The following is a 142,432-nucleotide window of genomic DNA, read 5'->3' as shown; positions in this document are numbered from 1 at the left end:
TATTAAACAGGGAGAGAAAAGAGGGAGGAAACCCTAAGGAGAGGGACCATTAGAGCCAGCTATATAACTTGCAGGGCCCAGTGCAAAGTGAAAATGTGAAGCTTGGATGCTGGAAAATCACTCTTTCCTTCCCATGGGCCCAACTCTTCCAGGCCATGTCTGATAGGTAACCCCCAAGAGGTTGCAACCTCCTTGCAGGGACATGCTTGGAAACTGAGATGGTTGCGAGGACACACTGAGTCACTTGCCAAACACATCATTACCAGGGCACTTGCAACCCAGGGCAGGGATGGCTGTTACCTTGTCCTGCAAGGAGCATGCCCAAACCCGACCCTCCCCATTTATGCACCCAAGCACTGGCTGGCTGGAGGGCAATGGAGGAATAACATGGTTGTCACTCCGGCAGAGCGTGGCGGCTGTCACAGAACGGGAAGGAAAATATTGGCCTCAGGTTCAAAGATCAGGTGGCTAAGAACTCATCCCAGGGAGGTGCTGGGAGGTGACCACACATGAATCATCTGACCATATCACCTTGTCTCATTAGTGACATCTATGGCTTACCAGACAGACCCACCCTCATGGGCATGTGCCCTGGGTAGTCACACAGGGCCATGCTCAGAAGGGCCCCATGCTTGATGTAATACTCGTCTGTTGCTATCTTGAAATTCTAATGATTTTATCTTTGAACTTGTGTTTATTTAGTGAAGTCCAGCAGGACAATGAAGCACACGTGTAAACAGAGGAGGAATGTGTGTCCGCCGTTCCTTTCTACCCCATTTGCCTGTAGTATTCCCGAGGCCCCCTGAGCACAGAATCTGGTGGATTCACAGCATGTGGGAGTTTAATGAATACAAGGAAGTCACGTGAGTGCAAGTGTGGTATATCTATAACTGAGTAAGTGGGGATATTACAGTCCTAGATGTCACACCTTCTGTTCCAACTAGAACTTGCTTCACATACAAAGAGAAGGCATTTTAAGAAACAAAAACAATTAAGGAACTTATCGTCTTTTCTTGCTGTATCAGTCAACCACTTATGCTAAAGAAGATGACATAGAAGGAGAGGAAAAGATTGCACAACCCATAGTTCCTCTTCTCTTCAGTCCTTCCTTCCTCATCAGTAAGCGTAGGATAGAGAGTATTAGTATAATGTCCGTGTATTGAGAAGTGACATAAAAATAGTTGAGTTCGTTTTGCACAGCGTTTCCACTGTCCTAGTAAGAATGAAATACACATGCACATTTGAGCTTTGAAACACAAACTGTGTAATTTTGATGATTTCAAATATGAGTTAAATGTGCTTGTTTGCATTTAAAACTGGCATTGCACAATATGAAGATGAACAGTAAAATTTATGCTAATAATTTAAATTTTCAATTTTCTATACTTAGAATGACACTAGTAGCAAATGAAAAACACCATGACAAGTCAACAGAGAGAAAGTGGAAGAAAGAAAAAAAGCCTTATATTTTAGTATCTTTAATGACCCTTACTCTTTGAAAAAGGGGTCCTACATTTTAATTTTGTACTGGGACCTACAAATTATGTAGCTGACCCTGCCCTAGTCATCCAGGACTTACCCTGTGTCCCACAGGCTTCCTTTGCACCCCAAGACCTGGTATCATGCTCTGCAATTTCAGCATTCATTTGGCTGATCTGTATTCCAGGTACATAATGCTTTGGAAAAGAGAATGTGTTATATTAAGACATAAAGTTGTATATGCATGAAAAACTTATAAAAATGATCTGATTTTAGACAAGGATGTTTATCTCAACACTTTTTATAATAGCAAAAATTTGGAACAACATATCTGTTGCAATATGGGAGATCAATTTATTAAATGAATTTATGTCCACGAAGTGGAATATTTTGAGCCTTTGAAACTGATGTCAAAGCTACATATTTATTGACGTGGAAAAACATTCTTGCTGTATTAATAAATTTAACAATTAGATTACAAACCAGTAAGGATAGTGTGCTACAACTGTGGCTGGGTGCGGTGGTTCACGCCTGTAATCCCCAAAATTTGGGAGGCCGAGGTGGGCGGACCACCTGAGGTCAGGGGTTTGAGACTAGCCTGACCAACATGGTGAAACCCTATCTCTATTAAAAATGGAAAAATTAGCTGGGTGTGGTGACACATGCCTGTAATTCCAGCTACTTGGGAGGCTGAGGCAGGAGAATCACTTGAATCTGGGAGGCAGAGGTTGTGGTGAGCTGAGATCGTGCTATTGCACTCCAGTGTGGGTGACAAGAGCAAGACTCTGTTTCGGGAAAAAAAAAAAAAAAAGGAAAACTGTAACCATATGCTACATGTACATTTAAAGTATCTGAAAGGACAAATATAAAAATATTTATAGTAATTATTCTAGACTATAAGGTTATAACTTTTAAAAAATCTATGTCTTCTAGCTTTTTCTCAATTAACATGTATTACTTGCATAAATAAATAATATGTTTGCTTTTTGGTTTGAAGTCTATGATGGTTAATTCTTTGTTTCAGCTTCATTAGACTAAAGATGTTTGGACAAACTATTCTTTTAAATGTGATTACCACTTAAATCAGTAGACTTTGAGTAAAGCAGATTACCTTTCATTATGCAGTGGGCTTCATCCAGTTAGATAAAGTCCTTAAAATTTAATAACATAAGGCCAGGCACGGTGGCTCATGCCTGTAATCCTAGCACTTTGGGAGGCTGAGGCGGGTGGATCACGAGGTCAGGAGATCGAGACCATCCTGGCTAACATGGTGAAACCCTGTCTCTACTAAAAAAAATACAAAAAATTAGCCGGGCGTGGGGGTGGGTGCCTGTAGTCACAGCTACTGGAGAGGCTGAGGCAGGAGAATGGTGTGAACCCGGGGGGAGGAGTTTGCAGTGAGCTGAGATCACACCATTGCACTCCAGCCTGGGTGACAGAGCAAGACTCCGTCTCAAAAAAAAAAAAAAAAAATTTAATAACATAAAATTAACTATCCTAGTTGAGTAGCTGAAAAAATTCACATTTTCATTCACAAGTATTTATTAAGCGCATAGAATCTGTGATGTGTTGAGATCACAAAGTTAGATAAAACCTAGTCCTTTCCCCCAAGAAACTCCTCCTCTTTTAGAGGAAGCTGGTCAAAGAAGCAGACAATGATAATACAAGGTGATAAGGGCAATGGTGGAAAGGCTCCTGGAGGTGAGTGTGCTATTATCTTTTTTGGGGGGAGGGGGGCTACAAAATGTGATATAAATCTATGAAATGAACCATAAGATCAAGGAGCTTATGTCTGAATCCAGACGCAGAATGGACCAACCTCATGACTAAAGTTGTCTAGGATGACACAGAACTTGGCTTAGACAAAAAGGTGACACTGAACTTCATCTAAAGAATAAGTAGAGGCCGGGCGCGGTGGCTCAAGCCTGTAATCCCAGCACTTTGGGAGGCCGAGACGGGCGGATCACGAGGTCAGGAGATCAAGACCATCCTGGCTAACACGGTGAAACCCCGTCTCTACTAAAAATACAAAAAACTAGCCGGCGAGGTGGTGGGCACCTGTAGTCCCAGCTACTCGGGAGGCTGAGGCAGGAGAATGGCGTAAACTCGGGCGGCGGAGCTTGCAGTGAGCTGAGATCCGGCCACTGCACTCCAGCTTGGGCGACAGAGCGAGACTCTGTCTCAAAAAAAAAAAAAAAAAAAAAAAAGAATAAGTAGAAATGCTAACGAAGGGGGAAGACAGTGCATTCCAGGTTGAGAATGGGATGGTGGGGTAGCACACAGCATGAGTCATGAATCAGAGATAGCATGGTGCCTCAGGAATTTGTGTTACTCAAGTGGGAAAAGTGGGGAGAGCCACAGGAAAGGTTCTTGAGATCCACGAAGCAACCTATACTTACTGGGAGTCTGCTATTACCAGGTACTGAGCATGTGTGTGGGTGTTGGAGAGAGGGGATGAAGTATGAAGCAGAGTGTGGTGTTTCTGCCTTCAAGGAGTTAACAGATAGGCTGGACACACACACACACACACACACACACACACACACACACACATACACACAGCATTCTCCGTAGGCTGGAGTGATCAGAGATGGTTTTGTCCATTATAGTTATACATGTCTTGTGTCTGGGGTGGAAACTGGGAGTAGACCAGGGTGAAGGGGATGGACAACAGAGAAAGGGTGCAGTCATATGTAAGCAAAGGTTCAAAGAAGGCTCAGAGGAGCCCAGTTTCCACTACCTTGGCAAGAAGTCAAATTTGCTGGATGGAAGAGTTTGCATCAGGAAGGAGGCTAGGGCAGGATGGAGGAGAGTGATAAACACCAGCTGAAGTAACTTGGACTTCATCCTGTGGGGAGTAACACTTGATCAAAACAGGAGTGTGGCAAAATTTTAGGTGTGTAAGATGGTGATGTGGGTGTAGGAAGAGCAACTGAAGTGTAGGGCTCTTGAGGAAGCAAGATCAGGGATGGGGCAATATTATAAAGAGCTTTGAACAATAAACTAAAGGCTTTGAAGTTTATCTTTCAGGCTACTAGTGTTTTTCCAAAGAGTTTTAGAGCAGTGGCACCCTCCCTCCTTTTTTTTTTCAAAATAATCTTAGCAAAAGTTCAATATATCAAACAGAAACTAGCAGCCATCAAGTTTGCTTAGTTCAAAAACTCCTGCTGAAAGCAATGGGGATTCAAGGAAGTTGTAAACTCTGATGGCAGTGTAGGATCTGATTGACAGGAGAGAAGCTGAAAGCTAGAGGCAGGTTAGAAAGAGATGATGAAGGTGTGGATGGTGGAGAAGAAGGGAGCGAGATGGATTTCAAGGGTTTAGGGGGGAGAAGCAACACGGAGGAGAGGGGAAGAGCCCAATCCCAACCAGGAAAGAGAAAGCAGAGCCCTTGACGGTGGTGGTTGTGGGGTGAGGTTCTTGGCTGCCATCAGGGAGGAAAACTTGAAAACATCTGGTCCAGTTGTGTGGCCTCTGCTACGGATGGACAGTACTGCCTGTCCCCTAAACTTTGTTCAGTGCTGAGACTTTTTGGAGGAACTTTTGGAAGAAGATTTGAATTTTGAGTCTTACAAAAAGTACAATACTATGCGTGTGTCCATGCAGTCTGACAATCAGAAGTAAAACACCTCTTCCATCTGGGCTGTCAGAAAAGTTTTGTTTGAAAGTTCCAACACAGGATCTTTTTTTTTTTTTTTTTAACTTTTATTTTAAGTTCAGGGGTACATGTGCAAGATGTGCAGGCTTCTTACATAGGTAAATGTGTGTTAAGGAAGTTTGTTGTACAGATTATGTCATCGGCCAGGTATTGAGCCTAGTATCCATTAGCTATTTTTCCTGATCCTCTCCCTTCTCCCACCCACTGTCCTCCAGTAGACCCCAGTGTGTGTTGTTCCCCTCTGTGTGTCCAGGTGTCTATGTGACACAGTTCTTGGAATTGCTAACAACAATAATCTTGAGTCCTGGGCTAAAATTACCTATACAGATCCCTGACTGTCAAGGATTGCGATTGATTTGAGATTTTGCTGTACTTGCATGCTAACAAGCCTGACTCATGAATGCCAACAGAAGACAGAAGACTCCTGGGTCAGAGGCAAAATACGGCTTAGTACTTATAGTAAGAGCAGCAGCCTAGTATCCCTACTTTTGCGTTGGTTTCTCAAACCCCAATTTCCACAGGGTGACGAAAGACCCAGGTAAATCTTTTTTTTTTTTTTTTTTTTTTTTTTGAGACGGAGTCTGGCTTTGTCGCCCAGGCTGGAGTGCAGTGGGGCGATCTCGGCTCACTGCAAGCTCTGCCTTCCGGGTTCACACCATTCTCCTGCCTCAGCCTCCCGAGTACCTGGGACTACCGGCGCCCACCACCATGCCTAGTTAATTTTTTGCATTTTTAGTAGAGACGGGGATTCACCATGTTAGCCAGGATGGTCTTGATCTCCTAACCTCACGATCCGCCTGCCTCGGCCTCCCAAAGTGCTGGGATTACAAGCATGAGCCACCGTGCCCGGCAGGCCCAGGTAATTCTTGCACTTGTTGTGGGTTACATTACAAGAGAGGAATTTCAGGCTTAGTGAACTCAAATCTTTTGTGATGGGCCAGGTGCAGTAGCTTACATCTGGAATCCTAGCACTTTGGGAGGCCGAGGTGGGAGAATCACTTGAGCCCAGAAGTTGGAGACCAGCCTGGGCAACATGACGAAACCCCATCTCTACAAAGAATACAAAAGTAGTCAGGGGTGGTAGCATATTCCTATGGTCCCAGCTACCTGGGAGGCTGAGGTAGGAGGATGGATTGAGCCAGGGAGGTGGAGGTTGCAGTCAGCTGAGATTGCACCACTGCACTCCAGCCTGGGTGACAGGGGAGACCCTGTCTCGGAAAAATGAAATCTTTTGTGACAGACAATAAGCCTATCTGAACTTTGCCCTGAAAAAAGCTACTATCTTTGTTATATTGGGCAGTAAACACACCTGACCCTGTCCTGGAGGGAGACACTATACCTTCCAGGGCTGTTAGCTGCACAGACAGATAGTCTGCAATAAAGGCAGGGAGTGCTCTGACTCTAAGATATGCAGAAATGCCAGAGACCTGTGAAGAATTGTCTCCTAATGTCACAAGGCTCTGATAATGCTGAGCTGCAGAGATGACACATTTCTTTCACTCCTTATCTTTTTCCTCCATGGAATCCATAATAATAGATGACTTTTCCAGTTGACCTAAAAGGTCAAGTCTTCTCTCACACTGGAATTCTTTGAAGTGTCTCAGATGTCTGACCGCTAGGAATCTGAAGTTCTACCCTAAGGGGTAGTTCTGCTTGTCTATGCATGGCTAGTTTAGTGATTCTTCACTGACTATGCTTTTAAGTTACTTTGATTCTTCTTACCTCAAAGCTCTCAGATTCTTTAGTAGCTTGAAATTTTGTAAAACTGAGCTGATTCTATTTACTTGGACCAAAATGCTAAACTCAAAATTAAGAGGTCTATGAGGAACATTCAGAAACTCTCCTAAATAATTTTCTCAAGTTTGAAAGAAATAAAAGGCATATGGAGCTTTGCAGAAAGCAGTTGTAAAATAGAGCAGCCAACACACCTTGCTGAAAGATTTAATGAGGCAATTGAAGAAAGTACTTCCATATCTTGTGGGTTCTTCTAAGCTACCAGTCTTGTTACTTTATAATCTCACCACACTGAAGAGTTACACTCTGGCACCTACAGATATGATGAGTTTTGTCAAAACAGCTCTGAAGATGGGACGAGGAACTGTAGTTCCTTTGAGCCAGATCTCTAAAGGGAATCCCCTTACCCACTTCTGAGTCTAGAGGTCTCCAGCAGAGGCTGCATCTCATTGCAGTGGACCAGCCTTATATGTCAAGTGAAACTAACTTTGTTTTTGCTACAATGACTGATTGAACCAGGGATCATTACCCAAACCAAAGGCAACTGGGTATAGATTGGATGTAATGGAGCTCAACCCATTGTGAGGTGGCTTGGAGAAAAATTTAGCTCTTAGTGCAGGTGACCCATATTGGATGGGACAGACAAAACCAATCAAATCTTCTCTATAAGGCATATAAATGTCAGATCCACAGAGGGATGTCGGCATAACCTTAGTAAACAAAGCTGTCAGTGGTTCAGTTCTCTTTGAGTCCTGGTCATCAAACCCAGGATACACTGGGACTCAGACAAACAGAAGAGTTAAGAAGAATAAACAGATCCCACATGCTCTCACGTTCCCTTGTATGCTCATCTCTATTTCCAAGCCTTCCTTGAAATCGAAAAACACTATTATGTCCTAAAACAATTTAAGGACCTTTTAATAAATATGTAAACAGACCTAGGATTAGAGTTAAAGAGGTGGAAAGTAAATCCCACTTGCAGAAGATCTGAGACCCCGGAGAACAGGCACTGTGCTCTAGCCCAGCACTCTATAAGCATCAAGTTAGGCAAACATCTGCTGGTGAGGAGAGAAAGTTGGCTTCACCATCGGTACTGCCAAAGACAAAGGTGAAGACTTGCTCCCAGCTGCTGCAGGAAAATATTCTATAGTGACTAAATATTCTATAGAGACTAAAAAAGTTGAAGCACATTAGGAATGAAAGCTTCTTTGTCCACACCCCCTTAATAGAGGATCTCATCCTTTCCCATGCCTCTAAATGTAAGTTAACTTGACAACTCCCAAATTTTACCTGAAGCCAGATTACTTGTGATCTCCACCTGAGTTATCACAGGCATTCGAGTTTAGCATGTCCGAAATGGAACTCTGGATCTACCCATCAAATCCATTCTTCCCCATATTTCTGTCTCAATAAATGGTACTTCCCACTTGCTTAAGTCAGGAACCTGAAGTTGGCTCTTCATCCTTCATATCCAATCCACCAGCAAGTGCTGTCGGTTCTATCTCCAAAACATGTCTTGACTCCGCCCGCTTTTTCTCCCTCTCTACAGCCATCATCCGTTGCCAGGCCACTGTCATCTTTTGCCTGGTTGGCTCAGTGGCCTCCTAACTGGTTGGCTACTTCCCCTTCTGCTCTTTTTCAATCCATGTTCCAGACAACAGCCTGAGTGATTAAAATATTACCCCTCTGTATCTGCAGATTCTGCAATCAGAAATTCAACCAACTGTGGATCAGAAATATTTGAAAAAAAATTAAAAATAACAATACGACAATAAAAATAATAGAAATTAAAAAACCAATACAGTATAACCATTTGCAGAGCATTAACATTGTATTAGGTATTAGGAGTAATCTAGGGATGATTTAAAGTATATGGGAGGATGTGTGTAGGTTATATGCCAAAACTATGCCATTTTATATCAGGAATTTGAGTATTTTGGTGTCCCTGGGGAGTTCTGGAAACAATTCCTTGAAGATACCTAAGAATGCTGTATATATACACAGTCAATGTATCTCTTAACAATGAAAATATGTCCTGAGAAATGCGTCATTAGGTGATTTTGTCATTATGGGAACATCATAGAGTGTACTTAAACAAACCTAGATGGTAGAGCCTACTCCACACCTAGGCTGTATGGTACAGCCTATTGCTCCTAGACTACAAACCTGTACAGCGTATTACTCTATTGAATACTGTAGGCAATTGGAGTACAATAGTATTTGTGTATGTAAACATAGACAAGGTATAGTAAAAATATGATATGATAATCTTACGAGACTGCTGTTGTATATGCGGTCTGTTGTTGACTGAAATATCATTATGCGGCACATGACACGTATACACACACACACACACACACACACACACTGAACCATGCCACTGATCTGCTTAGTACCCTTTAGAGGGTTCCCATTGAACTTGGAATAAAAATCCCACCTTCCTCTCATAGCCTTTCAGATTCTCTCTGGAGCTGAGGTTCATCTCACGCCCCCTTCATCTATGCTGGTCCCACTCTACTTCTAGCAGTGGCAAGTTCTTGCCAAGATATTTCCTGCTCCAGTGCCTGTGAGCATGTGGTTCCCTCTTCTGCAAGGCTTTTTGGCCCCCACACTGCCTGGCACTGGGGGATGTCATGCACATTGTATTTTCATGAGCAATGTCCCCTAGAGCTGTCCATCAAGGCAGCCCTCTTTCCTGACCACACAACCTGAAATCAGCTGCTGGCTTCTCATACTCAGAGCACTACATTTTTCTCCCTCATAGCCTGTAACACAACTTGTAATACATATTTATTTGGGTTTTTACTTTTTAACTCTCTGAGGCCTGCTTAGACTATAAGCTTCCTTCAGGTAAGGATCACACTTGACATGTTAACCACTGTAGATCTATGGGCTTGATACCGTGCTTGGCATAAATCGGTGTTCTGTAAATTCTTGTGGAATGAATGAATGAAGGAAAACCCAAAGGGCAAGGGGAACAGGGTCTAATAGGGCTGGGTGAGAGTGAATTAAGCAGCAATATGACACCAATACTGAACGAACTCCAGGCTTGAGGGCATGACATGCTGGTGCTTCTCTGAGAGTCCCATCTGCCAAGGCTCTTAGAACTGGGTGCTGATAGCTCTTTAAGTGAGGGTAAATATTAACACACCAGGATTACCCCAACTGTGAACTCAGCCTACGTGGTGGTCCGAGATAAAGGCCTTATCTCTTGCTACGATCACCAGACACAAATGAAGAGAGATCAGTATTCTCTGCTTCTTTCCCTCCTCCCACACTTCCACTCCATATCCTGGTATTCTTTGCCCTTTCAAGCTTCTGTGCTCTGCCTTCATTATTTATTTATTCTTTTGCTTCTCCTTTCTCCATGCCCAGGAGGCTGCCCTTTCTTTTTGGCCCCTGTATTCCAAAGGGATCTCAGGCATTCTGGCCCTTGACTTGGGTCACCACTGCTGAATTAACCGCCCTACTCTCGTGTCTTTCCTTCTGGTCTTTTGGGTAGTCTTGGCTAGAGAGCCCCAGCCACCTGCCTGCCCCTGCTGACCAGCATGGACTCCCACCGATCAGCCTGTTATCTTTGCGCCCTGATCCTCCCTCTCTGAGGCTGCATGTAGCTGTCTCTCTAGAGGAAGGGAGAGCCATTTCTCATACTTCTGTGATTTAAAAAGGCAGGCATTACTTTATCAAAAAGTGCACAGAAAAACCATAGCCCAGAATAAAAACAGATCCCTTTCTCTGTGGTTTCTTTCTGCTTCCTTTTTAAACTTCTCTGTTTTTGGTTGTACATATAGTCAACAGAAATTAAAACCATAAGTCAGTGGACATCAAGTTACTATTGGAAAAACTACCAGTAGCATTATGTGTATTTACTTTTATTCAAAATGTCATTACATGTTATCATAATGCACATACGACAAACTTCAGTGGGTGTGAAAGGTAGACATGAAATGTTAAGTGTCCCTCCTGTGTCCACACTGCCCCACTTCCCCTTAGCAAGTTTCTTGCATAATGTTCTGAAGATCCCTGTGTATTTAAAAACATGCATATAGCTGCACTTTCCTTCCCCTCCTCCCACTCTTGCATTGTTCTGCACCTTGCTCGGTTCTCTGAACAATATATTCTGCATCAGGAATCCAAAAGTGTTCTAACCTTTTTTTTTTCCCAAGATGGAGTCTTGCTCTGTAACCCAGGCTAGAGTGCAGTGGCTCAATCTCGGCTTACTGCAACCTCCGCCTCCCGGGTCCAAGCGATTCTCCTGCCTCAGCCTCCTGAGTAGCACGGGCACGTGCCACCATGCCCAGCTAATTTTTGTATTTTTAGTAGAAATGAAGTTTCACCATGTTGGCCAGGCTGGTCGTGAAAGTTTTAAGAAAGTTTTAAGAAAGTTTTAAGAAAGTTTATGAATTTGTGTTGGGCCACATTCAAAGCTGTCCTAGGCTGCATGTGGCTTATGAGCTATGAGTTGGACAAGCTTAATTTTGACCTTTTATATTTCCTTTTCTATAAACACTTCATATTCTGCCTATTTATTCAAATGGAACAATAATTTTTTCCTTATTGAGTTGTAAAAGTTATTTATATTTTCAGGAAGTTTGTTTATGGTGGGCTTGTCTTGAGTAATTAAAAAAATTTTAAAGTAATTCGATTCAGCCTTTTTTTTTTTTTTTTTTTTTTTTGAGACGGAGTCTTCCTGTGTCACCCAGGCTGGAGTGCAGTGGTGCGATCTTGGCTCACTGCAAGCTCCGCCTCCCTGGTTCACGCCATTCTCCTGCTTCAGCCTCCTAAGTAGCTGGGACTACAGGCACCCACCACCACGCCCGGTTAATTTTTTTGTATTTTTAGTAGAGGCAGTGTTTCACCGTGTTAGCCAGGATGGTCTCGATCTCCTGACCTGGTGATCAGCCTGCCTCGGCCTCCCAAAGTGCTGGGATTACAAGTGTGAGCCACCGTGCCCGTCCCAATTCAGCTTTCTTTTAAGGCATCTGGGTTTTTGTGTGATACTTAGGAAGGCTTTAATTGGAGGGTATTACATACATTCTCCCATGATTTTTTCTAATAATTTGATTTTTTACACATAAATCTTTGCTCCATCTGTAATTTATCTTGTTGTAACAAATAAGCTAGGAATCCAAAATAAATTTTTCTTCCCAGATGATCACCTTGATGTTCCTGATGTTCCAACACCCTGATGTTCCAATACCCTGATGTTCCAACACCATTTACTGGTTAATCCATCTTTTCCCTGATAACTTGAAAAACCAAAACTTTATCATATACTAAGCCCCTGCATGGCTCTGGGCTTTTTACTCTGTCCACTAGTCTGTCTAATCATGTCTGGTGTCATGTTTTAAACTCTTTAACCTCTATTATTATGTCAGGGGGGTTACAACAGTTTTTAGGCTAGCGTTGGGGGTGGTGTTGGTATCTGGCAAAGCTAACGGCGGGCTATATGGAGACTGAATCCTTAATTCTGGCCTAAATAACTCTTCATTCAGCTCAGTGCCAACTACTATAAAACAGATCCTGATACTTTCAAGGAACACTGGTCTGAGATGTCTAGACACCACATCCTGCTCTCAGTTAAGCCCCACAACCATCCTATGAGGTAATGTGTTCTTTGGATTATTTTAGTTTCAAGAAACAGACTCAATGAGGCTGGTTCAAATAGTAAGAGACATTATACTGATATGTGTATACGGGAGACATGAATCTCAGCCATTTCATCAGAAACCACGTCACAAGACCTCATAGGAAGGTCTCTCTTTTATTTATTTATTTATTTATTTTATGAGCCTGAATACTTGAATATAGTTTTTTTGTTTGTTTGTTTTTTGAGATGGAGTCTTCCTCTGTCTCCCAGGTTGGAGTGCAGTGGCCTGATCTTGGCTCACTGCAACCTCTGCCTCCAGGTTCAAGCAACTCTCCTGCCTCAGCCTTCCGAGTAGCTGGGATTACAGGCACGCACCACCACACCCAGTTAATTTTTGTATTTTTAGTAGAGACGGGGTTTCACCATGTTGGCCAGGCTGGTCTTGAACTTCTGGCGTCAAGTGATCTGCTCGCCTTGGCCTGCCAGAGTGCTGGGATTACAGGCATGAGCCACCGTGCCCAGCCTTGAATACAGTTTTGAGACAGAGTCTGGCTCTCACCCAGGCTGGAGTGCAGTGGTGTGATCACTTCTCTCTGCAGCCTCGACCTCCCTGGCTCAAGTGGTCCTCCCATCTCAGCCTCCTGAGTATCTGGGATTACAGTCATGCACCACTATATCCTGCGAATTTTTGTATTTTTTGTAGAAGTGGGGTCTCCCTATGTCTCAAACCAGCCTGGGCCCAAGCAATCCACCTGCTTCACCCTCCCAAAGTGCTGGGATTACAGGTGTGAGCCACTGCACCCAGCCTGAATAGATGTCATTTAAAGACCTACTTGAAACATATTAGAATTCTAGCCTATGATAAGGGCTGGGAAGAAAAAAGGTACAGGTATCGGGGTTGAAGGGTAAAAAGAAAAAAAAGAAATGAAATGAACTGCAAATAGGGGGGCCTTCCCTCGGCAGATGAAAATGTGCTATGCCTTAAAGAATAGTGAACCACTTACATCTGAGGTCTTTTAAAAAATTAAAAGTCAAAATGTAAAACTCCAAATGTTGGGACATGAAAAGAGAAGTAGGAAATTAGATAGAGGAGAGCAAAAATGGGGCAATATAGGGAGGAGATGTAGAAGAAGGCAGATGACTGGAGGAGAACTAGCATTTCAGGTATTGCATCAGTCAGGATAAAATAGGTTATACTGAGTTAACAAATGACCTCAAATCTCAGTGGCTTAAAATTAAAAGGATTTCTTGCTACTTGTCCATTGCAGGTGGATGGGGACTCTGTTCCATGTTGTCCTCACTTAGGGATCCAGGATGACAAAGGCTCTGTCTCTGTCCTTCCGTGATAGCCAAAGCTCAACTTTTTGTGTGCCCTTGCTCAATTTTTCATTGGCCAAAGCAAGTCACATGCCTCTATCTAACTATAAAGGGATATGATTATGCAATCCTACCATGAACTTAGAGAGAAAATTAGAAATATTTGGTGAATAGAACTAATGATTACGACAAGTAGTGACTATAGCTTTTAGGGATATGAGACATAGGGTGAATTAATCTGACTTTAAATGTTAGGACAGAACTCTGGGATGAAGTCATGTTGGCTCAGAATCAGCTGATGTCCACTGGGGAGTGGTTGAGTCTTGGTGACACCAGCTGTCTGCACCTGTTCTATAGGCATGAGTTAGTCCTCAAGGCCTTGCCAAAGGCTTAACAATCAGTAATATACACATGCATACATAATTCCTAGGATGGCATGTCAACCTTGATCTTTGCCCTAAAAAGCTGGTCTCTATAATTAATGATTTTGTTTTCAGTCTAAAGAAATAGTGGATAAGTAACTGCTGCAGAAAAAAAGAAAAAAAGAAAAAAGAAAAAAAAGAAAAAAAGAACAGGGACATATTGTTCTTTTGGGTGTTTCAGCTGATACTTTAATCTTAACTCCCTGAGCTCCCGCGTTGTCCCCTTGGGATACCAAACAATGTTGCAAATGGGAGCAGCCAACCCCACATTTTCCTTGCTGGCTAAATTCTACCAATAGTGATGTCATACTTTGCTCTCTGATAAGATTTAGAGAAGCAATTTTGTAATGTTCTCAGACTGACCAATAAGTAAGTGTCTCAAGGCCATTTTGAGTGCCAGCCTTCTCGTTCTGCAGAAGTATAAATATGAAATAAAGAATGTTAGCCTCACTGGGTTCGGGGATGATAGAGTCATATAATCTATTGTAATGAACCACCAATTTCTAAATTGTCTGTCTGGGTTACCCTGAAGGAGGCAGATGCTGAACCTTAGCACCTGTGAGGCACTGACCTGGGGGACATTGCTGGCTGTCTACTACACCCCTTCTTCTCTCTAAAAATCCTAATACTGTTTGGGATCCATCAGTTCACTAAGGGGAAGGTGACCCATCCTCAGCTCTCGCGGTAGGTCCTGATTAGTCTAAGCCAGGGTGTTTCAGTCTCAGCACCATTGACATTCTGAGCTGGATAATTGTTTGTTGTGGGGGCTAGAGTAGGTATTAGAGGATGTTTAACAGCATCCCTGCCAGGGGCATGCCCCAGTGCAGTTTAACAGCCCAAAATGCCTCCAGATATTGTCAAATGTTTCCTGGGAGTCAAACTCTCACCCAGTTGACAGCCACTGGTATAAGCCCACCATGGTAATCCTATTCCTCTTTCCAGGTAACTCGTTTAAGGATTGGCACGTGACAATTTGGCTAATGAGATTAAGGGGAAAGAAAGCTGCTGAGGAGTTTCAGGAAACTTTTTTTTTTTTTTCTTTATAAGAAAGAGACTCAGGAGGAGATGGTGTCCTTCTCTTTTTCTGGATCTTGTTGTTTACATTCGAAACCTGGTCACATTACAGTCGTCTTAGCATTGGTATGAAGACGAAGCCAACTCAGAGGCAGGCAGAGCCAAGAGATTCTCTGAGAAGCAGGGCCAATGCCCCGATGCACCAGTCTGGAGCCCAGCCTGGAGCCTGGCCCACTGCTGGGCAGCTTTTTATTTGAAACAACAAATATCCTTATTGTTAGAGGCCAAGTGTCCTGTTACTTGCATCAGAAGTGACATTCTAACTGAAGTCATTGAAAAAAAGTGTCACAGAGAGAGGTTCTGCTGGAGCTGCCAGAAATAGGACCCTCGCTCATTCCTACTGGGACAAGCGCCCTCCTAATTAGAAGCAATACATTGCCCATCTCTAAAGTGACAGGAGGTTAGGAAATTAACTTGGGTTTTGGCAAGTTCATAAGAAGGAAACTGAGCTCCCACTGTCTGGAGGGGAGGGATGAGGCAGCTACGAAGATAAGAAGCAGATGCTACTTATGCTGGAAGAGATATGGGCTCAGAGAAATGCAAAGGGATCAAACTAGTGTTTAGTGGGTAGAGAACTCAGATTTAGATGCTAAGACTGACACTAACTCAACAGATCTCCCAAGCTCTGAAACCAAAGCACTCGCAGTCATGTGAGAGTTCTGGTTTTTACCACTGGCTGCACTTTGGAATTGCCTGGGGAGCTTTAAAAATATTGATGCCTTGGTCCCACCCACAGAGTTACTTAAGTATTGGACTGGGGTGTGGTCTGGATATAATCCTTTTTAATTTTCAAATTATAATTTTTTATGGATTCAGATGTCTTTACTGCTCTTGTCCTTTCTACTCAATTGTGCTGCCTTCACACCAGTAGGTCCTTTTCTTAATTTACTTCAATTTTGTGTGTGTGTATGTGAAGAGATAATACTTGCAACTCGTACAAGACTATACAATAAGATCTCTCTCCCATGCCTGTCTCCTAGTCTCCTAATTCTTCCACCTAGAAGACGGTTGATGAGTATACACAGGTATATGTTTGTTTTATTTTCAGTTACTTTGTGTATACCAATGGTGACTTCCTATGCACATTGTTCTACATCCCACTTTTTAAACTTAATTGTACTTTATAGATCATTCCATATTAATATTTTGAGAGCTTCTTTTTCTTTAATATTGTGGCAAGTTAATTGTGTGAGTATGCTGTAAGTTACCTAACCAGTCCCCAAATGATAGCATTTAGCATGGCCTCAGTCTTTCTATGGCAAAGGATGTTGCAATGAATAACCTTGCACAGCGTGTATGGGTGGACCTATAAGAAAAATGGGATTGCTGCGTCAAAGGGCAGGTGTTCTTATAATTGATAGAGTCAAACTGACCTCATGGAGGTTGTGTTCTCCCACCTACAATGTATTCTTCCATTATAATAGTGAACAAGACACAATGCTTGGGAACTTAAACTGTACAAGGAACTCAGAAGGCTAGAATAAGTAGAGAACGTTAACAGTGCTTCACGAATTTCATTTCCTCTTAGGGAAATCTGTTTACTTTAGAGTGCCTCTTTCCCTATGGTAAGGTATGTTGTCATTATTTGATTTTTGTTCAGCTGATGGGCAAAAAATGGTATATCAATATAGTTTAAATTTGCATTCATCATTATTCTGGGTGATGTTAATCATCTTTTCATATATCAAATAGCCATTTGTTCCTTTCCTGTTAACTCTAATGTGTCCCTTACTCAAAGATTGGATTTCTTTTTCTTAGTAATTTGAAAAAGCTCTTTTATATAGCAAGAAAATGAGCCTTTTGTTTCTGATATGTATTTTTGTCTAGGTTGTTTTTTGGCTTTGCTTAATAGAGACTCTTTTGTGGGTCTTTTATGACACTTAGGTTTTTAGTCTTAGAAATGGCTTCACCAGTCTAATATTTATTTATTTATTTTTATCACCAGTCTAATATTTAAAAAGCAAATGAACAAGCTTCTTGCCATGGTTTGCAGAAATTCTGGGGGTAGTCCTACTTGTTTACTTTTCCATAGGAACATTATAATCAGCCTGGTTTCTTTTTAAGTTTATTATTTTTATGTGGATTGCATTTAACATTTACAGATTAACCTAAGGTGAAATTCATGAAGTACTGTTGGGACTCCCTATTTGTCCTAGTTTTCTTCTGAGTTCCTTGCACAGTTGAAGTCCCCAGGAATTTAATCTTTTTTTCCCCACTATTATAATAGAAGAAAAGATGCCATTAACATCTTAAAAAATTTTTTTTTTAAAGATAGGGTCTCACTCTATCACCCAGTCTGATGTGCAGCGGTTCGATCATAGCTCACTGTAGCCTTGAACTCCTGGGCTCAAGCGATCCTCCCAGAGGACTCAGCCTCTAGAGTAGCTGGGACTACAGATGCACACTGCCATGCCTGGCTAATTTTTAAATTTTGTGTAGAGATGGGAGTATTGCTATGTTGTCCAGGCTGGTCTTGAACAATTGGCCTCAAGTGGTCCTCCCACCTCGACCTTCCAAAATGCTGAGATTATAGGCATGAGCGACTGTACTCAGCCCTCATTAACATCTTTTGATTATTAATTTGGCATCAGGATTATTAAAAGCTCTTCAGGTGATTCTAATACAGTGAGTGGACAAGGAGCAGGAAGGGAGGGAACTCTGGGTCAGCTGGTTGTAATCCAGGAAGAAGTATTTTGTCACTGATATTGTTTAGAATTGCCAGCCTATGGTGATAATTTAAAAAACCAGACAGGGTAAAGCTTTTATTATTGTTTATAGATTCTCTGCAGCAAGTGACCCCTCACTGCCTGTACCCAGGGCCAACCACTCACTCCCCTTGGTACAGCCTGTTCCAAAGAGCAGTCAAGGTTGAAAAGCATTGTCTTGGAGTCTTTCAACTCTCTCCCACCTCTCTCCACACTGAATCACTTCACATGTTCTGTTCAGGCTGCCAGTTACATTTTCTTCACTTCTTTCCCCTCTTCTCTGTCCTTCTGCCATGAACCTAGTAGAGGCCTCCAGCATCTTTTCTCAGGACTCTGTTTTCACTCCCTACTAATCTATCTTCCACATTGCTTCCAGCCCAGATGCTGTGTCTTTAAGCACTGATGGGATTCTATTACCTCTCATCCTTTCAGCTGAGCCTTGTCTATTTGCCCAGCATCCTTCCTGCCATTCCCCCCTAAAATCATCTCTGTAGACCAGAGCACTGCATTTCCATTTGGAACAAACCAGTCTCTCCCATGTCCCTGAGACTCCACATTTGCTAGTCTTGACACCCGGACTTTTTTTCTTCTATTTTTTGAGACAGTCTCCCTCTGTTACCCAGGCTGGAATGCAGTGGCGTGATCTCAGCTCACTGCAATTTCTGCCTCCTGGGTTCAAGCAATTCTCCTGCCTCAGCCTCCCGAGGAGCTGGGATTACAGGCACCCGCCACCATGCCTGGCTAATTTTTGTATTTTTAGTAGAGACGGGGTTTCACCATGTTGGCCAGTCTTAAACTCCTGACCTCAAGTGATCCAGACACCTGGGCTTTTAATCACCGAGTTCTTAGAGAATAGGAGACTTGATATTACAAGCAGTGCGTTTAGAAAACTATATTCTGGATTTACTAGGTATCAGGCTCTGAACTAAAGATTTTGCCCATTCTACATCATGATATCCACTGTGCTGATGAGGAAACTAGGGCTCAGAAAGGTCCAAGACCACAGTGTTTCCAAGCCAGCCTCAGCATGCTACCATGCCCTTCTCATGCGGATTGTTGGAGGGGTATACCTATGGCTTTATGTCCATTAGGATGAGAGGATCAGGCATGACAGCCCTCACATTTGGGATGGCCTTGGATGGAACCCCCTGGCAATATTTCATAGTGACCTTTTCCTTGTCTTCTGTGACACTGATGGCATCTGTGGACAGATGTGGGGTTATACCTTGTGTGTGGAGAAGATAAATCATCCAGTTCCATGTCAATTCATTTATAGTCAGATTTCCTGGTGCTAATTTGCCTCTTGACTACTTTTCCCCTGAATTTAACTCCAATCAAGTACAGATGTCTTATTTTTTAATCTTTCTGATATATTTTGGATGTCAGAAAGCCAGTTTGTCTAAGGGCATTTTAAACTTAGCACATTCAGTGACTGTTGCGAGTGGTGGAGGTTTGTCAGGCTTCGGGACTTGCCAGCCCCTTTGAACATCTTTCTTACGTTTTGGAACTTTTCTGCATTGTGGCTCCTCACCCTCTGAGCCCACTTTCCCAGATTCTCTTGCAGTGAGGGCATGGGAATGTGATCCAATTTCTGCCAATCAGCTGTAAAGTGCCAATTTGGAAATAAATACCATAAAAAAGGAGGTACCATGCAGAATTCCTTTTATCGAGGGTGCTGAGAGACAGATATTCAGCTGTCAAAGGTGGCTGTGGCACCTCCAGGCTAAATAGCATCCCATGTTCAGTGTCAGGAATGTGGGCAGAGATGCTAGCCCAGTAGCCATAGCAATAGCATCTCCCCTGGCAGAGTTTAGTGGTATAACTCGAGCATCATTCTTGGCTGGGTTAGCCTCTGAGCCTGATCCTCTGCCCCTCCTGAAGAGCCTGCAAAGGACTTAAATATTCTTCAATAAACTCCTTTTCTGTGTAAATTAGCTTGAATGGGTTTTGTTTCCAATTGTGACAGATAAAGTTGGGTGTTGTGTGTCCATGTGGCTTCCACTTTTCTATTTTAACTGCTTTCCAATGCCTTTCTTTCCCAATCCCTCAAATACATACATTATAGTTGAACTATGAAACACAGGGCACAATTTTTTTTTTTTTTTTTTTTTTTGAGACGGCGTCTCACACTGTTGCCCAGGCTGGAGTGCAGTGGTGCGATCTCAGCTCACTGCAACCTCTGCCTCCCAGGTTCAAGTGATTCTCCTGCCTCAGCCTCCCAAGTAGCTGGGACTACAGGAGCCTGCCACCATGCCTGGCTAATTTTTTTGTATTTTTAGTAGAGACTGGGTTTCACTGTGTTAGTCACGATGGTCTCTATCTCCTGACCTCGTGATTCACCTGCCTCGAATTCCCAAGGTGCTGGGATTACAGGCGTGAGCTACCGCGATAGGGCACAGTATTAAATGTAATAAGACGCATAGACTCATGAGTATTTACATGCAGGACAGGCCCACCCTCAGTCTTAAAATTTTCTACTTAATACCATCACTTGTGATATGCTGCAAACTTGATAATTCCTAATTAGAAAAAGGAATATTTGGAAGTTGGAGGTCATTTGGCAAAGTGGTCTCTTCCCAGGACACAGCTCCCTGAAGCCTGATGGCTAGGCTCAGGTCAGTCACATGTGGGACTGGCACCAGCAGTATCCTTGTGTAAGATCAGGAAACTGCATTTGCATCTGTCAGACCACCCTTGGACAAATCTAGCCTGTCGCTGTGTGTCTTCCTCCTTCAGAACTCCACTATGTATAAAGACAGACACATGTTTGGCTCCTAACGATAGGCTTTTCTATTCTGTAATATTTGTTTCATGCGTTTGTTTATATCTCTGACTTAACAGTTAATCCCTCAGGTGCAAGACCCACATTTTGTGTTTCTTTCTGTATTTCACTTTGAGGAGAGGGTCCTGAACACTGTAAGGGTTTACTAATCTTTGCTGATAGATTTCCTTCTTAGGAAGGAGACCGTCTGTCTCTTCAATTTTCAGCATCCCTGCGTATGCGTGTGTGTACATGTGCATGAATGTATATGAGAGAGAGAGAGAGGGAGACAGAGAGAGAGAGAGAGATCTGAGATTCAATAAATAATAAACTTGAGGAATGGAGTTTGGAGGCAGAAGAACTACAGAAACAAGTCAGCCTTATGTGGGTAGTCGCCCCTTAGTTTGTCGTGTATCAACTGGAGTTTATAACAATATTTTTTTTTTTTTTTTTTGGAGACGGAGTCTTGCTCTGTTGCCCGGGCTGGAGTGCAGTGGCCGGATCTCAGCTCACTGCAAGCTCCACCTCCCGGGTTTACGCCATTCTCCTGCCTCAGCCTCCCGAGTAGCTGTGACTACAGGTGCCCACCACCATGCCCGGCTAATTTTTTTGAATTTTTAGTAGAGACAGGGTTTCACCGTGTTAGCCAGGATGGTCCCGATCTCCTGAGCTCGTGATCCGCCTGCCTTGGCCTCCCAAAGTGCTGGGATTACAGGCGTGAGCCACTGCACCTGGCCTATAACAATACTTATTCCAACCACTTCCCAGGATTGAACTTTGTAAGATATAACATGTACTTAAAGTTCCTTATGATTATTATCCGGTTCACATGAAATGGGACCACAGAGGGGAGTGGAGAAGAGGCATTAAAATTAGTGTGTGAAGAAAGGATCATAGCTGACCCAACCCCACTGGCTTTGGTTTTACCCACCTGGAGACAATGCATTTTGTAGCACCAGGCTATCGAATTTCCATCTGATTCTAGGCAGCAGGCATCCTCCTCTTAATTCCCCTTCACCCACCTCAGTCAAATCCATCAGTTCTACCTCTGACTTCACAATACCTAAACCCATAACCTTCCTCCCTGCCCTACTCTCATCTTGGCTTAGGTCCTAGTCTTACCTTATAGCTTCTGCCTCTCCCTGCCTTTGGTCTCTGACCTCTTTCCCTCCCCATCCACATGAACTGCAGTTAAGGCCCTAAAAAAGCAAATGTGATCGTATAATTGTATAATTTCCTGCTTTAAGAATCTTTGGAGCCGGGCGCAGTGGCTCACGCCTGTAATCCCAGCACTTTGGGATGCGGATCACGAGGTCAGGAGATCAAGACCACCCTGGCTAACACGGTGAAACCCCGTCTCTACTAAAAATACAAAAAAAAATTAGCCGAGCGTGGTGGCGCGGGTGCCTGTGGTCCCAGCTACTTGAGAGGCTGAGGCAGGAGAATGGCGTGAACCTGGGAGGCGGAGCTTGCAGTGAGCCGAGATCGCACCACTGCACTCCAGCCTGGGCAACAGAGCGAGACTCCGTCTCAAAAAAAAAAAAAAAAAAAAAAAGAATCTTTGGGCCGGGCTTGGTGGCTTACTTCTATAATCCCAGCACTTTGGGAGGCTGAGGCAGGCAAATCACCTGAGGTCAGGAGTTTGAGACCAGCCTGGCCAACATGGCGAAACCCTGTCTCTACAAGAAATATAAAAATTAGCCGGGCATGGTGATGTGTGCCTGTAATTTCAGCTACTTGGGAGGCTGAGGCAGGAGAATTGCTTGAACCCAGGAGGCGGAGGTTGCAGTGAGCCGAGATTGTGCCATTGCACCCCAGCCTGGGCGATAGAGCAAGATTCCATCTAAACAAACAAACAAACAAACAATGAACAAATAAATGAAGAATCTTTGTTAGACATCTAAGTCTATATATTTATGGTATGTCTGTATCTGAAGAGGGAAGCCCAGTTATGAGGCTGTTCCAGTCAGGTGAGAGATATTGGGTGTGTGATCTAGGGTAGACAGAGAAATGGGAAAAGATTTGGGAAATAATATATAAAACTATGAACTCTATGTGTGTGTGTGTGTGTGTGTTGTTACACAACATGTGAACATTAGTCATCTCTAAGATTCTTCTATGAATCCATTCAATAAATGTTTATTGCATGTCTGCTGTGTGTCAGGAACCATTTTAGGCACTGCAAACATGAAAGAATGACATAGACACAGACCCTGCCCTCTTTTAGCTTATCATCTATTGAGGAGAGGAAGAACATAGCAAAAATAAACAGGAAATCAACCAGGGCCAAGTGATAGTGACTTGGGGAACTATTTGAGATAAACCGGTCTACCCTCTGATGAGGTAGAAGGTGGGGACTTGACTCTGGAGGTGGGAGCTAAGACTCAGGACCAGACTCTAGATTAGAGTTCTAGATTTAACACCTGGAAGTCACTGCCCCTTTCTATGGCAATGACTCAACAACCTGTTACCAACCTTTTTCTAGAAATTTCTGCATAATCTGCCCCTTAATTTGCATGTAACTAAAAGTAGGTAGAAACATGAGTGCAGAACTGCCTCTGAGCTGCTACTCTGGGAACATGGCCTATGGGGTAGCTCTGCTCTGCAAAGACCAGTGCCTCTGCTCCTGATGTACACTGCCACTTCAATATAAGTTGCTGTTTATTTTATTTATTTTTTATTTTTTTTTCTGAGACAGAGTCTCGCTCTGTTGCCCAGGCTGGAGTGCAGTGGCGCGATCTCGGCTCACTGCAAGCTCTGCCTCCCGGGTTCACGCCATTCACCTGCCTCAGCCTCCTGAGTAGCTGGGACTACAGGCGCCCGCCACCGCGCCTGGCTAATTTTTTGTATTTTTAGTAGAGACGGGGTTTCACCGTGGTCTCGATCTCCTGACCTTGTGATCGCCTGCCTCGGCCTCCCAAAGTGCTGGGATTATAGGCGTGAGCCACCGCACCCGGCCATAAGTTGCTGTTTAATGTCACCCCCTTGCCCTTGAATTCTTTACTGGGTGAAGCCAAGAATCCTCCCAGGCTAAGTCCAAATTTTGGGGCCTGCCTGTCCTGCATCATGAGGAGGTATCTGAGTGGAACCTCAATGAGGAAGAAGAATGAGCTGGAGATCGGCCTGGAGAAGGATATTCCGGATAGAAGGAAAAGGAAGAGCAAAGACCTTTGGGTGAGAAAGAGTTTGCATTTTTGAGGAAAGCATGCTAGTGTGAATGCCAAGCAGTGTTCTGGGGGAAGATCTCAGGAGGTGTCTAAGGGCATGGAGAGAAGTGGTCAGATGCAGGGTCTGTGTTATAGGTGGAATCAACTGCTTGCTGATGGATTGACTGGCTGTGAGGATGAGTGGCAAGAAGGAATCGAAGATGAGTTAGGGTGGATGGTGATGCCATTTGCTGAGACAACTGGGGAAGAAAAAGATTTGGGAAGAAAAGTTAAGTTCAGCTTTGTACATGTTATGTGTGATATGCTAGTCACTTCAGTGGAGAAGACAAATGGCAGCTGGAGAAATAAGCCTGCAACTCCAGGAGAGGTCCTCGCTGTAGATTTACTATCGTGAGTCATCACCATGTAGATGATATAACAGTCATGGGGCTAGGAAGTTAGTTTCTCCTCAGGGAGTCTGAAACTGTAACTAGTTCAGAGAAGAGGGTGGAGGGCAGCCCCGAATGCCCCAGCATTTACCAATAGAGCAAGCAGGGACTGAGGAGCCTGGGGAGTGAGGTTAGCTGGATACCAGCAGAGTGGAGCACTGGTGCTCTTACTAAGTGAGGAAGGTGTGTCCAGAAGGAGGATATGATTAACTGTCCTCAACATCCCTGAAAGGAGGAGTAAGACAAGGGCAGGGAAGAGAATGCAAGATTTGGCAACAGGTAGGTCATTATGATGACTATGACAAAAGCAGTTTGAGCTCAATTCTGTCTGGAGTATAGGAAAGGAGGGCTGAGGACGTGCATTGAGAAGGGTACATAGTTCTCAAGAAATTTTTCTGAGCACATCTGTAATCCCAACTATTTGGGATGCTGAAATGGGAGGACTGCTTGAGCCCAAGAGTTCAAGACCAGCCTGGGCAACATATCGAGGCCCTGCTTTAAAAAAAAAAAAAAAAAGAAGTTTTGTTGAGAGGCTAGATGGATCATGGATATGTTTTTTTCCCCCTGTTCATCCATGTCTTCTTATTTTTCAACAATGAGCATTGATTACTTATATAATAATAATTTTAAGTCTATACACATTGCAGACAGCACGCCACTGTTTGAGAGAAAAACTCCTCCTCAGTAGAACATGGCAGACCTTCATCTTCCTTCACTGAACCTTTTCCAACCTTAGGCTTGCCATTCTCCACCGGCGCTAATGTCATGTCTCTTGAAATCAGTATTGAAGTCAGTATTTCATTCTTGCCAGTTTCCACTGTGTGTTTAAATTTGGAGTCTGGTGTCTAGCATTAGCTGGGGCGGGGGCTTCCACTCCTCTCAGCATTGGTAAGCCCCCTCATCCACCTCATCCCATGTCCAAGATCATCCAGTTACAGACTTACCATCTACCCAGTTCATTCACGGCATCAGTCCCAGAGCTGTAGAGATGCTTTTTTTCCATCTCCTACTTCTCTGGCTTTTAGCAGCACGGGATAATGGAGCAAGCGAATAGGACCTTAAAGTAGAGGGACAGGGGTTCTCTTCCCCATCTGCTACTTATTAGCTATGTGACCTCGTTCAAGTCTCTTTTCTTTTTGAGACAGGGTCTCCCTCTGTCATCTAGGCTGGAGTACAGTGGTATGATCATAGCTCACTGCAGCCTCAAACTCCTGGGCTCAAGCGATCCTTCCACCTCAGCCTTCTGAGCAGCAGGGACTACAGGCACACGCCACCGTGTCCGGCAGATTTATTTATTTTTATTTGGGAAGATGGGGGTCTCACTATATCGCCCAGGCTGGTCATGAACTCCTGGTCTCAAGCAACCCTCCAACCTTGGACTCTCAACGTGCTGGGATTACAGGTGTGAGCCCTAGCCTGGCCTCAGTTTCCTTATCTGTAAAATGGGGTTAGTGAAACTCACATCTTATCAGTGGTGTGAAGGATGGGCCGACTCTTGTATTGCCTGCTGTAGTGCAATCAGCCGCTAAGGCGGCTCACTTTCCAGCCGTGCTACAATAGGTAAGAACTAGGATGCTTTAGACGTGTGACTGGGCAATGGGAGCCCCTCACATGATCCCGAGATGCCAGACAGTGTCTCTCCGCACAGGGTGTGCGCTGGTCCAGTGACCCGTTTTTCCAGTCGCCCCACACCTTGGGTCCGCGATCACGCTCCCCCCACCCATAGCCGAGCCTGACGCGGCGGTGGCTCATGCGCCTTTCCGTCCTAGCCTTTAGCCACGGACCACACGTCCCATCTCAGGCGCCCCGCCCCGCCCCCGCCCCCCGCCCCCGGCGCGCCTCCACAGGCAGCCGGCTCGGGTGTCTGAGCGGCCGCGCCCGCGAGCCGTGAGCGCTGATTGGCCGCGACGCTGCGGCGGGCGGCCCGCGGGCGCACACACCCTCCCCGCGCAGCCAATGGGCGTGCGCACGTCACTGACCCGGAGGCCCGCGGGCCGGCAGCCCCTCAATAAGCCACATTGTTGCATGAAACTCCGGCGCAGGAGTCCCGGGCCGCCGCTGGCAACATCGTGTCACCCAGCTAAGAAAATCCGCGGGCCGGAGCCACACGCCTGTGAACCAGAGAGGTCCCACTGCCGGAGTGGAGCCGGGCTGCGATTCTTCTCAAGTTGAGCCTCAGTGATCCTGTGGCCGAAGTTAGCGCCTTGACGTGGGAAAACCGGACACGCCGCCAGGAGAGAACTGAGGCGCCTGGTAGCAGTTGTGACACCAAAATCCCGTCTCTGGAGACCCGCGCCCTCCGCCAGCCGGGCGCACCCTAGCCGTTAGCCCCCTTTGTGCGTCGTTCGGACTCCCAGCTCCCGGCCCGGCAGCCGAGCCCCAGCACAAAGCAGTCGGACCGCGCCACCCGCCTCCCCGCTCGCGCCCCCGTTTCGGTTTCCCAACTCTGCGCCGTCGGGCCGCGGCAGAATGATTGCCTCGCATCTGCTCGCCTACTTCTTCACGGAGCTCAACCATGACCAAGTGCAGAAGGTAAGTCAGCGCGGGCGGGGCGGCAGGCTGGGCTCCGGCAAAGTGGCGTGGCCTCCAGGAGTCTTTTCCTCGACCCTTCGGGGACCTGCTCCCTCCCTACTCGGGGCCCGGGACGCGGAAAAAGTTTGGGCAGCCGGGACACTCCTGGGCGCCAGGAGCCACGTCCGCTAGGCATGGCCGGCGAGTGCGCCCGGGCGGGGAGCCGGGGTCGCGCTCCGCCTGGCGCTCTCCCTCCCTGAGCTCCCGCACGCGCTCACGCTCTCTCCCTCAACCCCTTTTTCCCTGTTACTGGAGGGGCGGGTAACCCCGCAGGTACTCAGGGATTGCTGCGCCCACGTGGGAGGGAGCCCCCTTCTGCAGCGCGAGTTCCGGCGAGAGCACGTGGAGAGAATCGTGGCTGCTGGAGGCTGCTCCGCTGCCGCGTGGGGCCGCCGGTGGCAGTCTGCGCTCGCGGACCGCCTGTAGGAGACCAGCGGTTCCCTTCTCCTTCCCTGCGGCCCTGCGGGGGTGGGCTTGGGGAGAAGCTGATCCGGGAAGGAGTAGGAAAGGGGCAGAGGAACTCCGCCCGCCGCGCCCCCTCCCCGGAACTGTGGCGCCCGGAACTGAGGCTCGGCGAGGGGCGTCCCCCATCAACCCCCGCCCCCCCAAATCAACCTCGGGACCGCCCAGCCTCGTGTCCTCAGGGCCTGCCTCCGAGTCTCAGGGGAGGGCTTTGGTTGTTACTTTCTGGTTTGCCCCAGAAGTTACTCGGAGAGGGCCAACTCTACGCGTTCCTGGATTACTTGAGATTCTTGAGATTTGTGCCTTCCGAAAATGAGCTTTTTTTCCCCTTAGGCCTCGACCTGTCTGTGCCCACCTCGCTCTCTGCAGCTCCCTACGGCTGAACGCTCGTCCTGGCCGGTTCATTTACATAAGAAAGAGCCTCAGGCCAAGCAGAGAATCTCTCATTCCCCGCCTCAGGGTATGGGGGTGGGGATGGGGCCGGGCAGGGCCAGGGGCGCCCTCAGAATTGAGTTTCTGAAATGCCTGGGATTAGGGGATTGGCTCCTGGCCCGGGCCTGGGCTACGATTTGAGGTAGGGGACAAGTTGGGAAGGGATTAGCGGGAGGGAGGTTGTTTTAGAGCTGTGAGGCAACTGTGTGTTGCTCAGTTACATACTTGAAATTTCAATGTCTGACGGGAACATATTTTTGGGAAAATGTCTTGCCTTTATCGTTCTGTGCGACAACCTGCTCATATTCCCATTCTGGCGGTCCCGAGGGCATAGGAGGCATATTAATGTAGCGATGGCGCGTGAACCTCCGAGAAAAGCAGGAGTTACCCAGCCTCAAGTCTGGAGGAGCGAGCAGAGGCGGTTGGTTTACTTGGGTTTTACTGTTTGTAAATGGCTGTTATTCTCTAATTCCTGGGATGTGGCTCTGCACCTTGATTCAGTTTACTTAAAAACGTGCATTTGAGCTGGCAGGATCTTGGTAACTTCTCAACTTCCAAGAACTCTTGGGGAAGGCTATCATCTCTTGGCAAGTCCTAAAATACACAGTGAAGCATCCTTAATCCCAGGGAGTTCTTCTCCTTTGGGGATTACCCCAGGACATTTGAATCCTTGCATAAATGTACTCAAACCAGAGGAGGGCACTAGGACTGGAACCCCGTTGGAGTTATACCACTCTCAATCTTGGAATGGGGGTCATCTGTCTGCTCCCAGAGTGGAACGGGAATTAGCGAGGGTATCTGGAAATGAGTTGTAATCCCTGTCTTGTGGTTTATTAACTATAGCACCCTGAGCCTCTTTGGACAGCCCGTTCGTTTCTTTTTGTAAAATGCAATAATAACAGTAGACTTGTCCACTTATGGAGTTGCGATGATTAAGCACTGCAGTGTGCAACTGTCATTCCTGTAGGCTTCTTTTCTCTACCCTTGCAGCCACCTGTCAGTTTCAGAAGTGTCCCTGAGGACCTTTGGGTGTATTTCCTCTAAACTACCAATGGGGGCAGAATTGAATCAGGCCTTTAACTCAGTAGGTGTCAGAACCTGGGATTTGACTCCCAGCTTAGTGGCAGTTACATAGAAAGCAGAGAAAAACTCAGAGAGTATCTTGGAACCATCTTTCTGAGCTGCCGTTGGAAAGAAGAATTAAGAGGGAAGACTGAAAATTTAGTATAACTTTAGAGTCTTTTGAAAAGACCTTTTGATTTGGACCCTTCTGAAATCTCCTTCTTTTTTTTTTTTTTTTTGAGACGGAGTCTCGCTCTGTCGCCCAGGCTGGAGTGCAATGGCCGGATCTCAGCTCACTGCAAGCTCCGCCCCCCAGGTTCACGCCATTCTCCTGCCTCAGCCTCCCGAGTAGCTGGGACTATAGGCGCCCGCCACCTCGCCCGGCTAGTTTTTTGTATTTTTTAGTAGAGACGGGGTTTCACCGTGTTAGCCAGGATGGTCTCGATCTCCTGACCTCGTGATCCACCCGTCTCGGCCTCCCAAAGTGCTGGGATTACAGGCTTGAGCCACCGCGCCCGGCCAAAATCTCCTTCTGATAAGATATTCTGGGTTGTAGTGTGAGGACAAGGAAGGCTTGGGTTCACCTGCCCAATGAGGTCACTCGTCATATCCTGATGGACAAGCCCAGTGTTTTGGGGCATGAGAGATGAGAATAAGGGTTATTTGCTCACTTTTGCCAGTTGACACTTTGGAACTCAGGAGTGACTGCAGAGCACCTACTATGTACCTGGCACTGTTCTAAGCTCTTTAGGTATGTCAGCTTGTTAACATTCAAATCAATCCCATGAGGTAAAGACTGATTGTTATTAGCATCCCTGTTTAACTGAGGACAAGGGGTAACTTGCCCAAGGTCACCAGCTTTTCTGTACGAGCTGGGAATTGAAGCCATGCATTTGGCTTTAGAGCACCATGCTCTTGAGCACGTACTCGCCTGTCTCTGGGGAACGTGAGCAGGCTCCTGGCATGGGCCTGTGCCCATGCCCACTCCTGGCTGCTGGTAGCACCCCCACCCATCATGACCACAGGTGGAACTAGCTCTTCTGTTGGTTTGATAAGTGGCACCAGTACCCTCTGGCAATTCCAGCTGAGAGTCCTGGATTCATTTTCATCAACTCTCTTTGTTAACTGGTCTCTGGGTTACCTTGGAGGCCTCCTAAGGGTGTCCCTAAAACTCTGGAGCCAGATTGGATCATTTCAGGAGCCCTCTACAGCTCTTCATTGCCTCTCGCTTCTACCCCCCAGCTCAGCCTCATCTTCCTCTCCATGCTTTCATTCCTCTGTCTTGCCTATTCACACTGGGTCCTTTTGCCCTTGCCATTTTTGTGGCCCTGAACTCTGCTTGGCTTCTTTCCACTTAACCCCTTCCAGCTCAAATGCGGTTTCCTCTCTTAATTTTCTTTCTGCCTCCTCCCGCTCCTGGGTGCCAACATTAGTGTGTTTGAACCTTGCATGACATTTGTTTCATTCCACCATCTGTTAGAGTCGGTGGTTTTCGGTTCGGGTTCCTTCTTCAGGGCAGGGAGAATCTCGGCTGTTAGGTTTGTTGCTGCCGTTCCTGGCCACTGGTGAGGTGCTCAGTGAGTACAAGAGTAAAGGAGGAGACCTTTCTGGAGAAAGAAGCTAAACCAGGGCTGCAGGAAGTGGAGGAGCTGGGCGCGGGCGGCTAGTCTTAGGCTAAAGGGATGGTATATGGGTGGACACTTAGAGGGAGGGACAGTTCTCAGCTATCTCTTCATCCAAAGCATGACCTGAGTCCAGTTCTGAGGAGGGAGAGAGAAAGGGAGGAGTTTCCTGTCCTTCAGCAATCAAGACTGTGTGTCCTCCCTGTGGACAGATAGAGGATTCTTTCTATTAATTGAGATAAGTTAGTATACAAGATGCAAGATTTTGTCTCTTAAGAATGGAGAATCAGGGTTAACCATAGAGAAAAAATGAAGTATATACTCCTTCCTCTAGCCATTGACCAAATTGTTTTAATACACATAGACTGGTGACATTTGCACTGGAATCCTGTATAGACATAGTTCATGTAGACTCCTTGTTGTATGAGCAAGGGGTGATCTTCAATGCTGGGCTTGAGAGGAATATCTTGGAAGCGAAAAGATTTAACAGAGACCCCAAGAGTCAAGAAAGCCAAGAATTTTAATGCTTGTACAGTGAGTGCAAGGCCCTCTGAGTGTGATGTGGGAGACAGAAACCCAGACACTTTTCAGTTGTCTAGAGAGATAAAGCTCCAGGAAGAGATAATTTATGGCCGCTAAGTCAAAAGAATGAATTACCATGAGTGGGGTGGGAGTTAGAGGCCTCAAGAAACCTTGGCACATTTTGGACACCTACTGTGTGCCATGAGTCCGCACGTATGGGATTAGACTATCAAGAGTAAATTGCTGATTAAAACTTTAATATTTTTGTCTACGTTAACTTTGATTGGGCAAACTGACATTGACAGGTACAATTCACTCTATTTGTTCCATTTGTAACATCTTGTTAACCTAACTCTGTCCCTTTCTCTGCTCAGAAGACAACTGATGATAGTAGGAATACTTTGTAGCTTTCGTTAACCATCCATTTGTTTATATTGCCAAACTTCTATGTCAGAGAGAGCTAAGAAGCACTTTTTGTGTGTGTGTGTGTGAGACAGAGTTTCACTCTGCCACCAGGCTGGAGTGCAGTGGTGCAATCTCAGATCACTGCAACCACCAGCTCCTGGGTTCAAGTGATTCTCCTGCCTCAGCCTCCTGAGTAGCTGGGACTACAGGTGCGCACCACCACACTCAGCTAATTTTTGTATTTTTAGTAGAGATGGGGTTTCACCATGTTGACCAGGATGGTCTCGATCTCTTGACCTCATGATCTGCCCACCTTGGCCTCTCCCAAAGTGCTGGGATTACAGGCATGAGCCACCGCGCCTAGCATTTTTTTCTTTTTTTTGAGATGGAGTCTTGCTCTGTTGCCCAGGCTGGAGTGCAGTGACGTGATCTCAGTTCACTGCAACCTCCACCTCCCAGGTTCACACCATTCTCCTGCCTCAGCCTCCTGAGTAGCTGGCGCCCGCCACCACGCCCGGTTAATTTTTTAAATATTTTTAGTAGAGACGGGGTTTTTCACTGTGTTAGCCAGGATGGTCCCAATCTCCTGACCTCGTGATCTGCCCACCTCAGCCTCCCAAAGTGCCGGGATTATAGGCGTGAACCACTGTGCCCAGGCTTTTTTTAAACATCACTTTTCAAAGATGAACTTTTCCAGTACCCAGGGGAGTTTGGGGCAATTGGAAGTCTTTTTCCAGGGGGAATCAGAGCAACACAAACCACAGTTGGCAGTGGGAGTAAGGAGATCTGATAATTGAAAGACCTTGGAGCCCCAGAAAACTGGCTTCCTTTGTTTAAAAAACCAAATCTTGATAAGAGGTTCCTCATTATCTATCGTCGTTGAACTTTGAAGTCAGCAGGTTTGGTTTGTTTTCCAACACTGTATGTTGACTGTCTTTGCCTTTTCAAAGCTGTGGGGGTTGGGGTGTGGCAAATTAAATCCCATAGCTCACTGGACACGTCTTCATATCACACTCTGTGGATCACACATCATTCTTCTTTGCGCTGGAGTGGCTCTTTCTGCTTATCTCTAAAACAGTTTTCTCAGCCTTGGTGCTATTGACATTTTGGGACAGATACTTTTTTTGGTGAGGGGCTATCCCAGCCTATCATAAAGAGCAAGAATGTCCACCTTACTCAGATTTCCAGAGACAAAGCCTATCTTTTAAAAATTCTTCATTTAGAGCAGTAGTTTTCAACTAGGAGTGATTTTGCCCCCCAGTGGACTTTGGCAGTGTCTGGAGACATTTTTGGTTGTCAAAACGGTTTGGGTGAGTGTGTGTTACATCTAGTAAGCAGAGGCAGGTTTGGATGAGTGTGTGTTACTGATATCTAGTAAGAGAGGCTAGGAATGTTGCTGAATATCCCACCATGCACAAGATAGCTCCCCACAACAAAAAATTACCTGGCCCAAAATGTCTACAGTGTCAAGTTTGAGAAACTGCTTTAGAAGAACATGGTCCATACCCCCCACCCCCTTCAGTTTTCAGGTGTATTGCTGATGGTCATACAGCAAGTTAGTAGCCCTAGTTGGGACCAGAGCCCTGAGTTCTCAACAGTGTGCCATGTCATGGGATGGTCATAGTGGGAAATGGGCTTCTACAAAAGATGAACTTAAGATGAGGTCTACAGTTCACAGCAGTCTGCAGATGCCCACAGTCCCTTGCTGGGGGGCAGGTTTTCAGGGGACAGGAGCTAGTTGCTGTTTCTGTATTTTCAACCCGAGAAATGTGGGCAATACAAGTGCTCCAGAAAGCCAGCAAAGCCAGCAAGAGAAGTCTGCTCAGTTGTCCTTGGGAGATGCTCACCCTGGTGCTGCTGGAGTTTCCATGGAGGCTGGGCATGAGCCAGGCTTCCCAACAAGGCAGACATGTGAGCTGGTGTAGTGGGAGCTCAGAAGGCACTTGAGCCGGGGAGTAGAGGAGAGACGTCAGTGACATCCACTGAGGGACAGCCTGACAGTTACTGGGAGAGGCTGTTTGATGAGCTGGAGTCAGGCTCCCTGGGGTTGAACTCTGGCTGTCTGCATAACATGCAGTGTGAGCTTGGGTCAGTTATTCAACCTCTCTAGGCCTCAGTTTCTTTTCCTGGTAAAATGTAAAGATTGCTTGGATAACACTTTAATATAGTATTTGTAAGAATGAAAGAGAAAGAGGGTTAAAAAGTGTGAAGCTCTGAGAACTGTGCCTGACATATAGTCAATGCTTTACGTATTAAGTATTGGTACTTAACAATGGTTCAACTTAATGATTTTTTTGACTTTACAGTAGTGCAAAAGTGATACGCATTCAGTAGAACTTGTACTTTCGTGTTCATATAACCATTGTTTTGCACTTTCAGTACAGTATTCAGTAAATTACATGAGATATTCAGCACTTTATTGTAAAATAAGCTTTGTGTTTGATGGTAGGTTAGGTGTATGAAATGCATTTTTGACTTACTAATCGGGACATAACCTCATTGTAAGTCGGAGCGTCTGTACATAATGAGGGACACAGTCTTAGATGTCCCACTGCACTGTCCGCCTGGACAGGAGCAAAAAGAGGCCCTGCTTTACCCTGGATAATTCTCAATAGCTTCTTTTAGAGTAAGTGGTTTCAGGTCCATTTGAGTCTCTGTCTGACATTGGATTGAATCAGAGGACAGAGAAGTCAGAAGGATGGAAAGTTCCTGAAGCCAGGGAAGAAGGATGCACCCACCCTGCTTCTTTGTAGAGGTTTCTAAAACCTTCTTTTTCCTGGGCTTAGGAGATCCATCCTTAAGCTCTTCCTCTAAATTGCTTTTCTTCTGGTCTTCTACGGAGGTGGCACCCCCATTCGAGGTCTCTGGGATGCCTGGGACATTGCGCCTCAGGTTGAAGCATCCTTGCGATGCCGCAGGAGACACAGCTGTGCTGAATGATCAGTGTTAGTTCCAGCTCCTTTTCACTGGAGAAGCCTAACCTCTCTCTCCCCAGTAACTAACCCAGAGAAGAGCAGAGGCTTCAGAGGGCAGTTGTGGAGGCTGCTTACTTGGGATTTCGTATTCTTGTGCTGTGGAGTTTGTCATTAAATACTTGTTCACTCATCCTCACATCTCTCCCAGACCCCAGCTTTCCACAGGGGAAATCATTTGCAGTGCCCTGTGCTGAAGAGTCACAGGACCCGCCATGATAGGTTTGGCCCCACCGACCCCTGGAATTTCACAGAAGGGAATGGCCATTCTCACATTCTTTCAGCAGATTGGGTGAGGTTCCCTGGGCATCCTGGGCTTTGGCAGACAGCTCTTTGCCTCTCATACAGCTGTTGAGCTGAGCCCAGGGTGCCCTGGGTTCTTGATGAAGCCCAGGGGGATTCTGCATGTGGAACCCATATCCTCCATCCCACCTCTTGAACAGCCGTTGCCTTATCCACGTCAGGAGTCAGGAGTCTTGGCCCTGTTCCAGTGAACAGAGAATCTCATTTCCCCTAAAATGCTGCCCTCTTTTAGGGGTGGTCACTCATTTTGTTTGCAGATGGATCTCTAAGCATTTCCCGGACATTCTTTCCCGCCTTGGTTAAACCTTATCTCAGCATTAACCAGGAGAGTGAGTCAGGCTCTCAGAACCTGGCTCTGGAAGCCCTTGGGGCCCACCCACCTCCCGCCCACCCAACCTTCCTGCCTTTCCACCATTTCTGCCCTGGATGCTTGGAGGTGGTCCATGTTCTTAAAAGGCCTTTTCCCAATCCCTTCCTTCTGGCATCTCCATATTGTCTGAAGGAATAAAGCCAGATGAACCATCTGACAGCTTTAATTAGGGTTAAATGAGGGCATTCGAAGCTGCCACTTTTCCTTCTTTCCCATTTGAGGGACTTCCTCTTCCTGCTTCCTGTTTCCTCCCAAATTTTTCTGTCTCAGTCCCCTCCACGAAGTCCTGTAGCCTCTTCCCGTCAGCTCTATGTATAGTAACACAGGCCACCCTCAAGCTGCCCTCCAGGTAGGTCCTGTTATTATCTATTATTCAGATGAGGAGACCAGGCACAGAATAGGATAGTACCTTGCCCCATGGCAAGTCAGAATCCAGACCCACACAGTCTGACTCCAGAGCCAGTGCCCTTAACCCCCAGCACAAAGCTGCAGGGACAACTAGAGACAGTCATTTATGTTTCAGTTTCATGGGATATGAGTCAGGTATCAGCTGGGAAGGGACCTTTGGGACCACATAGTCTAAACAAACCCTTCATTTTACAGTTAAGGAAACCAGATATTGTGTACTAAGGGACCAGCCCAAGCTCACATAGGATAAGCCCCAGATCTGGAACCCAGTTTCTTGATCCCCATCATGTTTTTTTAAAACACCATTTGTGCAGCATGAACGCTTATCATTTTAGGTGTCAGTTTCCCAAGCTCAAAGGCAGGATTTACTTAGCTGTGTCTAGGGGGCCGCCCTAATTAATTGTCCAAACTGAGCCGCTTTTTAGAATGGAAGAAAGCACTGTCAGTAGTAGTTATGCCGTGAGCACAGGTGTAAACTGAGATTGTCCTGGGTAAACAGGGAAGTGTGGGTACTTTGCCTGTGGTGGGTGCGATCTTGGGGTGGATGGGGCAGACTGGGACAGACCCAGAGGCATTTGGTCCAGCAAGTGGACCGCTGGCAGCAGACAGGAGTGGGGAGTTCAGATGCCACTGTGGGACAAGAGGCTCAGAGGCAGATTCTCGTCCCTGGCCTGGGGCTGTCGAGGGGTAGGCGGAGTCTGACTTCTAGGGGACCTAGCATCCTAGGCAGGGCAGACAGGTAGACTGGGAGGAAACCATGCTGCTGCGGGGATCCCATGCAGTGTGGCACAGGCCTGAAGAGCAAGGTCCGACATAGAGCACCTGGTCAGTCAGGAGCAGCCAGCTCTTCCCCTTCACCAAGTTACTTTTCCAACTTTTCTCTTTGGTGTTCCCATAGCCCCTTGTGTATAACTATAACAAAGGTTTCTTGAGCACCTATTATATCTCTAGTATTGAGATAGCTGCTGCTATGACTGGAGAGAGGCCATTTGTGCTGGGCTATGGAGGGTAAGTGGGAGTTTGTTAGACAAGGGGAGGGGACATTCTGGGCAGTGAGGCCAACACACACACATTTCTAACCAAGACAAACACTCCTCAGATTCACATTGATGTATGTGATTTAAGTGATTGTAAATCCATGTTTTATTACTGTAAAAGAAGCTGCCCATTGCTCTGCCCTTCCCGTCAGTTTGTAATTACTTATTAATGTATCTGTCTCCTGCCAATAGACTGAGCCCCTTGCTGGCAGAGGCCGGTGTCTCCTTTATACCAGTATCCTCAGTGCCCAGCCCTGGCACGCTGAACTTGGCGCTCAGTCAGTATCTGTTGGCAGGTGAACTGTGCCAGGGTCACGTGCATCTGGGACATAAGCCCCCTGCTGCCCCGCAGTTGGAGCAGAATGTCTGAGGACAGGAGGACCCCGGACTGGGTGTCCCAAATGTCCATCTCCTAGACCCTGGACAGGTGCTGCTGCTTAAGGTCTGTCTGGCTGTAACTTGATGCAGCTGAGAGTGAGTGAGAACTGGAAGAACAGGAAGTCCTGTGACTCACAACACTGCAACAGGATCCTGGAGGAGTGGCCCGTATGCCTCCCTGGTCAGCTCTGCGCTTACCCGCCGCCCCGGGCTTGTGAGTCTGCAGTGTGTCAGAGCTGGCATTGGCCTGAGGTGGCATGGCTGCCCTGGCGAGGATAAGTTCCTTGTCCCATCTGAAGAAGTGGCATAGCAGATCTGTCAGTTTCGGTCAGTGGGCTTTCAGAGACTTACAGAATCCATGTTCTGCCGTGTGTCTTCCCCCGGCTCATCTTTTTTTTTCTTTTTATCAGAAACATCTCGCCCTGCTCTGGCAACTTTGTAGAATAAACTTGCTGCTCTTTGTACAGCCTCAGCCTTTCCAGGAGGAGTCTGTGAGGGCATTATTATTAATGAGGTCACTGACAGCAGTTGCCTGGCTTTCCCAGGATGGGCGCACCTGTGCCCTAGGTTAGGGAAATCAGCTGGTCACTGGATGCTATAGGCCTTACAGGGACTAGGCCTGTGATTTGGGGACGCTTCTCCAAGCCTTGGTTTCCTTGTCAGAGATTTGTGGTAAAACACTGGCAAAGGAATAATGCAAAAATATGAAATTCTTTTGAAATTTAGTTGCAAGCATGTGTCAGCACGGGGTCACTGGAAGTGTTTGTGTGGCCAGATTTAAATGATGGGTCTCTCTTTGTTTGGCCTCTTTTGACCTCTTTAATCTTCTTTGGCTCGTTGACCGTGTATAATGGGTAAACTAGGGCCAAGTCAGTGCCACCTGCCTTTTTTTCTTCCAGCGTCTTTTGAATTGAAGTATAATGCACATGGGAAACTGAACGTAGCGGGTAACCACATCCAGATCCAGTAACAGATCATTACCTGAACCAGCCCCACATTGTCCTACCCACCACCACCAAGTGTAATCACCGTTCTGACTAACAGCATAGGTCTGTTTTTGTACTTATTATAAATAGACTCATGCAGGATATAAAAGATGCCTTTTGTGTCTGGCATTTTTCACCCAGCATTTTACTGTATTTTGAGATACACCTATGTGGTTGCATATGGTGGTAGGTGGTGCATTCTTGTTGCTGTATACTATCTCTTGCACCACTCTGGCTTGTTTGTTTGTTTTTAAGAGACAGGGTCTTGCACTGTTGCCCAGGCCTGGAGTGCAGTGGTGTGATCATGACTCACTACAGCTTTGGCCTCCTGGCTTCAAATGATCCTCCCGCCTCAGCCTCCCAAAGAGTTAGGATTACTGGTGTGAGCCACTGTGCCCATCCCACCACCCTGTTTCAACTGTGGTTGGTTTAAAGCAGACGAAAGTAGTCATAATAAGGCCCCTGACTTCCAGAAGGTATGGTCCTTTCTAAGTTTCTGTCAAAGGGGCCAAATAGGAGTGTTGACCTAATATATAGATGACCTGATTGTATCTTCAGGACAAGAACATGCATGTTAAGAAAGGTGAAGTTCAATCAATTGGTCTTCTAGGGTCTAGAAGCTAAAAGGTAGGATTTTTAGCTGTGGTCATCTAGGGCTGCCTGGAGAGAGGGTTCTAGATAATTAGAAATATCCCAAGACCGAAGAGTTGAAGTTCAGCTGTGCCACAGCCATCCTGCATCCTTTGCTTTGATGCTTCTATGCTTGCGGAGTAACTTCCTTATCCTATTTGATCACTTGAATTCAGCCCTCTACCTAGAGGGTGTGCCCTGTAGACACAAGTGATGAACATTTGCTTATTCATGTATTATGTATTTTCTGCTTGCTTACTAAAAGGATTTGGTGATTTGGTTCAGCTTTCAGTAAAAAGATTTCTAGAACAAGAGTCATCAAACTGGCAGAGATGATTACTGAAAAACTTGACAGGCCTGGTGTGGTGGCTTATGCTTGTAATCCCAGCACTTTGGGAGGCCAAGGTGGAAGGATTGTTTAAGGCCAGGAGTTTGAGACCTGTCTGGACAACACAGTGAGACTCTGTATCTACAGAAAAAATAAAATTAAAAAATCAGCTGGGTACAAGGGTGCATACCTACAGTCTTAGCTACTTGGGAAGCTGCAGTGGAAGGATCACGAGCCCAGGAGTTTGAGGCTGCAGCCTAGGAGTTTGAGGCTGCAGTGAGCCATGATTGCATCACTGCACTCCAGCCTGGGCAACAGAGCAAGACTCTGTCTCTAAAGTTAAACAAACTTGACGGAGCTCCAAGCTTCCTGACAGTCAAGGCAAAAAGGATAGCTCTCTTTGAGTCAGTCATTTTCATCCCATCGGCCTATAACAGGAAGCACAGTGTGTCTAGGCAGCCAGACTTTCTCCTGACACTAAACCCTACTGGGGACTGAATGGCTAGGGAAGCGTTAGTGAAAGACACAGCAGCTTTACACGGTGCAGTGGTCTGTATAGTCTTTCCTGTGAGCCCTTGATTAAAAGTGATAGAATTAAACCTGTGAAGCATTTCCTGGGGAGCTAATATAAGGTTGTAAAGGTGAGGAGCTTTCTGTTCTTGGAATTGGTAATTTCCCAGGGTCTTGGGGGCTTGTCCATGCCTCCTGAGCCTTTTCACACTGCTGTCGCTAAGTCAGCATTTATCTGCTGAGATGGCTGAGCTCCAAAACTATCCGCTTTGATTGCCCGTCTCTCAGGCCACTTAAATCTGTGACCCTTCCCATGGGCTGCCTTGTATTGTGCCTGACATTCTTATCTGACAAGATTTATCTCTCCACGCATTCTAGAGACACTCATTGGTCTATAATATGAGCCAACTTCTTTGGTATAAAGTCCTAGAGAGCAGAGCTGTTGATTTCTTAAAATTTTTAAAATTATAAAAAAAATTAATCACAAAATTTACCATTTTAACCATTTTAAGTGTATAATTTAGTGGCATTAAGTGTATCATTCACATTGCTGTGCAACTACCACCACTATTCATTTCCAGAATTTCTTATAAAATTATGTTTCTGTACACTGTAGTGCTTTGTATATAATAGCTGTTCCATAAATGCCATAACATGGAAGATGTTAGGTTTGCAACAGTAGTCAGATTCAGGGATTGAATGATATGGATCTTACAGACTCAGACATTGAAATTTAAGGTTTCGTTTCTTCTACACTTCCCTTTTAAACCCCTTAAGGCACTCAAGGTAGGATCTGTAGTACTTTATATGAAAACTGTCAAAATTGGAATATTGCTGTCTTCTGGATGTAAATAATATGATCAAGGCCAGGTTCCCACAGGGACCAGATGGGGTGGGCTCAGGATCCAGGCAGTGGCACCAATCTTTTGTTGCATTGGGCCTGCAGAATGAGATGGGTGCTTCTGGACCAGAAGGGTTGACATTCATCCGGGTGATCCATATTCTAGTTTCAACTGTGTGACCTGGGTTGAGGCTACTCCCCGATGGGCCTTGGTTTCTCTGAGATCCCTTTCTTGCACTCACCTCCAGGCCATTCCTGAGCTCCTCCATACCTGGCCAGGACTGTGTCTGGCCCACCCTGCCCACTGCATACTTCGAAGTGGAGCCTCCATGAGTGTCCTCTTTTGTTCTCTCCATTCCTTGCTTTCTGACAGTGACACAATTTCCTCTCCTTTTTTAAGTGCTGGTCTGGAAGAAAATGTAGGTACTTAAGGGGATGGGTGTTAATGGCTTCCCATTTTGGATATTATCTTAATTCCTAGAGAGTATGGGGTTAATTTCTCTTTAGGGCTTACCCTGACACCATCCCCAATTCTGTAGAGGAAGCGGGCATGTCAGACTGGTATGTTATGGGAAAAACTGAAACTGACCAAAATTACCCAATGAGGAAGCTCTAATCTAACCCTTGCTGAAGAGATATCAACTATCAGTGCTATCTCTTTCTGTCTAACACACGCCCTCTCTTCCTGGGCTGGCAGGTTGGCAGACGGGAAGGTAACCCGTTCCTCAGCCAGGCTTTGCTCTGGCCTGCCTCTGATTCCCCAGCCTGGAATGCCCCCTCTCCCTTTCCTTCTCTCTCCCAGATAGAGATTTAAAGAGAAACAGCCTTGTCCACGCCTATCACAGAAAGAGAAGGAATAGTTTGGGGAAACAGCCTCTGCTTTGTGACTAAGGAGGGTTGAGAAATGTCTGATTGCCTGAAGGTGCCCCTGGGTGGAGAGAAGCCTTAGAAGGAAGAAGGGGTGGAAGGAAAGGGGAGGGTGATAGAGAACTCGTTTGTCCCCACAGTTATGCTTATGACTATCGTGTGGGGCTTTGTGGAGAGGAAACTGAGGTTCAGATTAAGAGTGAGTCCTCTAATGTCGCACAACCTCTAATGAACGCCACCACTAGGATTTGCATACTGGTGCTTCTGATGCCAGAACACTCCCGTCACCACCACAAGCTACAAATCGAGGGTTGACCTGAATGAGTCTGCTTTGATAGTTTCCAGAAACTTACATCTCTTAACAACAAATGTAGGGTTTGTCTTCCCAACTCCCAGCAGTCTGGATCAACACAGGATTACTTCACAGGGACACAGCTGGCCTAATATCTTAACCACTGATTCTCAAAGATCCCAGGTAGAAAAGTGGTATGCAGAGTTGATCAGAACAGGGCCAACCACGAACACATTATTGGCATATTGGAAACCCGCCAGAAGAGAGGGGAAAGTGTTTGAGCCCCAGCCCTCGAGGTGTCATTTGGTTAGTCTGGAATGGATCCTTGGAATTCTTACTGTTTTTTTTTGAAAGCTCCTCTTGTGATTCTGATGTGCCGCAAGTTTGGAAACTCTTATCACAAGTGACAGGATGGAGATTAGGCAGAAGTATCAGAAAGCAGATTTATCTTTGATTGAGGAAACTTTGAAACAAGTAGAGCTGTTCAATAATGGAATTTAGAGAAATAGTGCGCCTCTCAGGATTGGAAGTATTCAAACCTCGGCTGGATGACTAGGTGGAGAGAGACAAACTAGATAAACTCGAATACTATGTTTAGTGGGATTTTTGAACTAGTTACCCTAAGGGCCTTTCCTTTCTAAGGGTGAATACTTTTAAGCTGCATTCCCACTGCTGTATGTACATCTGCTATCACCTGCTTGGCTTTCTCCCTTGACATTGGGCCTGGTGCTCCTTCCAATGATGGCACTGTGGGTGAAAGTTGGCAAGATTCTGAAAATTGCATTCATCTCCTTCCCAATCCAGGAAAATCATCTTTGTATGGTGGCTGCTTCTTGTTTCTGACTTCCGCTTCCCTTGGCTACCAACACAGCAGTGCCCACCAACACAGCAATGCCTACCAGGGCTGGGTGGGCTCCACTGGTGTGTTTAGGAAGCTGTGACATTAAGTGATTAATTATTAATTATCCCTTCCTGAGTGGCCCCAATAAGCTGAGTGAACACATCATCATGCCCTGGTGCCATCTATTCTCAAGTTTTGATAGTTCAAAGAGCTCTGATGTGAAAGAGGGAAAGTTTGGGCCAAGCTACTGGCCTGGACATTTTTCACTGTTTCATATCCTCTCTCTTAGTCTCCTCATGCGATGGAGAGGAAACTAAGGTCCCAGGGTCATCCGAGAAACCACAGGGCAGGCAGGGAGTGCCCATCTACACTAAGAGGGGCCCACAGGACAGGCGAGGGTGGCTGTCCTGAGGGCCTGGCATTGGGGCCAGAGAGACCTCTGTGAAATCCCAGTTCTGCCCCTCATCACCCAAGTGATCTATAAAATGGGGGTACAGAAGTTTTACAAAGATAATGGAGAACAGGTCAGTAAAGCCAGAGGATGGTGCCTGACAGGTGAGAAATGCTTGAGGAATGTTTAGCCGCTGTAACTATCATCACTACTGTTTTCATCTGTCATTGAACACGTGGAAGATGGTTATCTATGGGACAAAAGGCAAGGTGGATAAAGGGTGACCATTTAATTTGATTCTTCGAGGGTTAGGGATGAGAAGTGTCTGACTAGATTTCCAACAAGTCTTGAAGCAGTTTAAACATCGAAGATAAACTAAGATTGGCTGCTATAGAATTAACTCTTATGTGTGCACAACCTCATGCTTCTGGACATGATGATGGGACCTTTTAATGAGGTGGTACAGGCTCAGCTTCTCAGTGCAGGAGCTCCTGCGCCCTTTGCAAACATCTGAAGCCTTCTATAGAGGGTGGAGTTGGCGGGGAGGTGGGGAGCATCAGTGAGGCTTCTGGGCCTTTCTTCTCTTTGGGAAAGTAGTGAGGTGGGAGCGTCTTTGTCTCGTGTCGCCCTCATGACAATGTTCAGAGACATGTCTGCTGCCCTCAACCTGCTCGGTCACCACTGTGGGCCTCACTCTCCACTGTCTGCCGTTCAGGCCTGCATTGGGAGATGACTGGAATAGAAGATGGCCTTTTAATGGATATGGCCAGCCTGTATTCACTGCAATGCTGTTTGACCTGCATAGACCCTGCTGTATCCAGGCAGGTAGGAGGCAGTCATCTAGCAGAGTGGACAAAAGCACAGGCCAGCCAGACTGCTCTATCAAGCCAAGCATGGCCCCTCGTGTCTGTGTGACTTCCCCTTTCTGTAGAATAGAGGTGCTGACACTTCCTACCTCAGAGGGCTGTTCTAAGGATGAAATGAATAATGGGAGCAAACGTGGAGAATAGGATCTGGCGCAAAGCAGGAGCCACATGAGGGCTTGCCATTATTACAGTTGCCCATGAGTGCATCTCAGGCTTTTCCTGGATGTGGCCTCCCATTGGCCTCTGGTCTGGGTAGCCCCAGACTTTGTACATTAGCCCTGAGATGTGAAAGTTGTGAAGTAGCATTCCTGGGCCAGTCAATGTGTCACTGGATCTGGAGTGGGAGGACTCTGGGGTGGTCAGAGTTGCCCTTAAACTAGGGTCACTGGAGATGGCTAGAGACTTGTCTGACACTTCACCAAAAAGAAGGGGGCTTGTCTAGTGTCAGGCCGAAGCTGCACCCTTTGTCTTCCTGGGGAGCCTCAAATGTCCTTGTGGGGGAGGTCCAGGCCTCAGGAGCACCTTGGCTCCCAGATATTGTAGGAACTAGAGGTCAGGGACCCAGCTTGTGGGATGGAGGGTGGGGGGCTAGTGGCCCACAGCCCTGGAGGCTGAGGTAGATTCCAGGAGTTGGAAACAAGCTGGGCAATATAGCAAGACCCTGTCTCAATATAGCAAGACCCTGCCTCAATAATAAATTAATAAATAAAAGATTAAACAAAACAAACAAACAAGTGAGACTTATCTGATGCTTCTCATTCTCCTGGTTTAAATCTGGGAAAAGTTCATGGGAATTTATGTGGGAAACAGATTCAGTGAAAGAACTAGGGAGAGTTGCCTCCACCTGAGCACAGAGGGTGCATTATCATTTACATAGAGCCTCTCCATTGTGCCAGGTACTGTGCCAGCCTCCAGGTATGCAAAGGTGAACAAGTAGACATTGTTCTTCTAGCCTTTGGTGCTTATGATTTGGACCCTAATAAATATTTAGTTCCAAATTGTGGATAGTCTTGTGAAGGGAAAAGCTCAAGTTCTTAGAATAACAGGGAGCCTGACTATTGTGATCTGGAGGATGAGAAGAGGCCCCTATGGAGAGAGGCCTGAAGGACTGGTAGCAGATTGGCAGGGCATATACCTGGAGGGCCTGTGTGCATGAGCTCCGAGGCAGGGATGGGCAAGTTGGGGAAGTTGGGGAACTGAACCAGGGAGAGAATCTACACAAAGAGTGCAGACCTTACCATAAGGTTAGGAGGTGGGGCCAGGCGCGGTGGCTCACCCCTTTGATCCCAGCACTTTGGGAGGCCGAGGCGGGTGGATTGCTTGAGTCCAGGAGTTTGAGACCAGCCTAGACAACATGGTGAAACCTTGTCTCTGCTGAAAAAAAACAAAACAAAACAAAACAAAAAATTAGCTGGGTGTGGTGGCACACTGCTGTAATCCCAGCTACTTGGGAGGCTGAGGCACTAGAATTGCTTGAACTCGGGAGGCAGAGGTTGCAGTGAGCCGAGATTGCACCATTGCATTCCAGCCTGGGTAACAGGGTGAGACTCAGCCTCAAAAAAAAAAAAAAAAAAAAAAAGAAAAATCACACACACACAACAACAAAAAAATTAGCCAGACAAGGTGGCACGTGCCTGAAAGTCCCAGCTACTCAGGAGGCTGAGGTGGGAGGATCACCTGAAGCTGGCTGAGATCTCATCACTGCACTCCAGCCTGGACAACTGGAGCGATACCCTGTTAAAAAAAAAAAAAAAGATTAGGAGGTGGCTAGAGGCCCGATTAGGAGGTGGGGCCCTGAAAGGATTTTGAGCTTTGTTCCAACGGAAAGCCCTGAAAGCCAGGGATCAGCTGGCTTTCAGGGTGAGTCTGGCTGGGCATGGAAAGTGGATGGAAGAGGTAAAAGCCGAACTGGGGATTGTAGGAGTCCAGGAAAAAGGTGATGGCTACCTGGCCTAGGGTGAGGGGCAATGGGATTGATGTGACTGGCCGTGTTAGGTACTGGGGGAACAAGAGATGAGGGTAATGAACCCTGGCTCCAGTGATGTTGTCACAGGCCTTCCGACTCAACCATTCTGAAAATAACTCTCCTCTGCCCTAATAGGCCTTTCCTCTGGTATGCACCAGTTCTCCAAAAATTAGGTCTATTTTTATAATTTTAATTTTTTTTTTAAGACAAAGTCCTGTCAAATCGTTTGCTACTAATGGTCTTTAATAATAACTTTCTGTACATAACAGATTTTGTTCTTTTGAAGGGCTGAGTAGTGTTCCATGACATAGACCTATGCCATAATTTATTTAACCAATGGCTTTGCTCTTGTCTTCCTCCCCTTTCAGGTTGACCAGTATCTCTACCACATGCGCCTCTCTGATGAGACCCTCTTGGAGATCTCTAAGCGGTTCCGCAAGGAGATGGAGAAAGGGCTTGGAGCCACCACCCACCCCACTGCAGCAGTGAAGATGCTGCCCACCTTTGTGAGGTCCACTCCAGATGGGACAGGTGCGGCACCTGGGGGATGGCTCTAGCTGCTGCGTTACTCGGGGGTGATTTAGTTGGCTTTATTCAGGACCCAAATAACTCAAAAGCCTCAGAAACCAACCGTGGCTAAGGGAAACATCCAGGGAATTGAATGGAAGGCTGTGTGACGGATGGACAGGAAGCTTGGGAAAAACTTTGTTTAATCACCTTATTTGGATACAGAATCCTTTTTTTTTGAGACAGAGTCTCACTCTGTCACCCAGGCTGGAGCTCAGTGGTTCGATCTCCATTAGCTAGGATGATCTTAATCTCCTGACCTCGTGATCCGCCCGCCTCGGCCTCCCAAAGTGCTGGGATTACAGGCGTGAGCCACCGCACCCAGCCCAGAATCCTTATTTTATGGTGCACCACCCAGCAAGTGATTTAATCAGGTAGGGGAAAAAGGATCATGGTGGAGATTCAAGTTGGAAAGGTTGGAAAGGTCCAGTGGATTAGGGCTAGATCACTGAAGGCCTTGAATGCAAGCCTAAAACGTTTAGTCTCTGCAGTAGCCTTGGGGAGTAAACGCAAGTTTTTCAGGAGTGTCTTGGTAATGTCTTTGGCAGTATAGGTAGAGTGGAGGGGGAGCGAGGCCCGACTGGTAGAACACAAGACATGGCCCTGGTGGGTGGTGGTGGGTGGGCAGAAAGAGGATTCAAGGGTGGGGCCTGGGTGTGGAGCCCAGCTGCCTGGGAATGGCAGCATCCCAGAGAAGGGGACCGAACAAAGTCGTGTCAGAGCTTTTATTTAATCCTCATAATAGGTGTCTCCATTTTAGAGATGAGGTGCTTGTGAGGCCCATGAGGGGTGGAGGGTGGCGGGTAGGTACTCACATCTGGAGGGCAGGAGAGAGAGCCCAAGGGGCAGCTGCCAGGGCAGAGGAAGAAGCAGGAAGCACAGTGTCCGAAAACCTAAGGGGGACGAGATCTCCAGGAAGCTGACAGGTCGCTGGTGAGGCATCTGCAGGGGCGTTGTTGGGAGGGGAGTTAGGGGCAGGGTGTGGGTCAGGGCCTGTGAATGCCAAGTGCCTGTGCTATTTCCAGCACACGTGTGTCCTTGAGGCTCATCTCCCTTAGTGCCTCTAGGGACCTGGTTTGTCTAATGAGACTGTATGGTTCCCAAAATAAGTGTTTGCTGAAGCCTTGGGACCCAGCCTGGACCCAGTGCTGAGGGTATGACCTTGTTTAGGATTGTTTCCTGAGTGTGTTTCTTGGCCCTTCAAAGAGACCCTCGAGGTGAGGGGCCTCTTATCTCTTCCATGTCCTCTAGATTGGCATGTTTACCTACCACTCCCTCTGACTGGAAACCACACCCATTTCTGAGATTGTTGTTTGACATTCAGATAAATGTACTCCTGAAGGCCAAGGCCTTGTCTTTATTTCACGCAGCACTAGCACTAAGTAAGTACCCTAAATCTTTTCTAAATACATATGGGCTAAGGACTCTTCTGGGCACCTCAGTGTATTAACTCATTTACTTTTCAGAAACCTTTACGGTAAGTACAAATTTTATCCACAATTTATAGATGAGGAATTTGAGGCTCGAATGTCAAAAAGTCATCCAAAATCATACAGCCAGTGAGAGGCCGAGTTAGGAATCAAGCTTGCGGAAGCCGAAGTTCAGGCGTCGGTACTACACGTGATGCATTCTATGTGTTCATGTATGTGTTAGCCTGTGCACTTGGTGCTGGAGCACACTGCAAATGCTCAACTAAAATTTTTTGGAATGGAGTTGGGACTGATTGTTTAGCCTGTATTATAGGCAGTTGAATTAAGTTTGTTGGGGAGAACTAATTATGGGGCAAGCTTTCAAAATTCTCATTGCTTTCCTGAAGCTGGAGGCACCAAGACCTCCCATGCACTTTGAAGCTTGCACTGTTTGCAGCACATACTGAAATGTCTTACTCACTGAAACAAAGGAAGTGGCTCCTGGAATAATGGAGACCAGATTGCAGGAAACCCATACCTAATCCCTCCCTCCCCATCTGCAGGGAGTCCATAGGTTAGCTCCTCACCTCCATACTCTCTGGGACTCAGCCTTTGTTTTTGTAAAGTAAAGAGGTTGGACCCAGCAGTTCCAGTCTGTTCTGCACATGTACTAGAACTAGTATGCTAGTCTATTTACACAAACACATCTGAGATCCTGTAATGGGAGATAAACCCTTGGTGTTCATTGGATGGTGTCTTAGTTCATTTTTGTGTTGCTGTAAAGTGGAACATATGTATATATAACAACTCAGCAATTCCACTTCCAACTATATGCCTTGAACAGACTCCTGTATGAATCCAAGGAGACATGGCCCAATAATGTTCATTACAGTGTTGCTTATAATGGCAATGTATTAGAATTTTTTGTTTGTTTGTTTTAGGTGGAGTTTTGCTCTGTCACTCAGTGGTACGATCTCAGCTCACTGCAGCCTCTGCCCAGGTTCAATCGATTCTCCTGTCTCAGCCTCCTGAGTAGCTGGGATTACAGGCACCCACTACCACACCCGGTTTCACATAGTGAAACACCGTCTCTACTATAATCCCACCTACTATAATCGTACCTATAATCCCAGCTACTTGGGAGGCTGAGGCAGACAGAATTGCCTGAACCCGGGAGATGGAGGTTGCCGTGAGCTGAGTTTGCGTCACTGCACTCCAGCCTGGGTGACAGAATGAGACTGTGTCTCAAAAAACAAACAAAAATAGATAAATTAAAAAAAAATAAAGTGGTCAGCATCAGGGCTTTCAAGTTTTGTTTTGTCAGTTGGGGGTATGAGTTATGGATTATGGCAGTGAAAATAGGTGACTCCTAAGTTGATACAGACTATCAAAAATGAAAATTCTCTGTTGTAAGCACCCTAGTGAAGTGCTGAGAGGAAAGGCCGAGGTGAAGTTGTGTTAGCGATTCCCTCCTATGTGGTCGCACACAGCCTGGGTGCCTGCCATTGCTGCGGGGGTGAAACTGCATCCCTCTTCCACAGAAGGCTCGAGGCATTTGCTCCAGGGACACCTGTTCAGTGCCACCTTTCTCAGAACCTTCGTTTCTCAGCCTGTTCATGACTAGTATTACTTTTCAAATCTGAAAAATCAAACCCCAGATCTAGAGGAAGCCAATCTTTAAATCCATAGCTTTCTAACTTTTCTGGACTATATCTTCACATCAAGAAACACATGCATATAAATATTTATATGAAAGGAAATAAATTTGGGGACCAGAATTTATTCTGAAACATGATGAAGTTGGGTTTGTCTTCTAGTCTTTAAGAAGGTTGCTAGTCGGAACCTACTAAATGTTTTTTACCTTGCAGTTTGAAAGCCACTGCCTTAAATGATCCTTGGCCCAGTTTGGTTCTAGATTAGCATTTCATTTCTCGCTGGCATGAAATGTGTAGTTTCAGGACAGTGTGGGGTGAGAGGTGAGAATCAGAATTATACGTTCAAATGGGTTTGAATTCAAGCTGTGTGCTCCAGAGCAATTTATGCTGTGATCCTCTATTTCCCTATTTGTGAAAAGGGGAAACTTCATGGGGATTGGTTTTCTGAGAATTAAGGGAGAATCAGATATGTGACTTTCTCACATACGCTACAAACACTCCTGCAGCCACAAACCACCACTGCAAAAGGCACGCTTATTGCCAAATTTACTAAGAAAAGGTATGTGAGTTAACCATCCTGGCTAACACAGTGAAACCCCATCTCTACTAAAAATACAAAAAATTAGCCAGGCATGGTGGTGGGCGGCTGAAGCAGGAAGAATGGTGTGAACCCGGGAGGCAGAGCTTGCAGTAAGCCGAGATCACGCCACTGCATTCCAGCCTGGGCCACAGAGCGAGTCTCCGTCTCAAAAAAAAAAAAAAAAAAAAAAGAATTTATCTGATGAATTGACAAATACACCTGTTTAATACAACCTCCATCAGAAAAGGGAATGCTTATACACTGTTGGTGGGAATGTAAATAAGTACAGCCTCTATGGAAAACAGTATTGACGTTTCTCAAAGAACTGAGAATAGAACTACCATTCCATCCAGCAATCTCACTATTGAGTATCTACCCAAAGGAAAAGAAATCATACCAAAAAGACGCCTGCACTTGTATGTTTATTACAGCACCATTCACAATAGCAAAGATGTGGAGTCAATGCCCATCAATGGACAGATGATGGGATAAAGAAAATGTGGTATATATACATAATAGAATACTGTTCAGTCTTAAAATAGAATGAAATAATGTGTTTTGCAGCATCATGGATGGAACTGGAGGCTGTTATTTTAAGTGAAACAGCTCCAAAGCAGACAAATACTGCATGTTTTCACTTATAAGTGGGAGCTAAAAATGTCTCCACATGGACATAGAAAGTGGAATGATAGACAACGGAGACTTGGAAGGGTGAGGGTAGGAGGGTGGGGGCATGAGGGTAGGAGGGTGGGGGGCGGTGTGGATGATGAGAAATTACTTAACGGATACAGTGGGTGTTGGATACACTGAAAGCCCTAACTTCACCATTGTGCAGTATATCCATGTAACAAAATTAGACTTGTATCTCATAAATGTATACAACTAAAAAAAAACCTCCATCAAGATAGAGAACATTACCATTACCTCAGAAAGTTACCTTGAGCCCCTTCCCAGTCAGTCCCTGTTCCTGACCCCCCAGAGGCAATCACATTCTATTTTCCACATATATCAGTGTTGCCTGTTCCAGAACTTCACATAAATCGACTCATACAGTATTTGTTTTTTATGCAAGTCTTCTTTTACTTTTCATAATGTGGGATTTATCTGTGTTGTGTCTATCAGTGTCTCGTTCCTTTTGGTTGCTGATTTCATAGTATGATTAGAATCTATGATATGAATATTGATGGACATCTGGGCAGTTTCCACTTTTTGACTATTTGAGTAAAGCTGCTATGGACATTATTGTACGAGCCTTTTTGTGGACACGTTTTTAGTTTCTTGTATAATCAACTAGGAGTGGAATTACTGGATCATTCATAGAGTTTGGTATACGTTTAATTTTTAGAAAATTGCCAGATCTTTTCCCCAAATTGTTGAACCATTTATACTCCCACCAATAATGTATGAGAGCTCTGCCTGCTCCATATCCTCAACAGCATTTGTTGTCTGTATGCCCTTGTTTCTTTTTTTCAGTGGAGAGTTGATTAAAGAAAGCATTCATTTGTATTTGCCAGGAATCACACCATCTTGACCTCTCTGTAGGCAGCCCTAATCTATGCCACGACCCTGCGTGGGACTGTGGTACCAGTCCTAACACAGTTCTGTCAGGGGCCCCACCACACATAGGGGCTACAGATAAGGGCCTGGCTTTCAGAGGACATTTCCATCTTAAAAGGGAATGCAGGGGCTGGGCACAGTGGCTTACACCTGTAATCCTAGCACTTTGGGAGGCCAAGGTGGGTGGATCACTTGAGGTCAGGACCAGCCTGGCCAACACGGTGAAACCCCCATCTCTACTGAAAATGCAAAAAATTAGCCAGTTGTGGTGGCGTGGGCCTGTAGTCCCAGCTACTCGGGGGGCTGAGGCAGGAGAATCTGGGAGGCAGAGGTTGCAGTGAGCTGAGATCATGCCGCTGCACTCCAGCCTGGGTGACAGAGTGAGACTCCGAAAAAAAAAGGGAATGCAGGAAGAATTGACAGCATTTAATGAGCACCCATGGTGTCTGTACTAGGCCATTTACATAAATCTATTTTACTCTCTACAAAAACTTTACAAGAGAGTCATTCTCACTTTAAAAATGAGGCAACCAAGGCTAAAAAAGGATTGATGGTTGCCAAGGTCACCTGTGGTCAGACGGTGACAGTTGGGATGTAAGCATAGATAGTCCTGACTCTATGGCCATAAGATTCACAGTTTACATTGGCTTGTGCCGCTGAACAAAAGTTTCTAGGGAAAATCAGATGATTATCTTTTTAAATGGATCCTAAATGCGAGTTGGCTTTGTATCATTCAAATAAGAAGCTCAAGTACAACCCAACTGAAAATGTGCCAGCCGCATGGTCTAACTTAGAAAAGAAGTATCTTTGTGGTGTCTTTATCACCCTTGTCTTGGCAAGATCGTTTGGATATAACTATGCCTCATGAGACAGAGCGAGGGTAAAGGCAGTGTCAAATCGATCATGTGACTCTTCTTCACCTCTGAATTGTGAATTATTTTCACGGGTAAGTATACCTCCATCCTCTAGCCAGACTTAACCCCTCTAGAGAGCAGGGAACCATGATGCCGATGGTAACGGTGATGATGGTGATGATAAAAATTGTAGACATCGTAAGTGCCAGGTACTGTGCTAAACGCTGTGTTTGAGCTATCTCATTTCTTACAGTCATCCAATGGTAGGTATGCTGAACTCTACTTCACAGAAAAAGAAAATAGATTTGGAGCAGTTAGGCAACTTGCCCAAAGTCACATAGTGAGCAAGTGGCAGCACTGGGATTGGAACTCGGCCAGCCGAATTGCTAATGCCTGGGCTTTTAAGCACGCCACCAGTGGCACATTTTATGTACCTTCCATGCTGCTAGCACAATGTATGGATTCTTCTCTTACTAACCCAGGCCTAGCTGTTCAGTTCATTCAACAGTCCTCTCCGAGTCTTGGTCCTCTGTGCAGCAGCAGTGTGCTACGCTGCCTCGTGCCCTGCCTTTGAAGAGTGAAAGTTGTGCTGGGGAGATAAGGCCCATGTAGACAAAACAATTAGAGATATCGGGCCATATAATGCAAGCACATGATATGATAAAGGGAGACTGGGCTGGTGATACGTTGCATGGAAGCTGGTTAAACCTGAAAGAAGCCCTTATCTTGGTTGCTCTGCATTATATTAACTACTGTACAGCGGAGACATACATCCAGAGCTAGCACACAGCAAGTTAATTAGTGGACTTACGTAGTCCAGGCAATATAAATTGAAGATTGTACTGATAGATAGCCTCAGTACAGCAGATGGCACTTAACATTGTCAGGCGTTGTGCCAAATGCCTTACACTTCCTTGCACTGAATCTTGACAAGGTGTGTGTGTGTATGTGTACATGTATATGTGTGTGTTTTCCTGTGTTCTCGTTCTGGGTTGTGGAGGGAGGTACTGACTAGAAGGAGGTTATCATAACCCTTTTAAAACAGATGATGAAATCTGAGTGTCAGATTTCTAATAAATTGCCAAAAGCTACATGGCTAATACATGTTAGAGTGGGATTTGACCCCAGGTCTGCCTGCCTAAAAAGCTGAACATGCTCAAAGCCTACACAATATTGAAACGTAATCGTGTTTTAACCCTTTGAAGAGTGGTTTCACATCTGTGGGGCTAATTACACCTCTCTGTGACTGGCGCCTATTTTGAACTTAAGAAACACTTCCTGGGTAAAAAGAGCACCAGAGTGATGCTTTCCAAGAGGTGTCCTAGGAGCTTTGGGGTGCTAGTCATGTGTTTTACATGTTCCACGCCTCTCCCTTCATTTGGAGCAGCTCTGTTTTTCTCTATTTTACGTTGTGGTATTTGGTCCACCAATTTTATTTGGAAATAAGCATTCTGTTGCGTTTGAAAACAAATGATGTAGAAGATCAGCTCACTCCATTCCTAGTCTGTACCAGACACCAGCATTAACTGTGATTCAATGCCTTTAATGACACAGAGTATTGAATACTTCTGTATGGCTGAGCTCTTGAATGGTGGCCGGCATTGCATTGTAATGGAGTAACTGGAATCCTGGGGGTTAAAAAGAGGCTGCCAGGTGTGGTAGTGATCATGGCGATTCTGGGTACATGGAAAATACGTGCCTTGAGACCTGTGTCTTGCCTCATTACCTGCTTAGGACTTGGAGATGTATCTTTTTGGTCCTCGTTTCATTTGGAGTATATGCCATACATTCTCAGAGCAGTCCACTGTTGTGTGCTAGCAGGTACTTGAAAACTAAAGGAAGAAAACAAGATCCCCTCAACCCAGAGTCACCCCATAGAGAATGATTGGATGTTCAGTGCAGTTACCTGGGGCCACTGGAAGTGCTATTGTAGGGCAGGAAGGGCGGGTCCCTTTAGGGGCATTAAGTTATAAATATAGGACTGGTTCAGGAACTGAATGTGAAAGTATGCGTGTGTGTCTTTGACCCACTCCAAGTTTATGGCTGCGTGCCTCAGGCATTGAGTGACAAGGAAGAGCTGGAGGCTGTATGGTTGGATCAAATACAGTCCAGCATTCTGATTCCTGAGCCTCTCCCAGTTTTGGCATTGAAAGTCCCATGTCATAGGAAACCCCTCCATCCTGGGCAAACTGGGATGGTTGGCCACCCTCCATGGCCCTGGAGCCCATGCCCTCACTGCTGCTCAGCTCAACTATGGCAGCAGCCCCTGAGCTGCCTCCCTTGTGCTGCTAGCCCTGCCCTCCACAGTGCCGTTAGTCACTAGAGCCCTTTTGGAAACAGATTTGACCTTCTTAAGAATGAAAGAAAGTCCTTGGCAATGGTATTTGCTGTGCGCTTATAGCCATGTCACGTGAGCCCTATGTTGTAGACACTCTGGACATGCCATTTTTTGGCACCCACAAATTAGTGCCAATCGTAGTTATACCAAACCTCTGTCCTGCCTTGCTGGACACCAGAGCATGCCACAAACCTCCACGGCCTTGACAGGGAGAAAGGGAACAAGTACCTTGATAAGATCTATTAACGGAGGAATAATTACTGTGTTTCTTCTTTGGGTTTTTCTTTTTCTTTCTTTTGAGACAGAGTCTGGCTCTATCGCCCAGGCTGGGATGCAGTGGCGAGATCTCAGTTCACTGCAACCTCCACCTCCTGAGTTCAAGTGATTCTCTTGTCTCAGCCTCCTGAGTAGCTGGGATTACAGGGCCACGCCACGATGCCCGACAAATTTTTGTATTAGTAGCGACATTAGTAGAGACATGACCACCATGTTGGCCAGGCTGGTCTCAAACTCCTGACCTCACTAATCTGCCCGCCTTGGCCTCCCAAAGTGCTGGGATTACCAGCATGAGCCACCGCATCCGGCCTGTGTGTTTCTGTATGTTCACATACAACATAGTCCATGTTTCATGTAAGCGTCACAACCGCTGTAGAATCCTGTTCTACAGGTGAGGTGAGAGAGCCCTGTGATGTGCCCACACCACACAGGTAGTGAAACCGCTGAGCTGGAATTCAAAACGAGGCCTGCCCACCTGTCTGAGGTCCAGTGCCTCACCACTGCTCTGTGGGAGCCTCTCATGTGTGGGCATTAGGAGAGGGTCCATCTCAGGACTGCCGAGTCACAGTGCTAGGCCTGCCTCACATTCCGGGCTTGGAAGGAATGCAGTCCTTGGCTATGGTGGTTGTGGCTTCCTGTGTGTGTGGAGGAGAGCCGCAGGGAGGAGAGGTGTCAGGGAATGTGTGTTCCAGAGGAGTCCTGTAAGCAAAGCAAGAGAGGACCTCCCTCCTGGGAACAGGGTTATCAGCAATACTTTATTATTTGTGTTTTCCCTTCAGTCCATCAGAAAATCCTGCACACCACCCGTTCTTGCTGGAGCGGTGGCCTCTGGTGAGTCCAGCTGGGCTGGCCTCGGATGACGACCCACCGGGGCAGCCTCGCTGCCTCAGTCCCCTGTGGTCACTGATTCAGCGGATCGCGTGTATCCTGGACTTGAGAGTGCTGATGAGGCAGTTCATCTTTGATATCCCTTTCATCCCTCATGACAGCCACCACATTGCGTTTCCTAGAATTTGGCTGAGTTCCCACTACCGGGGAAGGCTCAGAGCTGGAGTGTCTGGAAAAGTCAACCATGGCCATGAGGCAGGCAGGCTAACCCCAGATGAGGGCGATGTTGCTGTAGTTAGCCCGCAGCTGTAGCTAGGGGTGGGGCCACCTCTAGTCACTGGGCAGGAAATGGAAAAGTAGTGCCCCTAAGGAGGAATGCTGTAGTCACTGGAGCTGATTCCAGTGACTTTTCTTGGACAGGTTTCTGCAATCCCTTCTGCTGTCGTTGGCCTGGGACACTCAAGTGAGGCTGTGGGACAGGGCTTGCCGAGAGCCCGGAGAGAGAGTACCTAGTACTTAGTGAGTATGTCCTGAGTTCTTGGTCCTGCACCACACTTGTCTAATTTTTCCCCTCACAGCAACCCAATGAGACGCGATGTTCCCATTTTAGAGATGAGGCAGCTGAGGCTCAGAGGCTCAGGAACTTGCCTCTGCTGGAAAGTGGCCAGGGTTCTGGAGCAGGTGATTGGACTCCAGATCCAGAGCCAGTCTCCGTGTGTCACGCTGCCTGACACACTTCTGCCTGTGTGGTCTCTGGTGGATGATATCTACCCTTTTTCCCCTTGGGACCCTGGGGACTGTGGGTGATGCTCTCAGGGAGCTGGGCAGATGTGGCTTTTCTCAGGGCCTAAGTGCTGGAGGTGCTGAGTGGAGCTGGGTATAAAACAAACATTCTTGGGTTACTGAGTCAGAGCCCCTCCCTGACCTCTGACCTGTTCCGCTTCACTTCATTGCTGTTCTCCCACCGGGAAAGGGGTTGAGTGTTGACAAACATGCCAATAAGTGAACCCCTGGGGAAATTAATTGCCTTGCATCCTTTGAGAAGGTCGTGGCAGGGCAGCAGAAGACTGGCGGTGCTGCTCGCGGTTGGCAGTCACCTGGGGATGCGCCTTGCCTGCTCCACCAGCCCCTGTCCCGCTGCAGGCTCCGCGCCTCTTCAGCGCTTTCATTCTGTGCCACACAATGGGGCCCTTCCCCAGAGTCGGTGGTATTATTACCCAGGATCTGGATGTTTCCTGTCTACACTGCTGTTTCCTGGAGGGTAGGAACTGCACCTTCCCAGTGACGCATGACAGTCTTCACCCATCTGTGTCTGTGGCTCCTTTCTGGAGTCTCACTTGGCCTCTCTCCTGCTCTCTCAGAGCTTTTCTGTGGCATGAGTGACCTGACTGTTGTCGTACATACACGCTCTGGGGTCAGCATTCTCTTGCATTCTAATAAGCCTGAGATCCTTTGAGGGGCCACTTGCTTGGCTTATTCACCAGGCCTCTTAGTTTGTAGTGAATTGGACCTCATTCCACTCCATTGCTTGACCCCTTTGATCTTGCTGCAGGACATGGGCCTCATAATATGCAAACATTAGAAAGTAAATTTAGTACTGCAATTGCAGTACGCAAACATTATATGCAAACATGATATACAAACATCAGAAAGTAAATTTAATACTGTGATCGCAGCTTGGTGTTCTGGGGGTAGGAGGAACAGGATGGAGCATGGACCCCTGGCATGGGGCTTGCTGAAAGCACTGAGGAGACAGTCAGCTCTCAGGAGGGGTGAGCACATCGTTGGATGTAACTGTCTTATTGTTGATTGAATTATAAAAGTAATGTATATGTGATGGAATACTACTCAGCCATAAAAAGGAACAAATTAATGGCATTCGTAGCAACCTGGATAGGATTGGAGACCGTTATTCTAAGTGAAGTAACTCAGAAATGGAAAACCAAACATCAAATGTTCTCACTCATAATTGGGAACTAAGCTATGAGGATGCAAAGGCATAAGAATAATACAATGGACTTTGGAGACTCAGAGGAAAGGATGGGAAGGGAGGGAGGGGTTTAAAAAAAACTACCCCGTGAGTTTCTGGTTTTAATAAAGCTCTTGAGAATTAAAAAAATAACAATAATGTAAAGGTGTATGGCATGAAATTAGACTATATATAATGTCTGTAGAGATAAGTGAATCCCACTGGCCACCCCTTACCCACAGATATTCCTGGAGGGACTTGGAGTTTTCAGTCTTGGTGGTTCTGGAAGAATTTTGCCCAAAATTAATAGTGACCTTTCCTTTCTCTGCAGAACACGGAGAGTTCCTGGCTCTGGACCTTGGAGGGACCAACTTCCGTGTGCTTTGGGTGAAAGTAACGGACAATGGGCTTCAGAAGGTGGAGATGGAGAACCAGATCTATGCCATCCCCGAGGACATCATGCGAGGCAGTGGCACCCAGGTATGACCCTTCTCTCAGGGCGGCCCCTGGTGACAAAAACTTCCTTGGGATGTTCTTTCTGCAGTTTCTCCAGCCGCTCCCAGTGTTTGGATAGGCAGTCATCCAAGACACTTGTGGATGCCAGCACAGCTGTAAGGGCTCCCTCTCGGCCCGAGCTCAGGCTGTTCTGGTTGTATTTTATACCCAACATGTATTAAAAGGAGTGACTAGAGAAGAAGCATTAAATCCAAGTAAGGCGCTGTTCAGTGTTGTCACATCTTGGGCCTCAGGACTTGGAAGAGGTCAAGCCCTCTGACTCCTGGTCTGCTGTTCTCTCTCCCACACAAGGCTCCCTCCTGGGAAAGGAATTTCTGACCATGAGTAGAACACGCGGGGGAGATATTTTTAGACTCATTTTGTCTTTGGGGTGGCCTTGAGGTAAACCTGCTTTCCTCGTTATCATGCTGGGGTTGGAGAAGGGAGGCTGCTTCCCTAGGGCTGTGGGCATTTGAGCTTTACCGAAGTTGTCACGTGTCTCCAGTATAACATCAGGAGGGACACAAAGGGTAGAGGCCCTTCCACTGCCTCTCCTATGCCTGCACCAAGCTGAGGTAGTAAAGAGGTTGGGCCCTGTATTCAGGAACTCTAGCTATGTGATTCTGGGCAGATGATAGGGCTTGGCAGAGCCTCAGTTTATTCATCTGTAAAAAGGGATGATAGTATACAGATTGGGGTGTAGATTAGAGGAGATGATACCTGTTAAGTATTTGCTTAGTGCTGGTGCATAATCTAGTGCCCTGTTTTTTCACAGGGGTTTTTGTCTCTTTATCTAATAGCTTCTTGTGCTATCACTCTCTGTGGCTAGTAATTGCATTGTTCCCTATTGGGGGATATGGTTGTCTTTTTTTCCCATTGCCTCAATCTCCTGCCTTGGGCCACATCCCCCAGATGATAAATATTTAAGAAACAAGACAAGACAAAACCAACAAACAAAATAACATCTGAAGTTTGGCTGTGATTATGTAAAAGACTTGTAACTTGACAGTGATGTGTTAGGTGGATTTTTAAGTTTTACGAGAACAACACCCTCCCTGTTGCTTGTACCCTGACAACATGCAGGGCCCAGGCACCTTGCAGTCCCTGCAGCACCATCCTTAGAGCCTGGCAAGGACAATGAAGTGCATCTCTGCCAATTGAGAAAAAGAATCCATTTTAAACATTCAAGATGCGAGTGAAGTTTTTCTTGAAAAATTTAACCTTAAATTTGCTCAGACCACCTAGTTAGAGAGTATCAAGAAAATCTACTCTCCATGCAATATATAAGCAAAACATTTTAGTCCGGATTAAAAACAAAAAACAACTATGAGACCCACCTTGAAGAACATTAAAACTGCTGGGATATTAGAAAGATTTTGAGTAAGTGGAAAAAATGCTATCTAAAAATGAAACAGAAAGAAAACTAGAAGAAAATATAGGTATCTTTGACCCTAAGGAATAGAAAGACTACTATGTACCTAAAAGCAGCAGAAAACACTTGGAAAAAAGGCTGAAAGGAAGTTCATTGTGGCTATTTTAGTGATGGAATTACTGGTGCTATATTTTCCCCATATTTCCCCCCCTTTTTTGGTATTCGGTATCAGTATTTTACTTAAAGGAAAATGAATGGATTGTAAAAATACAATTTAGTTGAAACCAAGAACAAATGTTGAAATCTCAAACTTGCAAAGGTTTTTGAAGAATTGTGAACCTGGGCAATGGGGGTCCCTGGGTAAAGTCTGTCGTCCGGCACATTAACTTCTCCTGAAGATCAGTGGATTGCAAACCTGAATATCAGCCACTTAAGATTTTAAAAGTATATCTTGTGGAAAGGGAAGTGAGCAGGTTTTCAGACCAGTAAGGAAAAGGAAACCATTTTAACTTCATAAAATGATGCCCTTTGAGCCTTTTTATGACAGGAAGGTGTTAACTCTTTCTCTGCATCTCACCCTTAGATCCTCCTCAAAGAGGATGAGATAGTCTTTCAATTCAAGGAAGCAGAAGGTCTCCTCTTCTCACCTGAGAAAAGATGTAGGTTCTTTGAACCCAACACTAGCCAGTGGAACTTCTTGCAGCAATGGAACTGTCTCCTGCCTTCCCTGTGCAATGTGATGGGCACTGACCCTGTGACATCGAGCCCTTGAAGTGTGGCTGGTGTGACTGAGGAACTGAATTTTTAAGGTCTTTTATTTTTTTGAAACAGTCTCACTCTGTCACCTAAGCTGGAGTGCAGTGGCACCATCCTGGCTCACTGCAACTTCCGCCCCCCAGGTTCAAGCGATTCTCCTTCCTCAGCCTCCCGAGTAGCTGGGACTACAGGTGTGCACCACCAGGCCCAGCTAGTAGAGACAGCTAATTTTTTGAATCACCATGTTGGCTTTGAACTTCTGACCTCAAGTGATCCACCCACCTTGGCCTCCTAAAGTGCTGGGATTATAGGCAGGAGCCACCACACCGGCCTGTTTTAAAAATTCTAATTAATTGACATAGCCACAGAAGGCCAGTGGCTACTGTATTGGGCAGAGCAGTATTTAATGCTTCTTTGTGGCCTATTTTTCTCTACCTTCCTATATTAGGAGCGCAATTGGAAAGAAAGCAGTGATCAGAGCTGGGGGAGGAGAAACCCTTTTGCTTTTCCCCCTTCTAACCCCCTCTCTTTACACAACTTCTGCAACTCTCTCTCTCTCTTTTTTTTTTTTTTTGGATAAAAACTATTTGTACTAAAGATCATTTTGACCAGAGTACCAGGAAGAAGGTGCTGGAAATTTGTTTAATATACGTATCATATAATTCAACTCCAGTCACCTTCCCGACAGAACAGAATTTGCTGAATATTTCCCTATTTTCATGTTAAAATACTTGAACTCTGTTCAAGGGAGTTGGCTCACCTGCACTGGTGATCCCCATGGCAAGAGAGCCTTGTCCTCCCCAGCCTTTGCTCTTGAAAATGTTTTGGTTTGGAGGTCGAAGGTTCATCCTCAGCTGTTGTTAACTTTGCATGGGATCAGACAGAGGGACAGACAGAATGGATGCGGGAAGTTTAGTTAGATCTGGCCATCTTCCAGATTGTGGTGGCCTTGTCTTCCTGGGTCCCTCCTGCTGACCATACCCTAGGCATCAGGAGAGCCAACAGGTCTGTCAACTTCCCTCTCCCAACCTCTCAGTTCCTTTATAAATGTAAATACTTTCTGTGGTTTGGCATAGTGGTTCTCAAACTACTGTTCCAGGATCACCTGGAGGACGGAAGCCTTGCTAACAGATGAGTGGGTCCCGCCCCCAGAATTTCTGCTACAGCCGGTCTAGGATGGGCCCTAGACCCTAGAATTTCTAACGTGTTCCCAGGTGATGGGGCTGAGGTTGCTGTTCCAGGAGCACACTTTGAAAAGCCATGGTTTAGTCGAATCTAAAGGATAGCTGTCCTCTTACCCACCTTGGCTTTTAGATTTTGCCATGTAGTCAACCTGGCCCTTGGAATCTGCCCAGCCTCTTTGGCCTGTGCTTACTTTTTACACCAGAATGCCTCTGGTCTCAGCCCTCAAACACCTAGAGGGGTCAGCAGCTTCTCTTTGAGGGTGTAGGCGGGGGCAAGAAGGAAGTCAGGAGAGTGTGGGCTTTGGAGCTGATTGAAAGCCTGGTTTATTGTGAATACTGCTTTTCTAAGGCTTAGGAGCTCTGGGTCCTGCACAGTGAGTGTATGTGGTCATGGTTGTGAGGCTGCTCACCCACAAAACGCTATTTATTTCTCAGCGCTCTTCATGAACTTACTGGATGTTCTGTTTAGAAAGTTAGAAAACAAAGATAACTTCTTTGAATTGCCCTCAGATTAGTTTTCTAGAATGGAGAAGAAAATGTAAAAATTGCTTGTTTTTGTTAGGTTGGTTCATAGAATGCCAACAGACAATGTTGTCCCCGCAAACCACCCCCCACCCCATCACCAGAGACAGGGATACTAAAATACTTCTTGGCAGCAAGATAGGCTGGCCTTTCTGGTACGGTCATCAACTGGGCATCCATGTCAATGGGTTTCTGACAGGGCCACCAAAGAATGTTCTGTTCCCCAGGCATGCAGTGACTTTCTGATTAATGTTGGCCATGATTTCCCCTACCTCACAGGGTTATCTGGACAGCAGTTTAGATAAATGGCTTAAGGAGAGGACAATATTTAGTGGGCAAAAACTAATGTTAAGGCTTTATATGTATTGCCTCATGTACTCCTTTTCATAACTCCATGAGGACAGGTCCAGTTATAATTCCCCTTTTGGTAGATGAGCAAATGAAGATATCAGAGGAGATAATGGGTTTTGCACACATTCAGCTAGTTACTTGCTGAGCCAGAAGTGCACGCCCTTAATCTCTATGCTGTTCGACCTCTCTGCTTACCACCCTGTCATGTGTCCTTAGCTGTTTGACCACATTGCCGAATGCCTGGCTAACTTCATGGATAAGCTACAAATCAAAGACAAGAAGCTCCCATTGGGTTTCACCTTCTCGTTTCCCTGCCACCAGACTAAACTAGACGAGGTAAGATGGGCTCTTCGGACACTTTTGTTGCTTCACTCTTGGGGCTGGGAGGGCCGAGAGGGACTTCTGAGCCACCTGCTGTGGTGTTGGTGGTAGCACTGGAGGATTGTGGAGATGAAGTTCTGCCTTTCTGGGTGACTGTGTATGTCAGTGTGGGGGCTGGTGAAGAAATATTTGGGGGGTTGGGAGTGCTCTTTATCACTCTGTCTCCCACACACATTGCACAGTATCCTTATCCCATCCACAGTGAGAACTCAGGAACTCCCCAGTCTAAAGTGTTGTGATAAAGACCCTCGGAAGAAAGATGCTTGGAGAGTTACTGATGTAAGGAAACTAGTACAGTCATGTATTGCTTAACAATGGGGATATGTGCTGAGAAATGCTTTATTAGGTGATTTCACTTATGTGTAAACATCATAGAGTGCACTTACGCAAACCGAGATGGTACAGACTACTACTACACACCTAGGCTGTATGGGACAGCCTCTTGCTCCTAGGCCACAAATCTGTATAGCATGCTACTGTACTGAATGCTATAGGCAATTGTGACACAGTGATATCTGTGTATCTAAACTAGGCAATAGTAACTATCGAGCTCTATTATAATCTTGTTACCACCACAGTATACACAAGCGGTCATTGACTGAAACATAGTTATGGGGCACATGACTGTGTCTTATAGTGACGGTTGTCCTGAGTTTCTTTTTCCTAGGCTAGCCAGGAAGTAATACAAATATTCAACCACGACTTTACCCCAGTGGCAGAGGTCTCTGCCAATGATGGAGGTTTGAGGGGTATGGTGTGAGTTTCAGTTTTAGTGGGAAATCAGTATTCACTCCTTGCTCCTTTTCCAGAGTTTCCTGGTCTCATGGACCAAGGGATTCAAGTCCAGTGGAGTGGAAGGCAGAGACGTTGTGACTTTGATCCGGAAGGCCATCCAGCGGAGAGGGGTGAGTGGGGTGGCAGGAGCTTGGGGTCTGTGGGCTTTTCTGGGTCCACCCTGAAGACTCCTTGAATATCCTTGACTCATCATGATCTGCTTTTGTGGAGCTTAAGGAGAGGTTCTCATTTCCCTGACACAAGTACTCAATAATTTTGCATATGATCTGCTGCTTTGGGGGTTTTTAGATTATTGCAATGGATAAATAATCTTAGCCTTGGCACAAGAAAAACTCTTTAGTTCTTAACCTGAAGAAGACTTGAATATCATTTCTAAGTAAGAAAGTTGGAATGATGTTGACATGGGAGTGGAATGGTGCAGAGAGAGAATCAGTTAAAAGTCTTATTACAGGAGGAGTTCTGGGGAGGGAAGGGGAAAGAGAGAGTGAGAGGGAGAGGGACAGAAGGAGGAGGTGAAAGAGGAGGAGTGATGTACAGCTGGTGTTAGGAAAGTTGCCCTCTGTGATTATGAAGGTCAGAGCCCTCCCTTTTATCTCCATAGGACTTTGATATCGACATTGTGGCTGTGGTGAATGACACAGTTGGGACCATGATGACCTGTGGTTATGATGACCACAACTGTGAGATTGGTCTCATTGTGGGTAAGCGAATACTGGGCATGAGGGCCGGTGCTGGCCAAGAGATGGGGGTGTGGGCCGGAAAGGGAGAAGGGGCCCATGGGTTGGTTGTTCCTTTGGTTCATATTAGAAGATAATGGTCCAATCACTTTGGAGAGCTGAACAGGGACTCATGGAGTTGGGGGTGGCAGAAGATTAGACCATGTATTGTGATGACCCCAGAGTCTGCAGTGAGAAATCCCAGCCACCCTGGCCGGGCAGTCTCGGGACAGTAGTGTAAGAGGGAAGAGGGATGGGAAGGGGCTGGAGCAGGTGTGTGCATAGCCATCCCTTGTTTTGGCAGGCACGGGCAGCAACGCCTGCTACATGGAAGAGATGCGCCACATCGACATGGTGGAAGGTGACGAGGGGCGGATGTGTATCAATATGGAGTGGGGGGCCTTCGGGGACGATGGCTCGCTCAACGACATTCGCACTGAGTTTGACCAGGAGATTGACATGGGCTCGCTGAACCCAGGGAAGCAACTGTGAGTGGGCCTTTCCTGTGCGAGTGGCTTGGAGGGGGCCTGGAGCTGAGTTTGGGGCTGGTCGGGGCCAGGGGGTTGTTTCTTTACAGTCTTACATCCCCAGAGGTGGCCAAGGCGGCCACTGGTCATAGGAATGTCTGTGACTGTAAATTGCTGAGAGGATCTAAAACAGAGAGCAAGCGGATACACCAGATTATAGCTAATAATGTGTGTCCTTCACAGGAGTCATTTTAGAAGGTTCTATTCTGAGTGTAAGTGGGTGGCCCTGTTCTTTCTTTCCACCTTCTATTTGTAAATTGTCCATGGGGACTGTGAGCCACCTAAGAAAAGTTGTGTTGAGGTGGCCAAGATTGGGGTCTCTGAAAGCTCCTTTTTCGTAGCTCCAACTCCATCACTACCCAGAGGACAGGCTGACAGCTGGCTGCTCATTGCTGGTCTCTGGGGTCCCAGGGCCTCCTGCTGCAGCTGCAGGCAGACCCATGGCCTCGGGAGACATTGGCTGAGGAGCTTCCTTGGCCTCTTTCCTTTGGACATTGGATGGACTGGAGGAGGGGCTTCTAGCATTTTAGATCCTGAATATTGTATTCTCCAGCCTGGCCTGCCTTTGTTTTTAGTCGCTTTTATCTCTTACAAAACCTTATTTCACTTTCACAAACATTTGCCAAATGTACGTGTGAAGGTCTTGAAACAGGAAGGTCTGAAGCAGTTGCAAAATATTTTGAGCAATACAGATCATCGTTTGTCTTGTGACTGTTGTAGAAAAGCTTTTCGTGCAGATCTCTACCTGGAGAGGAAAATTGAACCCTATAAACCAAGTCAGTGGTGGGTAACCTTTTTCTTTCCAGGAGAGTGCTTGCTTTCTCAAAGCATGGTTTATTTATCTAAGTCACAAGCTTCTTTCACATGTTGAAATGAGTCCTTTACTCGGACTTTCTGAGGAACATACTGGTTGTGTCTGCCACGGCTGATGAGAGGTTTATGAGCTGAAAAATCACTCGGTGTCTGCCTCCGCGAATGAGGCACACCCAAGTCATTCCGAGGAACTATAGGCCCTTTCAAGTGTCAACAGACAAATTTGCCAGCCAGACCATGACAACACACCCCCGGCTTATCCTCAGACACCCACCAAATTGTTATCCATGGCAGCCCTGAAGTCACCGTAGACAATTTTTGCCCCCTGTAATGTATTTCCAAGTAAGTATCTTCCAAATGTTGACTGGAACAAAGTGTTTTTAAAAACTAGAATAAAAACTTATAAAAAATCACCCATTATAAAAAACCACCCACACTTGGGAGCCCCACCGGGCCCAGCGCACCCCCCACCTCACTCCCCACAGCTCCCGTAGAACCAGCTGTGTGGGAGAAGATGTTGGGGCAGACATGGAGTTCCTTACTGTTGAAGCCAGGCTCGCATCCACGCTGGTTTCCTTCTCCTGAAGTTCTGCCTGTGTGGGTGCACTAACATCTTGCGCGCTGTCATCTTCGCAATTTTGCCGGCTCTCAGCTAGCCGCCATGCTGCTGTACTTGGCCCTGGGTCTTGAGCAGGCTGCTTCCTGGAGGCCTGGGTTTCCTCTCCGAAAGGTAACCTTGGAATCCCTTTCACATCTCAGTCCTGGGCCCCCTCCTCGCTGGGGCTCATCCTAGTTAGTGGCAGCAGGCCCAGGTGCCTTCTCTAAGACAGGTTCTTTCTCAAACACCCAGAAATGGGCCTTTTGCCAAAAAGAATCACCAGGGCTTGGTTTCCTCTCAGTTCTAGCCAGAAAGTCCAATTACCAAAGAAAACAGTGCCACCTAGTGTTGAAAAATTAAATCACCCGACAGCGCTGCCGGTTTGGGGGCCGGCCCCTGCCTTTCTAAAACATGCCTTTATCTTGTCACCTGCCTGCTCAGAAGCGTGTTTCACTCCCAGACCCCTGAGACCTGTCATTCAGAGCTCTTAGCCCAGTGCGGATTTCTCTGTCCCAACCTGCCTTTATAATGTTGCCCCATCATCCCCTGGCCCGGGTGGTTTTCACACCATTTTCCTTGGAGCCCATGAACATCTTGCAGGGGTGGACAGTATGAGTTGATGAATTTCTAGGCCTGTGCCACATATTTAATCAGATTGCCATTTTCTCTTGTAAATAAATATTGGGCTATGTAAGATTTTAATTTTAAAAATTATTTCCTGGCTAGAGAAGATTTTTAAAGATTACCACCCTATGCATAACTTTACTTAAATACAGGCTGTTCCAGAATGTTCCATACTCCCTGGGTGTTTCATTTGGCTGTTTAAGGCTCATTTATTCTTCTCCATAGGTCAAGGCCCACCAGCCTGCAGGGACAGCCCAAGTCAGCCACCCTGAGCTGTCACCTCTCCACATATCTTACTCCTGGGCCATGCAGCACACATTAACCCTTAGTTGTAAAGTTTCACACGTGCACATCTTGCTTCAACCGGGACTTTATGTTTTTGGTTTGTATCTTCCGGCAGGTTTGAGAAGATGATCAGTGGGATGTACATGGGGGAGCTGGTGAGGCTTATCCTGGTGAAGATGGCCAAGGAGGAGCTGCTCTTTGGGGGGAAGCTCAGCCCAGAGCTCCTCAACACCGGTCGCTTTGAGACCAAAGACATCTCAGATATCGAAGGGTGAGCGTCTGGCCAGCCCCCTCTATTCACTGGGTCACCACAAGAGTGGACGGGTAGTTGGGGAATGAGGAGGGGGCACTACCTTTTGACTCTTCAAGTGTAGACTGCAAGAGGGTCTCACACGACATGGACCATGGCAGGCCTATGGCTTCACTTCACTTACCAGTCTCCACTCTTGTCGATTTCGAATGTGATTGCTACCAGTGACGCATGGTGCTGGGAACGGTGGTTGGCCTCCATATGCAGGGACTTGGGCTGTTGCACTGGGTTTAAAGCTGTAGGATCCCAGAGGGCCCCTGAACGACTTCCCTGCATCTGCCTCCTTTTCCTTCTCCTGAAGCTCTGACATCTGATTCCCTATTGGCATTTCTCAAAAAGGACTCTATCATGACCCCTGCTTCATAATAGAAAGCTAGGTCTTTGGATGGGCCAGAGATATAGCTACCCAATTAATTCTAATAAGCAGAGCTGGGGCCTGCATTTTCACAGCCCAGCAGGGGCGAGAGTGAGGATGGCTTGATTTTTGTTTTTTTTTTTTTGTTAACAATATCCCAAGAGTTGGGCGGGCCTCGTTTGCTGTTCTTGAGATTTCCACTTGTAGACTGAAGAAGTCCTGGTGTTTCAGGGACCAGATGGTGGAGAGGAGGTGTCTTTGGAGCCAAATGGAGCAGTGGAACAGTTCGAATGACTTTGTTTTAAGGGGAAACTCTTGAAGGAATGGGGCCTACTTTTTGCTATACCCCAAGGTGATGCAAGTACCCCCAGGTGATACAAGATTTAGTTCCCTTGAGAAGGGTGCTAAGGTTATAGCACTAGCCCCTTACCAACTGTCTTTAGACACAAGCTAAAGCAGTGCCAAGTCCATGGTGAAATGCAATAGACTCCGACTGCTTTAGAGAGAGAAACCAGGTGGGCATCACAGCAGGGTTCACATGTAGAGAGCGGCTGACAGCAGAGACACTGTCTGTCTCCCCTAACACAAGCAAATGTAACACAAACTCTCACACAACTTGGTGGTAAAGCACCAAGAACAGGGCCTTGTTTTTACACAGCACATGCATAAGAAATACTTGTTTTTCTCAACTCCCTGTGTCTCTGTGTGCGTGTGTGTGGGGCCTCAGGGAGAGGAGCCTCAGGGTGGCTGTACTGTATTTTGCACCCTCTTCCTCCTCCTCCTGCCCCGCGCAGGTGGACTGAGCAATGCAGAGGGATTCTGTCCCCACTGGGCAGTGAATTTGCTGGAGCTAAAGGGCTTCCTTACCACTCTGCAACACACACGCTGGCCACAGTGGGTCAGACGTGGGCCTACATGCTGTCTTTCTGTTTCCCAGGGAGAAGGATGGCATCCGGAAGGCCCGTGAGGTCCTGATGCGGTTGGGCCTGGACCCGACTCAGGAGGACTGCGTGGCCACTCACCGAATCTGCCAGATTGTGTCCACACGCTCCGCCAGCCTGTGCGCAGCCACCCTGGCCGCCGTGCTGCAGCGCATCAAGGAGAACAAAGGCGAGGAGCGGCTGCGCTCTACTGTTGGGGTTGACGGCTCCGTCTACAAGAAACACCCCCAGTGAGTCAGTGTGCAGGGCCTGGAGACGCAGAGTTCCTGGAGCACCTGGGGCTGAGTGACTCCTCATGCCAGCTCCATTTTGCATTTCAGGGGTGGTGTGGCGGGACCATGGAGCTGAGGGTCTTGGAATAAAAGTTCTCGCCTGGGCAAGGGGGAATGGGAGGGAGTCATATCTGGCGCGGGTGGAGGTGATTTCTGAAGGCTACCAATGACTCGGGCTCTCCGCAGAGCTCCTCTGGCTGCTGGGCACTCTCTTTGCCATCCTCTTTTTTATGTGTTATTGTTCCTGTCTTTACTCTTAGAATTCTTGGTGATTCCTGCAGGTGCTATGTCCTCTGCCAGGGGCCACCCCAGCCCAGTGGGGGTTACCAGCTTCTCTGGCTGACCTTGGTATTAAATTGATCCTGCCCTGTCCACATTTTGATCCCTCAGGTCGTAGGTACCAGAATGTTCACATTTCAGCTGAGACCTAGAAGATGGCTCTCTTTTGTGCCCTACTTATTTCCCCATCATTTTCACCTCATAAGAATGCCAGGTCAATGTGCCTTCGTTTTCTTAACTGGTTGGTGCAGGAGGACTCAGCCCTGAGATTCCCTGTTCCTACTCAGTGATGCAAAAACTTGAGTGTGCACGTGAGTCATGTGGGGACCTTGTTAGGAGGCAGATTCTGATCGGAAGGTCTGGGGTGAGCCTGAGATCCCGCATCTCTCACAGCCCCCAGTGAGGCTGCAGCCCACAGATCACACTTGGAGTAGGAAGGCCCTGGAGACCATGACTCCAAGTGCCACTACCCAGAGAGTTCCTGGCTGAACACACCCATTGTCTTTAGCTGTGCAGACACCTTTGGGATCATTGGCAGAAACTGGCTAAAGAGAAGCTAAAGTCCAGAAGAGCATCTCTAGCTTTTAATTTTGGGTCTTTCCCAGACAGCAGCTAGTGAAATAGTGATGGAACAAGACAAGTAGGTGGCATCAGAACCACCTCATACCACAGGGCTACTCCAGCAAAGAGGCTGATGGTACCATGTTGGGCAGAGGAGCAGTGGCCAGGGGGCCTTCTTCAGTAGGAAGAGGAGGTCTTGTGTGACTGCATGTAGGGGACAGTGGCTTATTAGAAGGTCTTTTCCTTTCAGTGGTGGGGGTGAACCAATCCCAGTGGTCATAGTTGATATGTTTTTCTAGTGGTTCCTAACTTGGGAGAGTGGAGAGAGGATATTTAGGGCGGCACCCACTCCTGCAGGTGCTTTTTGGCATTTGGGCTAAGGCGGTGGGCAACTGTCTAACCATTTGCACCATTGACCCTAACCATGGACACCTGTCTCTTTATCCGCCCTGGGGAACTACAGTTTCGCTAAGTGTCTACATAAGACCGTGCGGCGGCTGGTGCCCGACTGCGATGTCCGCTTCCTCCGCTCCGAGGATGGCAGTGGCAAAGGTGCAGCCATGGTGACAGCAGTGGCTTACCGGCTGGCCGATCAACACCGAGCCCGCCAGAAGACACTGGAGCCTCTGCAGCTGAGCCATGACCAGCTGTTGGAGGTCAAGAGAAGAATGAAGGTGGAAATGGAGCGAGGTCTAAGCAAGGAGACTCATGCCATTGCCCCCGTCAAGATGCTGCCCACCTACGTGTGTGCCACCCCTGATGGCACAGGTATGCGGCAGGGTTGCCACCTGGCTCACATGGTGGGCCTTTGTCCTAGTGTTGATGCCCTGGGAAGACTCCCTTAGCATTAGCATTGGACATTTGAACCAGAACACATTTCTTCAGCTGTATTACTAGGGAGTTCTGATCTTTGATAAACTCAGACAAGGTGCTCCTCTGCAAACAGTAATAATAGTCAATACTTATTCAATACTTACTGTGTGTCGAAGCACTTTATGTGTATGAATTCATGTAATCTTTGTTAACTTAAAAAATATTAGCAGTTAATTTTATGTATTGACCTGTGTTTGACAGAAAACTGAGGCGCAGAGAAGTTAAGACACCTGCCTAAATTCACGCAACTAGAAAATGTCAGAGCTGGGATTCAAACCCAGGAGTTCAGGTTCTAGAATCTGCTCCTGCAATCACCATGTTGGTCTGAGTCAGGGTTGGCAAACTATGGCTCATGGTCTGAATGTGGCCCACCACCTGTTTTTGTACATAAGGTTTTATTATTACACAGCCATGCCCATCTTACTGTTGTTTTACACTGTCTTGGCAAAGTTGAGTGGCGGCAGCAAAGACTGCGTGACCCACAGAGCCTGAACTGTTTGCTGTCCAGGCCTTTACAGAAGAAGATTTCTGACCCCTGCTGTAACTCGTAACCTCAGAAATGGTGGTCTTATTCCAATTCAGAGAAGATAGTCGATGAGCAGGCCAGCATAGCACAGTTGGTAGAGGTTCCAGAGACAGAGACTGGGATTTGGTCCCTGCTCTACCCTGTCCTGGTTGTATGGCCCTGGGCAAGTGATTTAACCTATCAGCTGGATCCCAATCATCCTTAAGAGAGGAATGCAGTGTCTTCCTCTCAGGGCTTCCTAAGGATTGAATCAGGACTGTGTGTGAGGCATGTGGCACATTGTAATTGTCCAACAAGGGAGGGTTTTCTCATTTTAAAAGATTTCCCTTCAGCTTCCTTCACGGAGCTGGACTCTTCTGTTCCTTCTGTATTCTAGAATGTAATATAAGCTGGCATTTGATGGAACAGGAATGGTGTATTTGGATAGTTTTAAGTGTACTGTCTCAGCATTCCCCATGTTCTGTCCCAACTTATCACCTCCCTGGGCTTACTTTCCAGAGAAAGGGGACTTCTTGGCCTTGGACCTTGGAGGAACAAATTTCCGGGTCCTGCTGGTGCGTGTTCGGAATGGGAAGTGGGGTGGAGTGGAGATGCACAACAAGATCTACGCCATCCCGCAGGAGGTCATGCATGGTACCGGGGACGAGGTGAGCAGGGCGGCGCCTCCAGGAGGGGGCCCCTGGTGGATGTCACCTCTTGCCTTTGAGAACAGTGCTTTCTCTGCTTATCTGTGACCCTGGGGAGGGCTAGTTGGACCCAGGGCTCCAGCCTGGTCTTGACTCAGGTTTGTGCCTGAGCTTGCATTTCTTCTGGGTGGAAAGAAACATTGAGGTCTTGCGCGGGCCCTGCTGGGGGCAGCCTGCCCTGCCCAGGGCCCCTCCCTCAGTGTCCTAACTTCTCCCTGCAGCTCTTTGACCACATTGTCCAGTGCATCGCGGACTTCCTTGAGTACATGGGCATGAAGGGCGTGTCCCTGCCTCTGGGTTTTACCTTCTCCTTCCCCTGCCAGCAGAACAGCCTGGACGAGGTAATAACACCTTCCTGGAGGGCTCCCCTGAGGGCTTTATTGACTCTAAACCAGCCAGGTATGGAGCAGGGGAGAAAGTTGAGCTAAGACTAAGGAAAGAAGGACGTGAGTGACTAGTAGTGGGGAGGGACCCCTCGATGGGAATGAGTAGGTTGAGGCTGGTGGAGGTTAAGTAGGTGAGCTCAGCTGTGACAGCCTTTGGGGCAATGATGATGATGTTACTCAATGTTAACGACTGCCCGGCATGGTGACTCACACCTGTAATCTCAGCACTTTGGGAGGCTGAGACAGGAGGATTGCTTGAGGCCAGGATTTCAAGACCGGCCTAGGCAACATAGGAAGACCCCATCTCTACTGAATATATCATTTTTAAGCACTTACTTTATGCCAGGTACTATGTTAGACGTCTTATGTGCATTATCTCATCTAACCCTCACAGCAACCATGTAAGAGACGTGTTTGAATACCCATTCTACAGAAAGGAAAATAAGCCCTACAGAGGTGCTGGCTATCTTGCTCCAGGTCATAATAGCTTGGGACTGGCCAAGTCAAGATTTGGATTCTGGGTTCCTGATGCCTGAGGCTGTGCTCTCAGTTATGCTGTGGGGCTCTTGAGGCCCTTGTTATGGGATCAGGGCATTTTCATGCCATCTCCTGCTGTTTGGATACCCCGGCTCTTCTCCGGTCTCATCTTTGCTTCTCACTCCTCTTCAACTTACCTTGGGTGTGAAGTAGGTGCGTGAGGATCTGGCACTCCCGGATATTCTGGACATGAGTGCCCCGAGAAGTGGAGAACTGAGTAGGCAGTGCTGGATCTGCTGCTGATGACTGGTAGACCTGAGCATTAGGTATCAGGAGACTGTTTTTAAGCAGTTGTGTCTCCGTCTCAGTCATGAAGAAGCGCATGTGCACGCTGCCGGTGTGTGGTATGTTGCACATGCCACTGCTAGGCATAAAAGGCATGGCTCCTACCTTTAGATGCTTACAAACAAGCTGGACTGACGAAGCAAGCTCAGAAAAGGAAGAGCTGCTGTTTGGAATGTGGCCCTAATGGGATGGATACTGAAGCCCCCAGGACAGGTAGTGAGACAGATGTTGTTAATCTGAGTGCACACCTGGGGGACATCAGGACTTGGAACAAGTCAGAAGAATGAGTTGGTGGGAAAGAAAAGCGAGCAGGCTGCCCAGTGTGGAGAGGGGCATGTAGGTGGGAGCAAGTGACAGAAAGAGCTGGGCCAGCACAGAAAAGCCTACCCCAGTGACAAGGAAAGACCAGCATTTCCCATAGGGTCCCTGCAACAGTGGCCCTCTACTTGCTTCACTGAGTTCTGTAAATGCCTCCTTCTCCTCCTTATCTGAGAGAATTCCCCATGTGCACTAGTGTAATTAAGGTTTTAAGAAGTTCTGCAATAAAAACTCTGCTTAGTCTGGTATTTCTCAACACCTATTAATATTCATCTAGTGTTAACCAGACCAGCATTGCTTTATGCCTCATGTGGACAAATACTTCTGTACTATTTAATGGACCATTACTTATAACACATATTAGAAACAAACTTGTTCAATAGTGAGATAATAGTTAAATAAATTCTGACCCACTTATTGCCTAGTATCAGCCACTAGTTATTTGTAAGAAATTTCAATCACATGAAAAAATACTGGTATGACTAAAAAGTTTTAAAACTATTTTTCTTTAGAAATGGTAATCTCTTTATGATATAGAAAAATATAAAATACAATTAACGGGATGATAAAAGCATAACACTCCAGTGTATATCCTCTTCTAGACTTCCTACCGAAATATTTTCTAGTAGATACTATCTTAACTTTTCATGCCAACAGGGTATATATTTATTTACATATTTGCCAGGGAAACTGGAAAGTGTGTTAACTGTTTCTGAATTGTAAGATTCCAGGCCATTGGATTAGGTTTTATTCTGTGTTCCAGGTTTCTGTGAGGAGCACTTGTTAGGTCTAGAGCCGTAAAAATTAAGAGCAAATAAAGCAGAAATCATTTCTGCCTGTGGGCTCTGGCAAGATCCTTCTATGACTGGGAAATCCCGCCAGTGCAGAGGCCCCCGGGCTTAGAGGCCCTAGGGCTCAGTGGCCCCCCAGCTGTGTTTCCCAGCTGCTGGCCTGGGGTGAGCCTCCCCAGCTGTTGGAGCTCCACTTGCCTTATCAGTAAGGATCACCTGAAATAATGTTATTTGAACATTCTTTAAATACAAACTTTTGTCAGAGATATGAAGCTAACTTGTGGAGAGCTGGGTAGAGATAAGCACACACTTGTCTGGTCGTGGGTGTGCCAGCTAGGTCTCTGAGGGTATGCGCTTTGTTTTCTGAATCTCCTGGGATCTAAACACAGTGTGACACCTCCAGGTTGATGTGAATGAAATGCCAAGCTGATGGGCTGAATCCCTTAGCAGGGCCTGAAGAAATCATGCAAATGGGTGGGTTATGACCACACAGCTCATTTATGGAAGCCGAGCTCTTGGGTAAGGGGTCTGAAGCCCTGAGGCTTGTTTCCTGGTGGGCTGTGGCAGCAGAGAGGGCATCAGGGAATAAAACCCAAAGCATTTTCCCCAGGTTCAAAGCCATCATGCATCTGCTCCCAGAGGACCATATTGAAGGCAAGGGGCCACTGAGGATGCTGAGGAGGAGCCCGGAGTTGTTTTTCTCAGTGAAAGACATGGGGTGGTGGTGAAGCCTAGCTGTCACCCAGCTGTGGGCGAAGCACTTGTTCGCCAGATGGTGGAGTTTGAAATTAGGAGACGTACACCGACCCTTCTGATGTAAAGGATAGGGACAGAGCAAACTGCTTTGCCCAGTGAGCAAAGCAAGCACACAGGAAGAAGTTGCACAGCAAGGGCAGCTGCATGGTGCTTATGAGCCCATTCATTGGGGTCGGAGGGCCTCAGGGTGCATCCTGCTTCTCTCTTCCAAGCTGTAGGCCTTGAGCAAATCACTCCAGAGCCTCAGGTTCTTATAAAGTGGCCATAAACACGACAGATGTTCCACAAGGGTGCTGTGAGGATTATATGATGTAATACATGATCTGTGCTTAGCCCAGTACCTGCTACACAGTAGGTGCTTAATAAATCCAAGTAAGTACCTTAGGAACAGTTTAGACTAATTTGTGGGTGAGATGATTGGTGACACTGGAGGATCCGTCTGACCTGGGAGCCCTTCCCTGATGTCCTCTCCATGCTAATGTGTGACTTTTAGAGCATCCTCCTCAAGTGGACAAAAGGCTTCAAGGCATCTGGCTGTGAGGGCGAGGACGTGGTGACCCTGCTGAAGGAAGCGATCCACCGGCGAGAGGTAGGAGACACATGGCACGAGGCCTGATGTGTCAGCTCCTCGATGATTGACCTGGTCTGTGTGTTCAGAAAGTGAGGGCAGCGTTAAGTGTGGCTGCATGGGTTGTTGAGTGTGCACTGTGTGTCAAGCCATGCTCTCAGCACTGGCGGTTCAGGAGTGACCACAACAAAGCTTTGTTCTATAAACAAATAAGCCCATGACCTAGTGGCAGGTGCTGTTAAGAGCTGTGAAACACACACACACACACACACACACACACACACACAACACACAAGTAAAGGAGTAAAAGAATGGCTACTCCATAAGCAGAGCAGCCATGAGGGCTGCTGGTTGCCCATTTTTATGGTTATTTCTTGATTATATGCTAAACAAGTGTGTATTATTCATGCCTTCCCTTTTTAGACCATATAGAGTTAAAAAAAAAAAAAAGAAAAGGAGTGAAGTGGAGTGAGGAGAGCAGTTGGAGCAAGTGTGCTGGCAAGGGGCACTGTTAAATAGCACGAGCGGGGAGGGTCTCTCCAAAGCGGTGACATTTAAGCACAGACCTGAATGGAATGAGAGAGCCAGCCATGGTGTATGAGATATATTTTATATACCTATAAATCTCCCACGCAAATGTCTGAAAGGAGAATATCGGGTTCACCTGTGAACGGGGCATCTGCTTCTGCCCTCTCAGGAGTTTGACCTGGATGTGGTTGCCGTGGTGAACGACACAGTTGGAACTATGATGACCTGTGGCTTTGAAGACCCTCACTGTGAAGTTGGCCTCATCGTTGGTAAGGACCCAGACTGTCCTTTCCACATGGGGCTGCACGGCCTCGGGTGTGGGAGGGATGGTGCTGAGCAAGGCCCTGGTATCCTGTGATTGGCAGGCACGGGCAGCAATGCCTGCTACATGGAGGAGATGCGCAATGTGGAACTGGTGGAAGGAGAAGAGGGGCGGATGTGTGTGAACATGGAATGGGGGGCCTTCGGGGACAATGGATGCCTAGATGACTTCTGCACGGAATTTGATGTGGCTGTGGATGAGCTTTCACTCAACCCCGGCAAGCAGAGGTAGGCACCCAGCTGGGGCCCTGTTAAGTGTGTCCCAGGACTGGATGGCAACAAGTGATCGGAGCTTCCACAATAGCATCTCCCAGGATGCTCGTTATCATGAGATGTTAATAAAGGAGGTTTCCTTGGAAAGGGTTTCTTGTCAAATGCACCTAGAAAGTTCTGAGTTAGTAAACGTAAGAAGCATCTCCCACCCCAAAGCCTAGGAGAACAGGGAACAGGTGGGAGAATACTGGAGCCTAGGTCTGGCACTCTAAGGAGAAACAAATAGTTGAAGCACCTGCTGCTGCCAGACTGCAGAGCATCTCTGGGGTGATGCAGACAGGAACAAATCCTCTCCCTCCTCCATCTTCCAGTGCCGAGCACTGGGTCAGCCCCAGTGTCACAAGACCCTGTGCATGGTAGGGGAGCAGGGTCTGAGCTGAGAGACAATACACTTCTCATTAAGATGTTGTCTGTAGTGTTTCCTAACTAGATTAATCAAACACCCTCGTTCTACAGAATAAACTTTGCAAAACATGTCTAGAATAGAAGTTACAGACTAAAATGCCTCTAGGGGCCAGGTAGGCAGCATTAATGAAGGAGGCAGGCTGGGCCAAGCCAAGATGGGGTGGCGATGGGGTATTGGTTGAAACTGGGGACATGGATTTTTTTTTTTCAAGGCAGGGTTCATGGACCAAAAGACCCTCAAGTCACTGCATAATCATGTTTAGTTCCAGTGGCCAGGACGGGGGGCCCTACAGCTGGCAGTAGTTACTTGAGTAATGATGATTAGGTCCAAGAGAAGGCACGCTGAATGCCTAGTGAGGTTAAAGATTAAGACTCAGCATTCTCCCCTGCTCCGAGAAGTCTGGTAGGGTTATGGTGTGTGTTCCTTCTTGAGTTGCTTCATGAAGTTTCAAAATAAGCCTTGGAAAGGAAATGAGTTCCTTTCCCTGTGGGTTCCTTTCCGAGGCTTATTTCCCCAGGAGCCCCACTGGCCTCGGGCACTGTGGTCAGTGTTGCTGAAGTTGTGAATTAGCATGCAGAGACACCAGGGATCCTGCCCAGGTGAATCAAGTAGCAATTCCTTTTCCATCAGGGGAGTCTGCCTGTCTGCCACTTCTGATGCACTGGGGGTGACTAAGCTGGCCTGTCCTGTCTCAACACATCCCTCTCCCTTCCTACTTAACCTCCATGAATGTTACTCGCATTGCAGGTTCGAGAAAATGATCAGTGGAATGTACCTAGGTGAGATTGTCCGTAACATTCTCATCGATTTCACCAAGCGTGGGCTGCTCTTCCGAGGTCGCATCTCAGAGCGGCTCAAGACAAGGGGCATCTTCGAAACCAAGTTCTTGTCTCAGATTGAGAGGTGAGAGCTTAGGGATCAGGGTAGCAGGGGGCCATGTCCTTCTTTTTTCTCACTGGCAGATAAACTGAAGGATTTTCACAGCTCAGGGCATGACTCATACAAAAGTCAGTTTAGTGGCAAACACATTCGTGTCTATAGTGTTTACTAAAAGCGTATTATGGACAGTTGTCATTTTAAGGGCAAACATAGAGCATTCTCATGAAAGTTTGTGCTAAGCCTGACCTGAGGTCGTGTAAAGTGGTATTGTTGGGTTTTAGACCATATATCAAAGGTAGAAAGATACCTGCTCATAGCATGTAAATTGAAATGCACAGAGAAAGATAACCTATTAAAGCATCCACACTCGGCTTGAAAGCCCTTCCTAACTGCTGGCTGCAGTAATCAGGCAGCCAGGATTGAGTAAATGTTGCAACGTCAGGCAGTGCAGACATATGCCACACAGTGGCTCATTAGAGCAAAGCCGCCTTCCTACAGTCAAATGGTGGAAAATCTGCTCCAAATTAGAACAGTGAATTTCAGAGCCCTTTAAAAATTAATGCTATGCCATTACTCTCAGGGCAGAGAAGAACAGGAACTAGATAACTGACGTGAGTAGACCCCTCGGGCATCTGCACCAGTGAATAGAAAGATATGTTCTAGCTTACAGGTCTGTTATGTTCAAGGTGATTCCAGGCTTTTAAAATAGCTCTCTTTATATAGGAGGGTTTATTTTCTTTCTATAACTTTATTTACACTTCCTTTGTAAATAGCGTACAAATACAGTTCAGGCCACCCAGAGCAGCAGAGCAGAAAGAAAGCATGAGTCTAATGCTGCTTGGTTAATTCCTGCCTTGCAGACCCATGACCAGCAGCGAGAGAATGGACATGAAAGAGCTTTGTAACTGACCACTGTGATCGACAGTGAATTTGCTTTGTTTTGAGTATCCACTTTGTAGTAGTAATGCTCTACCTCGAGAATGGAGAGTGGAATGAGGAGCTCTTTGTATTCCTGTCACCCTCAAGAAGAGTCATTGTAGTCCAGTAGGATGAGCAGTGCTCTGAATTTAGAAATGGGAACCACATTGAGGGGCCAGCTCCTGGAGAGCCAGACCCCCACAGAGCCTCCCCTATAAAGGACTCAGGCCCTGGTGTGGTAGGCTACTAGCCCTCTTGGTGCATAACTGAACACTTGCTGTCTCCCTCTCACCCCAGTGACTGCCTGGCCCTGCTGCAAGTCCGTGCCATCCTGCAACACTTAGGGCTTGAGAGCACCTGTGATGACAGCATCATTGTTAAGGAGGTGTGCACTGTGGTGGCCAGACGCGCAGCCCAGCTCTGTGGCGCAGGCATGGCCGCTGTGGTGGACAAGATACGAGAAAACCGTGGGCTGGACGCTCTCAAAGTGACAGTGGGTGTGGATGGGACTCTCTACAAGCTACATCCTCAGTGAGTGCCTGAGCCCAGCCCTCCCTGCCCACCTTCTTTCTGTCTCTTTGTTCTTTCCCCCTTTTCTCTCTTTCCTTTGTTACTTGATAGTGAATTATCAGCCATTCCAAACAGTGTATATAATACATGTATTATAGTTTAAAGATTCACAACCAGAAATAGGCCTGTGTTTCACCCCCCATCGTGGGAAGCCCCCTCTGAGCCCTTCCACAATTGTGTCCTCACACTCCCGTGCCACGGGTAAGCATTGTGCTGAATCAGTCCCTTGCTTTTCTTTTCCGCCCGCATATATCTAGGTATGCATCCATATTGTTTAGTTTTACTTATTTTTGAACCTGCCACAAATGGAATCATATGGTATCTCTTCTGTGGCTGGCTTTTCTCACACAGCGTTTGTTTAGAGATGCATCCGCATTGAAGTATACAGTTGTAGTTCATTAATTTTCAGAGCTGTATAGCGTACCTTTGAGTATATTGTGGTTTTTTCTATCATTGATGTGATATTTAGGTTACTTCTAGATTTTGAGCGTTACAAACAGTGCTACTGTGAACGTTCTGGCAAATGTAATGCTAGAACTCTGAAGCAAGATTTTTTTCAACATTCTAGAGCAGGGGTTGACAGGCAACAGTCACAGACTGTTATTGTACATAAAGTTTCCTGAGGATTGGGAGGGGGACAGAAGCCCAGCCACCAACCCTGGGACATGGCATCTTTAGCTTTGTAGATGGGGAGGGTGTCCTGACCCTGTTGTATTGGGACAGATCACAGCTCTCTCTTTCTCTGGTCCATATAGGAAGGATCTGTGATCACTGTGATACCCTAGCAATGACTCTGTAAGTCTGCTTCTTTTGCCTCCAATGGCATTTTGGAGCAGATGTGGCTCTGATACGAGGCTATGCTCCTGGAAGATAGAAAATCACATTCATGAGTCCTGGTCTCCTCCTCCAGAGTTTGTGAACAGATTGTGCTCCTCTGTTAGGCACACTTGTGGCTTCCATGGCTGTCGAACTTCTCTTTTACTGATTATTAGTTTTAAGAACACAATTTGCTGGGATCTCAGACATTTGTCCCAGAATTGAATCCCAGCTCTCCAATGGCTGATGTGATATGGAAATTGTTTTCAATAAGCCACAGTTTTCTGGTACTTAATAATATATAGTAAATGTTTAATACATTATAGCTGTCATCCTTCTCCTCTCCTTAATTATTTCTGGGTTTCCAGCATCGCTTCTTAGCTTTCCATTTCTAAGTGCAAATATAAACCAATCATGACTAAGATGGTTTTTCCTGTGTCTTCCTCCCACCTTTTCCAGCTTTGCCAAAGTCATGCATGAGACAGTGAAGGACCTGGCTCCAAAATGTGATGTGTCTTTCCTGCAGTCAGAGGATGGCAGCGGAAAGGGGGCTGCGCTCATCACTGCTGTGGCCTGCCGCATCCGTGAGGCTGGACAGCGATAGAACCCCTGAAATCGGCAGGAACTTCCTCTTTCTCTCCCTCTTCCCTGTTTTAAATTATGTCATCCCCTTGTGTCAGAGACAGACCCCTTGGCTTTTCCTTGGCAGAGAGGACCCCACTGGACTGGGTTTTGTCTCTGCATCTCATCATAGAGCTTGGTGGCCGAACTTGGCCCTATTAAGATAAATACAGTTCCAAATAAGGATTTGTTCACATGCATCACAACCATTCCCATTGGTTCTCTTAAAACACGAAAATTGTCACCCTTAGTAATCCCCCTTTCCAAATTCCATGTCCCTGTATAATTCTACAGGATGGGGACACTAATGAAGATATGGTTGCTTCACCTTGAAGCCTGAACATGACATTTCTAGGTGGGGTGTATCCCCCAGCTCTGATGTTGTTACTGATTCTCCTGTCAGAGATCTGGGAGGTCTCCACTGAGGATGTGAGCCTGATTGTCCTACAGGCAGATGTGGGGAGGGTGGAGGGGCGACAATGGAGGGAAATCCATGGATATCCATGCAGCAGCCCCTCTTTAACTTCATCTACAAGCATTTGTCCTGTGGATTCCAGCATTTGCTATTCCTGGAATCAAGGAATCCCGAGTCTGGGCAGTGAAACCAAAGCCAGAAGTTGACGCATCCTGCAGTTGGGCCAGCCGTCGCATCTCAGCGGGGTGCACACATGATCCACAAGTGATGGACTTTTGGGGAAGGGGGAGTTTTTGGTTTGTTTTACAAATTTTTCCTGCAAAAGTGGAAACACTGTATTTTCATTTTAATTTATATTTGAAATTTTATTTAGTTCTTGAAGTAGATCTGCTCCTTCATCTTGACATGTAATGGTCAGTTGTACGTAATGTATTTATATGTTAATTTGTTGTGTATATAGATATGCAAGTCTTGTCAGAATTGGCCTCAGTGTAGTTAAAGGGCGGAAGGGGAAGATACTGACTAGTCATAGAAATACCTCATTCGCCTGTGGGAAGAGAAGGGAAGCCTCTTCAGGGTGAGTGAGTGGCAAAGCAGTTGCTTCTGGCTCCTCCTTCCCCTGTGGTCTTGGAAGTGTGGAAGGCAGGGACAGAGATGGAGGCTGAGCCAATGGACTGAAGAGACCACAGCAATTGGTTCCTCCATCTAGAGATTTTCTTGGGGCAATATTCCATGGGATGTTAAGCAAAGGAAACCAAAGGAATCATTTCAAATGGACTCATGGCTTAGAAATCTTTATTCTTAGGGCAGTCAGTAGTATTCTAAAGCTTTCTGACAAGATAAAGGAAGTCACCAAAAAAAAATGTTTTTAAAATTGTATCTAATCCTCAACAACAAACCAAAACAGAACAATTAAACAACCAAATAAAACCTCAGGGACAACATTTTTGGTGTTTTTGTGCCCTCCCAGCAAGTTTCACCTTGGGTTTGTATTTTAAATGTTTTACAAGAATTGTTGTCCATGTGCTTCCCTAGGCTGAGCTGGCATTGGTCTGCTGACCTGTTTTTGTGGGGGGTTTTTTATACACACTATTCATTTCAAACCATTGGGAGGGATGAGAGTGGCTTAAAAACTTCCGTCCCTACTTTTCAAGAGTGCAGTTGATTCTGAATCTGAAAGCCCACCTCTGCTCTAAAATACACACAAGCACAGACGTTAAACCTGGATACTATATAATAAAGAGGGATGTAACTCCATTGAATTGGATACAAGGATCAGAATGGAAAGATGGAAAGAAACTCATGATGAAGTTGCACCCGGTTTTTGTATATTTATCAAATTTGTGCTGAGAATAGTGTCTGATTGCACGACTTTTAAGCAAAGTTGGGTGTTATTGGGTGAAAATGGCCCAGCTCCTCCTGGGAGCACAGAGCGGCAAAGGGCTGGTCCTCTTGCTCTAGTCTCTTTGCTGTCTGGTGTAGCTCTTCTGCTGCTCCCATCTGCACTAATTGACCCAAAATGTGGGTGTTTCCTGCTACACAAAAGCCAAAAGCTTTCACGTAGATTTTAGGTTCACTAAAGGGTGCCCACAAACTAGAGATGAATTTTAACTTAAATTTTAAGCTTGAAGATTAGGTACTATCTATGAAGTTACACTTTTTTTTTTTTTTTTAAGGTAGAGATGTGTGTGTGTGTGTGTAGGTATTAAAAATGTGTTGTTGGTTTCCAAAAAGGAACACTGGAAAATAAATTTTGAATGTTTGTGTTCTCAGAATTAGGTTGACAGTCCTTTGCTGACGTGGCTTTGCTTTGTGTAATATACATGGGATCTCAATCTTCGGGGTGTGATGAATAGCGAATCATCTCAAATCCTTGAGCACTCAGTCTAGTGAAGATGTTGTCATTATGTACAATAAATAACTAGTTTAATTAACTATGTGATGTTAACTATTAATAAATTTTAACATTTTCCAAAATAATCAAATGTGTGATTCATGAGTGTTTAAGAGTGTAGTCATCTTCCGGTCATATCAGTACTTACTGGCCAGCCTGATGAGTAATCTATGGGTGTCTTGATTTTGAGTGTGTGTATTTGAGAGGCATGTGGCCTTTCTGGAAACTCAGTTCCAGTGGAACTAGAAGGCAGCTTTTCCCGGGTTGCCTTTGACCCTTTAGATTTCAAGCCACTGAAGAGCTATGGCTAGTCCTGCGGTCTACTGTTTAAATAGCTTGGCTGAAATTAGCACCACCCTCAGGGCCTCTGACTGGTCTTGGTTGGCAAATGTGATTCATATTCAGGATATATAGCTCTCATGTGAACATCCAAAAAGCACTTGCTTCTGTCCCCTCCCTACCAAGCTTTCCCCTCTCCCCAATTAGCAGAACACAGGTCTGGAGAGTAAATTCATCAAAAGTCCCCAGTGATACCCATTGACATTCACATGGCCCTGTTTGACAATAACTGAGGGAAGAGGATGACCACGGCTAAGAGGATAATGGAAATAGCCAATGGGTGAGGGAAAGATGAAAATTAGACCCTATTTTTTTCTGATATCAAATTGGTGAGATTATGGGAGCATTCTCATACACTGTTGGTGGAAGTATGATTGGTATAGCCCTTCTGTGGGGAAAATAGGCAATATGCCTCACAGCAGGTTTTGTATAATTTTCTAGAAATTTGTGCTAAGGAAATACATATAGTTGAAGACTAAGATTTAACTTTAAGGATATTGACTGTCATATGGCTTATAATAGCTAAAAAGAGAAACTGTCTCTATATAATGAATCCACTCACGCTTTATCAGGGTACAGTCAGGAAAACAATCCATTCCAGTCATTGCAAACATTTTAATACTGTGACTTGGTTACACAGGTGATGGGAATGCTGAGAATCCAAGCAGTAGAGAAGCAACCCAGGGATTAGCAACATCAAGAAAAGTAGCTTCAATCCCACTGGCTGGATCGGAGTCACAAAGCAAGGACTGGGACCCTGGAATGGAGTGGGAGATGAAGAAATTCTCTGCCTTCTCTCCCACCCACTCATTTTCTGCAGTGTTTCCATTGGCTGAACCTAGCAGGAAGTGTGTTGGCATAGGGAGCCTGGGAAATGGAGCCTCCTGTGATATGGGGCAATTAGGAAAGTAACTGGCATGCAACTTACAAAACCACTGTGTGGTTTTGTAGAATACTATTGAGCAGGGTTATAGGATAATATTTAGTAACATAGAAAACATTACCAGTATGCTGCTTCATGCCAAAGAATATTTCAGAACAGTGTATTATGATCCTGTTTTTGTTTAAAAAATACTTTTTGTTAGAAATTACGATATATGACGTAAGAGTTGTAATGGGTTTCCCTGAGTGCCTCCTCTGCCTCGCTGAACTCTGGTAGGGGCCTCAGCCCCCTTCCTCAGCAGCTCTCCCTCAAATGACTCACCCCTCTGGGGTCTGTGTGCTGCAGTTCAGCTTGGTGGTGTCCACCAGCCTTAGCCAGGCTGCTGCTCAGTGCAGTTTTGGTGCCACCTACCCTCCCTAGGCCACTGCTGCCCCCACTTCACAGCCTCAGGGAAGAGCTGCACTCCCATTTCCCACTGGGGGCTCGAAGTGGACACAGACACTTATTCTCCACAGACCATAATACTGGACAAAACATTCAGAAGATACTTTTTGAGATGGTTTGGCTCTCTCTCCCTACCCACATCTCATGTCAAATTGTAATTCCCAGTGTTGGAGGAGGGGTCTGGTGGGGGGGTGATTGAATCATGGGGGCAGACTTCCCCCTTGCTGTTCTCATGATACAGTTCTTAGGAGACCTGGTTGTTTGAAGCTGTATAGCACCTCCCCCTTCTCTCTCTTCCTCCTGTTGGCCATGTGAAGATGTGTTTGCTCCCCCTTACCTTCTGCTATGATTGCAAGTTTCCTGAGGCCTCCCCAGCCATGCTTCCTGTGCATCTTGCAGAACTGTTAGTCAATTAAACCTCTTTTCTTATAAATTACCCAATCTCAGGTAGTTCTTTGCAGCAATGGAAGGATGGATGAACACACTTTTTTTATTGTATAATTTAACACAGGTATTTGCACTAGAATGCCTTCCAAGCCCTGGATTCCCCATGCTCATGGCTTCCCTTGGGCTGCCCCCCTGCCCAACTCCCACCTGCTCTGTGGGGTTCCTCACCACAGGAGAAAGCCGTGCCATTTACTGGGACTCAGAAAACGATATTCCAAAATAATGGTGCTTTGACATGCTGAATAAAGAAGCAACCTCAAGGTCTTTCCTCCTGCCCCACCCTCAACTCTCTGTTTCTCCCAAAGCACAGGATAAGGCTTTTATCTGATATTCCCTGATCTGCATAAAGACTGAACCCCCTCCTCACAAGGAGAACACAAGTGCCTTCTGTCCTTTCCCTGAAATCTCTTAAGGACTGGACCCACCTAGGAGAACACAATTGTCCTCTATCCTCTCTCTGAAATTTTATTATCTATTGCAGAAAGGAAGACTGAGGAATGCAACCACACTTAGATGGATTTTTTCACAAGATAATGTTTGTGGATTCCAGCATTTCATTCAAATTCCAAAGAGAATCATTTACAAGTTAATTTCTGTCTACCTGGCACATTCATTCTCTCTAATAAACATTTACCGCCACTTGAAAAAGTTATCACATTTCCTCTCTCTCTCCTTCCCCTATGAAGAAGGGTATATAAGCATGTGGACTTCACTGTGTTATTGGGTAATCATTCTGTGATTCTTCCGTGTTATGTATGTTAAAATAAATTTGTACACAAAATAAAATTGCAATAGGAGAACAATCCTATTCATCTGCCTTTTGTCAGTTCATCTTCAGAAAACCTTCAGAGGGTGGAGGGGGAAGCTTTCTCTCTTTGCTTCTACAGATTTGAGGCTGTGAACAGGATAAACCAAATCTACTCTGCTCTCCTGGGAACCACAGTCAAGAGAATCTAGGACCTGACAAACTGGCAAAAAGGGTAAGAATTTCTCACCAGTCAGATTCCTAGGTGTCTGTCTGTGGAATCCAATAGAGCAGATGGTGAAAATCACTGTCTCTGTTTCCTTTCCAAATTCAGGTTAGTGGGGAGAAAAACATTTGTATAGACTAGCCTTAGGTTTAGTGACCATGGTATATTTTTATCATGGGGGCTGCATTTTTTGCACCCATTTAAAAAATGCCCCATGTTATTGTAAATCTAGAAAGTTACCTTTGGGACTTTCCATAAAGAGGGCTTATTGGTTTGAGTCACTTATGGGATAAATAAATCAGCCATATTTAAACAACTGTTTTGCCAGTTTGTCAAGTCCTAGGTTCCCTTGACTGTCTTCTTAGTACCCATGAAAAGACACAAAAGAAATATAGCCTTGAAGACTTATTTGACAAGAATAAAAGAAAAACAGACATTAGGTTTAAAACAAAGTTAAATATCCTTCAAATGCTCAAACTGTCTGCTTTGGATTTTATAAGCAAGGCACTCTAACCTGTGGTCTAGTGCTTAGAATTCAGTGTTTTCAGTGCTCCAGTCCAGGTTCAATTCCTGGTTAGGGGAACCAGTTCCTTGGAAATAAAAGTCCTTTGACTCAGGAGAGGGGGAAAAAAGCATTTATGAGAGTTTAAATTATTTGTCTTGAATTTACATTTGTATGACTCTTGACTTTTGGAGGTATCCAGTCATTTGTAATCCTTTCTTCCCTCATGAACAGCAGCAGATTTCCTGTTTCTATTTTCCATCCATTGGGTCACATGTGTTGTTGGGTCTTTGATGCAGATGACCAGCTGAGAGGTTAGGACCCTGGAGAATATGTTCAGATGGAGGTGTGAGTTGCATCCCATTTGCAACTAGTGAAACTTTCCTTTTTTTAAGTTGTTGTTGGGAGTAGTCTGGATCTTGGAAATGTTGCAGCTTTTCGCTCCCCTTTTGGAGACCTTGGTTAAAGCCATAAAGGGCTTCATGGTTTTAATCTCATATGTGCTAATTTGTTTCAGTTTTGAGTCATTTGAAGTTATGCCTTTGGTTTAAAACTTTGGTTTGTATTTAGAGCGTGATGGCAACTCCCCCCCGCAACCCCTCACGCCCCATTTATTTTACTTTCTGGGCAGGAGAGCCGGAGCCATGAGCAATTATGGTGCCTCTCCCAGGCAGAAGGGGGAGATACTGCTCTCACAGCCGCTGCTGCCACAACTACCACCATTCCTCAGCTCCAGGGAAGGTCGGTTGCTCACAGGGGAGAAAGTTTACCACTTGTATATTTAAAAGGATTTTTGTTAAGACCTATATGGTCAGAAGTCAGCTTAATTAAAAACTGATATTCAGGTATTTTTGTAAAAGTTATCTTTTAGGTCCTATTTCTCCTATGGGAACTTCTTAGTCAACGAGGCCTCTTTTTCTGGGACCCCTGATAACTACAACTTCATTGGCCTTCTGGGAAACTTAAAAACTCCCCAAACTGGCTCTTCTAAGACCTGTTCTTACACTTACTTAAGTCCAAATGCTTTTCAAGTTCATGTCACTTCAATAAATCTTTGGTAAATAAAGTTAGTTCAAAAATTGTTGGTAAAATAAGCCTGTCTATCCCAGGCAAACAGAATTAATGTTGACAATTTTGAAATGTCATTTCAACATTCATTCTGACATTTTTGCCTGGGTCTACTGCTTAGACAGGTTTATGCTGTCTCTGTTGATGTATTAAGGTCATACAACTTGCTTCTGTGATATTTTTGATACTTGCTTGATTTGTTGGTTAGCTAAAGCTGTCAGGGCTGGCATCTGGACTCCCCCAAAACCCTACACACATCTTGCTGCAAGCTTATATCTTTGGTTTTGAGCCCCTGAATTCTGGGGTCTGGATAGGTGGCCATAGTGAGTACTTGAGATACGTGTGTGCACAACACAGGGGAGAGCCAAGCCCAAGATGACCACATCTTCCTTGGCTCAGCTCTACCTCCTGGCCATGCATTGTCTTCACAGCTCCATCCTCTGTCCCGGGCTCTGCACTTGCTATGTAAATCCAGGTCACAAATAGGCCCTACTCTTCATAACTCCTCTGGGTACCACATTGGTATTTGGGACCTAGGATGACTGGGGCTGAGGGGTACATTGAGGAGGGTACCTGTGTCCAGTATCTTAAAGACCTTGGTTAAGATGAGATTGGCTAATACAGGGTTTGCTTTTTCAGAAGAAAAAATAACATAAATGGCTAACTTTTACATTCAAATATAACTTGAGCAATTCAAATATAATTGTTAAGAATGAGTAAATTAAATGGTAAGTGTAAATGGGGATAAATGCTTTTATAAGCTTGCCATCATTTCAAAAATCTTTTTGGTAACTTAAAATCTTAAAGTCAAGTCATGTTCAATTAAGTAATAGATAATCATAAAATGTCTCACTCATTTCTCAGTAAGTTAAAATACAGAAATATTAATTATTAAACATAAATTTCTGTTTACATATTTTGACATATTATTGTACATGGTATAGAAAAGCTAAACATATCTGAATCTGTTAATAAACAACAGAAAAAAAAATGGAGGGAACATTTATTTCTCAAGCCCCTGGCCTCAAGCACTCCTGCCTCAGCCTCCCAAAATGATGGGATTACAGGTGTGAGCCACCTTGTCTGGCCAGGAACATATATTTCTAAAAAATATAAAAAGGTTTTCATCCACAAATACTTATATAAAACAATTCAAAATAACTTACTTCCTAAGTTTTTAATAGAAATTATGGCTACCAAGAGGTAAAATTATAATTAATATGTGTAATTAAAACTACTATCTATAAGAAATAATTCTGTATACAGAGTATATGAGGAAAGTAAGATGTCATAAGGTATGAAGATAGGTTTTTTGTTGTGGAAAGAAATATTTTTGTCTAGGGAGAAGTTATTTAAAGTTCATTTTATAATAAATGAATAAAGGAAGAAATGATAATAGATAAAACTAAATGAATATAAAAAGTTGGGGGAAGAGAATAAAAAAGTTGTAAGAGATTATAAAAGGTTTATGAAAATGTTATTTTGTGTGGTCAAAACTGAGATTGAATGGATTTATTAGGCCTCATTAAAATTAGCTTTAATACTGATGATACAAAAGTAAAATTTGTTTTTCCCTTTTAAATAAGATTTTCTTGCATTGATATGCGATAATAAAAGACTTTGTTCACTTTTATCACAAAGTACAAAAGAAATTTTAAAATGGAAGAGAGAGAGAAACAGATTCTGTATGCCTCATGCTGTCTTTCTTAGTTCTTTTGATTACTTGAAAAACTAAGTCTCTATTAAAGAGTAAAGATTTTTGCCTATTGAATTTTTTTTTTTTTTTTGAGACAGAGTCTTGCTCTGTCGCACAGGCTGGAGTGCAATGGTGCAATCTCGGCTCACTGCAACCTCCGCCTCCCGGGTTCAAGCAATTCTCCTGCCTCAGCCTCCTGAGTAACTGAGATTACAGGCACTTGCCACTATACCCAGCTTATTTTTGTATTTTTAGTACAGATGAGGTTTCACTATGTTGGTCAGGCTGGTCTCAAACTCCTGACTTCAGGTGATCCACCCGCCTTGGCCTCCCAAAGTGCTGGTATTACAGGCGTGAGACACTATGCCTGGCTCTATTTCTTGATTATATACTAAACAAAGGGGTGAATTATTCATGAGTTTTCTAGAAAAGGGGTAAGCAATTCCTGGAACTGAGGATTCCTCTTCCTTTTAGACCATATAGGGTAACTTCCTGATGTTGCCATGGCATTTATTTTTTATTTTTTATTTTTTTTTTGAGACGGAGTCTCGCTCTGTCGCCCAGGCTGGAGTGCAGTGGCCGAATCTCAGCTCACTGCAAGCTCCACCTCCCGGGTTTACGCCATTCTCCTGCCTCAGCCTCCCGAGTAGCTGGGATTATAGGCGCCTGCCACCTTGCCCGGCTATTTTTTTGTATTTTTTAGTAGAGACGGGGTTTCATCATGTTAGCCAGGATGGTCTCGATCTCCTGACCTCGTGATCCTCCCGTCTTGGCCTCCCAAAGTGCTGGGATTACAGGCTTGAGCCACCGCGCCCGGCCTGCCATGGCATTTTTAAACTGTCATGGCACTGGCAGGAGTGTCTGTTAGCATGCGAATACATTATTATTAGCGTATAATGAGCAATAAGGATGACCAGAGGTCATTTTCATCGCCATCTTGGTTTGGGTGGGTTTTGGCCAGCTTCTTTACCATTTGCTGTTTTATCAGCAAGGTCTTTGTGACCTGTATCTTGTGCTGACCTCCTATCTCATCCTGTCTCTAAGAATGCCTCGCCTCCTGGGAATGCAGCCCATTAGGTCTCAGCCTTATTTCATCCAGCCTGTATTCAAGATGAAGTTGCTCTGGTTCAAATGCCTCTGACACTTATATTTGGACAAACTTTGTGCATGGAAACTACAAACCAAAAATAATCTGTCAGATTGCCACTAATCTTCTCAACTGACTGCCTTCTAGACTCGAAAGAAACCAGTTTACAGACTACTCCAGACACTTGTTTTTCTTATTTCCATAGAAATGCCTCTTATGAAGGATCTTTTTGCTAATCATATATGGAGGCCTACCTTTGAGATCCCATCTGCAATGCCAACCATTTATTGAACTGGTCTATTCCCAAGAGTGCAAGGCTGGTTGAATGGGACCCGTTGCCATTCAGCTACTAACTTGATTTTTCTCTCCACAGCTACTCACTAAATTTTTATTTTTATTTTTATTTATTTATTTATTTTTTTGAGATGGAGTCTTGCTCTGTCCCCCAGGCTGGAGTACAGTGGCACAATCTCGGCTCACTGCAACTTCTGCCTCCCGGGTTCAGGCGATTCTCCTGCCTCAGCCTCCTGAGTACCTGGGATTACAGGTGCACACCACTATGCCCAGCTAACTTTTTTTTTTGTATTTGTAGTAGCGATAGGGTTTCACCATGTTGGCCAGGCTGGTCTCAAACTCCTGACCTTGTGATCCACCCACCTCAGCCTCCCAAAGTGCTGCGATTACAGGCATGAGCCACTGCGCCCGGCCTAAATTTTTAATATATAAACCTTCTAGGAAAGTTTCAGACAGGGAATGTTGGGTCTCAGAAAATAATACCCCAAAATAAGGTGCGTGGACATGCCAAATAAAACAGCAGCTTCAGGAGCTCTCTATAATCCCATCCCGCCCTAAGCCTCTGTCTGTCCAAAGCATAGGATGAGGCTTTTCTCTAATACCCCTTTATCTGCATAAGGACTGGACCCACCTGGGAGAGCACAACTGTCCTCTAACCTCTCCCTGATATTTCATTATCTATTTCAGAAAAGAAGCCTGAGGAATGCAACCACACCTAGACAGACTTTTTCACAAAATAATGTCTGCCTCTTAGGCTCATTCAATTTCAAAGAGAATTATTTACAAGTTAATTTCTGTCTTTTGAGTCCACTCATTCTCCCTAATACCCATTTACTATCCCTCAAAAAAAATTGCCACATTTTCCCCATCTCTTCTTCCTTTATGAAGAAGGGTATATACGCATCTGGACCTCACTGGGTTATTGGGTAATACTCTTGTGATTATCCTGTACTTATGCATGTTAAAATAAATTTGTATGCATTTTATCTTCAATTAATCTGCCTTTTGTCAGTTCATCTTCCCAAACCTTCAGAGAGTGAAGGGGAAAGCTTTTTCTCTTTATCCTAAACCTTCAAAGAAATGGGTGGTCTGCGCTCAAGTTGTTTGTGGCTTGGAAATTGCTTTTCCATCTTGTTCCAAGCCTGTTGGGTCCTTTTCTTTCTTTCTTTCTTTCCTTTCCACTTTGTTTTCTTTAGTTTGGGCCTCAGATGCAGAAGGCTAAATTACTTATACTTCTGCTTTATTCAGGGCATTTTCTAGTCTTTGCATAAATCTTTCTGGCTTTTTCATTTTCTTATTCCCTTTTATCCTCATTTTCCATTCTCTACTTACAATCAATAACTGTGTTATTGTATTTGATGTGCAACTTATTTTTGTATGTTTTTTTTTTTTTTTTTTTGAGATGGAGTCTCGCTCTGTCACCCAGGCTGGAGTGCAGTGGCCGGATCTCAGCTCACTGCAAGCTCTGCCTCCCGGGTTTATGCCATTCTCCTGCCTCAGCCTCCCGAGTAGCTGGGACTACAGGCGCACACCACCTCGCCTGGCTAGTTTTTTGTATTTTTTTTTAGTAGAGACGGGGTTTCACCGGGTTAGCCAGGATGGTCTCGATCTCCTGACTTCGTGATCCGCCCGTCTCGGCCTCCCAAAGTGCTGGGATTACAGGCTTGAGCCACCGCGCCCGGCCGTATGTGTTTTTATAAAGCATATGTTGTTTTGTGTGCATGAAATTTTACATGCACACAAAATTTACAAAATTCTATTGGCTAAAATCTCTTTTTTTCCATCCACTAAGCACCATACTTCTAAAGATCCACAGATGCTTCTATGTGTATGTCTCACGTGTCTGTGTGAAGAGACCACCAAACGGGCTTTGTGTGAGCAACAAGGCTGTTTATTTCACCTGGATGCAGGTGGGCTGAGTCTGAAAAGAGAGTCAGCAAAGGGTGGTGGGATTATCATTAGTTCTTATAGGTTTGGGGATAGGCGATGGAGTTTGGAGCAATGTTTTGCGGGCAGGGGGTGGATCTCACAAGGTACATTCTCAAGGGTGGGGAGAATTACAAAGAACCTACTTAAGGGTGGGGAAATTATAAAGACCTTCTTAAGGGTGGGGGAGATTACAAAGTAAGTTGATCGGCCGGGCGCGGTGGCTCAGGCCTGTAATCCCAGCACTTTGGGAGGCCGAGGCGGGTGGATCACGAGGTCAGGAGATCGAGACTATCCTGGCTAACATGGTGAAACCCCGTCTCTACTAAAAATACAAAAAACTAGCAGGGCGTGGTGGCGGGCGCCTGTAGTCCCAGCTACTTGGGAGGCTGAGGCAGGAGAATGGCATGAACCTGGGAGGCAGAGCTTGCAGTGAGCCGAGATCATGCCACTGCACTCCGGCCTGGGAGACCAGCGAGACTCCGTCTCAAAAAAAAAAAAAAAAAAAAAAAAACACAAAGTAAGTTGATCAGTTAGGGTGGGGAAGAAACAAATCACAATGGTGGAATGTCATCAGTTAAGGCTATTTTCACTTCTTTTGTGGAACTTCAGTTGCTTCAGGCCATCTGGATGTATACGTGCAGGTCACAAGGGATATGCTGGCTTAGCTTGGGCTCAGAGGCCTGACAGTGTACATCTAACTCATTACTTCCAGTTGCTGCACCAAGTCCCATTGTGTGGATGCACTGTGTGTTCCTACTCACTCCCTCAGTGCTAAATATGTGCATTGTCTCAACTTTAGTTACGCAAACATCATTGTAAAAAGCATCTTTGCACATGTTCTCTTAATTGTCTTTGTGATAATCTCACTGGGCATCTACACAGGAGTACGATAAGGGGGATCACAGTGTGTACGTTTGTTTCTTTTGACCCTGAACTACCAGATTATTCTTCTGAAAGTCTGCCCTCCCCAGCCCCTAATCCCACTAGCAGCAAATCTCCACTAACACTGGCATTATCCACTTTCTAATTGTTAATCTGTTGAGTGGAAAGTGAGATCTTTTAGTTGTTTTAATTTACGTTTCTCTCTAATTACTATGAACTTGAGCATCTCTTCACATGTTTCTTAGGCTTTTGGATTTTTCTTTTTTTTTTTTTTTTTTTTTTGAGACGGAGTCTCGCTCTGTCGCCCAGGCTGGAGTGCAGTGGCGCGATCTCAGCTCACTGCAAGCTCCGCCTCCCGGGTTCAAGCCATTCTCCTGCCTCAGCCTCCCGAGTAGCTGGGACTACAGGCGCCCACAACCGCGCCCGGCTAATTTTTTGTATTTTTAGTAGAGACGGGGTTTCACCGTGGTCTCGATCTCCTGACCTTGTGATCCGCCCGCCTCGGCCTCCCAAAGTGCTGGGATTACAGGCGTGAGCCACCGCGCCCGGCTTGGATTTTTCTTAATTGCCTTTTCATATTTACTGCTAATTTTTCAACCAGGGTGCTTTCTTTTTCCTTCCTGATTTTCTGGAGTTTTTTGTTTAATCTAGATTAGTCCCTTGTTGGCTTTAGATATTGCGTGTATCTTCTCCTAACCTGTTGTCCATGGTGTCATTTAATGACCAGGAATCCTTTCTTCCGGTGTAATTTGTTTGGGTGAGGGAGAAAGGACAAGATGGAGGAAGGTGAATAAGAAGGCACAATCCATGTTGCTTCTGGGTTCTTCCTCACCAACTTTCCTGTTCCTGGGAAAATGCAGCCCGCGCCCGGGAGGATGCAGATCAACCGAGCAGGTGCCAGGTGATGTCAATCTGAAGAGATGGAAACTTACCCGGCCACACCTATGGAGACGCCCCTATCATGCCCTTATCCTGCCCACTGCCCTCCCCCTTCCAGTACCAATGCATAAAAGTCCGCTGCCGGCAGGAGCCGGCTGACTTCTTCAGCCCCCGCATTGGTGGACTGGAGAACCTCACCTGAGAGTGCCAGCGCGACTTCCCAGGCTCCGCCCCCCCCACCCCGCCCCGCCAACACCTGAGGACCAGAGAACCTCGCCTGAGAGTGTGCGCATATTTGCAATAAAAGACTGCCACTTTCTTATGTACTTTGGCCTCATGTTTAATTATTTAGCTCTCCTAAATTAACTTACATTAAACAAAACATAATTAATTCCACCAGTCTTTTTTTCCTTTATGGCTTGTACTTTGGACCTTTCTCAGTCTTAGACCACTAACATGGTCTTCTATTAATTGTATTTGTAGGTTTACTTTTTACCTTAAAGGTCCTGTTTCCAATCAAGTAAATGATTAATAAAACCCTCAGAGAATCCATCTTTTTATGTAACATTAAGTAGCTTCTTGTTTTTTTTTTTTTCACATGATTAGTGAGTTATTATATCTTTTATTACTGATTTTGGACATTTTTTCTTAAATAGTCTAAGTTTGCAAGGGTCTGTTTCTGAGTGTTTTATTCTGTCTCATTGATCTGTTTTGCTTGTTCTTGGGCCAGTAAGATACTGTTTCTGTTACCAGGGCTTGATAGCGTGCCCTAATATCTAGCAGGGCTAGATTCCCCTCTTCTTTTTCTTTCTTTTTTTTTTTTTTTTTTGAGACGGAGTCTTGCTCTGTTGCCCAAGCTGGAGTGCAGTGGCGCGATCCTGGCTCACTGCAAGCTCCACCTCCTGGGTTCACGCCATTCTCCTGCCTCAGCCTCCCGAGTAGCTGGGACTACAGGCGCCCGCCACTGCGCCCGGCTCATTTGTTTTGTATTTTTAGTAGAGACGGGATTTCACCGTGGTCTCGATCTCCTGACCTTGTGATCCGCCCGCCTCGGCCTCCCAAAGTGCTGGGATTACAGGCGTGAGCCACCGCGCCCGGCCTCCCCTCTTCTTTTTCAAAGTTGACCTTTGCTATTCATGGCTCTTTATTCTTCCAAGCAAATTTTAGAATAAATTTATCCAGTCTCTGAAAAAATTCAGTTCAAGTTTTGATTAGAGGTGTAATGGATGTACTGATCTGGGGATAGAATTGACTTTTACAATATTTGCAAGAGCATAGAATATCTCTCTGTATATTTACAAAATCTTTTCTGACTTTTTAGCAGAGTTTCAAAGTTTTCTCTATAGTTTTGTGAATTATTTAAGTTATTACACAGACAGTTCATAGTTGCTGTGCATGGTCCTTGATTTTTATTGTTTTTTTCTGGTTGGTTATTGCAGATTACAACACAATTTTTCAACCTCAGCATTATTAACATTTCAGGCCAGGTAATTCTTTGTTGGGGTGGGAAGGAGGATCTGTCCTGTGCACGGTAGGATGTTTAGTAGCATTCTTAACTTATATCCAGTGGATGCCAGTAGTTGTGGCAACCCCAACCCTAGTTGTGACAAAATGTCTTCAGATGCCAAATGTTCCCATAGGATTGATAGATAAAATACAGGATATCCAGTGTTTTGTCTCAAACATTGCATGGGACAAAAATCATACTAAATAATTACTCATGGTTTATCTGAAATTAAAATTTAACCAGATATCCTATATTTTTATTTACTAAATATGTCAACTGTACCTGAGAAGCAAAATCATTCCTGGTTGAGAACAACTGGTGTAGAGAAATGTCAGACTTTTTTTTTGTTTTTATGTTAGACATTTCTATAAGTTGATCTTATTCCTGAGAACCTTGCTGAATTTTACTATTAATTATAATGGGTTCTTTGCTCTGTTGGTTTTTCTATGTAGATAATCCTACAATAATGGCAGTTTCATCTCTTCTTTTCCCTTCAAGTAGCTAAACCTGCTTTTTTTCTTTTCTTTAAATATTTTCTTTTCTTACAGTAATGGTTAGGATCTCCAGTTCCAAGTCATACAATAGAAGTCACAGGACATTTTGGTCCCATTTCCAATCTTAAAGGGAATGTGCCTAAATTTTCTCTATAAGAAAAACGTTTGCTATAGGTTTTTTTTTTTTGTAGCAATTTAAGGGTTGTTTTCCATTTTTAGTATCTTAGCCTGTTCAGGTTGCTCCAACAAAATGCCACATATCTGTAACTTATAAATAGCAGAAATTTATTTCTCAAAGCTCTGGAGGCTGGGAAATCCAAGATCAAGACACTGGCAGATTTGGTGCTTGTTCATAGAAGGCATCTTCTCCCTTCATCCTTACATGTTGGATGAAGAAACTGTGGTCTTTTCAGCCCCTTATAAGGGCACTAATCCCATGTATGAGGGTTTCACCTCATAACTTAATCACTTCCAAAAGAACCTACTTCCTAAAACCATCACATTGGAAATTATGTTTCAATCTATGAATTTTGGGGAACATTCATTCTATGGAACTCGGTTTGCTAAGATTTTTAATTATAAAAAAATAGCTGTTGAACTTTATTAAATTGTTTTTCTGCATCTATTGAAATAAATGTACATTTTTCCTTGTTTACTCTTTACTGTGATGAATAATATGAATGCATTCTCTGATAAGTCTTATTTATTTTTTTTATTTTTTATTTTTTTGAGACAGAGTTTCACTTATTGCCCAGGCTGGAATGCAATGGTGTGATCTCGGCTCACCGCAACCTCTGCCTCCCAGGTTCAAGTGATCCTCCTGCCTCTGCCTCCCTAGTAGCTGGGATTACAGGCATGTGCCACCACGCCCAGCTAATTTTGTATTTTTAGTAGAGACGGGGTTTCTCCATGTTGGTCAGGCAGGTCTCAAACTCCGACCTCAGGTGATCCGCCCGCCTTGGCCTTCCATAGTGCTGGGATTACAGGCATGAGCCATTGCACCCGGCCGATAAGTCTTCCTTATATTGCTGGGATAAACCATATCTATTGTTTACTACATTGTTGGATTAGTTCAGTTAATATTTTATTTGTTATTTTTGCAGACTTATTAGTCTGTTTTCATGCTGCTGATAAAGACATACCCGAGACTGGGAAGACAAAGAGGTTTAATTGGACTTACAGTTTCACATGGCTGGGGAGGCCTCAGAATCATGGCGGGAGGCAAAAGGCACTTCTTACATGGTGGCAGCAAGAGAAAATGAAGAAGAAGCAAAAGTGGAAAACCCTGATAAACCCATCAGATCTGGTGAGACTTATTCACTATATTCACTAGCACAAGAATAGCATGAGAAAGACTGGCCCCATGATTCAATTATCTCCCCTGAGTCCCTCCCACAACATGTGGGAATTCTGGGAGATACAATTCAAGTTGAGATTTGGGTGGGGACGCAGCCAAACCATATCTTTTTGTCCCTGGCCCCTCCAAATCCCATGTCCTAACTTTTCAAAACCAATCATGCCTTCCCAACAGTCCCCCAAAGTCTTAACTCAAAAGTCCACAGTCCAAAGTCTCATCTGAGACAAGGCAAGTCCCTGCTGTCTATGAGGTGTAATCAAAAGCAAGTGAGTTACTTCCTAGATACAATAGGGGTACAGGTATTGGGTAAATATAGCCTTTCTAAATGGGAGAAATTGTCCAAAACAAAGGGGTTACAGGGCCCATGCAAGTCCAAAATCCAGTGGGGCAGTCAAATTTTAAAGCTCCAAAATGACCTTCTTTGACTCCACGTCTCACATCCAGGTTATGGTGATGCAAGAGATGGGCTCCTATGGTCTTGGGTAGCTCCACCCCCGTGGCTTTTCAGGGCACAGTCTCCCTCCTGGCTGCTTTCATGGGCTGGCGTTGAGTGTCTGTGGCTTTTCCAGGTGCATGGTGCAAGCTGTTGGTACATCTACTATTCTGGGGTCTGGAGGATAGTGGCCCTCTTCTCACAGCTCCACTAGGCAGTGCCCCAACAGGGACTCTGTGTGGGGGCTCTGACCCCACATTTCCCTTCCACACTGCCCTAGCAGAGGTTCTCCATGAGGGCACTGCCTCTGCAGCAAAACTTTTGCCTGGCATCCAGGCATTTCCATACATCTTCTGAAATCTAGGCAGAGGTTCCTAAACCTCAATTCTTGGACTTCTGCGCACCTGCAGGCTCAACACCACATGGAAGCTGCCAAGGCTTGGGGCTTCCACCCTCTGAAGCCACAGCCCAAGCTGTATGTTGGCCACTTTCAGCCACGGCTGGAGCGGCTGGGACACAGGGCACCAAGTACTAGGCTGCACACAGTATGGAGACACTTGGCCCAGTCTCTGAAACCACTTTTTCCTCCAGGGCCTCCGGGCCTGTGGGAGGGGCTGCCATGAAGTTCTCTGACATGGCCTGGAAACATTTTTCTCCATGGTCTTGGGGATTAACATTAGGTTCCTTGCTACTTATGCAAATTTCTGCAGCTGGTTTGAATTTCTCCCCAGAAAAAATGGGTTTTTCTTTTCTATCGCATAGTCAGGTTGCAAATTTTCCAAACTCTTATGCTCTGTTTCCCTTATAAAACTGAATGTGTTTAACATTACCCAAGTCACATCTAGAATTCTGCTTAGAAATTTCTCCCGCCAGGTACCCTAAATCATCTTTCTCAAGTTCAAAGTTTCACAAATCTCTAGGGCAGGGGCAAAATGCTACCAGTCTCTTTGCTAAAACATAACAAAAGTCACCTTTACTCCAGTTCCCAACAAGTTCCTCATCTCCATCTGAGACCACCTCAGCTTGGACCTTACTATCCATATTGCTATCAGCATTTTGGGCAATGCCATTCAACAAGTCTCTAGGAAGTCCCAAACTTTTCCACTTTTCCTTGTCTTCTTCTGAGCCCTTCAAACTGTTCTAATCTCTGCCTGTTACCCAGTTCCAAAGTGACTTCCACATTTTCAGGTATCTTTTCAGCAATACCCCACTCCTGGTATTTCTTCCCCACTGGGAAGAAAAAGTGGTTTAATCGGACTTACAGTTTCACATGGCTGGGGAGGCCTCAGAATCATGGCAGGAGGCAAAAGGCACTTCTTACATGGCAAGAAAAAATGAGGAAGAAGTGCCTGGGTGCAGTGGCTCACGCCTGTAATCCCAACACTTCAACACTTTGGGAGGCCAAGGTGACTGGATCATGAGGTCAGGAGTTTGAGACCAGCCTGGCCAATATGATGAAACCCTGTCTCTACTAAAAATACAAAAATCAGCTGGGCATAGTGGTGGGTGCCTGTAATCCTAGCTACTCAGGAGGCTGAGGCAGGAGAATTGCTTGAACCTGGGAGGCAGAGGTTGCAGAGAGCTGAGATTGAGCCACTGTACTCCAGCCTGTGTGACAAAGCAAGACTCTTTCTCAAAAAAAAAAAAAAAAAAAAAAAAAAAAAAAAAAAAAGGAAGAAGCAAAAGCAGAAATTCCTGATAAGCCCATCAGGTCTTGTGAGACTTATTCACCATCATGAGAATAGCACAGGAAAGACTGACCCCCATGATTTAATTACCTCTCCCTGGGGCCCTCCCACAACACGTGGGAATTCTAGGAGATACAATTCAATTTGAGATTTGGGTGGGGACACAGTCAAACCATATCACTTATTCAGAAATACAATGAGCCTGTAATTTTTGTGTGTGTATGTATTGGCCCAATCCAGTTTTGAATCAAGATTACATTAGCTTCATTAAAAAGGCTGGACAATTTTCTCTTTTTTCACTTGTTGGAAAAATTTGTGAGATAAAAAAATCTGTCTCTTGAAAGTTGGGTAGAGCACATTTGTAAAGCTATCTGGGCTTTAGGGAGAGGAGCTATGATTAGCATTTCAGTTTCTTTAATGCTTGTTAGTCTATTCAAGTATACTATCTCTTGGCATTTCATATTTCCCCACAAAGTTGTCTATAGTATCTCAAGTTTCACATTGTTCAGTATACAGTTGTCCATAATACTCTAAAAACTTTTTTTTTTTTTCCTAGAAAATTTCAAATACATTCAAAAGTGGATTAATACACCTCTGGTGCTTCAGCAGTTACCAATTCATGGCCAATCTTGTTTCATCTAGAGCCCCACCTGCATCCCCTCATAATTCTTTCAAGCAAATCTCCGACATTGTATAATGACACCTGAAAATGCTCCGGTAAAAATCTTCAAAAGACAAAGACTCTTTTTCAACCTGTTCACAATGTCATTACCTCCTTTCCAGATAATAATTTATCAACATCAAGAAACTCCCAATTAGTGTTTAAACTTCCAATTTTCTCACGAATGTCTTTTTTCTTTTTTTTTTTTTTTGGCGGGGGAGATAACTTTGTCATTTGAATCAGAATCCAAAGTTTACACATTGCACTTGGCAGACCTGCCCTTTAATTTCTCATAACTTCTGTTTCTCTTCAGCTTTCCGTTTTCCTCCCAGTTTCCCATGATTGCATCTCTAGTTTGACACGTTCCCTTGTCGTCTGTATTCCCGTAAGTTGGTAGTTAAATCTCAATCTGATACAGAAGGACTGGGCTCCCAGCTAAACCTCACCCCTAAGCCAGGAACCACGGCCCTAAGTGAAAACAGGTGATCCTGTTTTTCCATGCAAATGTTGCCTTTTTGGCCTGCCCCGCCCCTATCCTGTGCCGGTAAAAGACTTCAGCTGGCAGAGCAACGCAAGCGCAAGCGGCTGAGCGGCGGGCAGAGAAGCAACTGAGTATCAGAGACAATGGATAGATGCGGCTAACCAGACGGTGCAGCTTTGGAGAGGGACCTGGCCGGAGACTGCCGGGCTTCAGGGAAAGATCACCTTCCCATCTCCTTTCCAGCCTTCCTTTCCGCTGAGAGCCACCCACCGCTCAATACAGTCTTCCGCATTCATCACCTTTCAAACAGTTCGTGTGAGCTGATTCTTCCTGGACGCCAGACTAGAACCCAGGTGCCAAGAGGGCAGGGGCTACCACCCTGACTCTCCACTGAGCTGGTTGGCACTTGGCCTCCCAGGACGGCAGAGCTGAAAGAGAGCTGGTTGTAAAATGCTTGCACACTGCTGTGTAGCATGCATAGAGCCTGATCCCTCCAGAGAGGAGCGACCGGTGGGTTCTAGGGTTCGTTTGCTCAGGTTGCTACACCCGCTTGCTCTTACGCTCCCTCATGTGAGGAGTGGCCAGTGACGGGCTGAGTGAAACGAGCCACTCCAGTTTCTGCCCATGAAGGGGTCAAAGGAACTGTCCCATCTGAAATCCATGATCAGGTTTAGGTTTGATAATTTGACAACGCCGCTTCAGAAGAGTTACTGCAATTACATTATTCTTGCATCTTTGTTGTGCCTGTAATTGTTTTCCTCCCTTTTTCATTGTAGGTTCCATCTATTTGCAATTTCATTTTCTCTTTTTCTTTTCTTTTTTTTTCTTTTTTTTTTTTTTTTGAGACAGAGTCTCACTCTATTGCCCAGGCTGGAGTGCAATGGTGCGATCTCGGCTCACTCTAACTTCCCCCTCCCAGGTTCAAGCGATTCTCCTGCCTCAGCCTCTGGAGTAGCTGGGATTACAGGTGCCCACAACCACACCCAGCTGGTTTCACCATATTGGACAGGCTGGTCTTAAACTTCTGACCTTGTGATCCGCCTGCCTTGGCTTCCCAAAGCTGAGATTACAGGCGTGAGCCACCGTGCCTGGCCTTTCTCACTTTTTCTTGATCAGTCTTGCCAGAATTTTATTTCATTAATCTTTTCAAATAATTAGCTTTTGATTTGGTCATTTTTTCTGTTTTTTCCTTCTCCACTTTGATTTTTGTCTTTCTTTGCTTATTTTTCCTTTTTCCTTGGATCTGTTGCTTTTATTCCAACTTCTTGAATTTACAGTTTTATTTGTGTTTGAAGTTGTGATTTCCCTTTACTGCTGTAAGTCCTACACATTTTGATACATTGCCATTTCATTGACACTCTGAGTAACTAGCAATTTGCTATACTATTTTTTTTTTACCTTTTAAAATATATTCTCTTAGTTTCCAGTAATATGTTTTTATAAATTATCCCTCTTATTTCTAAGTTTTTGGCATTCTGGTCTGAGAACATGATCTGTATGACATTGATTCTTTGGAACTTATCAAGTAATCCTCTGTGACCTGTATATGGACAATGTCATAACCCTTATATATGTGCTTGAAAACTGCTTTCTGTGGTGTTGAGCATAGAATTAGAAGGCGAGGGGGAGAGACAAGCACAGAGGCAGATATATTCCACAGCATTCACAGATGTTATTTCTGGGATGGGAAAATTACAGGTGATTTTTATTTTCTTCTTGGACAGCAGTAGTCTTTACTTGCCTATGATTCCAAACATGCTTGAAAACAATGTCAGATTTCACAGGCCTCCCACTGCCTTGGGTGGGTAAGAGCAATGGTGTGGACAAGAGGGAACATTTGCCATTGCCCATCATCTGGGTGGTTCACCTGACGTTCTGGGCCTCCCATCCTGCTCTATGAAATAAGGATATTTGGCTGGGTGCGGTGGCTCACACCTGTAATCCCAGCACTTTGGGAGGCTGAGGTGGGTGGATCACTTAGGGCCAGGAGTTTGAGACCAGCCTGGCTAACATGGTGAAACCCCGTCTCTATTAAAAGTACAAAAAATGGCTGGACATGGTGACACACGCCTGTAATCCCAGCTACTCAGGAGACTGAGGCAGGAGAATCGCTTAAACCCAGGAGATAGAGGTTGCGGTGGGCCGAGATCGTGCCACTGCACTCCAGCCTGGGTGACTGAGCAAGACTCCATCTCAAAAATAAAAATAATAATAAAGGATATTTAAGCACCCACTCAACTTGAACATTTGTATTCTGTTATTTATAAGCTCCATCTGCTGCTGGCATGAATACCTGAAAATCCTGGGACTGTGGGATGTGGTCCAGGCTCTCAGGGGTCAGCATTGCAGGGAATCCCACACACATCCCTGGAGGGAGTGCAGAATCTCATGCATGAAGGGGCTGGAGTGAAGCCTTTGTCATAGTATTATCTAGAGAGGGTGTGGCCTTTCCCCTTCTTTCATTTTGGGATAAGCGTGTTTTTTTCTCCCACTGCATTCTGTTTTCCAGGCTGCAAGCCCATTTCCAGGGAAAGCAGACAAGAAGTGCCTATCAGAGCATTGACATTGACATAAATGGGAATCAGTATCCTTGGCAGTGTCTGGACTTCGAGCCTGCTGAGCGACAAGTGTGTGGTTTTTTTTTTTTTTGAGACGGAGTCTAGCTCTGTTGCCCAGGCTGGAGTGCAGTGGCTGGATCTCAGCTCACTGCAAGCCCCGCCTCCCGGGTTCACGCCATTCTCCTGCCTCAGCCTCCCGAGTAGCTGGGAGTACAGGCGCCCGCCACCTCGCCCGGCTAATTTTTTTTGTATTTTAGTAGAGACGGGGTTTCACCGTGTTAGCCAGGATGGTCTCGATCTTCTGAACTCGTGATCCGCCCGTCTCGGCCTCCCGAAGTGCTGGGATTACAGGCTTGAGCCACCGCGCCCGGCCTTGTGTTTTGTATTATTAAGTGTTTTCCTTTTTAATAAGCAGTGGGAAATGTCAGGAACACCTGCAGCTGCCTGCTGACCCTGGGACTGGGGTAGGGGATGCAGCACTCAGCCTCCAATTGTGTTTTTCTTCTCTGATAGCTCAGTTGTGCCAGGAATGTACTTGCTTTGGTGCTCCAGAATCAACCTAGGGAACCAGCTCTGCCTTCTATACAAGCAGAATTCTACCTCTAACAGGACCAGGCGACCCCTTCTGTGGCAACTTTCTATACATTTTTAAGCCCCTGATGTTGCCCTAAGGCCATTTACCTATGCTCCACAGGATGAAAATATCAGGAAAATGTTTTTTGCATGTTTATTATTCAGTTTATATACATTATGCATGAAGCAAGTATGAAATTGCTGCACAGACACTGGGATGCAAGAAATGTCATACTACTGAAATCAGATTAGATCTAGTTGTGAGCCCTCTCTCACCAGGGGATCAGATGTTCCAAATCAGGTATTCCCCAGAATGGAGCAAGAGTCCCTGGGGGATGACACAGGCCAGAGCCACCTGAGAAAGAGCCTCCAGTCTTCAGCCTATTGTGGTCCCCTGATTTCTGAGCCCAAGTGGCCTCTTGGAGGGCTCCCAGTGACTGCCAGTCAGCTGCGACCCCTGTGCTGGGGTATCCACCCCACTTCGCACCAGACGCTGACCCAGACCCTGATGAGAGATAGCACCCCTGGAGGCCACACTGGGCACTACACGTGGCAAATGACCATCTCTGAGTCATCAGCAGCTCCGAGTCTGGAACAGGGGAGGGCTCCATAATATTTCCCGTTGGTAATGCCTCACCAGGCAGAGTGAACTCAGGGGTCAACACCACCTCCTCCAAAGGCTAAATAAGAGGTCTGTAGGCCGCTCACCATCCTAAGCCAGGTGCCTAAAGTCCACTGTTTCTGGGCAGAGGCCACCGTAAACAGGAAGCGCCCAGTCCCTTGTCTTTTAGCTCTGGTATCTGCCCTATTTAAGGCCAATGGGAAGCTCACCTCACATGACACGTGACTTCATTAGTTAGTGCTGCAAGCACCCCTCCCTGGAGGACCTAACCTTTTACTCCTCTCTTCCTCTCAACCCTTCCCTCGTGCCTCCTAGAACTCCACCATTAGCAAATTACCCCAGATGTTCAACCTTCTCTCCACATGTACCCTTTTCTCTCTTGCCTGAATTCACTCATTCATGCAGTTATTTAACAAACATTGGATGAACCCTTACTGGACCACTGTTTTTAGATGCTGGGGATACAGCAGTGAACAAAACACACAAGCCTCTGCCCTGCATCCTAGTAGTGAGAGAATGAACATGTAACGTGTGTTATGTCACGTGTGCTTAGTGCTATAAAGAACAGTATAGCAGGGTAAGTGGCTAGAGAATGATGGTGTGGGGCAGTGTGGCTATCCCATACAAAGTGAAGAAAGGTCTTTCTGAAAAAGTGAAAATGGAACCGAAACCTTAGGAGGTGAGGGAGAGCCACGTGGCTATGTAGGGGAGGAGAGCTTTTGCGGCAGAGGGAGTGGCAAGGTCTGTTGAGGAACAGAAAGGGCCAGTGTGGCGGGGCACAGTGAGCACATGGGAGAGTGAGGAAAATGGGCAGGAAGAGAGAGAAAGGCCTTACAAACCGCTGGGACATGTTTGGAGTTTTTTTTTTCTTTTTTCTTTTTTTTGAGACAGGGTCTCACTCTGTTGCTTAGGCTGCAGTGCAGTGATGCAAACATGGCTCACTACAGCCTTGACCTCCCAGGCTGAGGCAATCCTCCCGCCCCAGCCTCCCATGTAGCTGGGACTACAAGCGTGTAAAACTATACCCAACTGATCTTTTGGTACTTTGTAGAGATGGGATTTTGCATGTTGCCTAAGCTGGTCTCGAACTTCTGGGCTGAAGGGTTCTGCTTCCCTTGGCCTCCCAAAGTGCTGGGATTACGGGGGTGAGCCACTATGCCTGGCCAACTTTTGGATTTTAAGTGAAATGAGTAGTCACTGGAAATGGTTTGGAGCAAAAGAGTGCCAAGGTCTGAGTTAAATTTTAAAAAGTGCACATTAGCTGCCATGGAGACAACAGGGAGACACAGAAAAACCAGTCATGAGGCGACTGTGAAGGCCAGGTGAGAGGTGATAGACCAGCGAGTGGTGGCATCAGCTGTAAGAAGTGGTCAGGGTCTGGGTGTGTTTTGAAGATGAAACCAATAGATTTGCTGATAGAATGGATATATGTGTGAAGGAAAGAGAGACTCAAGGCTGACTCCGAGGTTTTTGTCTCCATTCCATGACAGAATGGAGCTGCCATCTACAGACATGGGGAAAACTGAAGGAAGTGTAAGTTCTGAGAGGAAAATCCAGAGACTTCTTTTGAACCAACTCGGGAGCAGCAGTGACCCGAGCACCCAGTTGTGGGCTTGAACACCGTTTGCCAGGTTTGCGGATCCACAGTCTGGGGCAGAACATGAACCAGATGTCCTGGAGCTTCTTGAAGTACCAGAGAGCAAGGAAACCATCAAAGACGATTAGGGTCCTGTCAACTGGACTAAGTAGCCAACTAGGAGGGGCTCCCGCTTGCTGAAAATGGGATAATGCAAGCATCAAAAGGATAAAACCACAGTGGATGGATACATCATCGAATGTGTTTGGTCTGTGAATTTATGGTGATACTAACATTGGTCTCATAATTGATATCTTTTGGAGAATGACAGGGAATCAATTCATTTTAAAAACTAGTTAAAAATGGAAAGAACAACCATTTTGTACTGCCTTTCCTGTACAAACTTTACCTCAGGGTAACCAAATAGCAGATGAGGGGACATTTCTTTGCATGAAAGGATCCCAGTTAATGAATGAAGAAGAATGATAGGTTTTGAATGTCACCATCTGGCAATCTTCATGAGGTAATAGATCCAGGCAGTAAACGTAAACTGCTCTAAACATGGCAAAAAGAGAGAAAAGCAGACAATATATGCCTCTTGATGGGAGACCACACCACCACCTCTAGAATCCAAACACCAGTTTGCAGATACTAGAGCAGGGGGTGGGACATGTTAGACTATAGCATGGGGTGCATTCAGCAAAATCCGAGGTAAGGAAAAGTCTCTAGATCCTTGTTTCAACAAACAAATTGAAAAGAAAAAAGAGATGGAGGGAGAATCTATAGATTAAAAGAGATGTAAAAGATATAACATGCATTACACTGGGTGGGCCTTATTTGGATTCTCAATCAAGCTTACAAAAAATTATGAGACAATGAGAAATTTGAACACTGACTGTGGATATCAGAGATGTTAAGATTTTTTAAATGAATGTAATAATGGTATGATAATTATGTTTTGAAACGAGGCCTTATCTTTTTGAGATGCAAACTGAAATATATACAGATAAAATGATGCAACATCTATAGGACTGGCTTCAAAATAATTCGGGCCAAAGGGAAAAGAGACAAGACTGACCATGAGTTAGCAGTTGCTGAACCTGTGTGATGAGTATGTGGGGATTCACTATACCAGTCTGGCTTTCTATTTTTGTGGATGATAGAAATTCCCTATCATAAGAAGCAAAAAAAAAAAAAAAAAAAAAAAAAAAAAGGATAAAAAAGGAAAAGAAAGAAAAAAGGAGGAAGGAAGAAAGGAAAGCAAGGAGAAATTTTGTGTGTGTTAAGTTTGTGCTGCTGATTTCATGTTCACACAGAGGTATTGCATAGGTAGTTGAGTCGTGGAGGTACTAAAGTTCAGGAGAGTATTAAGGTAGAGTTGAAAATTACGGAGTCTTAAATTGATAAATGTATTAAAATCACAGAACTGTGTGAGATCACCTTAAAAATGAATATGAGTAAGAGAAAGAGATTTAGTATGGCTAAATCTTGGAGATTTTGGGGATTTCCAAAATTAAGAGGTACGAAAGAAGAGGCAGAAAAGGCGCCATGCAGATGCAGCTAGAATGGGAGGAGAGAAGAAAGGGGTTTTTTGGGGACAGATATGTCGGACACCATGTCATCAAGGAGAGGGGCACTCGTCACCATCTGTGTCAAATGTGGGCAGGGTGGAGTGGATGTGGCTGAGGGCTGACCAGGGCATTAGGCAGAGAGGAGGTAAGTGTTGACCTGGACCAGGGGAGTTTTGGGGAATTGCGGGGAGAAACCCTGGTGTGGATTCCTGAAGGCAGAGATGGAGATGAGAGCCATGAGCATTGTTGGGGCTTTAGGGGTGTTTGGAATAAAGATCGGCAGAGAAATGAGATAGAGGTGTGGGTGGGATGTGAGGCCAATGGGTTTTTTTTTTTTTTTCTTTAAAGAGATGAGGGAAATTACAGCATGTTTTATTCTGATGGAAGTGATGAAGGTAGAGGGAGAGAAGAAGAGAGACACAGCGCGAGAGAGAGGGAGCAAGAGAGAGGCTGAGAACAGTGATCAGTGATGATGTGAGAGGTGGACAATTGCTAGCCAGATATCCAGGATCACCCAGTGGACCTGAAACAAGTTTGCAATCAGGTCAACTCTGATGCATTTGATGTTAGGACACATGTATTTCATGGTCAGAGGCCTGAATACCATGCCCAGGGTCCCCCTAGGGACTTCGTGGATGTGCTGATGCAGCCTTGATGCTCATGTGGCTATTCTGAATCCGTGTCCACAGTGAGGGGATGGGTTGGGCCCCCAGGTGTGTGGCTCACAAGCCAGCACAGGCGGTGTCAGCCCAGCTGAGCTCGCTTGGAGCCATTGTCTTGAGCAACTTGTACATGTTCTTAGTAAATCCCTCACCTTTCACTCACTGGGTGGCACTGAGAAGCAGTTGATGCCTTCCCGTTCCAATGGGAGCATGTGCCTGCTGTTTCCAGCAGGATCCTGACTGGATCCACAGCTCTGGCTGTGCTCTTGCTCTTCCACTCCTTGTGGCTGCCCATGGCTGAGGACAAAATGGTGAGGTGAGGCCAGACCACACAGACCACACACTGGGGAAGGGCCAGCTTTTGGTGCTGGGGCCTGTGCTGAGGCCGGGGCCTGTGCTGAGGCCAGGCTCTGCAGGGGCAGGAGGGCGAGATGCTGCTTCTGGGTCTGAGGATGAGACCAGAGGCAAGGCTGAGGTGGAGCTGGGAGCAGAGCAGGTGCTGGATGGAACAGCTGGAGAGTGCTGGTTGCTTGATCAACACAATGTCTCTCCCCACAAACATTTCCCTGCAGTAAGTCTCATTTTATTTCCACCATGTTAATAATAAGAAGAAGCCTGGTAGCCTCTGGGGTACCAATCACAAGGATCACCACCAGACTGAGACACACTTCCCAGGTGTCTGCATGTGGTTTCTTCAGCACGCAGAACGGAGCTCTGAGGGCTTCCCCCAGCTGCTGCCCACAGCCACATCCCACAGGGAGGGCCTTCAGTGCAAAGTGTGGAGCAGTCACTCCAGCTTCCCACACTCTGGTATTAGCTCTGGCTTAGGCCACCCACCAGCTCTTCATTCCCCAAGCGATCTGTGTCCTACTACATCCTTTCAAAATGCCTCATGGCACACTGAGAGGTGCCCTGGACAGAGGGTCCAGAGAGCTACAGTTTCCTTCAAGCTCTGCACTGACCAGCCTTGGGCCTCACTTCTTCACGTTTGACACATTTTTGTTCTAAGCATTGGAGATGCCGTAGTGACAAAAGAAAATCCTGGCTGCATAAAATGTATATTCTAGTGGGGAAACAGATATTAAGCAAATTAAATCAAATATATAATGTGCCAGACAGTGACAAGGTCTATGAAGAGAAGTAAAACAGGATAGGGGGCAGGGACATGTGAGTGGAGTGTGTGTGTGTGTGTATGTGTGTGATTTTACATAAAGTGATCAGGGAAGGCTTCTAGGAGGAGATATTTGAGCAGAGGCCTGAAGGAGAAAGGCATATGGTTACCTGGGGAGAGCATTCCAGGGAGAAGAAACAGTGGGTGCAAAGGCCTTGAGGCTGAGCACGCTCGATGTCCCAGGAAGAACTGGGGCCCTATGTGGCTGGACAAGAGGGAATGAAGAGGAAGCTGGCAGGAGATTAGTTTCCAGAAGGGGACAAAGTGGGCAGGTTGTGTAGCATCATGGGTCACTGGAAGGTCTCTGGCTTTCACACTCAGTCACATGGGAAATATTAGGGGGGTTTGAGCAGTGGAGTTACATGTTTAAAAGAATTGCTCTGGTGCTGTGTGGCGAACAGGCTGTAGGGGATGGGAGGAGTCAAGGGCAGGAGCCGGGGGTCCAGTAAAAGCTATTGTAATTGCCCAGGTGAAAGATGTTGGTGCTTTGGAGGAGCTGTAGAAGAGGTCAGATTTCTGGATAATTTAGGAAAGTCAGACAAGGTTTGCTGGTGGATTGCAAGTGCAAATGGAGGGGCAAAAAAGGAGTTGAGCATGATGTGGTCATCATTAGAATTGTTCACAAATATTTTGGTTGTTTTCTTTTTTTTCTGAGATGGAGTCTTGCTCTGCTGTCCAGGCTGGAGTGCAGTGGCACAATCTCGGCTCACTGCAACCTCCGCCTCCCGGGTTCAAGCAATTCTCTGCCTCAGCCTCTTGAGTAGCTGGTATTACAGGTGCCCACCACCAAGCCCAGCTCATTTTTGTATTTTTATTAGAGATGGGGTTTCACCATGTTGGCCAGGCTGGTCTCGAATTCCTGACCTCGTGATCTGCCCGCCTTGGCCTCCCAAAGCACTGGGACTATAGGCGTGAGCCACCGTGCCCAGCCGGTTGTTTTCTTTTTTGGGCAATTGGTAAGTTTGTGCTTCTAACCCTCCTTTAAGTTAGGTGTGGCCATATGACTTGTTTTGGACAATAAAATGTAAGCAGAAGAGGTGCATGGGGCTTCTGGGCAGAAGCATTTCACTGCAAGTGCAAGACCCTGCAACATGCCCCTTCTTCTGTCTCAAAAAACATGAAAACATTTTGTCAAGATACAGCCTCCATCAGCCTTAGTCCCTCAGTGAAATTGATGAGTGGAGTCTCCTGTCAACTCAGCCTGGACATCAGCAAAAACACGAACATTTGCGGTGTTAAGACCCTGACATTTTTGGGGTTCTTTGCTACGGAAGCATCACCTAATTTATATTGACAAATACAGATAACATGATGAAAGCATTTATTCTGAACAACTGGAAGATTAGAGTTTTCATTTCTTGAGATGGAAAAGGCTGTGGCAGCAAATGGGAGCAACAGGTTTGAAGGGGGAGGATTAGGAATTTGCTTTTGGACATGCTACGTTTGAACGCATTATGCATCCACGTGCAGATGTTGAGTCGGCTTTTGGGGATGTATGGATCTGAAGTTCAGAGGAAAGTTCAGGCTGGAAAGAATGCATTCAGAGTTGTAAACATGAGGCCAGTCAGGATCACGAGGGAGTAAGTGTCAGTAGAGAAGAATGTGCATGGCCTTAGACACTCGAGTGAAGAGGCTCAACTGTGTGGAAGGCTGCAGATGGGTCATCTAAGATGAGGACTCTCGACTGCCCTTTGGATTTGCAATGTGGACCCAAAGAGTAATTGTAGTGAAGTTGTGAGAATGAAACTGATTGAAGTGGGTTCAAGAAAGCAGGAGAGGAGAGAAAGTGGAGTTTGAGTATAAATAACTCTTTTGGAGAGGATTGGTGTAATTGAATGGCGGGGGTGTGAGATTTGAGGTCGAGGAAATATTTTTATTTTTATTATTTTTTTATTTTTCATTTTATTTTTTGAGACAGAGTCTCGCTGTGTCGTCCAGGCTGGAGTGCAGTGGTGCGATCTTGGCTCACTGCAAGCTCTACCTCCCGGGCTCACTCCATTCTCCTGCCTTAGCCTCCCGAGTAGCTGGGACTATAGGCCCCCACCACCACGCCTGGCTTTTTTGTATTTTTAGTAGAGACATGGTTTCACCATGTTAGCCAGGATGGTTTCGATCTCCTGACCTTGTGATCCGCCCGCCTCGGCCTCCCAGAGTGCTGGGATTACAGGCATGAGCCACCGCGCCTGGCCTATTTTTATTATTTTTTAAGATGAGATAAATTGTAGTACACATGTATCTTTATGGGAATGACTCAGTAGAAAGACCAAAAATTTCATATGTGAGAGAAGGACCAATGGATGAAGTGATGTTCTTGAGTGGGCACGAGGATGGGATCCAGTGCACCGTGGAAGGCGGCACTTAGGAACACACAGCACTTGTCCATGCCAGCAGGAGGCAAGGCAGAATGGTGAGTACAGACACATGTGCGCTGATGTGGTGTTGGGAGTGTGGGTAGAATAACAGTTGTTCTGGTTGATGGATAAGGTTCTTCTCAGCTCTTAAAAATATATTATTTCAAAATCAAACTTTTCATTGTAATCTTGTCTTCAGCTCTTTCCTATTCTTCATCTTGCAGATCTAGATAGTCATTAGGCTTTATTGATTTCACCCACTGAGTGGGTCTTCTCTGTAATGCCCATCTGGCTCCTTCAGCTCAGTGCAATGGAAGGGCTCTGCTCTGTAGCGACTAGAATTTAAAGCTAGCTCGAATTTATCAGGCATTTGATGGCTACCTGTTTAGGGGCCCTAGCAGGGAAGTATTCCAATAAAATTGGGATAATAATATGCTTACTCCATAGGCCCATTTAGAGAATTAAGATAAATATCAGGTGCCGAGAGCTCAGCATTTCCCTGGCACATAGGAGGTTGAGCTGTTGGTATCTTCATCCACCGTCACTGCTGTACTTTATGGTGAGCTTTCTATAGAGCAGGTCTCTGCTTTAGAACCTCTGACTCTGCCAGCTACCTGGGTCAAATTTGAACTTTTTCACCTGTTAAACCAGGGCCTTCACGATCTGGCCCCAAACTCCTTTTGTTGCCCCATGTCCCAGCACTTCTCTTTCATGATCCTTGTATTTAGACGCAGAACTAGCCCTTCTTCAACCTATATCCTTTCTTTTCAGTTCCACGATTTTACAGAAGATATCTTGTCACCAAGCCTGGCAAAATCCTGCCCATTCTTTAAGATTTAATATATCACGTTTTCCTGCAATACTTCCTCGACTTCCCTTCGGACACCTCTGGTCCCCAGGCTGGCTCCTTCTTAGGCCTGTTGTGTACTTCTAAGCTTGTCTGACTGTCCTTCCACTATGAGCTCTTTGGGATCAGGAGCTCTGTTTAGTTCCATTCTTTTTGGTGCCTTGAACAGTACCTGGCACCAATGAACATCTTAAGGAATGACTGCATTCCTTATTCCTTCCTTTATATCCACCTCTTTCCTAGCCCTTAGTGTTGCACATTGTTGATGGCCTGTCTTCCCCATCATGCTGTTAATGCCGTGGGAAACAAGACATTATCTTTATTTCTCCCCACGTCACCAGAGCCTAACACACAGTGGCTCCATCTCGGTTCCCTGCAACTTCTACCTTCCGGGTTCAAGCGATTCTTGTGCCTCAGCTTCATCATGAGTAGCTGGAATTACAGGTGTGTGGCACCATGCCCGGCTAATTTTTGTATTTTTAGTAGAGATGGGGTTTCGCCATGTTGGCCAGGCTGGTCTCAAACTCCTGACCTCAAGTGATCCGCCCGCCTCGGTCTCCCGAAGTGCCGGGATTACAGGCGTGAACCATAGCGCCAGGCCTGGATAAACGTTTAATGAATAAAACGATGAAACGACCTGTCACCTCCGAAATGCAGATCTCGAGGGAGCCTCCAGGTGGCGCTCGCCGCTCGGAGAAGCAGGGAGTAGCCGCGCCGCAGCTCAGGCAGGCAGGGCGTCTGGGAGGTGGTCGCCTCCGCACCTGCCCAGCGCACAGCCCCAGGCGGCCGTTCCCCGGGAGCGGGTGGCGGGGACCTCAGGACTGACGCACTGCCTCCTCCGGGCGGGTGCGCAGCCTGCGCCAGGGGTGCTGTTCTCCCTGTGCTCTTGGACCCCGCAGATGTTTTAGGAACGTTCACTGGGGAGAGAGAAGGGGGCCGCCTTCCGGTACCCGGTGGGCAACACCTAAGTCAAGCCGCGGTGCCACACGCAAAATGTTATTTACCTATCATATTAATGATAGTGTTAGCAAGTGTGTGGCATGTCCAGCTCTTTTTTTTTTTTTTTTTTTTTTTTGAGGCGGAGTCTCATTCTGTTGCCCAGGCTGGAGGGCAGTGGTGCCATCTGGGTTCACTGCAACCCCCGCCTCCCGGGTTCAAGCGATTCTCCTGCCTCAGCCTCCGGAGTAGCTGGGATTACAGGCGCCTGCAACCACACCCAGCTAATTTTTTGTGTTTTTAGTAGAGACGGGGTTTCACCATGTTAGCCAGGATGGTCTCGATCTCCTGACCTAGTGATCTGCCCTCCTCCGCCTTCTAAAGTGCTGTCCAGCACTATTCTAAGTGCTATGTACACATTTACTCAAAGATACATAATACAAAATAAAAATTTCCATTTTATAATGAGGAAACACAGGGGCAGAGGTTGGATAACTTGGCCGAGATGGTCCATTTAGCAGTAGCAGAGGCAGGGTTAGAACCCAGGCGGTCTATACCAGAGCTGGCAGATGCCCCTTTTATGCATCCCTGCCTCCCTCTCACTGTCCGACAGGGCTACCATCTGTGTTCCAGCTGGCCAGCGCTCAGCCAGTCAGCCACCATTTATTAAGCACCTACTATGTGCCAAACACCTTGCTTAATGTTGGGGATGAGCAGGTAAAGGGGAGAAAGTGTCTCCCTTTCAGGAGCCTCCAGGCTATCCAGAGAGACCAAAGTGTAGGGGGGGGGAGGGTTGTGCCAAACGGTAATGATGGACAAAGTAATGGGCACCCACGGGAGGAGCCATGGCAAAAGAGATGCTGACCTTCCCAGGCAGCCCACCTGGCCATTTTCTTGTGTGCCATTCTTGTTATGGGCTTTTCTGGAGGAGGCATGGGGACACTGATGCTCTAGCCTTGGTTCTGAGAACCTGTCCAGGCCCGAGTCCCTGTAGGGCGCGGGCACCCCCACTCCAGTCTTGTCCTTGAATCCCTGCACAGTGGCTGGGACCCTTGTCCTTAGTGACCCACTTCTCTGGTGCTGCCTCCCTGCCTAAATTTCTGAATATCAGGGACTGTGCTCCACTTGCTTCTTAGACACTGCTCCCATCCTTCCACCCGTTCCCATCCCCAGCCTGGTCCCATCATCAACAGCCACAGCTTGCCTTATCTTCCCCTAAACTCTGATGTTTGTGGCCCCAGAATAGCCAGCTCCCTGTCCTTCTGGTGCAATCACACTTCTACCTCTACTCCAACTAGTGGTGTCTGTAAGACCCCCAGATCCCAGACTCTTTCCTTTTCTTCTTATACATTAGTTCCCTGCTGACTCCACCCATCCTAGATGCCTTCTTGGTTGATCACTTGAACTGATTTCTTGCTGGCCCCTCAACTTTTCTGTCTCCTTGTAAACACTTGCTCTAGAAACCCCCTCCTTTCTCCACTTCTTCACCTGGGGTGCTCGGGGATGCTGCAGGAATTCACAGAGCTGGCAGGTTGGTGCCGGGCGGTTTTGGGAACATGATTTTCAGGCCCCAGTGTAAACACATGTGGGGCCAGGCACAGTGACTCACATCTATAATCCCAGCACTTTGAGAGGCAACTCGGGAGGATCACTTGAGGCCATGAGTTTAAGACCACCACCAGCCTGGGCAACATAGTGAGACCCTGTCTCTGCCAAAAATTAAAAAAAATTAGCCAGGCATGGTGGTGCATGCCTGTAGCCACAGCTACTCGGGAGGCTGGGGTGGGAGGATGGCTTGAGTCCAGGAGGTTGAGGTTACAGTGAGCGATGATTGCACCACTGCACTCTAGCCTGGGTGACAGAGTGAGACCCTGTCTGTAAACAATATATTTTTTATTGTCTGTAAAAAGTAAATAAATAAACAGACAAATAAATAAAATGAACACATGGGGCCCTTGTTCAAAAATTTTAAGAATTTCAAGATGACAACAGTAGACAGCAGTTAAACCAAGTTCAGGGCCCTTCTACGCATGGAGCTTGTGTGACTGCATGGGTCATAGCCCCCTGAAGCACTGGGCCAAGGCCCCCACCTTCTCAGAGCTTCCAGGGCTATCTGATTACCCTGAAGTCTCAGACTTGTGGTCTCCCCTGTCTTCCCAAGTGGCCTGCCACCACAGTTGTCCTCAGCTCTCCCACCCCATCACATCCCAGTCCCAGACAACATTCCCTGCAGCCTCACTTGCATTCACACAGGCTTTCTAGAGTGGAGGAGAAAGCCTGGAGTTCCCAACAGTGGAAATGCCACCTGGACCAGGTGGTGTGGTTGACAATGACTGAGAATCTGTCTTCAGGGATCCCCGCAGAGGCTGGTGTCCTCAACTGTACAGGGATTGGATCTAGATGTCAAGGGAGAAGATTGGGGGTAGAGAAGGAACAAATGAGCAGGCTCCTTCCCGTTCTGACTAACTGGGCACTTTCCACACCTGCCTGAATCTAATTCTCTAGGGGCCTTTTATTTTTCCTGTTTCATAATTGCAGAGATGAGGAAACAGGTTCAAAAAGGTTATGCAGCTTGCAAGCCCACACAGCTAGTAACTGGTGGCAGCAGGCTTTAAGGCTAGGTTGGTGTGAGGGCAAAATCCCACCCTTTCCCCCTTGAATCTCACTTTCCTAAGGGGAAGAGCTAGGCCTTGACAGTTATTCTCTAATCAAATCCAACTTCCTTTCCTGCCCCCTCCTCCCCTGCTACCATCACAATGATTGCCTCCTGAGGAAATTTAATCTCATCCTCAGAACCTGCCAAGCTGAACATTTCTGCTCGCTGACCATAAAAAAAATACCCAGCTTTCAGGAAGAAAAAGTCACTTGGCTGTTCTCTCACAGTCCCTCCTCATCTGAACCTTACCCCCAGAGTGGGAGGGAATTTCGTCCCTCTCTACTCCCCACTTGCCCCGGCCCCGGTTCTCTCTGAGCATCTCCCTTTTCTTTTCCTTCTTTCTTTTTCTTTCTTTCCTTCCTTCCTTCCTTCCTTCCTTCCTTCCTTCCTTCCTTCCTTCCTTCCTTCCTTCCTTCCTTCCTTCTCTCTTTTTCTTTCGCTCTTTCGTTCTTTCTCTTTCTCTCTCTTTCTTTCTTTCTTTCTTTCTTTCTTTCTTTCTTTCTTTCTTTCTTTCTTTCTTTCTTTCTTTCTTTCTTTCTTTCTTTCTTTCTTTTCTCTCTTTCTCTCTTTCTTTTCTCTCTTTCTCTCTTTCTTTTCTTTTTGGAGATGGAGTCTCACCCTGTTCCCCAGGCTGGAGTGCAATGGCATGATCTCCGCTCACTGCAAACTTTGCCTCCCGGGTTCAAACGATTCTCCTGCCTCAGCATCTCAAGTAGCTGGGATTACAGGCACCTGACAGCTAATTTTTATATTTTTAGTAGAGACGGGGTTTCACCATGTTGGCCAGGCTGGTCTTGACCTCCTGACTTTGTGATCCGCCTGCCTTGGCCTCCCAAAGTGCTGGGATTACAGGTATGAGCTGCCGCGCCCGGCCATCTCTCACCCTTTTGTCCCCCATTTGAAACTTTACCACCAGTCTGGTCCTGGCCACAAGCAGGGCGACTTGTTTTCCTGTCTTACTTCATGCCCCTTTCTTTTTTTGTTGAGATGGAGTCTCGCTCTGTCACCCAGGCTGGAGTGCAGTGTTGTGATCTCGGCTCACTGCAACCTCTACCTCCCGGGTTCAAGTGATTCTCCCGCCCCAGCCTCCTGAGTAGCTGGGACTACAGGCGCCCACCACCACACCCAGCTAATTTCCATATTTTTAGTAGAGACGAGGTTTCACCATGTTGCCCAAGCTGGTCTTGAACTGCTGACCTCAAGCAATCTGCCCTCTTCAGCCTCCCAAAGTGCTGGGATTAGAGGTGTCAGCCACCATGCCTGACCACCCCTTGCTTTTTGATTGTGCTGCAGCCAGAGCCCCTCCTGAGGCAGGTAAAAGTGGTATTTAGGAGACTCTTGGAAATGAGATCACTGACCAGATACTTGATCATGTTAGGAATTTGTGTTATCTAGGTGTGGTGAAGGCACTGAGGTTATATAGATATTTAAAGGAATCAGTTTTTGAGATACAGTTCAAAATATTAATTCATGAAACCAAAATATTAATTGATGAAACCAATCCCAAACCATATATTTGGGATTTGCCTCAAAATAATATCAGAGGTGAGAAATAAGTAGGATTTTTGGGTAAAACAAGATTGACTATAAATTGATGGTTGCTGAATCTTGATGCTGGGTACATGAGGGTTCCTTGTGCTATTTAACCTACTTTTGGATTTGTCTGAATTTCTCCATGATTAAAAACTTATTTTAAATGTTAGGCATTAAAATGAAAGACAGTAAACTCAAGAGCTCTGTGTATGTAAGAGTGGGAATGGGGTGGGCAGAGCTGGGAAAGTGCCTAAAGTAGGTGAGTGCAACAAGGCAAAGTACTGCACATTTCTGCTTTCCTGGAATAAGTCTGTAAGTAGCCACAGCTTTCCCGACCCTGCCCCAGCCCCGCTGTCCTCAGCTATGACTAGCAGGAGCCCAGTGTCCACCTCTGGGAGCCCATCTCCTCCACCATGTCTTGCTGGAATCCCGGGGGCTTATGCAGGCCTGAATGGGGCTCCCCCAGACTTCTATCTAAGGAAGCCATGCCCTGGCCAGCTTCATGGCTGTGGCTGCTCTTTCTCTCTCTGGCACAGGAGGCTTTTGCTGGGTGATGGCCCCTTACCTTGGCTTCCGCTGATTCCTTTTCCAGCAAAGGGTGCTTCTCTGGGTGGGGCTTCAGAAAGAGGCTGGACCTATAGTGCCTCTCACTTCTAGGATCCGCTCTGCCCCGGTAGTTTCTTTTGTTCTCTCAGGTGCAACCCTGGGCTGTGGTTTTAGGAGCCCTGCTGTGGTCTTCATGGGGCTGGCCCTGCTCCATAGGACAAGAAGTTCGTGGCCCGTGTCTGTGTGCCACCCAGGGCCAGTCCTTCTTTTGGTCCGTGGTTCATAACCCAGGACCCAGAATTCCCTGCTCAAATGTCCCAGCCTCTTCCAGGGCTGCGTGAACCTTTTTCCATCTGCCCTGTCTGTGGTGAGCTCACCGAGGTCTCAGGGATAGCTAAGGGGTGGCTCTTGTTAGTGGCCTTTGCACAGAGTTTTTGGGTGTGTGGGCTGAGGTGTTTGTTCAGTGCCTGCTAGTGGACCTGAGGGTGGGAAGAGAAGGTGGGGTGCTGACCAACTGCCTTCGTTTATACTCTTGCCAATACTAGAGGCAGATGTAGGTTTGGGGTCCATTTAGGAAAGGGAAAAATGTGATTCCTTTTCCCAACTGTGTCCCCCCTTTCCCTACCCTTCCTTTCTTGTAGGGTGGATTAATAGGTTTTTCGCAGAAAAACACATCAACCAACAAATGAACAAAAATCAACACCCCAAACTATACATACAAAACAACAGGCCCAACCCACACACCGGATACTCAGCAGGCCACTCTGCCAACATGCTTTGAAAGGATACTCTTAAGAGGTTTTGGAGGTAGGGTTAACCTTGGAAGGGGACAATAGGGACTGATATTTGCCTCAGGCTGGTAGGGACAGAGGGCATAGCAGAGAAGATGAGAAGTGAGCCTTGGGGGCTTATTTGGTGGCTGGCAGCTTGAAGGTTTCTCCTTCTAGGGCAAATGTTTCCAAGCTATTGTTCACTGCAGAACTTCCTCTTCAAATGTAAACTTACCTGGAGACCCAGTATGAGAAACGAATGTTCGTAGAGATATTCTGGCTAACACAGGGTTGGGGGCAGGGTTACTGTCCTGCTTGGTGACCTGCCTACTTATGCCCAAGATACAAAACATCCACATCTCAGGAAATGCTCAGGTCAGGCTGCATCAGGCTGTTCCTCAGGCGCTCAGGGACAAAGTAAAAGCAAAAGATACCAATGCTGGGCGCTTGGGACGGTGTCTTGTTCTCATGTGGTGGTCAGTGCCAGCACACATAGGCGGTTTTCTGCCTTTAAATAAGATAACATAAGAAGCTCTTTGTAAAGTGTAAAGAACTGAGCACACATTAGGTGATTTCTTTCCTTTTCTTTCTTTCTTTTTATTTTCCTTTTTTTTTTTTTTGAGACAGAATTTCGCTCTTGTTGCCCAGGCTGGAGTGCAATGGTGCAATCTCGGCACACTGCAACCTCCGCCTCCCAGGTTCAAACGATTCCCCTGCCTCAGCGTCCCCAGTTGCTAGGATTACAGGCATGTGTCAGCACGCCTAGCTAATTTTGTATTTTTTTTTTTTTTTGAGATAGAGTCTAGCTCTGTTGCCCAGGCTAGAGTGCAGTGGCACGATCTTGGCTTGCTGCAACCTCTGCCTCCCGGGTTCAAGCGATTCTCTTGCTTCAGTCTTCCGAGTAGCTGGGACTACAGGTGCCCGCCACCACACCTGGCTAATTTTTTGTATTTTTAGTAGAGATGGGGTTTCACCGTGTTGACCAAGATGGTCTGAATCTCCTGACCTCATGAGATTGAGGCCTCAGCCTCCCAAAGTGCTGGAATTACAGGTTTGAGCCACCGCGCCTGGCCCTGTATTTTTTTATTTTATTTTATTTTTTGTAGAGATGGGGTTTCTCCATGTTGGTCAGGCTAGTCTTGAACTCCCAACCTCAGGTGATCCGCCTGCCTTGGTCTCCCAAAGTGCTGGGATTATAGGCGTGAGCCACCACTCCTGGCCGCATTAGGAGATTTCTACCAGTGGAGGGTAAGTGTGGGTATTTTGGGCCTGGCTGTTCTATCTCAGGGCCTACCACTGTCATCTTGTTCACACTCTCTGTGCTGGTTATGAAGCTGATGTCTGTAAGGTGAGACTCACCTGTCTGTACTCTACCCTGTGATTCTGGGGCTGGGACTTGGCAAACCACACTGCTCTGTGGCCAGCTGGCTCCATGTGGGGCTCTGTCAGTAAGGAGGGATGGTAAATTGGCAGGAGGGAGCAAGGACTTGCCTCTTCCTCACTGCTTGTCCCTGTGAGCATCACCCCAACAATGACTTTTCACCTTTCAGTTTACCTCAATAGCAATGGGTTCCAGTCTCCAACAATTTCTGGACCCTCAACTCCAGCCTCAGAGATACTATGCAGTCACCCCTCCTTGGAAGCCTAGGTCCCAGCTCCGCAGGTCTCCTCTTCCAAGCTTCTAAATTATTGCAACCCCAGTATCTTCCCTGCGTTCTTCAGCCCCAGAGGTAGAGCTGCCTCTGGCAGTTACCATCCCTATGTTTATCTTGATACTTCCTTTTTGCCTTTCAGTCTCTAATACCTGCTTACTCAATTGCCTAGATTAAATTCTTTCTGTTAAAATACAGGTCTGTTTCCTGTTTTCTTTCCTAATTAGACCTGACTGTTAACATGCCCCTTGGAGGCATTGCCTGAGAAGCACATCAGAGTGTAGGCTTACCTTGCTGTGCTGTTCTGAGGAGCCTGATCTCAGAAACCCTGCCAGTGGCCCCGACGAGTCAACCATCATGGTAAAAGAACTCCCTCATCACAGGAAAGTCCCCTAATCTAAGACAATGTTGATAAACAAACTAACTCCAGGAGAGAGGGTTTAATTTAAGAAAGCCACAGGGACCCTAAATCTTTTCATTCCAATCAAAGCTGTCAAAGCCAGTTATTGTCAGAGCCAGGCAGGTGGCCCCAAAGCCCCCATCTACCCGGCAGCTGTCCTGTCACTACGGAAACCACAAGTTGGTGAACAGGGCCCCAAGGAACCCTGCTGCTAAAACTCAGTTGCTTGACATATTTGTCATTATCAAGTCTGCCAGAGTGCAGCATCTTTTGCAAGAGTGATTCCCTGAAAATTCTCCTGCTTCAATCCCTCTACCCATTGTTTCCCAAAGAGACAATATTCCCACCTCTGAGAAAGACATGTGCTGGCAGGCATCGCAGGCACAAGAGGAGGCACTGGTTTACTCAACAACAGACAAGGCGACTGTCTGCATGGCTTTGCCACAGCATGGTGGCTGGGTTCCAAGGGTGAGCCTCACAAGACAGAGAACCAGGTAGAGGCTGTGCCATCATTGGTTACCTAGTCTGAGAAGTTACACAGTCACTTCTGTACCATTTAATTCATTAGTAGCAAGCCACTGAGGCTAGTGCATGTTCAAGGGGAGGGGAATTGGATTCCCCCTTTTTGTAGGATAGAAAAGAGTTTGTGGACATGTTTTCAAATGACCACAAACTACGACCTAAAGAAATTAGTGGACGAGCACTCTAGGAAGAATTGTAAAGTCTCTGAGGCTGGAAAGGCTTGGTGTGTTTAAGGAAATGAAAGGCCAGAGAGGCTTGAGCACAGCAAGGGCAGAAGGTAAGATTTGAGGTTAGAGGTGGACAGAAGCCATATTAGGCAGTTATAGGAGCTTGGATTTTATTCTGGATGCAGTGAGGACTGTTGAAAGATTTAAGGTTTGTATTCACTTCTTGAAAGGATCACTCAAGCTAATATGCAGAGAATGGATTGAGGTGAGATAAGAATAGGGAAAACCAGTTAGGATGCTGTTGGATGGTTCGGGGAGAGACAGTGATGGCTTGGACAAGAACGTTGGCACTGGAGATGAAGAGAAGTAGATAGAAATGGTGGAAGTAAATGAACACATCTACCAAGAGACCGAATGTGAGAGAAGGAAAGGAAGGCAGGAAACAAGAAGAATTCTTGGGTTTTAGGCTCGTGTCTGTCTTGACGGTGGAGCCCTTTCCTGCGATTGGAAGACTAAGAGAGGAACTCACTGATACGCACAAAAGGTAAAATCCAGAGTCCTGTTTTAGGCACATCAAACTTGAGAGGTTTGTAAGATATACTGATGGCAAGAAGTAGACATTTGGATATATGAGCCTGAAACTCAGTGGAGAGCTTGGGACTGGAAATATAAATTTGGGAATTATCAACATATGGATGGTATTTAAAGCCATAGACCTGGGTGAGGTCACCTGGGGAAAATCTAGAGAGAACAAAAGAGTGTGGAGACTGAGCCCTGTAAAGGGTAGCCTGCAAAGGAGACTGAAAAGGAGTGACCAAAAAAGACAGCAGGGAAACTAGGGCATTGGATGGTATAGGTATCTGAGAAAGCGTTGGTCTGAATGACTGTTAAGGCTCCTCCGGATATGAATTTCTATAACTTTACGGATGTTTCAAATCCCTTCAAGCTGGAAAACTCTGTCTCTGCTGCATCTTTGGGATAACAAGCTTCCTGAAGAATCACTGGGTCTTTTCAAAGACTGAAAATGGATTCCTAGCAATGTGAAATCTTGTGCCTGGGTTCTAAAGTGATCAAAGGTAAGGTTGAGCCCAGGACAAAATGAAGACCCCCTGGAAGGAAGCTAGGGCAACACAGTAAGTGGCAAAAGAATACAATCCTCTTCCAGTAAGGCTGGCTCAGCTGTGGCAGACCCAGGGTGGTTAGGACAAATGGCAGCCCCATACAGGGACATACATGGACCCTGATCCTTGTTTTTTTCCTTTCTGGGGCCTTTCTGAATCTCCACTCCAAGTGCAGGGTTGACCTGTTACCTTGAGGAACTCTAAGATTGCATCAGTGGAGTTGTCTGAGGGCTCTGTGGCTTCAGCCCTGTCCAGGAGGGCAGCCTGGCAATTGGATTGTTCCTGCTGGCTGGTGCCGTTGTGTGACATTGAGCCACCAGAATGGTGCTGATACACTGCTTTTGGGTGATCCTCACATTAGGCACAGGATGAATTCAGGGCACTGGGCTACTGATGGTCAACTGTTAGCACACGGGCTTGGGCTGTGTGTGGGGGCCCATGCCTCAGCTCTCACCTGTCCATGTTCCTCCATGATACCATCTCTGATTTGCAGCGTTCAAAGGCATAGGATGGCAGCAAGCCTCCTTCACCCTGTATATCCATCCCCTTGCTGCTGGCACCTAAGGTTTTCACCCCATGCCCTCATCAGTCTCTGTACCACACATCAGGAAGTCCTCCAGTGGTGGCTGTGCCTGCCTTCTCTGAGGACTTTAAAGACCTTGGCTTTGCCACACCAACAGGCTCTTCCAACCAGTGCCTTGCCTCCAAATGATATGGCGATGTTTTGCTTTCTCAGGTCGATCTTAAGCCATTCCCAACAAGGAATGGACATCCTTGTATGAAAAACACTGTTTTTCTTGCTCCAGTCACGTCTCCTTGCCTTTCCTCTCTTTTGGTGGTGGTGTGCAGAAGCGGAGGTGCAGGAAATGTTGAAAGGGATCACATTCTAACAATGTAGTTATAATGGCCTGAAGAATTCAAGAGAATACATGGTTGGAAGATGTGTCACTTTATGTTAACACTATAAAACTCCAAATGAAAAATAAATTATCGTTCATACTTTCCTGAATATTCTGGACAAGGCTTGCATTTTGGTCATTATTAATGAAGTACAGAAACAACCTCTGAGAGAGTGGTTGGATGCCAGTATTTGCAGGTGCCATGATGAATGATGCAGCATCATCAGTAAAGATGCAACCAACATTACACAAATGGTATCAGAGAACCACAGAGGCAAAAAACCAAAACCCAAACCCAAAACTATATTGTTTCAATACAAACAGGTTCCAAAAGCCATGATATTGTGAGTGACAACAATGTTGCTGCCTCTTTCTCACAATAGGAAATAAAACATTAACCAAAAGAGCATGGGCAGATATTTCCTGGATCTGAACAGGAATATTTGTTGTCTGAACTCTATGAAGAATCTTCACGTGCAGTGATAGAACAATAAACACATTTGTAAGTACCTCTTCTCTATGGATTATTCTAGATCTTCATTGACAAATGTCAACACCTCACATAGGCCTGCACATTTTGAAATACCTTTTTAAATTAAATTGTTTAGATGGACAAGGGTCCTATAAAATATTTTTTCAGGGCTTTGTATACTAGGGGTGGCCCTGGTTACTGGTGACCTTGAAAATACTGTCTCAGTGGTCTGGTGGTGATAAATACCTCACTGGAGTAAGTGCAAGGGGAGTTAGAAGAGAAAAATTGCAGACAATGAATATAGACAAGTTAATAAAAAAGACTTTTTCTATAAATAAGAGCAAAGAAATGAGGCAGAAGTTGGAGGGGTGGGGGGTAAAGAGTGTGTGCATTTTTTAGATGTATTTTATGTATTCTGTTAGGAATGGTCCAGTGGAGGGGAGAAATTGATGCTGTCGGGAAAGGAGAGAGAGAGAGAGACAGAGAGAGAGAGAGAAAGAGAAAGAGAAGCAGAGTGATTTTCTTGAGCAGGCAAGAGGGGATGGGAGTCTGATGGGAGAAGCAGAGGGGATGTCCTTAGAGAGGAGCCCTGATATCTGTCACGCAGTGGGAAGGAAAAGGATGTGGGTGCAGATATTGGTAGGTGTGCAGGTGTGGTGGTGCGAGCTTGCAAAAGTTCCCAATGCTTCTATTTTCTTTGTGAAATAGGAACCAAGTTCATCATGGAGAGAGTGAGTGGGTTGGGGAAAAGGTATTTTATGTTTGAGGAGTGAGGAGAAGGTGTCAAATAATCATCCAGGTCAGCAGGTTAGTAAGCAGCATGAAAATGTGATAGGATTGCTGGCCACACTAATGACCATTTGAGACCTAATGACAAGACCAGTTGGACCAATCAGTTGGGTGGTGGTTGTTGATATTGTTGTTGTTTTCTCTACCTGCATATAGCTGCACAGGGGCCAGTGTGGAATAGGCATAGAATTTGATTTCACCAGGATTGGGGCACTGGTTATGACCTCTGGCCTCTCAGCTCCAAATCCACCTTCGTTGCATGCTTGTGATATTGGAACCTTTCCCCTTGGTTAGCTAGTATGATGTTATATGCTTTATCAGTAGGGGACACCGGAGGATGAACAGTATTTCCTAGTTTAGTGTTTTTTTTTTTTTTAATCTAGGCAGGCTTTTGTAGTGCCCAGTGGCCAGTGACCAGCAGCATGTGTTTCCATAGGCATCTTTTCCCAGGACCCCAGAAGGCGAATTGCCAGTGAGTCCTGCCAGCAGGCCCCTCAGTGACTGCACTGCTCAGTAAGTCATGGCTGTGTACTTCCCATCGAGGTCTGGCTCTAAGCTCGAGTAGCGGGGGCTGCTCTTCCATAGTCATTCCATCCTTGTGTGCTCTGCCTCAGCCCTGGGGATAGTGGCCACTTTCTGTACATGTCAGTCCTCTATTCTTTAGATTTCTTGTTGCCATATTAGCAGCCAATTCTCTTTTGTTGCTGCTTAGCAGCCAATTTTTTTTACATAGAACTTTCCCCAACCAAATTATAGTATGGTTTCTGTATCTTAATTGGACCCTGGTTGATACAGTTGGGGTTTTGAAAGTGAAGAATTGTCCAAGTGATGTTCATCACTTCTTTCTTTTCATTTCTGTATTTTTATTGCTCCTACTTTCTGTCTCCTTCCCCAGTAATATGTAAACTTATTTAAATGTCTCCTACCTGAAAAATAAAACAAAATGGAAGCCATAGTTGGCTTCTTATCTTCCTTTAGTTACTGCTCTGTTTACTTTTACAATCCAGTTCCTCAAAAGAGTACACTCTAAATCTGTGGTAGAGAGAACTGTTGTTCCCAACTCCTAGTTTCCCCTGTAATAGGGTGACACAGCCCTGCCCATGGTGTGACTTGCCCATGCGCCCTGAAGGGACCATGTGCACCCCTGCTCCACTTATGTGGGGCTTGGCTTTAATTGTTGCTTTGATCCGTGGAACATGGTGGAAGCAACAAAGCGCCAGTTCTAAGCACAAGGTTATGAGACAAGGCATATTTTGGTTTGCTCCTCTTGAGCTTCTGCTCTCTGCCATGAGAAGGGCATGTCCCACAGTATGGCTGCTCCTTAGGCCTGGGACCTGGAATGAAAGACAGGCAAAGGCCAGCTGAGGGCCTGCTCTGTGGATAGGGCTGTGACCACTCTCCCACTCTTTACCCTGGCACCACCTCAGGTCCAGGAATAAAGAAAAGCAACAAAAGTTTTCATTAGACTTTCAAAACTTTGAATCTTACTCATATTTAATCCTTAGTTGCTGAAGAAGTGACTTTCATATATAGGAGACACTAAGGGGGCACATTCTCAGTGAAGTGACAGCCATGGGGGAGGGAAAGACTGATCTATATGAGGACTTCAAGGTCCTGGCATATCAGGGCAGGTCTTTAGGAGTCTTGTTGACATAAATAAAATAGGTAGAGAGGACATTAAGACTGAGGCCGGGCCCTAAACACTAGTGTATTAATTTGCTAGAGCCGCCATATATTGTGGTATAACAAAATACCACAACTGGGAGATTAAACAATGACATTTGTTATCTCAGCTCTGGAGCTTAGACTTCTGAAATCACGGTGTTGGCAGGGTTGGTTTCTTCTGAGGGCAGTGAGGGAAGGATCTGTTCCAGGCTTCTCTCCTTGGCTTATCGGTGGTTATCTCCTTGTTTATATCATATTCCTGCTGTATGTGTATCTGTCTCCATATTTCTCCTTTCTATAAGGACACCGGTCATACTGGATTAAGGCTCACTCCTTAATGACTTCATTTTAACTTAATGATCTCTCTAAAGACCGTGTATCTAAATAAGCTCACATTCTGAGGTACTGACAGAACTACAGCATGAATTTTTGCGGAGACAACATTCAACTCATAAAAACTAGAATTAATATTCCCAAGAACAAGGGGTGAGCCAAGCCTCCTCCTTCAGCTGGGGTGAGGGGTGTCTTCTGAGTAGATAAAGAACTCCTTTTAGGGTAGAAAAGAGCTGAAGTTCATCCAGTGCAAGTACTGAGTGAATTTATTCTAAGGTCCCAAGACAAGAGAAAGATAAAAACAAAAACGGACGTATCACTGAAGGAGATGTGCTCTGCCAGCTTCCAGCAGCAGCAAGAACAGTGGGTATATAAACTCCAGTGGCCAAGGTTGCCCAGGTTACCCTTTTCAGGGGGCAGTGGGGGCAGCAGTAGAGGCATAGTGGGTTCTGGAGTCAGAAAGACCCAGCATCTTCTGCTGATGCTCATGCTGCATGTTTTTTTCAATCCTTGCAGCTATAAATTTTTATCCCAATGGGGAGCACTGTTTATAGGTTGGGGGATTAGATTCCATAGCAAAGAAAGAAAATGAGGAGAGACACGTTGGACAAGTTGGTGAGAGACTGTGCCATTCGTCCTCTAGTCTTTGATCATAGACAAAGATCAAATAAGGTTATATAGATAGGAAGAAAGAAATAGAGGGGGTAAAGAATCAGGTAGGTGACTCATTTAATCCTCCCAAAAGGGTTTTTCTTTTTTCTTTTTTCTTTTTTTTGAGATGGAGTCTCGCTCTGTTGTCCAGGCTGGAGTGCAGTGGCCGGATCTCAGTTCACTATAAGCTCCACCTCCTGGGTTCACGCCATTCTCCTGCCTCAGCCTCCCGAGTAGCTGGGATTACAGGCGCCCGCCACCTTGCCCAGCTAATTTTTTTTTTAGTAGAGATGGGGTTTCACCGTGTTAGCCAGGATGGTCTCGATCTCCTGACCTAGTGATCCGCCCATCTCGGCCTCCCAAAGTGCTGGGATTACAGGCTTGAGCCACCGCGCCTGGCCAAAAGGGTTTTTCTTATCGCAGCTTCTTTGCAACTCTGACCATATTGTAATATTAATCAATCAATCAATCACTCGCCTTTGTTGATATTTGTGTACCCTCCCCCTGCCCTAAATTTATGTGTGGAAGCCTTAACCCCCAATATGACTGTATTTGGAGATAGGGTCTTTACAGAAGTAATTAAGGTTAAATGAGGGTATATAGGTAGGGCATTCATCCCACAGGATTAGTGTTCTTATAAGAAAAGACGACAGAGAACTCCTGCTCTCTCTCTCCTCTCTTCCTTTTTGAACATGCACAAAGAAGAGGTCATGTGAGCATGGAGCCAGAAGGTGGCCATCTACAAGCCTGGAAAACAACCCTCATCAAATTGGCTGACACCTCGATCTCGGACTTCCCCCTCCAGAACTGTGAGGAATTAATTTCTGTTTAAGCCACCCAGTCTCTGGTATTTTGTTATAGCAGCCCAACTGGACTAATGAAATTTATTTAAATTATATTTCCCCCATTGGAATGCAGAAACCAAGCATCTCTATTTCCCAAATACCACCAGTACCTGGCATGGTAGCTTTCACATGGCAGGCAGTCAATAAATATTTGTTGAATGAAGGATTAGTAATCAATAACATAATAGATATTATTATCCTCAGTTTAAAGTGGAGAAAATTGACAGATATGAAAGGATGCTTAATACTCACAACCTAGGGACACAGATAGCATTTCCTTAACCGAAGTTAGCTGAAAGTGGGCCAGGATCAAATAACATCTGCAGACACAAACTACACTAAAGATTGCTTTAGCTGATCCATGAGAAGGGTCATATTTGTTCCAATTTCACTCTAGTGTCCTCTCTGTAAAAGGGATTAGAGATTTGCCAATCCACATCTGGTTCACTCCCTATAAATCAATGCCTTCAGAGTCAGTAGACAGATGCAAAGCTTAGAGGAATTTAATTGCCAAAGGCAATATGGGGATATGAGAGGATGAGCATTTGCTGTCTCCTGAGAGACCTCACAGGGTGGCATTGCTTTAGTCCAGGGTCTGGTCTATGCCCTGCAGGTTTAGCAACTGGATTTGTCAGCACACTGAGTGTGGATCCATTTCTCAGCTTCAACTCTAATTAATTAAGCTCAGAGAGCTGTTGCATGAAACCAGTATGTCAATTTATTGATTCACAAGAGGAATAAAACCGCCACTGTGTCTGGAACACTCGTCTCCATACAGCTTGCACATTCTTTCAATGAAGTCAGACCTCCAAGGAAGGCAAGTTATCAGAAGGTTGCTTAGTGAGCGTGGAATTCAAAAGAGTGAGCTAGTTAGATGATTCAAACGTTTAACTGCATTAAACTGGGAGAGCCGATACTGCCACATTTACTGTAGGAACAGCCTTTCCAAAGGTGTTGGATTATTCAAAGCTGTTGGCTGAGGCACCGTCTCCAGTGGGCATTTCTTACATGGGCTCTGCTGATGTTCACCATCCTCATGCTCCTGTTTTTATGCTTTTCATGGCTGACTAACCCTGCTTTGACTGACTCTTTTAGTCTTTTTACTTGCTAAACTGTCAGACACATTCTGTTTCAGATGACTTTGTCCATTGGTTTTGATCCCCCCCATGCAGTTGAAAACCCATGTATAACTTTTGACTCCTCCAAAACTTAACTACCAGTAGTCTACTGTTGCCCAGAAGCCTTGCTGACAACAGAGTTCATTAACACATAATTTTGTATGCTATATGTACTATATACTGTACTCTTACAGTAAAATAAGCTAGAGAAAAGAAACTTATTAAGAAAATCATAAGGAAGAAAAAATATGTTTACTATTCATTAAGTGGAAGTGGATAATCACAAAGATCTTCATCCTCATTGTCTTCACATTGAGTAGACTGAGGAGGAGGAGGAAGAGGAGAGGTTGTTCTTGCTGTCTCAGGGCCAGCAGAGGAAGAAGAAAATCCATGTATAAATGAACCCATGCAGTTCAAACCCATGTTGTTCAAGAGTAAACGGTAATGTGATCCATAACCTAGGACGTTCTACAAGATAACTCAGTTGGATATTTCAAAATGTTAATATCGAGAAAGAATGGCTGGACCGTTCTGTTAAAAGAGTCACCATAATGAAGTATAATGCATGAAATGTGATTGGGTTCAGGTTAATAATATAAATGCAACTATAAGAGATATTGTTGGGAAAAAGGTGGAAATTCAAATATGAACTTGTTATTCAGTGGTATTATGAACAATTGCTAATTTTATTTGGTGTAATAATGGTAATGTAGGGGACTGTCTGTGCTCCAGAGATGTAGGCAGGGTGTTTAGCGCTGAAGAGTTACAATGTCTGAAACTCAGTGTCAGATGATTCAGCCCAAAACTAACAAACAATGTCTACCTATCTACACAGAGAGAAGCAAACATGGCAAAATATTAGCCATGTCAAATCTAGGTGGAGACTTTGGGAGGCCGAGACGGGCGGATCACGAGGTCAGGAGATCGAGACCATCCTGGCGAACACAGTGAAATCCCGTCTCTACTAAAGAAATACAAAAAAAAACTAGCCGGGCGAGGTGGCGGGCGCCTGTAGTCCCAGCTACTCTGGAGGCTGAGGCCGGAGAATGGCGTGAACCCGGGAGGCGGAGCTTGCAGTGAGCTGAGATCCGGCCACTGCACTCCAGCCTGGGCTACAGAGCGAGACTCCGTCTCAAAAAAAAAAAAAAAAAAAATCTAGGTGGAGAGTAAATGAATATTTATTTTACTATTTTTTTTTAAATTTTACTTTAAGTTCTGTAATACATGTGCAGACCATGCAGGTTTGTTACATAGGTATACATGTGCCATGGTGGTTTGCCGCACCTATTAACCTGTCATCTAGGTTTTAAGCCTTGCATGCATTAGGTATTTGCCCTAATGCTCTCCCTCCCCTTATTTTACTATTCTTGCAACTTTTCTCTATGTTTGACATTTTTCATATTAAAAAGTTAAACGAAAGAATATAATGTATTATAATAAGTGGTTTGTAAATGTAGTGGTAAGAATAAAAATTAAGCAATATTTACTAAAAAGTAAAATTTGAGAACCTGGGAGATAATTCTCTCTTGGAAAATTGGGTAATTCCTTCACCTCCCTAGGTTTCTGCTTTCTCACTTCAAATCAGGGAGGTAGAGTTGGGTTAGGAAAATCTTTAGTGTCTATTGAGCTGTAATATCCTAGAGTTTGATGTAAAGTATGAATGTACTCAATTTTGTTTGCTCTCTCTTCTTAGGTAAAAAGACATCCCTCAACTATGGTAAACAACAACAACAACAACAACAACAAAACAAAACAAATAAAAAAAACCCCTGCATGAATTTGATAAATAATCCTCCCCGTTCATATCACTGTTTTTTTTTTTTCTGCACATCTTACTGGTATTTAAATGCTGAACTTACACTTTCCATGGGCATGCTTAAAGACTAAACAATAGTTGAATTCTAAATTAATCAACTGACCAACCAGTAAGCATTTATTAAGCAACCCCTTTGGAGTCATCTATCTGTTAGGTGCTGTGGGAGCACAAAAGAAGTAGGACATCATCTCTGCCTCAGGGAATTTAGTGTTTTGGGGAAAACCTGAGTAGTATACACAAAGCAATTGAGGAACAAACTAGGACTTTGCAGTCCATTAGGATCTCCAAAAATAGAAAGAGAATGGAAAGTCACCTGGCTAGGAGAAGCCAGTGGAAATATGACACGAAGGAAAAAGAGCAGCTAATTTCATTCCTGTCCACCAGTTATTTATGTGTTTATCCTTAATTACATTAGTTTGATTTCCCTTATTAAAGTCTGATGTCTTAAAAAAGCAGAGAAGTGAGGCAGGTCAGCAGGGGATGTAAGTTGGGAGGAAAGACAGGTGAGGGCAAGAGTTTCGGCAGAAGCCGCAGTTTTGGCTGGGCAGGTGAAGGTCAGTCTATGGAGGGTAACCAGCCATAGATGACCCAGGCAGGAGCCGTAACCAAAATGTTAGAAAGAGTTGTTAAGAAATTGTTCCAGGCGGGCGCAGTGGCTCGTGCCTGTAATTCCAGCACTTTGGGAGGCCAAGGTGGGTGAATCACTTGAGGTCAGGAGTTTGAAACCAGCCTGGTCAACATGGAGATACCGTGTCTCTACTAAAAACACAAGAAACTCTCTGGGCGTGGTGGCATGCACCTGTAATCCCAGCTACTCAGGAGGCTGAGGCAGGAGAATCGCTTCAATCCAGGAGGCGGAGGTTGCAGTGAGCCAAGATCGCGCCACTGCACTCCAGCCTGGGTGACAGAGGGAGACTCTGTCTCAAAAAATAGCCTTTTCAGCACTGTCTTAATGGTCTTGAGAACATATTACCCTGAAAATGTAAAAATAGAGCCAAAGAGGTGAAAGCGCCTCCCACGGCTTCCAACCAGGGACGGCTGCTTCCGCGGGCTTTGGCTCTGCCAGTTCTCCCTAGACCGGGGCAGGCGGGCGGTGAGGATTTCGGCATATATTAAGTGCCAAATAGAAACAAATGTTTGTTTCTATTACTAGAGTAAAACAACAGAAGCCTGTATTTTGACCAGAGGCCTGGAATCCACTACTTTGTGAATTAGCTAAGCAGCCACAGTCGAACGTGAACCAGCCCGGAACAGGGTGGGCTGCAGAGGCAATAAACAAGGATGTCGTCAAGACCCTGTTTCTTTCTAGCGTGGCCTCCCAGGATAAAATATACAATTAATAGATACCGGAAGGCACACTTTCTGATTATGGAGAAACCATCCAATTAGGCCATGGTTTTGCAGAGGGGCTAGGTTGGAAATTCAACCAGAACAATATAATGTCTATTGCAAAGCTTCTTAATTATGGAATGAAAGCTACCTCAAAGTGCCTGGAGGTTTGAGCTGAATGGTGAGATCTTCGTTGCCCTGACCTTCTCTGTGCTGAAGTTTGCTGACTTGAGGAGACCTCCCCTAAGAAAAGACCCTCCCCTCAGGACTGCCTTCAGCGATGATGCTTGACCCTGGTAAGTCAGTCAAGTGGGAAGTTTGCAGCACACACAGCTCAAAGGACTCACCCAGTTTGCCCTATTGGAGGATGTCAACCTTTGCACACTGTTTTTGGCATTTAATTTTTCCTTCCATTTAGTGCATGACTCTTTTTTTTGTCTTTCTAGTAAATTCATTTAGTTAGTATTATTCTTTGCCTATTTTGTCTTTTAAACTTCTGGTTTTTGATTTTTCATATTTTATATTATTTATTCTTGGTGTTCATGCTTCTTATTCTCTTTTCTGCTGTTTTATCTTATTGTTGTGATAATGGTATAATTTTATTTTCAGTAAGCTCCTTTTACTAACTTCATTTATTTCCACGTAATATTTTATCTGGTTTTGACCACGACTATGTAAGGGGACAGCAAAGTGGAGCCACAAATGGGAAGATTGTGAAGAGGGCCCTTGGCCAAATAAAGAGGAAACCTTTTCCCTGAAGAGGCCTTTTCGGCAACCCAACTAATTCACCCATTTTTCTCAAAGTTGAATTTTCTTCCACAAAAACCCCTTGACTTTGTTATTCAGTAGATCCTCAGGCCTAGGAAAATAATATCTACATTGACCAAGGAGATATCTGAACTACCAGTACTTCCTGCAGCATCTTTGTTTTGGTTGGCCTGGGCAGGTGGTGGGGCGTGGGGGTGAAGGGAGGGGTCTGAGGAGGGTAGAAAACAAGGGTATCCCCAGGGCTGTGGGAGGAAGGTCTAGTGGACTGGAACCATTGTATCTGTCAATTAGTGGAGGCAATCCTATTTGTGATCCTTGAGCTAATGGTCTAGGAAGGCTATAAACTTGCTCATAATTAAAGCTGGCAAGAGGGTTCTTACCCCAGGTAATGAGACAAGAGTGAACCGTGGGAGGAAGCCAGCCCAGGGACCATATGTAATGAGTCTCCTCATGGGAAAAGGGATGGAAAACAGTCCTCAGGCTAGCAGCAGAGGGAGCGCTGTCTGTTCTGGGTCTTGACTTGCCTAAGAGGTCTGACTTGAGGTGAGGCTGAAAGATAGCCCCATTGGGGGCTCCAGGATAAAGATGGACCGATAGGGTTCTCTCACCACTTAATATCTCCTAAGGCATTAGTAAAATACAATTTAAATATTTCCTCTGTAACGCATTTTGTGCTATTAAAGCTCTGTTTCTCAAAGTAGGTCTGTAGGTGTGTTCTTGAGGAAGTGAGTGTTTCATGAGCATTTTCAAATTTTCTGCTTTTATTTTGAAGATAATCGTAAAAAAATAAAATCAAAATGTTCTACTACATTATTTTTAGTGCTAAAGGCTGAGTTTGGTGCCAAACGAAGAACAAATAACATCATGGCATGCTACGGAAATGTCGATTTTGTATTAAGTTTGAATAGAGAAAGATGTGGGAAAATTGATCAATTTTGTGGCCCAAAAGTAGTACAGACATCCTTAGTTCAAAAGACCTGTCATAGAAGTGGCATATCATGTTGAGAACAGAGTTATTGTGAGACATACCAACTTAAACTGTCATTCAATAGCAGGAAAGAGTACAGTTATTTTTATTCCATATATATATATATATATTTATTTATTTATTTTATTTATTTATTTAATTTTGAGACGGAGTCTCACTCTGTCAACCAGGCTGGAGTGCAGTGGCGCGATCTTGGCTCACTGCAACATCTGCCACCTGGGTTCACGCCATTCTTCTGCCTCAGCCTCCCGAGTAGCTGGGACTACAGGCGCATGCCACCACGTCTGGCAAATTTTTTTTTTTTGTATTTTTAGTAGAGACGGGGTTTCACCATGTTAGCCAGATGGTCTCAATCTCCTGACCTCGTGATCCACCCTCCTTGGCCTCCCAAAGTGCTGGGATTACAGGCATGAGCCACTGTGCCTGGTTTATTCAGTAGTATTTTTAATGTTAGTCTTCAGTATTTTTTATTATTATGTACTTCCTGTGGTGCACTATTAAATTTATCAGCCCCTCAAACTAATGGATTAGTAGTTAAAACAAGCTTATTTACCAAAAATGATTAATCCTACAATAACTTCAAGAAAGACTTAAGATATCCAGTATTGCTCAAAGTCAAAAGAATCAAGTGGACAGAAAGTGAAGCATAAAACATACAAATAGTAGGTCTATTAAATCCAATGCCAGCAATTTAGTTCCAGCAAAACATCATTTATCACACTGATGTTTTCTATATGAACTCTAGTGACATTTGTATGTTTGTTTGTTTTTAATTTGCAGCTTTGCTTGAGTTTTAAAGTAATTTAAGAGCTATGTGTATGGGAAATTTATATCTAGTTTTATATCTGTTCATTTTAAAGTAACACAATAAAAATAATGTACAGCAACAGTAGGATTTTATGGGAGCTTTTTCTCTTTTAAACATTATTCAAGCTTAAGAAATCTGTGACAGAGAATTAATGGGAAGCTTTTATGTCTTTTCTGTCTCAGGCTAACTGGGCCATAACACCTCTTCAGGCTGGGGTTGGGGTAATGGAAGCAATTAATGAAAGACAGGGAAAGAAATTGGGGATGAGTTAGATATTTATGGGCCAGTTCATCCTCTGAATGTGGATAACTACTACTCAGTCACAATCTTGGTGAATTTTGTTTTATTTTGAAAGCTGATTGTTTCCTTAGGGATATCTGATATTAGGATATATGAGTTCTAAGAAAACCAGGAGAGAGTTCTAAGTGTTGATAAAACTTAATAGAGTAAAAGTAGATATTGGTGTAGGTGTAGAAAACCGGAAATTTAGGTTCATAGAACTGAGGTGAAATGTATGTGTGACTGGAACAAATCTCTGTGTGTGTGTGTGTGTGTGTGTGTGTGCGCCTGTGTGTTCGCTGTGAAGGTCCCAGTAAATTTGCCTACAATTGTGTGTGGCTGGTGGATGGGCTGTCTGAATGAAAGACATCACCCATGCACCAGACCTCTTTTCCTAAAAGAGTTTGTTCTGGGGACTTCCCTGGTTGTCTCAGGTGTAAGTTCAGATGTACTCTAGGGTTTTCCTGAGGTAGAAAACAAGATTCCATGACTGCTTTTCAGGACTGTGACTTTCCATTGCAACCAAATGTTGGAGTGCCAGTGGGAGGCCAGCACTTTTTCTACTCTCTCTCTCATTGTTTATTTCAGTTCTTTCTTGATTGTTGTAAACACATGTATGGCATGGAGAGCCAGGTCTTGGTCAGGGTTAATCTAGGAAGGGTGAAAAGCAAAGTGAATCCAAATAGACAAATATCATTAGAGTGAGAATGCCAGGGATTAATGGCATTTGTGACTTCATGGGGCCTCAGATAGCCACTTTCCAATTTTATGAATGGGTATTACATTCACATAGGAAAAGAGCATCTGCTCTCCCCAGTGCTTAGTGGTGATCAGTGTAAGTCTTGGAATGCCAGAGGGTGATCACCTGATGCTTTTAGCTACCTGTAGTTCCTCCATGTACTGGTCAGCTACAGGGTGGGAGTTCTCTGATAAACAGAAACATGCCACAGATGCTGTGGAATGGACTCCTCTGGATGCAACAATAGGGTGATAGTGCAAGTGCATTATCTGTTCAATAAGCAGCAGCAGTACTACAGGTGTAGGACCCGTTCAATACATTCTCCCTGACTCTATCGGCGAGTGATGTGGGGAACAAAGGTGAACTGGAAAATGGAGAGGCTTTGAATAATACCTTCCAAAATAAGAATACAAGTTGAGATCTGAGGTTTTCCTAGTCTATGTTCTTATAATAACCCATAGTTTTCTTTTGTTACCTTTAATAATTTATAATGACATATGTATGCATTTATTTGGTTAATGTCTGTCATATATCCTATATTTTAAGCTATATAAGGCCAGGAATTGTAAGTACTTTTATTTTCTAGGGATCCCAGTGGCTAATACAGTGCCTGAATGTGTGGGTTTTCCACAAATTCTTTATGAGTGACCAACTGCTATTTCTGATTATAAGTGTTAGTTATCTTCTTGCTGCATAACAAATTACCCCAAAATTTGGCAACTTAAAACAATATACATTTATTACCTTACAGTTTCTGTGGGTCAGGAATTTGGGAGTGGCTTAGCTAATCTTTCTGTCTCAATGGGTTTGTCTAATCTAGACACTTCATATAAATGGAATCATACCATATGTAGCCTTTTTTGTCCCACTTCTTTCACTTAGTATATATGCCACATGGCAGCGTGTATCAGCACTTCATTCTTTTTTACGGGCAAATAATATTGTATCATATGAATAGATCACATTTTGTTTATCCATTCATTAGTCAATGGATATTTTTGTTGTCTTGGCTTTTTGGAGACCATGACTTTTGCTACTACGAACATGCGTGTACAAGTTTTTATGTGGACATATATTTTCAATTCTTTTGGATATGTACCTATGGGTAGAATTTCTGGGTCAATGGTAACTATATGTTTAAATTTTTTTGAGGAACTGCCAAACTGTTTTCCAAAGTGGCTGCATCATTTACATTCTGACCAGCAGTGTATGAAGTTTCCAATTTCTCCACATCTTGCCCACATTTGTTTTGCTGTTTTGATTTTTGCCATCCTAGTGGGAAGTGGTATTTCATTGTTATTTTGTTTTGTATTTCTATTTTTCTAACAAATATTGATGTGCAACTTTCCATATGCTTATTTTTCATTTGCATATCTTCTTTGGAGAAATGTATATTCAAATTCTTTGCTCATTATTAAATTGGGTCATTTGTCTTTCTATTATTGGGTTGTAAAGGTTCTTTATATATTCTAGGTACAATTCTGGTTATCAGGTGTATGATTTGCAAATACTTTGTCTTTTTACTTTCTTGATAGTGTGTCCTTTGACACAATTAATTTAAATATTTTGATAAAGTTTGGCTGAGTGTTGTGGCTCACGCCTGTAATCCCAGCACTTTGGGAGACCAAAGTAGAAGGATTGCTTGACGCCAGGAGTTCAAGACCAGCTTGTGCAACATAGTGAGACCTTATCTCTATTAACAAAAATTTTTAGATGAAGTTCAATTTATCTGTTTTTTTTCTTTTGTTGCTCATGTTTTTGATGTCATATCTAAAGATTCTTTGCCAATCCAAGGTCATGAAGATTTACCTCTGTGTTTTCTTCTGAGTTTTATAATTGTTGCCCTTAGTTGTAGGTTTTTGATCCATTTTGAGTTAATTTTTATATATGGTGTGAGATAGCGAGTTCAACTTTATTCTTTTGCATGTGGCTATTAAGTTGCCCTAGCACAATTTGTTGAAAGGACTCTTCTTTTCCCATTGAATTGTTTTGGTGCCCTTGTTGAAAGTCAATTGACCATAAGTGTATTTCATTTTTTGGATGTGATTGTAAGTGGAATTATTTTATTAATGTGATTTTTGGCTTGTTCATTGCCATTGTATAGGAATAAAATTGATTTTTGCATATTGATTTTTGTTATAGTTTAGATATTTGCCCTACTTAAATCTCATGTTGAAATGTAATCCCCCTGGGGGTGGGGCCAAGATGGCCAACTAGAAACAGCAGTGTTCGAGGCTCCCAGTGAAAAAAACCATAATAAGCATGTGAATGCTTCACCGTCAACCAAGGTATCCAGGTTCTCTCATCAAAATTGACTAGAAGGCTGGCGTGACCCACAGAGAGAGGGAAGAACAGTGTGGTGCGGCAGCCTTTTAAATTGTACAATTCTCCCTGGTCATCTAGTGTTTATGAAAAATAACCAAAATAAATGAAGTGTACAATTCAGTGGTTTTAATACATTCACAAGGTTGTGCAACCATCACCACTATCTAATTCTAGCGTATTTCCATTACTCCAAAAAGAAATTCCATTATGTGTTTTTGGCAGTCACTTCCTACCTTCTCCCCAGGCCCTGAGAACCACAAAAACCCCATCCAAGGGTCAGTGGGCTCAAAGACTGAAACTAGACAAACTCATGAAGATGAGAAAGAATCAACAAAAATGCTGAAAACCCAAAAGGCCAGAGTGCCTCTTCTCCTCCAAATGATCACAATGTCTCTCCATCAAGGGCACAGAACTGGATGGAGCATCAGATGGATGAATTGACAGAAGTGGGCTTCAGAAGATGGGTAATAAAAAACTACGCTGAGCTAAAGGGGCATGTTCTAACTCAATGCAAAGAAGCTAAGAACCTTGGTAAAAGGTTAGAGGAATTGGTGACTAGAATAACCAGTTTAGAGAGGAACACGAACGACCTGATGGAGCTGAAAGAAACAGCACGAGAACTTCATGAAGCATACACAAGTATCTATAGCTGAATTGACCAAGCAGAAGAAAGGATATCAGAGTTTGAAGACTGCCTTGCCGAAATAGGGCATGCAGACAAGAATAGAGAAAAAAGAATGAAAAGGAATGAACTAAACCTCCAAGAAATATGGGACTTCCTAAAAGGACTGAATCTGCAAGTGATTTTTTTTTTTTTTTTTCGAGACGGAGTCTGGCTCTGTGGCCCAGGCTGGAGTGCAGTGGCCGGATCTCAGCTCACTGCAAGCTCCGCCTCCTGGGTTCACGCCATTCTCCTGCCTCAGCCCCCCAAGTAGCTGGGACTACAGGCGCCCGCCATCTCACCCGGCTAGTTTTTTGTATTTTTTTAGTAGAGACGGGGTTTCACCGAGTTAGCCAGGATGGTCTCGATCTCCTGACCTCGTGATCCGCCCATCTCGGCCTCCCAAAGTGCTGGGATTACAGGCTTGAGCCACCGCGCCCGGCCATCTGCAAGTGATTGATCAGAGTACCAGAAGGAGAGGGGGAGAATGGAAACGAGCGGCAAACCACACTTCAAGATGTTATCCAGGAGAACACCCCCAACCTAGCAAGACATGCCAACATGCAAATTCAGGAAATACAGAGAACACCATTAAGATACTCCATGAGAAGATCAACCCCAAGACACATAATTATCAGATTCTCCAAGGTCAAAATGAGAGAAAAACTGTTAAAGGCAGCCAGAGAGAAAGGTCAGGTCACCTACAAAGGAAGCCCATCAGACTAACAGCAGACCTTTCAACAGAAACTGTAAGGCAGAAGAGACTGGGGGTCAATATTCAACATTCTTAAAGAAAAGAATTTTCAACCCAGAATTTCATATCCAGCCAAACTAAGCTTTGTAAGTGAAGGAGAAATAAAATCCTTTCCAGACAAGCAAATGTTGAGGGATTTCATTACCACCAGGCCTGCCCTGCAAGAGCTCCTGAAGGAAGCCCTAAATATGTTAAGGAAAAACCAGTACTAGGCACTGCAAAAACACACCAAAATATAAAGAGCAGTGACACTATGAAGAAACTGCATCAACTAGTGTGCAAAATAACCAAATAGCATCATGATGACAGGATCAGATTCACACATAACAATACCAACCTTAAATGTAAATGGGGTAAATGTCCCAATTAAAAGACATAGACTGGCAAATTGGATAAAGACTAAAGACTCATTGGTGTGTTGTATTCAGGAGACCCATCTTATGTGCAAAGACACACATAGGCTCAAAATAAAAAGATGGAGGAAAATTTGCCAAGCAAATGGAAAGCAAAAAACCAAAACAAAAACCAAAAACAAGCAGGGTTGCAATCCTAGTCTCAGACAAAACAGACTTAAACCACCAAAGACAAAAAAAGACAAAAAAGGGCACTACATAACAGTAAAGGGAACAATTCAACAAGAAGAGATAACTATTCTAAATATGTATACACCCAATACAGGAGCTCCCAGATTCATAAAACAAGTTCTTAGAGACCTTCAAGGAGACTTAGACTCCCACACAATAATAGTGGGAGACTTTAACACCCCACTGTCAGTATTAGATCAATGAGACAGAAAATTAGGAAGGATATTCAGGACTTGAACTCAGCTCTGGATCAAGTGGACCTAGTAGATGTCTACAGAACTCTCCACCCCAAATCAACAGAATATACATTCTCTCAGTGCCATATGGCACTTATTCCAAAATCGACCACACAATTGGAAGTGAAACACTCCTCAGCAAATGCAAAAGAACTGAAATCATAACAGTCTCTCAGACCATAGAGCAACCAAATTAGAATGCAGGATTAAGAAACTCACTCAAAACCATACAATTGCATGGAAATTGAACAACCTGATCCTGAAGGACTTGGGTAAATAAGGAAATTAAGGCAGAAATCAAGAAGTTCTTTGAAACCAATGAGAAAGAGACAATGTACCAGAATCATATACAAAAATAAACTCAAGATGGATTAAAGACTTAAATGTAAAATCTAAATCTATAAAAACTCTGGGAGACAACGTAGGGAATATCATTCTAGACATAGGACCAGGCAAAGATTTCATGACGAAGATGCCAAAAGCAGTTGCAATAAAGCCAAAAATTGACCAATGGTCAATTAAACTGAAGAACTTCTGCACAGCAAAATAAACTACTGGCCAGGCATGGTGGCTCATGGTTGTAATCCCAGCACTTTGGGAGGCTGAGGCAGGTGGACACTTGGGGCCAGGAGTTTGAGACCGGCCTGAACCCCATCTGTACTAAAAAAAAAAAAACCGGTGTGTGGTGGCATGCACCTGTAATCCCAGCTACTCTGGTGACTGGGGCATGAGAATTACTTGAACCCAGGACGTAGAAGTTGCAGTGAGTCAAGATCATGTCCTTGCACTCCAGCCTGGGTGACAGAGCAAGTCTTTTATCTCAAAAAAAAAAAAAAAAAAAAAAAAAGAGAGAAAGAAAGAAACTAAGAAACTATCAACAAACCAAACAGACAACCTACAGCATGGGAGAAAATATCTGCAAACTATGCAGCTGACAAAGGTCTAATATCCAGAATCTATAAGGAACTTAAACTCAAAATCAAACAACCTTATTAAAAAGTGGGCAAAGAACATGAACAGACACTTTGCAAAAGAAACATACACACAGCCAACAAGCATATGAAAAAAATGTCCAACATCACTAATCATTAATGAAATGCAAATCAAACTGCAAGAAGATACCATCTCATACCACTCATAAAAGCTATTATTAAAAAGTTAAA

General features: G+C 45.4%; 1 protein-coding gene and 1 long non-coding RNA gene across 3 annotated transcripts; both read left to right on the top strand.

Moving 5' to 3' along the window:
- The first annotated feature begins 26,350 nt into the window (after positions 1-26,350).
- Positions 26,351-83,025, top strand: HK2 (hexokinase 2). Of its 2 annotated transcripts, XM_045369006.2 has the most exons (18): positions 26,351-26,867; positions 45,766-45,928; positions 57,762-57,910; positions 62,327-62,446; positions 63,301-63,396; positions 63,888-63,987; positions 64,307-64,490; positions 66,965-67,120; positions 68,452-68,685; positions 70,031-70,335; positions 71,465-71,613; positions 71,874-71,993; positions 75,219-75,314; positions 75,991-76,090; positions 76,187-76,370; positions 77,569-77,724; positions 78,916-79,149; positions 80,464-83,025. In XM_045369006.2, exons 1-18 carry the CDS (start codon positions 26,805-26,807, stop codon positions 80,606-80,608), a joined length of 2,754 nt encoding a protein of 917 aa, XP_045224941.1. In that variant the 5' UTR covers positions 26,351-26,804; the 3' UTR covers positions 80,609-83,025. The 2 variants fall into 2 exon arrangements, with proteins under 2 accessions (XP_045224941.1, XP_073866980.1); XM_074010879.1 differs by lacking the exons at positions 75,219-75,314; positions 75,991-76,090; positions 76,187-76,370; ... (1 more) ...; positions 78,916-79,149; positions 80,464-83,025 and adding an exon at positions 72,433-73,426.
- A 10,423-nt stretch (positions 83,026-93,448) lies between these two features.
- On the top strand, positions 93,449-94,681 carry LOC141408384 (uncharacterized). Its single transcript, XR_012422742.1, has 2 exons — positions 93,449-93,502; positions 94,204-94,681. It is a non-coding gene; the product is annotated as an uncharacterized lncRNA (long non-coding RNA).
- The last annotated feature ends 47,751 nt before the right edge of the window (positions 94,682-142,432 follow it).

Source organism: Macaca fascicularis, chromosome 13 (assembly GCF_037993035.2).
Source record: "Macaca fascicularis isolate 582-1 chromosome 13, T2T-MFA8v1.1".
Taxonomy (NCBI): domain Eukaryota; kingdom Metazoa; phylum Chordata; class Mammalia; order Primates; family Cercopithecidae; genus Macaca; species Macaca fascicularis.
The sequence above is the reverse complement of the archived record's forward strand: the minus strand, read 5'-3'. Positions and strand labels throughout refer to the sequence as shown.

Coding starts and splice junctions, on each gene's coding strand:
- HK2 (XM_045369006.2), top strand. CDS start 26,805: ATGATTGCCTCGCATCTGCTCGCCTACTTCTTCACGGAGCTCAACCAT. Junction 70,336..71,464: donor TGCCACCCCTGATGGCACAG/GTATGCGGCAGG, acceptor CTTACTTTCCAG/AGAAAGGGGACTTCTTGGCC. Junction 77,725..78,915: donor TTCTTGTCTCAGATTGAGAG/GTGAGAGCTTAG, acceptor CTCTCACCCCAG/TGACTGCCTGGCCCTGCTGC.